We start from the raw sequence: 144179 nt of genomic DNA, 5'->3' as shown, positions 1-144179 counted from the left end.
CAAATGTCATATGTATGTTATTATTACCTTCTTATAACACAACCTTCATTCCAAACTTGATTCTCAAATTTTTGCTCAGAGCGTTCGCGCCACGTGGGGGCGCGTTCGCGCTGTATCGGCCCTTTGGCCTTTCGCGCGTTCGCGCCACTTGGCCGGCGCGTTAGCGCGTTGACCATTTTTCGGCTTGCCCATCCAACTTGTAACGTTCATATCTCCTTACTCCGATGTCCGATTGAGGAGCCGCTTGTTCCGTTGGAAACCGACTACCCGAACTTCACTTTAAACTTTTGTTTTACTTCAAAACTCTTAATATACTAGAATATATCATTTATTCCATTTAGACCAAAATTTTCGTACCGGACCTTGCCTACCTTTCTTTCAAAGCCTCAAGCTTAACCTCCTTAACCCTGGCGTAACTTTACTCTTCCTTTGGCCCATACTAAGCCGTCTACAATTTTGGTAACACGAATTTTTTTTTTTTTTTTTTTTCCGGGGTGTAACATTGGTGTTGAAAAAAAAAATCCGACCATAATTGGTTTGGTTTGGTTTTAACTAAAAAAAGTCAAACCGAACCAAACCAACCTGACATTACATGTATTCAATTTTTAAAACATTTTATACATAAAAATATTTATTTGTAATGTAATTTATAAATATTTCTTAAATTTTTTTCGTAGTTTTTTTTTTATCTATTATCATATTATTTAAGCTTGAACTTAGAATTTTGAACGTCAATATATAAGTTTTATATCCTATAAATGTTAGTAACTCAAATAAAGTTCAAACCAAAACAAACTCAACACTAATGCTAACAAAAGAAATTCAATTTACCTTTTAGGAATGACAATAATGTTAGATATCTATTCTTTAGTTTTGCATAATTGTTTTAGAGAGTGAAAATACATAACTTAAGTTTTTTTTCTTTGTCATATAATTAATACTTATTACCCGTACTTATTTTAGCATGACTTAATATTTTTAGACTATGGTCATTTTCTTTATGGCTTGTTAATTAGCAATATTTATTTTAACCGATTTTATTAGCTTTTGTTAAATATTTTAATACAATGCCATCACTCTTCTCACATTTTATGTTATTTTCTTAAGAAACACCTTAATTATATAGTTGTACCTTACTAGGACTAAAGAGATATTTGAAGTAAAAGTTATATGTTTTGTATCAAGACTATTCCGAAAAAAATCCGAAAAATCCGAGAAAACCAAATAACCCGAGAAAACTCGAGGTTGAAAAACCTGAATTTTATTGGTTTGGTTTGGTGTATAAATTTAAAAATCCGACGCAATTGATTTGGTCTGGTGTTTAAAAAATCCGAACCAATCCGGTCCATGTACACCCCTAGTAATAACCGTTAGCTTGAGAAATAATTTAAACAGGACATTTTCTTTCCCATTTGAAGTAAAGTGTATTGCTGGGTTAGGACCTATTGCTAATGATAGATTGCGAGGAAATGAGCCACCATAAAGTCCGCTTCCAAATCTAGATTCATCTTGTAATTTGACATATAGTTTGTTTGGTCAAATTTTTGCGAAGCTAAATCACTTGCTAACTTGTCAACAAAAAAAAAAAAAAAGTTATATGCCCAAAAAGTTTTCTGGCAAGACCAAATTCAAGTATCCATTATTATTATATACTGAAAACTTAAATTAAAGAACAAATGCAAGGTTTTTCAATACAAAGGCTGACCTTCTGAAAAGACGTAGAGTCTGTTTGGAAAGCCACCTGGTAATTGGAATTGGTGTAATTACAAGGGTAGTAATTACACAACCTAGTAATTATATAGTAATGTAATTATAATGATCTGTTTATTTGTCATCATGTAATTACAGTGTAATTACAAGCGTCTTATTTAGTTGCACGGGTGTAATTACACAGTTAGTTTAATTTAAAAATGAAATTTAATGTTTGAAAAATATGTGCCTTTATAAATGATATTAAATTAATTATTTTACAACACATTGTTTCTTGAAAATATATTAATTAATAATCATATATTTGTAACTAATATTGTAAAAAATAATAGATATATACATTAATAATATTTCAATTTTAATTAATTATAAAAATTAAAAGCAGACTTTTTTGTGAGAACATCATGGATTGGATGTTTGACAATATATTTCATAACATTATTCAAATATTTGACCAAAATAAATATATCAATTGTAAATGAAAAATAACAGCATGGAATGCTAAATGACAAGTCAATAATACTAACACAAATAAATTAAAATCGAAAATATAACTTAAATTCAAAATCCAAAAGAAAAAGTTTAACATAATACTCTTATGTCAAATTCCAACATAACATAAGTAAGTTTCAACGTAACTTAAGTAAATATAGTTCAAAAGAAAGGGACGATATAAGTCAATAACCTCATTCACAACGAAATTCTACTTTTAATAACTTTATTCATTATATGTCAAGTTTGTTAATGATTCATTTTTTCTAATATAAAAAGGTGTAATTTTAAAAATTAGAATAATAACACAGTTATGCTAAAAGAATAAAAAAAAATATGAGCAATTACATGGAACCACAAGAAGTAAAAGTTGGGAATGAGAAGAAAGGAAATGAAATATAAATAATATAAAAACTATTTTAAAAATAAAAAAAATTAAAAAGTGAAAATAAAAAAAAATTAAATAATAGAAAGAAAACCGAATAAAAGAAGAAAAGAAATTAAAATAAAACAACAAAAAAAACTAAAAAGGAATCTTGTATTTACAGAGTGTAATTACACTCAATTCTCAGCCCCCCTTGAGAATTGGAGAGTGTAATTACACCCCTTCAATTACGCTCAATTTTCACCTAATCAAGTAATTACTTGATCAAATAAATAGGTTAAATCGTAATTATATCCAATGACGCCCAATTCCAATTACACAGTGGCTTTCCAAACAGGTGTACCAAGCAAATCTTATTTCACTGTACGCCCAAAAAAAAAAAAAATTGCTTAGATGTCCCCGGGCAATAACTAGTCATTCTCTTTTTCACCTTAAAAACCACTCGTTTTCCCTGGGTATACATACGCTCGTTTGCTTATCTCCAAAGCTAACCGTTGTTCCTCTCAAGCAAAGGTGAGAAAGAGGCGGGCAAACAAATGGCTCCCAAGAACTTGACGTTCAAGGTTTGTTCTTTCAACGTTCAAGAACACAATGTTCTCTTCTTTTTTGAAAGTTAATGCTTGTTTTCAACATTCTGTAATATACTGACGGTTCCATTTGTTGAAAGATAATCCTGGGTTCGTCCTCCATGGCACGTCGAAAAATTCTAGTTGACATGGGTTATGAATTTACACTTATGGTACGTCCGATTTTCGTTTTAATGATTCTGTATTTTTTCTACTAGAACTCGCATTTTCTGGTCTGTTTTACCTGGTCTAAGTTTTTTTTTTTTTTTTTTTTTTTTTTTTTCTAGTTGATTTTGACTTAAAATCAAATTGTTTTGTGGAGTAGACTGCTGACATTGATGAAAAGAGCATTAGGAAGGATAATGCAGAGGAATTAGTGGTAGCTCTAGCTGAGGCAAAGGTATTCTACCTCTTTTCTACTCACTCCGTTCTATTTATGTAGCACCTTTCGGATTTCTACTAGTTTTTATTTGACCGTGATCTTTTTATTTATCTTTTAATATTTTCGGATTGATTTTCAACTCTTACATTTGAGTCTAGTACAGGAAACACGCTTGTTATCTACTGTCTTTTGCAATTTTCCTGAAGACATTTTTCATGTCTTCTCAGTTAATTTCACTAGGTAAGTTGGTAGAAGTTCACTAATGCCAAAACCAATATTTTAAAGAAAGATCTTTGTAGTGTATCTGGCAGGATATTGCTCTTTTAAGTAACACAAATCACCCTATAAGGCCAGGACTAATCCTAGTGCAGTTATGTGAGGAGTTCTATTGATAATTGTGTAGCATATGATATCAATAAGAAGGTCAAAATCCAAGATTCTTGTGGTTGGATGAGATTTATTATTTAGTGTTCCCTTGGCATCTTTTTTCGTCTCAGCTAATTTTCAATTGTTGCTCATCAGTGATTTGGATTATGAAACTGCCATATGATAATTAGGACTATCCATAAATGAGTAGTTCTATAGTTCGGCTTACTATAATCAACTCATTTGCTTTCCTTCCATTCCCATGACACTCTAGGGTGCCATATAAATTAAGACGGAGGGAGTAATATATAATACATTGATATCATGCATTCAATATATTTTCCAGTGTTGTAAGAGCAAATCTTATGTTAGCTTACTTGGTCTGTTCTTCTTAGGCAGATGCTATTATGTCAAGGCTCAAAACAACTGATCACTTGAAGGAAAATACACATCCCACTCTGTTAATTACTGCAGACACAGTATGTTTATTTCGCCAATCTCCATATTAGAATATTTCAAGTGCTATGGCTTTATTAAAGACATGTAGTTCAAATTATCTAGCACAACACTAAGTCATATTCAGAGTTATTTCCCTGATTGAATTGAGGACACATCAGAAAATCATTTTACGTTTTTCTTTTTAGTAATTGCAAATCAGTTGGAGGTATTGGCACATTTAGCAATAAATAAATAACAGCACTACACAATTTTAAGATTTTTCCACTTTTATCGATCAAAAAAGAAGTTTAACTAAGTAACTTTGTATAGGAGAAGTCTGAAAAAAGTGTTTAAATTAGCTTGATGTAAATTCTTTCGTTAGAAAAGCATTTTAAGCAATACATATATTGTAATGGCATTTTAGATTGACACCTATTGTGTCGTTAGCTCGTTTTCTAGTCTTTTGTTTTGCTCTCTAGATTCATTTGAAATTTGAGTCTCTAGGCTTGCTCTATGATTTGACAATCTTAATTAAATATCACTGTTAAATAGTGTATTGCAAAAACTAGAATGCTTGAGCCTTCTAATTATTTTTCTCTTGGATGAAGAATGGATCTTTTTGGCTATATCTTACCTACATCTATTGGTATCGAGGTGGCGGTATACCAAGGAATTATCAGAGAAAAGCCATCAAGTAAGGAAGAAGCGCGCCATTTCATCAAATGTATGTTTGTATTTGTGGTTGGCAGTTCCATCAAGCGTCTCAGCCAGGTTGTTCTTTTTCTCTACTAGCATTATTACTATTCTTGTTATTACGAATTTCAGGCTATTCTGGTGGTCAAGCCACGGTTGTGGGATCTGTTGTTGTGACCAACCTGACAAAGGGGATAAGAAAAGGAGCTTGGGAAAGGTCAGAGGTATATCTTTTTCTCCATGTGAAGTAATTGTTATGTTCTGGAGACTATTGAAGTGCATACATATACGCATTTATACAGTACCTTTGTGCTTAAGTTGATATGTTCCAATGGTTACGTAGGTTTAACTGAATCTGAGGCATAAGTGTGTGTGATGTGGGAGTGAGGAGTAAGATGAACGTGCCATTTTGAAGATATTTCAGAAATCTTATTATAGATATTTGAATAAATATGTCAATGCTTATCCAGCTGATGAATTTGAGTTTGTTGGATCCCCATCCTAATAAGTGATAACTAAAGTTTTTTCTAAAAATTAGAAGAACTGTTCACTAGAATATGCACCATGTGAAACATTAAATAAGAGATTTTACATTCTTCATCATACATATTCGATCAGCTAGAGAAGAAGGGTAATGTCGATAAACTCGACCACATCTAGGAAGATCTCAGTTGCCTGAATTTACCAAGTTTCCTTATGCCAAGATATTTAAACAACTATAGTTTCCAAGTGGAATCTTGAGGACCATTTACTTGCAGTTCCTAATTTTTGAATTGTGACAATATTCTTCCTTGAAATTCGCTGCTAGGTCTTTGAATGTTTGGGACCTTTAGAATACATGGATTATTGGCTCCTTTGCTATAATATTGGAGCCAGAAAATTTCCAGTAATTTCTGTGCGTATTATAGATTTATAGCCAGTTCAAATAGCATTTCCCAGCCGGCAACATTTTGTTGAATAGGAGCTCGTTCATCAATGTATAAGTGGAAAGAGCCCTAAATGTCACTTCTCTACCTAAACAGACAGGCACAAGCTGAATCAATATGGATTGAGACTATGAATAGATTGATTTCTATTTGACACCCTTGAGAATTTCCTAATTTGAGTATGAATGCATAATGAAGATTTATGATGATTTGTGCAAACCGTAGGTTAATCATAGAGTTTAAGACTCTTTAGAAACTGACACAAATGTCCTAATCTTCAAGAAAAATTGGATGAGAAAATGAGAATTTCCATCTTATGTGTAGAGTCTGAAGCCAGACAACTATGCTTAGGTTTTTCTGGATGCAAAAATGAAGCAAGCTGCTCTATGACCATGATTGATTGTCCAATCTTCTTTGATCACGTCCTACAAATTCTTTTTCACATAATTCTTCCTTTCTTAGGATTGACAGATGAAGCTACTGTATTTTGGTGGAATAAGAGCCAAGGAGCTGCTCTAAGAAGAGCAAGTGTCAGATATTCTTTTTAAAAATTTAAAGCATATTAACTGCCAAAAGCTTGAAAGATACTTGATGAGTTGATGGGCTGAATTAGACATCCATATTGTGCCAAGTCTTGCTCAATATTGTTAACTCTGGTCACAACAGCAAGGGAATCACTTCCCTACTGACATCTTTACAATCCAGGTCCCTAATAAGGAGAATACTTTTTGAAATTGCCTAGGTCTCTAGATTTCCATCTCCGCTAGACTTTGACATAGAGAACTGTTTCTGCTATGACCCCACCATCAGGATTTTTGAACCATCTTAATGTTATCAAGTATGATCAGTATGGCTGTTGTTACAGTTGTACTGCTCAACCTCTGTCAATCTGGGGGGTTGCAGAAATCCATTATTTCAGACTATGAAGGCAGGAAAGTGTGAACGCCGATGAAAACTGGTGTATTAAAGCTTTATGTGAAGGGGGAAAAGAGGGTGAATGTTGATGGAATCTGGTTTATTACAGCCCATCTATATTACTCTCTCCACCGATGAATCTGTTTGCCGAGACATCCTTTTACTGACCTGTCCAGTTTATGAGGATGCCAGGATGCTTCCTTTTTTTATTTGCTTATTGGAATACCAATACAATCGCGTCACAGCTCCCAGCTTATCAGTTAGCTAGTTTTATCTTCTACAAGCCCTCCTTTTGTTACTGTTATGAATTTTTTCTTTCTTGATTGTGTGATGCAAACCTTCTTGCTGACTTTTTTGGACATGATGTGATTCTTCAACATGGAGTATACTGTTCTGCTGCTTGCAGGTATATTTCCATGACATACCTGATGAGGTCATTGATAGCCTGGTAAATATTACAGTGTCCTTAAATAAGGGATGTTTTTTACCTGCAACATTAACTATTAGTGCAATTGTGTAGATTGAGGAGGGAATAATACTTAATGTTGCTGGTGGCTTAATGCTTGAACATCCACTGACGTTGCCCTTCGTTGACACTGTGGTTTGTCTCTCTCTCTCTCTCTCTCTCTGCAGCTTGGAACTGCTGATTGCTGATCTGTTTATACTGTCACTTCCCAATACTTTGCAGATTGGAACTGCTGACAGTGTCATGGGACTCCCTAGAAGTCTCACTGAAAAGCTTATTCAAGAAGCACTCTAGCTGTTGGAATTCCTCCACAAATGAACATCCTTGCGATCACCCCTACTAAAATTCACTCTTTGCACTTGATTACTCTCGCTAGATTTTTGAGTTTATAATGTTCTTTTTCTGAAGTGAAGATTTGAAACGTGCCGAGAGGAAATATTGGCTTCCATCCAGATACGAAAGTCATTTTTCTTTGCAAATATCATGATCCATAATCTATAGACTTAAAAAATGTCCTTACCCGTGCCCCATGTTTACACCAAGACAGTGAATGCAAAAAGCATATCTTGTATACATACATTTATCAGTTAATCATGGTTAAGTACTATGGACTCAAAACTTAATGTTTAACTGCTAAGGTAAAATTATTGGGTTTGATGCAAATACTATGCGCTGGTAATTATTTACCTTATATCACTTGCGTTAATGAATATATCAACATTGCAATAGTAATCTTTAATGCTAAAATATCACTAAATCATTGTCCTTATACCCTCTATTGCTAGTTACTACTTAGGCAAAAAATGTCACCTACTTTTATACTCATTCAACGTTGGAAAATGATTCAATAAGGTAAATATTTTTCATGAAAAACAATTTTATGAAAGATGCTTCTCTTTGCACCGGATGTACCTAGTGTTCGGTATTGCGGAAGTTTTCCCTGATGAAATTATTTTCAGAATTTGTTTATCTTGAGTTCCAAAGTATAATATCTCCAAGAAAAATATTCTCCATCAAAGTGGAACATGACTTGAGTCTTGATTCACTTAAAGGCGGAAGTTATTTTTCTTTTTAAGTATCGTAAGTCCTAACTTTTATCTCATAATCTTTCGATAAGAAAACCTTATTACCTTGTAACTTGTTCCAATCATTACTTAAATATTGTTGGAACCTTTACTACTCAAAGGCGCTACTTGCACAATTACTATATATCACTAAATTTTACAATTAACCAAACATATGGAAATAATCAAAAAATGCTTTCAGAAGGTAGGGTTGAATGGGGGATGATAGTTACGTTGGGGGATTGTGCATCGGATTGCAATCAAATAACTAATTTTTTCTTCTCCGCCTTGCTAACCCATATTATTTTCAATTTGTTTTAATGATAATGTACAATAGTTAGAGATAGGCAATACTAATTTAAATTTCACACCTAATCAATAAAGCAAACACCAGGCAAAATTTTCTTAATTTACGTCGACAATCTCTTCAGTATTTATATTCACAATTCTCCCAGAACATCCGCCATGAGCCAGAGGTGAAACTGAGATAGAAGACGAAAGAGGGAAACAAGAAAAACAGCACAAAAATTAAATATAGTAACAAAATACTTGGAGGCTTTTTGGTGATTCCTTTTTATTTTGGGAGAATGACGTATATATACATAAGAATAGGGTATATTTACGAAATATGACAATACTTTTCAGTTTACAAAACATAACGATAGATTTTTTACAAAGCATATACGGAAATTTTCGCTCAAAATTGTGTATGAAATCTGTATGAAATGTGTATATCTCGCTCAAGGCTTAAAAATTTCGCCTCAAAATTTTGTGTATGAAAACTGTATCAAATATGTATATCTTCTTCAAGGCTCAGAATTCTCACATTTTTCGCACAAATTTTCCTTGTTTTGCCGCTTCGCACCATTTGGAGAACTAGAGATTAATACATTTGTATAAAGTTCATAGGGCATCCCTTCGAAGAACACATATTTTGAAAAAAAATTCAAAAAAAAACACCAATCCCGCCATTACTTTTGATTTGGTTGATGATCTTTCATTATATAACAGAAACAGAGAACGGAAAAACAATAAGGGAACACCAATTTGTGGAGTTTGGGAGGAAATATAGAATAGGGAGAAGGGAAAGGGAAAGGATACAAACTTGAGCATACAATATAGATCATACAACTTTAAGGGAAAAAAGGGTGGGGCGGATCTCGCTCAGATAAGATTTGAATAAAAAAGGGGGAGGGGGCACTTTTAATTTTTTCAGATCTGGTATGTTTTGTAATTAAATTGTTATGTTTTGTAAATAAGGAAAAGTATTCATATGTTTTGTAATATGTAGTCTTAAATAGTATTATTAGGTCATTTTCCCTTTTATTTTTCTTCGTTTTTTTCTCTCGAAGAACTAAGTGGGCTTTTGGAAAAACACAAATGTGAAAAAACGGATTGTCCTTTATTTGTGTGTGGTTTTTTAATTTTTGACTTTTGATTTGGTCTTTAATCTTTCATTATATAAGGCAAAATTTTGTAAATTTGTTTAAAAAGGGAAGGGAAGGAAAGAATTTGCATGGATAGAATTTGCAAAACTTATAAAACGCCCGGAGAAGGGGAAGGGAAAGAAAGGGTCCGAGTTTCGTAGGAAATATAGAACAGGGAGAAGGGTAAAATTAAAAAAGGGAAGGAGGGGCAAAAATTAAAGACATACTCCCGGTATAAGGGCAATCTGCAGAGAATAGGTCTTTAATTTTTGCCCCTCATATGGTGATTTTTTAATTTTTTCCGGTATGTTTTGTAATTAAATTGTTATGTTTGTAAATAACCAATTTGAGGGAAAAGACCATATGTTTTGTAGTATTATCTCTTTCAAGTAGCAAAAATTAGCGGATTTTCCCTTTTAATTTTCTTCGTTCTTTCATTTCAAAAATTGCGTGGATTTCCTTCATAAGTGGTCTTTAATTTTGTGTGTGGTCTCATGGTCTTTAATTTTTTTGCGCGGGATTGCCCTTTATATGAACTAGACTTTAATTTTTGACCGTCAAATCGATGGTCTTTAATCTTTGCTCCTACTTCTCATTTAATGAAAATTGTGGGCCAAATTACTCTTATTCGCTGGTCTATGAAACCAGAGATTCAGATTCGAACCCCAACAGAGGCAAAAAAAAAAAAATGACAAGGTAAGATTTCATAGCAAACCATGCCAATTCAGGCAAAAGTTATACCTTAAGGCATAGTTTTTATGTAGTTCCTTCTCCGGCATAGTTTTGTAGTATAATTTAATTTCTACAAAAGTATGGCGGATAAGACATAGTTTCTATGTAGGATAAGACATAGTTTCTATGTAACTACATATAAACTATGTCTTGTGGCATAGTTCTGTATGATAATTTAATTTCTACAAAACTATGCCGGACAGGGGATACTTTATATAAAAATTGTCTAACTTTTGCTCAAATAGATATAATTGGCTATGAAATCTTGTCTTGCAAATTTTTATTTTATACTTTGTTGAGATTTGAATCTAAAATCTCAGGATATTTTTGACCACTTAAAGTGGCGAAGGACGAAAATTACAGACTAGCTATTTAAGGAGCAAAAATTAAAAACCACCCCAAAAATAGGGACAGTCTTGCGAATTGCCCCTTCATTTTTTTGCGCGGATTGCCCTTCTTTTGGGGTGGTCTTTAATTTTTGCCCCTCAAATCGGTGGTCTTTCATTTCAAAAAACTGCGTGGATTTCCCTTCATATGGACTGGTCTTTAATTTTGTCCCTCAGTTCGATGGTCTTTAATTTCAAAAAATTGCGCGGATTGCCCTTTATATGAACTAGACTTTAATTTTTGACCGTCAAATCGATGGTCTTTAATCTTTGCTCCTACTTCTCATTTAATGAAAATTGTGGGCCAAATTACTCTTATTAAAAGCCCCGGTCTATGAATTTTTCCTAAGACATAGTTTAGTTATGCCTTATGTAGAGGCAAAAAAAAATAAAAAAATGGCAAGGTAAGATTTTTCGTTAAAAGAGACTTTGCCTTATAAGCAAAGTTTAAGTTATGCCTTAAGGAATAGTTTACTATGTAGTTCCTTCTCAGCATAGTTTTGTAGTAACTAAAATTTAATTTCTACAAAAGTAAAAAAAATATATATATATATATATAGGATAAGACATAGTTTCTATGTAGCTACAAAATTTAAATCCTTTGCCTTTGTGGCAAACTTTTAGTTACTTAAGGAAAATTTAATTTCTACATACTTTTTTAGTTATGTTTTATATAAAAATTGTCTAACTATTTCAAATAGATATAATTGGTTAAAAGTCTTGTCTTGAAAAGTTAAAAAAAATAAAATATACTCTGTTGAGATTTGAATCCAAAATCACGGAGGGTAGGATTTTATTTTTTTAAACATTAAAAGTCGAAGGAGGAAAATTAAAGCTTTTTATATTTTTTTAAATTTTTTAAAAACCACCCCAAAAATAGGGACAGTCTTGCGAATTGCCCCTAGTAGCAGTAACAGGCCCAATTGTTCTTGTAAAATAGTATAGGCCCAAATATTTCTCATTTCTGTGTTCGCGTGCACGACAGTCATCGGAACGCTCCACTCACTGGTGGAACTGCAGATCTCCGGTGGACTTTAGGTGAGCAAGCGTGGTATGATATTGCCCTCATTCCTTGTACTTGCTCCTTTTACCCATCTCAAGGAATTGCTCCTTAGTCTCCTTTCGTAATAGAGATATACAAGTATATGTTTTTTTTTTTTTTTTTTTTTTGGAAATGGTCCTTCTACTTTTTATTTGATAAAAATAATTTATGTTTCTTTTATTATTTAAAGCAGATTTTCTGAATATTGTCATGCGTGTGTGTTGTTCGATGAAATTCCTCTGTGGATGTATTTAATGTGATGTTTTTGAAATGAGAGTTTCATTTTCTCAATGAAAAACCATTGCTCGCTAGGCTACTTTTCTAGTTTTGTGGCTGGATATTATTTGTTCTTGAAATGTTCCTTCGTTTTGCAGTCTTCTGTTGACAGTTACTAGCTGTGTTGGTGAGTGTTAATTGTTACTCTGTAGAGCATTCTCTGGAGATTGTCATGCCTTGGAGTTGCTTGACGAAATTACTTAATGTATTTATTTGAATGTTATGCTTCTGAAATGAGAGTATGTTATAATACCTAAGTCGTCGTATAGATGGATAGAGTTTTTGGCTACAAATATCCTTCAACTATACCCTGAACCTAAGTTACATCCTTCTATTATTATAGTGAACAAAAAACATCCCTTAGCTATCCAAAATATTAGCAATTTTAATCCAACTGTTAAGAATAGTTAAAATAGACTATCGATCCAAATGAGGATCACAGTTAGAAGGCTAGATATCCACAATAATAAGGTTTGTCCTTGGCCATCATTTTGCACAAGTTCTCAACTGTTTATTAGGAACACAGTACTACATGATCTACTGCTAGTACTAAACCACACAAAGAGGGGATTGGGATAAATGAGGGCTCTGAACTTTTAAAGAGAGAAATGCAGGAAATCGTTGAAGCTGTTACTGGGTTGGGGAATTCTTGAAAGGCAGTCGAAAAAACCTACAAGAGTATCTGAGCCTAAACAAGGTAAAACAGAGGAAAGTGACAATACATCTATATAATCCTTCTCATGTGTGCTACCTCCTTTTGCTTCTTCCTCTTTCTTATTCTTTGTTTGTGTTTCTCTCTCTCACCATCCCCTTACTTTTCTGCTCAAACCCACAATAGCCCTGACAAGAGCTCACCCACTTCTATATAATCCTTGCACGCACCAAATATTAAGATTCTCTGACTTCTGAAATTTGGTTGCATTGTATTGTTATGTGCAGCAAGAAGTAATCGCGAGTCACAATGATTCATATTTTTCAGAAAATTTTCTTGGTTTAATAACCTTTTGTTCTGTCATAATAAAGTGTTAATATCTTCGAGGTTTGTTTCTCTTTTTGACATTCACGAGTGCTACAGGTGCAGAAATAGGCTAAATTTTTATCTGTTTCACAATTATCTTCTTCTGCATCCTTTCCCTTTTTGCAGCCCAGCCTATAGTAGCATGAACTCTAAAAATCTCTTCCAACCACTAAGAATCGTAAAAAAAAAAAAAAGCAAGCACAAAATGAATCATAGTGAAATCTGGGGAAGTAATAATCAAGCGTGTTTGGCCATGGTTTTGATCAGTTGGAACAGATGGTTTGTCCCAAAAGCTTTGGGCTTGATCTTGTTGAAAGAAACGAGAGATTCAGTTTGAGGAGTTCTGGTGTCAACTGTTAGGCTTTTAATAATTTTTAACGGTTGGATGAAAGTTGCTAGTTGTTGGATAGTTTAGGGATGTTTTTTGTTCACTGTGATAGTATAAGGATGTACCTTAGGTTTAGGTTGTAGTTGAGGGATGCTTTTTGCCAAAAACGCTAGTTGATAAGTCCTTGCTCGACTCATTAGCAAGTTAGCTGAACTCTTACTGCACCTGGGGGCGTGGTGAATGTTATTTCTTCTGAGTTAACAAGTTTGCAAAACCCAAAATACATATCGGGAATCTGCTTAATCTGTAATACTTGAAGCTCACCATGCCATGTCCTCATCGAATAGCCTATTTCAATCCATGCTTTTGCATCTTGAGAAGGTTTAGGAATGGTTGTTGTTGCTCATAATTCGAGTTTTTAATTGGTTGTATATCTATTCGTTGAGTTAATTTTCAGAAAAATATCTGTATCGGAAGAAACCCCTGCTTGTTCCCTCCACCCTCACTTTCCAAAGAAAATTAATCCCCTTTCTTTTGACCAAATAGGAAAGTCACTTTGGCTGTCTTCCCTTCCTTGAGCAGTTTTCATTTGTGTATGCTGTGACTATTCACATTTTCAGTCACAAAGTGGCATAGCATTTCCTACACAAACAGTCATAGTTGTTTTGACCGAGTATTAGTCGCAAACAATTAAGTTAGATGCCTAAATCACAGATTAATACTTGGCATGCTTGCCTCCCATAGTGGAAAATAATTTTCCAGTTGTATCTTGGTTTTTTTCTTGTTTGGTCGGTTCCTGTTGTATTATTGTCTAGGTCTTTTTCTTGTTTGGCCTACTGATGTAGCTTTTTTCATGTCATCTCCTGTTTCAGCTGATTGATTAAAGTCGTCCAATGGAAGCTAAATTCTTCCGCTTTCTCAAGATTGTTGGAGTCGGTTTCAAGGCTAGGGCAGAATCTGAAGGTCGTCTCTTGTACCTTAAGCTGGGTTACAGCCATGAGGTTGAACTGACCGTGCCCCCTGCAGTTCGTGTCTTCTGTTTCAAACCCAATGTAGTTTGCTGCACTGGGATTGACAAGTATAGGGTACATCAGTTTGCTGCTTCTGTAAGGAGCTGTAAGCCTCCTGAAGTTTACAAAGGCAAAGGTATTATGTACATTGACGAAGTAATAAAAAAGAAGCAGGGAAAGAAGTCAAAATGAGAACCTTTATTCATGGTTCTTTGTTGGGCTTGGGCTTTGTTCTCTTTATGATGCTAGACAATTTCTCTTTTAAGCATCCTTCCTATTGTAATTTTTTCTCTAACTCCGAGTCCTTTAAAAGATAGAATGGTTGAAGGTCTTCTACTGTAGTCACAGAAGTTGCTAAACATCTCAATGACTTTCTGTATCAGCGTTTTCATCCTTTCAAATGCTATAGATAAGTGAATGACGGTGTTGATGAAATATAGGTGTTTGATTAAATGCCCTATGCAAAGAATTGCTTTCTTAGGACTTTAGTGTATGATCTTAGGTTGCCTGAATACTTCTCAATTGTGAAAGTTCTAGACTATTTTGATTGATATCTTGTAGGACAACTGTCAGATTAAAATGTGTATTTGTGCTTGATTACATCCATGTTGAATTGCAGGCTGTTGTTCTTCCACAATTTTATTAAATGCTCTAAATGCAAAGCATCTGTTTTCATTGGTGTTAATTATCCTAGGTTGTCTGAGTAGTTCTCAAATGCGAAGTTGCCATTCTGATTGATTTTTATCGGACTTTTATAGTCTAAAATGCATGTGCACTGTTGACAATGTTTGGTGACATTACTTACTAAGAAATGCGAATAAGCAGCCACCAGACCAGACCGTCAACATGCCTGCTTAGGCTAGGCAGTTTGGTCATTTCATGTGCTGCCTTTGATCTCTTTGACTGGTTTATATATGAATTTGCTTAATTGGGCCCTACCTCAATTTCCACGCTACACGCTGTAATTGCAAGCTTTTACAACTATCACTTTTTGACAATGTGGGCTGAATTTTCTATCTTACACTTTCATTTGCAGCTTCTTTAAATGATGTCGAACACTCGTCTCTCTCTTTGCATTGCATAACTTATATCCAGCTTTGTGGTATTTCTTATTGAGTACTTCTTCAGAATCATACTATTATAAACAGTTAACATTTCACAAAGTTTAGAGAAAAGTTGAATCAGCTATTGCATCCAAAATTTTGAGCAATGTATTGAAAATAATTGTAAATACTAAAGCTAATAAAAATACATCACTAAATTTTATATTGTACAAGTTTATATTGCTTTTTATCTTTAAGGAGAAATTTATTCAATTTAAATTTATGATTATGAAAACTGTATTACACTATAATTTTAACAAAATGTATCGTAGAAGGAGATCTAAATTTATACTAATGAAAAAGTTATAAATTAAGAGCAAAGATGTTTTCATTTTGAAAGTACAAATTTAAGAATATCTTAAAACAGCATTCTTTTGGAGTTGGGCCGTGCTGTTGCACGGCATCTTCTTACTAGTATATGTATAAATATAAATGAAGTATGTACTGCTTTCTTTATCCTCTCCCTACTGCCTATAAACTTATCATCTTTGATTTTGAAGTTATCATTAACAGTAGGTTGATTTCATCTGGCTTATATATACTGCAATGTCATGTTTATTTTTAAATAACCTATTAGAGCTTTTACGACATTATTTGTGTTAAATTTCATCCAAGTTTTCATAAAGTAATAATTTTGTTGATGCGGTTAGAAACTCTCGGCATACAAAGTGATATACGGAAGTATAAAGCAAGTGATGTGAGGAAGTATAAACTCTCTCCAAGTTATGTACCTTTCAGTCGTGCATTGTGAATACAAGTATGTTGAAGCTACATATGATGTCTCTCTATCGGGAAGAGAGTGTTGGCTGGAGCCAACACCCTACTAACAATTTCAATAACAAGAATCTTTTTGTTAAAAGCAAAGACATGTTTGTTTACAAGGTTTATCTTAAAATACATCTACAAGAAAGAGATGACTTCTATTTGGACTCCATTGGTGGCAACTTGTAACGACACATAGGACAACTTGGGTTTTTTAGAAGCCAAGTCCCAATGCAGTCAAAATGGAAACTGTGGCTGCAAGGCATGCTGTATGCTTCTGAACCAGGTAAGTACCTCTCCATGCATATCGAACACACGTCTGTTGATTCGTTTTCCGGAAGATGTACTCCCTGTAAGAATTGCATCATTCTTACTGCAGGCAGTGACCTAAATTCCTTCCTGGCTTGCTCAACTAAAGACTGTAGTAGTTCCCTTTCATAATTTTCATCATAATACATGCTCCAATAAGCTGTCCCCTTCACAATTTCTACTATGTAAGCTTGTAGCCACTGAAATTCTTCATTCAACGATGATGATCCGTGTCCCAATCCTTTGATTTGGTCATAAACTATTCCCCAAAGTAGTTGTGCACGATTTTCATTCTGTTCTGCAACAATTCTCGCTTTGGTAAGTTCAAATTCTTGAGGAGATACGGAGACTTGCTTATCAAATATCAGTCTCACATAAACTGTATCGTCATCTTGGAGAGGAGGTGTAACGTTCTGCACCGTCCGAGCAAACTCCAAGATGCGTTCGATCAGATCATCTTTGTTCTCCAAAATTTTCTCAGTATGATCCCACTTAACACTTTCTAATGGATAAGGAAAATCAGTTGCAGAAAGCACTCTGTCAACAATATCGCATGATAATGACTTGTACTTATCAGCCCACCTAGTACCAAAGTTGTAGTCTTCGATAATGTTCTCACCAGAAGTATAAGAGTGCCTGACAAGTAGATTAATCTCCAAGTTAAAATTGTTACCTGAGATGGTTGGACTAGGAGGACTTCTTTTAGGATAAAGTTGGGGTTTAACATGAATTTCACTGGCAGCGAATGGCTCCATTTGATGAAACTAATCAAAGCTAAATTGTTGGTTCTGAATATTCAGTTTTGCCACTGGACTAGTATATACAGTATAGAGAAAAAAGACTTCCTTTCTACAGGGTTGATTTTCAGTTTTTGTGTAGGATTAGGACTTGGCTCGTTTCCTTTTCCTTTTTCTTTTCGGATTCATTACCAAAATACTTGCGAACTAAGCTTCCTAATACAGTAATATTACTTACCGCGCGTCCATGTGCTATAATAAAGCTTAAATGGACAGAGTTGATATACACTTTATATTTTGGCAGGTTCCATTTATTTACTTAAAAGTCAAACCCCATTTCAACGGTAGTAATTTTACTATCACGGTAATATTTCTTGGTAATTAGATTAAGCAAAAAAAAATCATCCTGAGTTATATAAAATTGAACTAGCTAAGTGATAACTAATAACTCGTTGATTGACTCCAACGCCTACATTTAATCACAAGTCTAAATCCAATTGGTACTCGGGATCTTGGTCATCAGTTGATTGGCTACATGTACGTTCACCTTGTTGATGGGGGTACGTTCCCTACCATGTAATCCCCTCCCCCATTTTCCTTTCCCTTACCCCTATGTAATAAAAAATATATATAAAAAATAAAAATTGGTACTCCTATTTTTAATTGGTTTAAGTTATATATTCTATTATATATAAGTGGCTAAGAGGGACCAACACCGCAATACCTACTTGTACCCAAAGCTTTACAAATAGACACGTAATACTTTTAACCAAAGCTTTTACAAATTGTACACTTAATGATTGCTTGCTTAATATTTATTCCCTTCTCATATATAAGACGTATGTACACTTTATTCTCCGACATATTTATTTCCTCCGTGCACTTTTATGTTCACTTTTGACTTTTCACGTTCTTGTTGAATATTTACATATATAGACGTAGTCAATTTTAATATTTATTTGTCATCCGTGCACTTTTAATATTTACTTTTCACGTTCTTTAAGAATTAATAAATAAATCCCCTTTATAGACGTATGTATACACGTACGCACTTCAATTTTAATTCTCCGACACATATTTATTTCCTCCGTGCATTTTTACTTGTTCACTTTTGACTTTTCACGTTCTTGTTGAATATTTATTCCCTTTCTCACTTCAATTTTAATTTTCCGACACATTTATATGCACTTTTACTTGTTCACGACTTTTCAGTTATTCCTTTACATGTATCCTACACATTTTAATTTATTTTTCTCCGTGCACTTTTACTTGCTCACTTTTGACTTTTCACGTTCTTTAAGAATTAATAAATCCCACATGGACATATGTCATAGTACTGAATATTTATTCTCTTCTCATGTATACACGTATGCACTTCAATTTTAATTCTCAAACATATATTTATTTTCCGTGCACTTTTTTACTTGTTCACTTTTGACTTTTTATGTCTCCAACACATATTTATATTTACATATGTCAATGCTCTTAATATTTATTCCCTTCTCATGTATAGACGGGTACACTTCAATTTTAATTTTCCGACACATTTATTTCCTCCATGCACTTTTACTTGTTCACTTTTGACTTTTCACGTTCTTGCTAAATATTTATTCCTTTCTCATGTATAGACGTATGCAGTTCAATTTTAATTCTCCTACACAAATTTATTTTCTCCGTGCACTTTTCCTTGCTCACTTTTGACTTTTCACGTTCTTTAAGAATTAATAAATCCCACGTGAACATATGTCATAGTACTAAATATTTATTCTCTTCTCATGTATACACGTATGCACTCCAATTTTAATTTTTCAGCATATATTTATTTCCTCCGTGCACTTTTACTTGTCTCATGTATACACGTATGCACTTCAATTTTAATTCTCCAACACATATTTATTTCCTCCGTGCACTTTTACTTGTTCACTTTTGACTGTTCACGTTCTTGCTGAATAGTTATTCTCTTTTCATGTATACATGTATGCACTTCAATTTTAGTTCTTCGACATATATTTATTTCCTCCGTGCACTTTTACTTATTCACTTTTGACTTTTCATGTTCTTTAAGATTAATAAATAAAGTACTCCCTTCGTCCCATATTACTTGGCCACATTACTTGACTTTTCACATTCTTTAAAAATTAATAAATGAAGTACTCCCTTCATCTCATATTACTTAGCCACATTACTATACTTGACTTTTCACGTTCTTTAAGAATTAATAAATGAAGTACTCCCTTCATCCCACATTACTTGATTGTACACTTTAACCAATTACTTTTTTATCCCACGTGGACATATGTCATAATAGTGAATATTTATTCTCTTCTAATGTATACACGTATGCACTTCAATTTTAATTCTCTGACACATTTATTTCCTCCGTGCACTTTTACTTGTTCTCTTTTGACTTTTCCCACATTCTTTAAGAATTAATAAATGAAGTACTCCCTCCGTCCCATATTACTTGGCCACATTACTAAAAATTTCTAATATATATAAGTGTCCAAGAGGGGGGAACACAGCATCAACAAATAAGAGGAAAAGAAAAAAAATATGGAGACTCACTATGGAAAATCGCAGTATCTTTTGCAAAATATACAAACCATAATGACTAACTAAATTGAGTAACCAAATTAATCATGTTAGGCCCGTGCATTGCACAGGCATAGTTTGTATATACATATATACACACCGCAAAACATATGTTAAATAGTTAATACTGCTTATTATAAAATTTTATCTGAAATTTAATTACTTTGTAAATATTATAATCGTAACATTTTTTTGTGGTATCAATACATAAAACTTAATCTCTTTTTAGTGTGCGCAAAGTTCAATTTTCTTCTTTATCCGTTTGTTTCTTTTTCAGTTGGTTGCTCTCTTGGGAGAAGAAAAACAGAGGCATGGCAGAACTCCAGAAGAAAAGGAAACATGGAAGATTAATCAATGCAAAGAGTAACGAAGAGCTAATACAAATTGTATGGTAATTCCATAGAGAAGTATGGGTATTTGATTTTACCGTAGTGTATGATCTTAGGCTATGTGTTGCTCGGACTCTTAAAAATGTGGATGGATGCGTGTCGAATCCTCAAAAAGTAATACATTCTTTGAAGAATCTGACACGGGTACGACCACATTTTTGAAGATCTATCTTAGGGGTTTTAGACTATTCTGATTGATCTCTTGTAGGACAATTAATAGTAGATTGAAATGTGTATCTGTGCTCGGTTACATCTATGTTTGATTGCAGGCAGTTCTTCCACACTTTTATCAAATGCTCTAAATGCAAAGTATTTGTCTCATTGGTTTTAATTATCTTAGGTTGTCTGAGTAGGCAGTTTTCAAATGCAAATTTGCAATTCTGATTGATTTTTGTCTACTTGTATAGTCTAAAATGCATGTCTACTTTTGATTATGTTTGGTGACATATACAAAGGAAGACTTGAAGTGAAGTATGTTTCATCTTCTTTATTATGTCTTCGATCTCCCTTCTGCCTATGAACTTATGGTCATCTTTGATTCTGCAATATATTGTCATGGACAATAGGTTGAATTCATCTACTTTATACACTGCGATACCATGTTTGTATTTGAAAACTCATTAGAGCTTTTACGACATGATTTTTTTATGTTAAATTTCATCCAAGTTTTCATGAAGTAATGGATTAATGATTTTATTAAGGGAAAATACATAAACACCCCCCAACGTATAGTCGGATTAATTATGACGCACCCAACCTTTGCGGGCGATCTATTACCCCCTGGCCTTATTTTTTCAGTATTTTTGTGGCCTTTTAGGCTGACGTGGCATCAAAAAATTTTAATGCCCAGTTGCATAGTGGAGAGTGTTGCACACTCTCCGCCACATCTGCGCCACGTCAGTGCCACATCACTGCCACATTGGTGCTACTTTTCCTTTCTTTTTTTCATTTGATTTTTCGTTTATTAATTATATTTACACTAATTAGCCTCTAATTAACCATTAAATCCTCCATTAATTTTATCTTCTTCATCACTAAACCCTTCTTCTTCTTCATTTCAAGAAATCAATCAACTCATATTCTTCCTCCATTGACACACACATATTCAACCCATTTTCTTCCTCCATTAACACACACACACATTCAACCCATTTTCTTCCTCCATCAACACACACACATTCAATTTCTTTCATCAATCATAAATATTTTTTCAAGAAATTAACCAACCAATTTTCTTCCTCCATTAACACACACACATTCAACTCATTTTCTTCCTCCATTAATGCACACAGATTCAACCCATTTTCTTCTTCTATTAACACACACACATTCAACCCATTTTCTTCCTCCATTAACACACATATTCAATTTAATCATCAATAATAAAGAGCTTATTTTCAAGAAACATTCAACCCATTTTCTTCCTCCATTAACACACACATTCAATTTCATCATAAACCCCTTCTTTTTCTTCTTCATCATTTCAGCCGCTCTCTCTCCCCCCCCCCCCCCCCACACACACACACAAAAAAAAAAAAAATTTGAGATTGCATGGATATAGCAAAGAAACAAAACCAAATACTCAAAGTTAATTGTCTTCTCTTGATCAACAAGAATCCCAACACACACACACACAAGACCTACAACACCAACAAACATAAATCCTAGTTTCTTCCCAATTTGCCTTCTTTTTCTATTTCCCATGAGATTTATCGTGCTTTTTATCGTTGTTTTTATTGTGGTTAGAATGTTTACTCTCCAAGGTTGTCGTTTTCGGAGCAAAATGCACAGATTTTGGAGGTGGTGGTGGATGGCGGTGGTGCTGACGTGGCGATGGTGATAATGTGGTGATAAAGGACTCACATTTAGCATTTGGGTTGGTATCCAACTAAGCTAAATCTTCTCCAAAATCAATAAAGATGGAAGCTTTAACAATTGGGCATAAAGAATTAGGGTTTGAAAAATTGCAATCAGTAGCTTTAACAATTAAAATGTGGAAGAAAGGGAGGGTGGGGGTGGGTGAGAGGATAAAATATAAATAAATTTTTAAAAACTAATTTTTATTAAAATATAAAAACTATTTTTACTGCTTTCACTCGCTATTTTTAAATTATAATTTTTTTGGTGCCACGTCAGCCTAAAAGGCCACAAAAATACTGAAAAAATAAGGCCAGGGGTAATAGGTTGCCCGTAAAGGTTGGGTGCGTCATAATTAATCCGAGTATACGTTGGGGTGGGGGGAGGGGGGTTATTTATGTATTTTCCCATTTTATTAATGTACCTGGAATACAAATTAAAGTGGAATATTAAAGTATAAAGCAAATGACGTGCGAGAGTCCCTACTAAATCTCTCCAAGTTATGTATCTTTAATTTAATTTCAATCATGCATTCTGAATACAAGTGTTTTGAAGCTAAATATGAAGTTTCTCTATAGAAAAAAGAAAGAAGTGTTGTCGGGTGCCAGGCCCCCTATTAACAACTCTAGTAGCTAATTAACCTTTCTATAAAAAGCAAAAGATACATTTTTCACAAGAGAGACAGAACTACTATTTCAACTCCATTCAGGGGGCGGAGCTTCAGTGAAATTTACGATTTCTGCTTAACCCAATAGGTTTGGCCCAAACTCTATATGTATAGTTAGAAAAATCTAGTAAGCTGTCTTTTTTAGAATGCAGAAACTCACAAACTTTAATTTTCTAGCTCCGCCTCTAACTCTATTGGTGGCAACTTGTAACGACACATAGGACAACTTGGATCTTTAAGCAGCCAAGTCTCAATGCAGTCAAAATGGAAAGTGTGGCTGCAAGGCATGCTGTATGCTTCTGAATCAGGTAAATACTTCTCCATGCATATGGAACATGTGTCTGCAGTCAGTTCATCATCATCGCTTGGCAGATTTACTTTCTGTAAGCATTGAACTCTTGATCTTACTTCTGGCAATAACCTAAATGCCTCCCTAGCTTCCTCAATAAGAGTTTGCATTAATTCCCTTTCGTCATTCTCATCAAAACAGTTGATCCCCTGAGATGTGCCGCTCACAGTATCTTGTATGCAACATTCTATCCACTTTAAGCATTCGTACAAAGATGACTCCCTTCCCGATCGCGTGATCTTGTCATACATTTCTCTCCGAATTAATTCCTCACAATATTCTCTCCATACGGCAAGAATTCTTGCTTTCGTAAGTTCAAATTCTTGAGGAGTTACGGACACTTGCTTAACCAATACCAGGCTCACATAAACTTCATCCAAATATTCTACTGGAGAACCTGTAACAATATTCTGATGAACAAACTCCAAGATTTGTTCGATTAAATCATCCTTGTTCTCCAAAATTTTCTCAGTAGGATCCCACTTAATCCTTTCTAATGGATAAGGAAAATCAGTTTCCAAAAGCGTTTGGTCAATTTCATCGCATGATAATGACTTGCACTTACAAGAAAACGTATTATCACAAATTAACTCGTCCGCAGTGCTCTCACCACAACTGTAAGTATGCTTGACAATTACATTAATCTCCAAGTTAAAATCGTTGCCTGCAATGGCTGCACCAGGACAACCTCCTAAACCATTATCATCAAATACAGGAAACACACAAATTTCACAGGTAGCGGATGGCTCCATTTGATGAAATTAACTAATCAAATTTTTAATATAGTTTATGAAAAGTTAAGAGTTTCACCATTCGTGCAGCTTGGACTTGAATTTATAGAGACAAAGGTTAGGTTTGATTCTTAGTTTTTGTGTTGGATTAGGATTTCTTGTGTTTTATATGCATAGTGTCATCAAGCAATCACGTTATTTCTTTTTCCTTTTCGATTTCGGTTTCCCATTTCCTAATTGCTTGAGAACTAAACTTCAAATATGGTAGATAATTAATTACCACGAGTTTACGGGTTTGCAAGTTGCAATATATTTTAATTGGATCGGGCCTTAAAATAAGGTGCTTAAATGAGCTTCATATTAAAAGTTGATCCAACTCTTATATTTTGGCGGGTTGCATTTTTTATTTAAACCAATTAAATTAAATGAATCCTCGTATATTTGTTGTTATGATATTTTAGGGTAATGGATAGAGTGGTTCAGGACATTATAAACCCCTTGGGAGACAAGCACACAACTGATGAAGGACAAATATATTTTCCTAATACCCTCTTGCACGTATAACCAAATTCTTTGGTTTACGGGTTGAATAGAGAAAAGCACATTAAGCGTCGGCGGGCTTAGTTAAGAGAGAGAAGTACAGAACATTCAATTATTGCTTTATTTTGATTTTAGTCATTGTATTATTTGAGTGGGCACTTTTAACCTTCAATTTAAACTAAGTGTGCCATTTTCGTCCAAACACAAGTAAAACCTAACTTATTATATTTGCCTAAATAATTTCCTAAAGAAAACAAGAAAAGCAAGGCTTAGGCCCCTTTTCCCCCTATAATACCCTTCCTAATAACGAACTGAGTCTTTTACTTGTGAAAAATGGCATATTAACCCTTAATTAGATAGATTCATCTAAGATAATCTTACGTTTTTTTTCCAGCAAAACTTGGATTTTTGACCCCTATGGTGTCCGGACTAGCAGTTGCAGTGCTCAATTTTATCAAATTGGTGTATTCAAATTAAACCCTGATACGTCAATTTTTTTTCCCTATTTGTACTTCCAATGTTGGAACTTAAACTTATAAAATATAAAATAAAATCACATGACTTGGAAAAAACGTTAATTTTTTCTTCTCTTTTTGATGATGTCCAATCGAAATAGCCTGACTTCCTTCTCAAGCTATGTATTCTTTGGCCATCTTTTCTTGTTAAACAAGTCGATTTTCGCATCCTATATTTGATAAACTTATAAATATAAGTCATTAACGAGCAAATTTCACCAGTAACCATTATTTGTTACGTTTTTTTTTTCTAATTCTATAGTTCTTCTGTACGTGTTACTTCTGTAACGCTAGCTAGCTAGTTTTCTTTTTCGTTTTTTAATTAGATAATTATTCGTTATTGACATACTGAAATCGAAGCAATGGAAGTAGAAAAAGGCCTAAAAGAATCTGCTGCTGCTGCAAATCCATCTGTAACTTCTTGTGGATGGCCCAAATGGAAGAAGTCGAAGGATGGTAGCTTTCTAAGCAATTTGAAGGAGCAATTTCACGATTTTGTGAATACCCCTGTGGCTGATCACAAGCTTTGTTTCAAAAATACTATTGACGAGGTATATGCATCCCATATCTTGGCTTAATTAATTTTATATATGTCAATGATTGAATATTATAGTGAGAATTAATAGCTTTACTGATGCAAATTTTAATACTAGCATATATATACACTTTGTTTTCTACTCCATAGTTTTTTATTGCAATTTTATGACTCTATTGTTATTTATTGATTTGTAAAATTTTTATTTAAATTTCTCCAAATTTCTTAAGCTGATTTTTTTTTTTTTTTGAATAGCCTAAAGTTATGTATACAAGTAGCTTCTATACATGAGATTTTAGTTTTAAAACACCTTGGTAAAAACTTTTCTGGTTGTCTACACACGCATCAACTTACCATGGTTAAGTATTTAATGAGGTGAAATTGATTATACAGTTAGGTGAACGAAGTCTATGTACAAGAACATGTCATGAACTCAGTGATTAATTTAGTGTAGACGCATGGTGCGATCCTCTTGAAAATAGTTAGAAGATTTAAATCTTAAATTCGAGGCTTATAACTCTTCTAGTACTCCCTCCTGTTCAAATAAATGTCTATTTAGCTTTTTTGTTTTAGTTCAATAAGTGTCCACTTATTAAATAAAAAATGAATTAACTGTTATAAATATTATTATAATATTGTGATGTCTATCTTTAGGAGAAATTTTAGGGTTTGCTAGGGTTTGTGACTTTGGCACCAAGTCAATTCTCTCCTATAAATAGAGAGGTTCTCTTCATTGTATTTGATCCCTCATAAGAGAAATAAAGAATTCCTCTCTTCTCTCTTCTTCTACAAATATTCTTGTTCTTTGCTTTATTATTTTATAACACGTTATCAGCACGAGTCTCTAATATTTTCATTGAAGTGTAGTTCCGCATCAGTACTACCTTCCCAGGAAATTTAAGAGAAATTTAGTGAAATGAAATTGATGCTATATTTGTCACTTAAGTGAGATATGTTGTGTTAACACATTACTCATGGGAGGAGAACGTATAGTTCCCAAAGTGTATGGTTTGAAGTCCGTTTGCACTTCATGAGGTATGTATCCTTAATAAATCATATTGTACAAAGGTTTGGTATTCCTTTCTAGCATATCGTTTCCTTTCTAAGTTAACAAAGTAATATGATTCCATTATTGGTTGAAACTAAGCAAAGGATATGAGAATTCTAAAGTTTTGCACTTTCAGATATTTTCAACACTAATTATTAGTTGAATTGATCAAATAAAAATCTGTAGTGATAAATCATAATGAATTGTTGTTGGTATTGCTTTTATATTGGATGTCTTTATCTTCCGCTACTAATGATATACACTTAGTTCGGTTTATTGTATTTGAGGGAACCTAATTGGTTCCGAATTATTTATGCTTCAAATTTGTTCCCGAAGAACAATATTGAGAGATTATGATATTAATTAATATCCCTTAATAGCTAAGAATGAGAGTTTGTAAAAATAAAAAATAAAAATATGGTCACCAGAAGTGATAATATTCTCGATGCCCTTGTTGTGGCTAAATTCATTTATGCCTATAACCACCTGAAGTGATAATATTTTTATAGGCTTGTTGTGATTACAACTGAAGATATGTTAGAGAAATTTTTTCTACATTATATATATGCGTGCCCCAATTTGCTCCTGAAGTAGCAACATCATATAAAACAAAAAAGGGCTATAAGTTGTTATAATTTGATGTCGTTACGACACGTTCAAATAATTATGTTGCATTCCTGAAGAATGAGAGCTTTCGAAAAATATCCGCGAAGTATTTAATTTGATTGCTTCGTATATAGCTTAATAATGATTACCTTCTCTTTCATGCAATAAATGAATGTCTTGATATTGTATTTGATATCATTCTTAGTTACCGTCTATCAATATACAGAATAATCCTATGACAATTTTATAAATGTCTTATATTTGAACTGTAGTAGAGTTCATAAGAAATTGGCAACCACCAGAAGTGGTTATATATTTCACAATTTTATAAATGTCTTATTCGTATGTGAGATATGCTTTATGTGATGCTCATTATTTTCTCACGTTCAAATAAGGATGAAAATTTTACGATTAATATATTATTGTACTTGTAACCGGATGACTTCTTTAAAATATTTTACCTGATGACTTTTATCAATCATAGATAAATCAGAAACTAGACATAGTTACTTGGCTAGTATGTTATTTACTTGTCATGTTCTTTTAATACTTTGCTCTCTGTCCAATATTCCAAGCATGCCAACTAGTTTTTGTGTGTTATAAGGTTTGATTATTTGCCAATTCTCTTTATGTATGGCTGGTTACTAAACTTATGTGTGTGCTATAAAGTTTTTGCAACTTATTGATAGATAACTGATCAATCGATATTGCTATATTTATATTATGGGATTATCATCAATTAATAAAGTGTATATAGATCACTGTGTTGAAACTATGTCAGTCTTGTTTCTTTATGCTATTATCCTAATATTTTCTAACTTGAATATTTTTTTGGTAGCTCTTCATTGTTTAAATTTATCAAAGTTTCAATTTAAGCTATTTGAAATTTATGTATAAAGCTCATCTAAATGACCTGCATTTCATTCTCCGAAGTGATTGAAGAAATATCACAAAGACGCCTCCCGAAGAGGTAAAATAACAAAGGATATAAATGTTATTTTGTTGTCATTGTACATTCGTCGTACGTCAAATCAACTTGACATTTTTATTATGTATCATTCTAAGGCAAAAGGATACAAATTTTGTAGAATATTTTCTACTATAACCACATTAAGATATAAGTTTACTTACTCATTTTCCAAAAGGAAATAACAATTCGTACAAAAACTTTCTTGAAGAACGAAATAACTGTGTGGTTGTCGCTTTGATATAAAATATTCGGATGTTAGTGGATATTCTCCCCGAAGGAGATATTTACCATAGAAGTTGATGATGGAAATACCAAAGATTGTATAACTTAATGTTTACTTTTTGTCATTTATGAATTTAAGAATGTCTTTATAATATTCATTTGGTCGCAATATTTTTTGTCATGACACCAAAGAACGTCAAGGTAATATTTGATAGTACTAAATCAATTAAGGGCTCCAAGAGCAAACTATTTATCTAGAAGATCATGGCACAAGGTACCGTCCAAACAATGTGTGATTATGGAGAATAAATTAAAGGCTCCCAAGAGCTTACATACTATTATGGCATTCCTTCTAGATTATAATATATGAAGTTGTTATGATCGAAACACAAGTTGTAGTAAACCCGAAGTTTACTGAAGTAAATAGCTATCATAGTGAAGCTATAAATGATGGGAGGATTAAATATCTTCTAAATCATAGTGGGCATGAAATATCTATGTGAAAGGTTACATGCCTTATTCTCCAAAGTGTACCACGATATAAGCATGATGAAATCACATGTTACGGAACTTAAGTTTATCGATGCGAAAAAGTATTCATGTCATAGTAAATCGAAGTTTACTAAAACAAATAGCACATGGCATGGTAAACCCGAAGTTTACTAGTATAGATAATTTTATCGGCTTGGCATGAGCAATTTGGCCACCCAATTCAAATATGATGTGCAGTTGAATATTCGACATATATCAAGAACCGGAAGATTCTTCAAGAATTTATTTTTGTTTCTTGTTCTCATGATAAGTGGATTATACTCGGCTAATGTTGGGATTGAATTTTCCAAATTCTCGAAAATATAGAAAAGGTGAATATGGGCCCGTTTTCGTTATGTGATGTCTTAAATAGATGCATCCATATCTACATTACGTGCGTTTATTGTCAACTTGCAGTTTGACATATGCATAGTTACTTGCTCAAAAATGATTGAGTTGAGAGCGTAATTTTATTATGTAATCAAGATAATTCATCTTGTGAATGCTAGTTTATATCCAAGTTGGTTTGGCATTGAATGCCTCCGATAAAAGCTAAACCATTGCTTATGAGAACAATGCTTCATGTGCTAAATTATGATAAATTTTCCCCTCACAATTGGTTTGGTTAGGAACCCGATATTTCCATCTAATGCTTTTTTATATGTGGTATACGATTAATTAATCTACCATGATGCATAAAGATGGATCCCCCCTAAAGAAAAATGGGGTGTATGTTAGTTTTTCTAACATAAGGGGGAGAGAATAAGCAACTACTCGAGGAATATGTGATAAATTATATATCATTAGTATGATCCTCATTCAAAAGATAATTCTACTCAAATGCTAGAAGCATTTGCCGACCCAAAATTAATTTCTAAAGCCGCAAAATGCTCCTATTAAATTCATGTCCCCGAAGGACGAGTCTATAGCATTGTGGTAGACTAATCTGCCCAAACGCAATAATCATGGAAAAGAAAGAGGAGCAAATGATCAATGATCATTATAAGGAGGCAATGTGCTCTTGAAGAGCCTACGACATAACACTTCATGAAACCTCATGAGAGGTTTAGGTACCTAAAAATAATGAAAGTGATGAGATCTCAATAAGTTATGTCACATTGCGAACCGATACAAATGATATATCGTCGATGATATCTTTGGTACAATATAGCGCAATATTGTAAAAGATTGTGAGGATCTAAATTCTACGTCTATTAAAGCATGCTAACGCAAATTATTATCAAGTGAAATGACGCATCTTGGTAAGCGTAAAGGTTATTGGACTCGTTATCCGATTTTTGACACCGTAAGATGTCACATATTTAAATAAATAGATGTTGCCTATATGAATTACTTGACAAAATTATATGAAAATTCCTGAAGAATTTCAAATGCCTGAAGCATATACATGTTGTAGAAATTTGTTCATAATTCTTATATGAATTAAGCAAGGTGAACGCGATTTTATCACCTTAATGAATATTTTTCGACTAAGGTCACAAATGACACTATTTATCCTTACGTCTTTGTGAAAATCAAAATCATTATATTGTTGGTGCAAGTTGATTACTTGAATATTATTGAAACTCTTGAAGAGTTCTCAAAAGAGTATATTATTTGTTAAAAGAAGTTGAAATGAGAAACTTGGTGTAATTCTTTGGTCCGAAGTGCCATATCTTTATGCAATTGATGCATTTATATATTTTGCTACGACTATAAGGGATTATAGTCATATGATGTTGGTCTACATGACAATCAAATCATATAAAGATAGCATCTATTTATAAAGCAAGTCAGGAATACACTTGCAGTGATTTCAATAATATCATATACCAATGCAACTCTATCCAAAGACTGAAGACGAGCAGCATACATAGCCCAACTAAAGAGAGGATTCATAAAAGCACAAGTCATGCTTCATCAAAGTTGTTCTTCACACACGAGCTCCGGAAGAATGGTGATATCAACGTGCAAGAGATTTGTTCGAGCGTTAATATGACCGATTTATTCATTAAGTCTATACCAACCGCAACCAAGTCTATAGCAATGCGTTAACTCTCAAGTGAAGATGTGAAGATTCAAGTTTTTGATTGAAGTTCTCATCGGGGAGTTAATACGCGTTGTACTCTTTTTCCCTTTCAAGGTTTTTGTCCCACCGGGTTTTTCCTTGTAAGGTTTTTAATGAACAACCAAATAGCGTATTATTAGAAATATGTATTCTTTTTTCCTTCACTAGAATTTTTCCCACTGGTTTTTTCTAAAGAAGGTTTTAATGAGGGCATATTATCTATCGAAATAGACATCATGGGGAGTGTTATAAATATTATTATAATATTGTGATGTCTATCTTTAGGAGAAATTTTAGGGTTTGCTAGGGTTTGTGACTTTCCATTCTCTCTCCTATAAATAGAGAGGTTCTCTTCATTGTATTTGATCCCTCATAAGAGAAATAAAGAATTCCTCTCTTCTCTCTTCTTCTACAAATATTCTTGTTCTTTGCTTTATTATTTTATAACATTAACTTTGTTTTTTCACATTTGTCTTTATTAAGTGTTAGTGACCAGATCCCAATACCTATTAAATTAAGAATAATTTAATCAAAATATCTATTTTTCTTTTTCTCTAGGAGTAAATATAAATATATTTTTAAAGGTTGTGCTAAAAGGCTACGTGAATACTTATTTTGAACCGAAGGGAGTAACTAGTATTGGTTTCGAATCTTTTTTTTTTTTTTTTCTGGAAAAGGGCAAAAATATATTGGAACAGATGGTTGAAATAGAAGTTGTTTGTTTGAAATTGTTGTTGCTTTGAAACAGATGGTTGAAATAGAAGTTGTTTGTTTGAAATTGTTGTTGCTTTGAAACAGATGGTTGATAATTTTCGAAGGGAAGTTAATGGGCTTAAAGGTGGGGAAGATTCTGCGACCGTCCAATCGCTGCCAGCAGAGGAGAAACAGTAAAGCTTGGGACATGGGACATGCAACTTTTAATCAGTTCTATTAGCATTCCAGTTCTCAGTTACTTGAAAAGTTTGCAAGTTTTATTTGTCAATTTAGAATTATATTTAGGAAGATAGTTTTGAAGTTGCTTGCCCGTGATTTACACCAAATTAATAAACATTACATGTATTTGCACATTGACTTTTATCGTTTTATTATGATTAACTATTACATATTTTCATCTCATTTTATCACGTAACCACGGTAAATTGATAATATAATTTAGCATAGATATTGAGTGCAATAAAATATTTCCCATCTGTCATTTGTGTCCTTAAAAACAAAATCATGCTTAGGTAGTAAACGAGGGAGGGGAATACCATATTCATGATTTTAATTAACGACATAATTCATTGGACAACATTGGGGTTGGTACCACAATATTATATTCCCTCATGGCACGCTACCATATTGGATAGACATAGTCGTCTTTGAACTGAACATTGAACTCTCAATTGTGAAGCTTAATTATATACGGTTTTATCAAGCTTCCATAATCTTTATGAATGTATGTAATGTTACCATATTGTAACGTTGCATGTATTGTATTTGAAACATTATAAATTATAAACATTGTAGGTCCTATATAATAGAGGAGTAAATAACAACTTAAATTATCAAACAATTGTAGATTATCTATCCTACGATTTACTTTTCGATGTTCTAGAGTCTAGATAGAGACCATCGAAATCGGTAACACTAGTTTGATTAGTCTACATGCTTCAGTTTAGGAAATTTAGAAGATCCACTTTAATATTTTTTGAAAATGTACTAATTTAACTTTTATAACATATTTAACTCAGCAAACTTCAATAGGTTGGCGAGTGATGTATTCAAATAAAACGTGGAAATGAATTAGCCAAATGATTTTTATCCAAAAAGGGGAAAACTTGGCTGTGCGGCTAAGCTGATTAACCTGGAGGATTTGTCAAACACAGAAGGAGCAACCAAAAAAAGAACTAATATTTCATTACGCAAAATAATTTCTCAATAATTCGACTTCGTAAATAGAAACAAACAAACAAAAAAGTAATTATGAGTTGAGTCAGTAAACTTATTCACCACTACTCCAGTCTCCACTCGTTAGTAGTTACTATTACATCTTTAATTAAGTAAACTATATTTTTTTTCCATCACGAGTACTCAAGGAAATAGAACTGGTTAAGACTTAAAACCACATGCCTAATTAAGAGTCTAAATTTTAATCTCAATTCTCAAGTCTAAACCCCAACTTTTTGTACTCCTATTAGTAATGGATTTAAAATATGTGTATATAGACAGAGACAAACAGTGACAAAATATTTTCATTACCACGCCATTGTATGAGGTTAATTACAGCATTTATCAAAAATTAACTAGTACTAATATTTATCATAAAAAATTATCTCTAATTCATAAATGACTCAGCTGCGTAAATACTTTTTCATATTTCTTAATATGAAAGTTGGCTTTCCCTGTCTTTGGTGCTCTTTTTCCCCCTCTTATGGGATGAATATGATTGTCTACTCTTAATGGAGTAAAAGTTTTCTATTCGAACCTCAATGAAAAAACTTTACAGCGCGAATTCAAATTATTATAACTTTAATACAAGTATGGGAGGAGAAACAAATAAAAAATAAAGGTTGATTCCCTCTTGGAAACAGCGAAAAAAACGTAACAAGAAGACAAAGGAGGGAAATGGCGAAACGAGCCTTCTCCCAGCTCCAATAAAGCATCAGCGATGAAGCTCAAAATAGATTCCCTACTGCCTGTTCAAACAGATTTCTCTCCTGAAAATAAGAGATTAGGTAAAAAAATGTGGAGACAATTTCGAAAATTTAGTAGCAGCAGCAGCAGGTCTACTAAATGGGATGCTTTGATAATCGGGGGTGGACACAACGGCCTTACAGCAGCCGCATATCTGGCTCGTTCCGGTCTCTCCGTTGCAGTTCTCGAGAGGCGCCACATCATAGGCGGTGCTGCTGTTACTGAAGAAATCATTCCTGGTTTCAAGTTTTCTCGTTGCAGTTACCTACAAAGCCTCCTTAGACCCTGCGTTATTAAGTAAGTCACACCTAATTCTTACAATCATTTACTATAATTTAGTTAATGGTTAAACCACACACCTCAACTATCAGTCAGTTGTTCTCGATATCACCATCTATGTATTAATACACACTTGCACTAGCAATTTTTCAAGAGTTTCAACTATCAGTTATTCCTTTTTCCTACCTGAAATATGCACGCCTCAACTATCAGTTGTTGGTTTAGGGTAGGAAAAGGGAACAACTGATAGTTGAGATGCATTACATAGATGATGATAGTTCATGTGGGAAAAGAGAACAACTCTAGTTGGGGTGTGAAATTCGTGAAAAGAAGATAGTTCAGGTGTGTTTTGACCATTATTACTTTATAATTTGGTAGTCTTGATTTTTTTTTTTTCCACTTTATAATTTGTTAGTCTTGGTTTTTTCCCCCAATTATTGGGAATGTTTTATGATTAATAGAGAATTGGAGCTGAAGAGACATGGATTGAAGCTACTGAAGAGGAGTCCTTCATCATTCACGCCTTGTCGTGACGGACGCTATCTTCTGCTTGGTCCTGACAAGGAGCTCAACTATTCTCAGATTTCAAAGTTTTCTAAATCGGATGCTGATGCTTATTCAAGGTTAAGTATTTCTTTTACTTCAATTAAGGCGGTTACTTCAACTTCAATGATAACTTCTGGAAACTTTGTTTGCTGCAATTAACAGGAAAAAGAAAAAAGAAAAAAAGACAAAGAGGAGCTAGTGTCTTTTAAGAGTTAGCTTGTTAAATAACCATGAGCAATTCATTCAGTTGAAAAAGCATTTAATTTTATTAAGGCGATTTAAATGCAACGCTGCTAGTGTTAACTAGACTATAAGATGGAGGAGATAGATAGACGTACGACCAATTATGATATATACATCATTGAGAATACTTTGTTGAAGCTCGGATTATGACTGTGATTGGTAAATGGATATGGGGGGTAGCTTGCGTCCAAATCATTGGAATTAGGTTCACCGTTCTTTTATAATGAAGTTTAATGTGTCCGTAGTTTTTCACACTTTCACCCCTAAAGATATCCCTGCCAACAAGGGATAGCAAGATTGACCTGCTCAAGAAGGAAAACACAAGGGTGCTTCCCATGATAACTTAAAGGGCAGAAAAAATTAGTTCCTTGACGAAATTTCCAGGCATGGGACTAGATGATAATTTAGGAATTTGACGATTGAGCTCGCTTAGCTCCCTAAAGTCTGTACGAGAATTCATATATTAGTTCTTCCTGCTCATTATTTTATCTATTATTATCATATTCTAAATTTTGAGTTACCAAGTGTCACCTAATTATAGGTACGAGAGTCAACTAGACAAGTTCTGCGACTTTATGGACCCACTTCTGGATTCGTCTACACCAGAAACTCTACAAGGTTCTTCACATCTCAATACTCGTATGAAGCACAAATTGCAAAATTCAGCCTTTTGGGCTAATTGTCTACGCCGAGCACTCCACTTGGGACAAAAGGACATAGTGTAAGATGTTCTAGATGGTCCTGGTTGCATAATTTCGCCAAACTTATGTCATCAGTTGGACAATCTAGGACAACATCTAGTTCAAAATAGTAATATTCCATCTTTGTTTACTTGTTTCCGCTGAACTTTTCAGGGATTTGATGGACCTTTTACTCGCCCCAGCTTCGAAGGTTTTGAATAACTGGTTTGAGGTTGTTACATTTGTTTATTTCTTACTATTAATTTTCTTTTACTTGCTCTATCAGCCTGATTAAAATAATTCTGTTCGATATGTAAAGTTGTCTAAAGGTGCAAGATTGTGATCCAATCAATGCATTCTATCATTAATTTCATCGAGTATTCTTTTGTCCTTAGATACTGTTGGAAACCTAAAATGAGTGAGTTCTAGTAAGCTTCTATATTTTGAAGGCTAGTCATCATTGTAGTATAGTATTTTTCTCTTCGTTTCTATCTTTCCTGATTTTTAATTTCAATTGTTTCCTTTATCAGTTTGGCTTTTGTTTTGCCACAACTTGTCTTACACTTGACCAGAAGTAGCTCCATCTGTCCTTAATGGGGTGGAAGAGGATATTTTGTTATTTGGTCTTCTTTACCACCTATATTCAATTATTCTTTGCTCAGTCGATTATAAATGTCTTCTTCAATCAGGTGAAATATGTTGTGGGGGGCTGGGGAGGAGGAGCATGAATGGTATGTCTCATAAAAATTCAAAATAAATTCTCCAAATTTGACATAAACAAAATCTTTGAAATGAAGAGTTTCAATGGACAGAAATCACTTTCTTCTGGTGTATGTAGTAATTAATCTTGTTGATATACTGGAAGCTGCTGCTACATGCTTTCATGCTGTCTAATTCTTGTAATGAAATGTGCTCTTCTAAAGAGTGAGCAATTTGTTACATTCCTCAATATACATTTCGAAGAATTCTCTCACAACTTAGTCGTCTTCCCTTCTGGTGTCACTAGCTTACTAATTCTGTGTGTTTGACTGAAATATCACAGACTGATGTTCTGAAAGCAACTCTTGCAACTGATGCAGTGATAGGGACCACGGTAAGCTTTTCTCGTGTGTGTTGTTCTTAGAATGTGTCGAATGATGCATGGAGGAGCAGTCAATTGTTGTGTACATCATTTGCATCTATGAAGAGTTATAATGTATATCTAGGATCCACCAATATGATTGGGCATTGTTGAAAAGTAAAAATTTAGCTATTCTGCATTACCATCTACTTAGTGACAACAATTGGATGTATTAAGTGAAAGATGTGCTCAGTTATGGGATTATGTAAAGTCACGTCTTTGCAGCAAATATTGACGTTTCACATGGCCCATGATTTAGAAATTTCTTTTCTGTTATATTCATGTATCCACCATATCTTTGACTGCGGTTTTTCCATCTGCATGAAGTAGCAGGCTTGAGTACCTCTTGGACCAGTCTGAATTTTTTACTGAGAACATGTAGGATTAAGATTCTTTTGAGTCTCTAGTCAGGCAGGAAAGAACATAGATTTCTTTAATCTTCGTCGGGTTTGTCGTTCTTCACATTCTCATCAATTTGGTGTATCCTTGTTGTGTTATGGCCAAATGCCGAGTCCATGAAATTCTGATTAATATTATTTATCAGTTCAGTCTGCTTCATGCTTACTCCTCTCTTCCTCTTTTTCTTGTTTATCTGTTAACTAATTTCTAAATTCATAGGCAAGTGTTCATACACCTGGAAGTGGATATGTATTGCTACATCACGTGATGGGGGAATCTGATGGCGATCGTGGTATTTGGTCGTACGTATACTAGATAGATGCAGGATTAGCGATCTGCAAATTTTTAAATACTTCTGCGTTTTTGTAAAATCATTTGTTTCATTTATCTGAAGGATTCTGCTTCTGGGTAGTTGCTTTAAATGTTCCAATTATTTAATGAAATACATATCGAATTAACAAAGAGTTCTATTTCTTTTTCTTCTTGGAAAAAGGGCTCTCTTCTTTGTTTTCAATCTATTTAATGTAAGACCCTTTACTACTGTCAACCTATCAAAAACAAAAAGAAATCCTTTACTAACTTCCATACTTTTCAGTGTTCCGCTTTAGCCTACTAGCAAATGATTGCATCTAATGAATTTAGCTGCTTATTGTAGCTTAAGCAAAAGCAGCAAACTTTTTCCTTTATGCAATGCCCATTTACTGCACTGTGCTGGTATCCCTCGTATCCATCTTCCTTAATCCCCAAGACGAAGGCTTTATGTGAGCTAACGCTCCATACGTTTTGACTGTTTAGAGAGATGGACATGTTTGCTTCTTCCTTCAAAAGCTATATTAACTTACACACTCAAAATATTTTAGGTGATGTTGTCTTTGTTTCAAATCCAAGATTGCCTTTTTAAAAAAAACAAAAAAATAACCATGGTGTCCGGGCCAGCTTGCGTGCATCTCCACTAATTCCACGGGAAACCTGCCACCTCCCACCAGCAATAGGTGTCAGGTTACTCTGTCCACCAAGGTTAGAACATATGGGAAGAATCACCTAGTGTTTTTTCTCTGGGAATTGAACCTGAGACCTTGGTCTTTGAACCCACTTCATTGACCACTAGGCCACACCCTTGGGCGTTTTTAAATAAACTAGGTGCTTTATCATGTTATCCTCTCTTAGTGAGTATATAAATGCTTGACAGCTGTTTTTACATATAGGTATGTTGAAGGGGGAATGGGCTGTGTGTCATCGGCTATAGCTGCTGCGGCAAAGGAGGCTGGTGCAACCATATTGACAGATGCCGAAGTATGCTTATGCCCCGTTATGCGTCCACTGCTTCTCCACTGTAAAGAGAATGAGTGTTTCCACTCAGAGTTATTTCCTTTTGAGTATCTACCATACATCTAGGGCTTTAGATATATCTTTCTAAGGCTCTTTTTTTTTTTTTTTTTTTTCCAGTGCTGTGACTTTGATTCATCTTTAAATGGGTGCATCCATACCAGTAAACTTTTGTCTATCAACTCTTTACTTTACTGTTAGTTCTGTTCATAATTCTTCGGATTTTAAAAGTCACTTTCTCCTAAATTTTAATTTCTATCCTCTAAATAGGCTTAGAAAGTTTTAATCGATGCTTATCTATTAACTATTTGACAATAGTAGTCTTGATTATTTATCTTGAATATTTGAGATAATATGTAACTAGATCACATGTGTCTAGATTTAATGAACTTGAATGAGGTACATATTATAGAATAATCTATAAGATATCTTAGGGAGTTCTGTTTATAGTTGTCAAATACTTAATCTATTAGCATAGAGAATGATTACCTACCATATTTTACGTAGCCCAAGACTCAGCACGACTCATAATTATTAATTAATCAAGCTTGTAATTTTCTTTTATTTTTTACCAATTTTAAAACAATATAATCTCTTTCCTTGATTGTGTTTGAAGTTGTTTCTTTTGAAGATAAAGTTTCTTTTGTCAATGCAGGTCTCGAAATTGACGATTGACAACACGGGCAGAGCATATGGGGTTAGTTTCACTAAGTTGTCTTTCCAATAGTTTACCTTTTTTCTAGGTCAAAGTTGATCTTGATATTGCAAATTGGATTGAATTTTTTAGGTGTTGCTAGCTGATGGAACCCTATTGCATTCTTCTGTTGTTTTATCGAATGCAACACCATTCAAAACTTTCATGGTAAAATTTTGCTCCTCTTCTTTTATTTGAACAAATTTAGGCTAACAGTGGCATATTATCAGAGAAAAGGAATGCTATTTAACAGTGTCCTCTTATTATGCTTCTCCCACAACTCAGGATCTTGTGCCAGATGATGTGCTTCCTCATGATTTTCATAATGCTATCAAGTGCTCTGATTATCGCTCTGTAAGTTTGCATATAAAGTATTATTATTCATTGATTATTCTAAGATTCAGTGGTTATGTTCTGATTCATCCTATGCCAGTTATCTTGTTAAATTCCCTTACTTATCAAACAAATCTTGTAACTGTTTCGGAAATTAACCTGTGGTTTCCTATATTTTGTAAACTACATGGACCAGTCTTAACTGTTCTTTTTAGTAGTTAGTCCTACTACAGCAATTCAGCATTTTGTACTGGCACATCTTAAACTTTCAGCTTTGGCCTGCACTATAAAGGGGACGGCGCCATAGCTTTCAGTCTTACTTTTATGATATCGAGGGACCAACTAAGACTTTGCATTTATTTTTAGGCCATAACAGGAATATATGACCTTTCCAGTTGGATATGACCTTAAGCGAAGCATTCTTAGAGAGATGCCTGATGGTCATGTACGTGTTGTAGAAGTTCATAACTTAAAACTCAAATTCCTCTTAAGGTTCATGTCCAAGTCACTTTACTCCTGTTACAAAGAAATGGATCAATCGTGAAAGGCTTAGGTTGATTTCATTTGCAACATTCCTCTTGCTCTACAAATGTTTATGATTGATTAATGATTTAGGCCCAATACATTATGTGATGAATCTCATCTCCTGTTGTGGTCTTTATGTTGGATAGGTTTGGTTGTTAGTATTTGGTACCTGAAATTTTAGGGATCATTGACTTCTGGAACAGAATACTACTAAAAATCAAATTGGCCATCAACAGATTACCACAATTTTCGGTGCTGCAATTCAGGCTAACCATTTCATGTTTGGTTGTTAATCTTTTGTACCTGAAAGTTTAAGGGATCATTGTTTACTGAAACAGGCTACTACGAAGATCAATTTGGCCGTTGACAGATTGCCACAGTTCCAATGCTGCAATTTAGGTCATCCAGATGCTGGTCCACAGCATAGTGGTACCATTCACATAGGGGCAGAGAGGTATTCACTTAGAGCTATCCATTTCAGATTTAATTTTCTTTTGAACTGCATGAGTTGATTCATCTATGTAACCGAAGTAGCATAAACAAGGATATGAGTTAGTCCCCTATCCTTTCATAAACCCATGAACACAATGTATCTGAAAATATGTTTGGCATGACATGATAAGGATACACAAAGAATTCATTTATCCTATGTGGGTAGATCTTTTTGTCTTAAACACAAGTTGCGTACTGGTGAATAGGAAATGCCAGAATTGAGTGGAATGGATATAGAAGATTGATAAAGCCAACCCAAATAGTTTAGGATTAAGGCTTGATTGATTGATTGTGCATCTTGTTTAGCTCAAATCTATATAGTTAACTTGTATGACCCAACCAGCTCATGTGACAGTCTTATGATACAGAAGGGCTAAAGATACATTGTGCTCACCTTGGAAAAAATTGTTCTTGTTTCTCTGGTTTATTTTCATCATGGTATTAAATCATGCCGAAACGCCTTAGATAGCATGTTAAGAAAAGTTTGTTGGTGGGTGTTGGAGAAGAAAGAAATTCACATTTAAATATGTAAGTGACACAAAGGATATGTATGACGAAGCTATATAGTAGTAGGAGGTACAAAAAGGTTTCCCATAAGTGTTGGCCGACACTTAGAGATTGACATTGAGTCCCTACTTGCTTACCCTAGTTATGGATGAGCTAACTAAGACTAGGAACATCAGTTCAGTTGTTTAGTGTTGTTGTTTATTAGATGAGCAAAAGCTAAAAGCTTACTGCCATGTCCAATAGGGGAAAAATATCTTATCCCAATCAGATAAATCGACAACAGAGGGTTGCTCAAGTGGTAAGTACCCTCCACCTCCAACCATGAGGTTGTGGGTTCGAGTCGTCAAAGGAGCAACGTGGGGAGCTCCTAGGGAGGGTAAAAAAAAAATCGGTTAAATCTGATATTGTTGATCTTTGAGTTTTTAAACACATAACCAGAAGGTTCGCCCACAATCCGTCTTTCCGTCGCGGACATTGATCAGATTATTATAGATATCATCATTCTTGCCATTCCTGTATTTTATAAAATTGTTATTTCTATTGTGATTTTAATCCAAAGATAATTGTATAATTTTGGTGCTTTTAGTATGGAAGAGATGCACAGTGCTGCTCAGGATGCTGAAAATGGCTTACCATCTCGACGGCCCATAATTGAGATGACAATTCCTACTGTCTTTGACAAGACAATCTCTCCATCTGGTACTCAAGTTTGCTTCCTAATGTGTTTATGCAATTATCTGTTTGACAATAAACTGTTTTATGAATTTCTACGGTGGTATTAAGTTTTCATTAACAGTTTTTGTAAAGAAATGGATCATGGGCCTAACTCAACCCCAAAAGCTAGCTTATGAGGGGAGGATTGTCCAAGTCCATATAAAGAGACCACCCATCTCATTAACCACCGATGAGGGACTTTTTTCATTCTTCAACAGTTTTGAATTCTAAATTGTGGATATCAACATTTTAAAAAGCAAAGTTGAGACTGGTCTAGAAGTTATGCAAGCTCTTAACCCCTGAATGTTCCCGGGATGCTAAAGTCAAATAGGGTTAACTCCTCAATAGGTGGAGCATTTCCCCGAGCACGCTTTACACCTTGAGATATTTGTCCCCTGTGTACTTGCACACTATATGCTTTGTATTTTTTGCGCAATATGCACCTAGAACATTTTCTTTTAAATTCCTTGAAGTATTTGACTAAAACTTATGTTGGTTTTCTAAAATTAGTAATCGGATGACTTGGAATATGACATACATATATTATTAGTATATTTTTCCATTACAGTTATATTAACTCTTCTACATTCTTCACCTCTTGAATTTAATAAAATTCTTAACTATCTTCAATATATTTTTCATACTTAAACATATTTTAACTTTTATCTTTTAAAATATTGAACTCAAAAAGATGGTGGGGTTTGCAGCCTCACCATAGGTTCTTGTAATTCAGTTGCTATGTTTATATACTTTGCTTCTTTCCTATATTCTCAACAAGGTTTGTAGTAGGGTTTATTGCAATTTACCCTACTGGGTTTTACATTTGCAATGTACCTCCCTTTGTGGAAATAGCCTAAAGAATTTCCTTATGGTTTTAGAAACCCTTCAATTACCCTGTTGAATTAATAACAAGTTGATTTTCCTTTTCTTGTCCATTTTTTTCATTCGTCTGGAAGAGATCCAAGTATCAAAATTATTATTTGTGTCATCTCAGATTAATCCTATATAAGAACTCTAAAACCAATTCAGCATGAAACAAGTGAGATTAAGACAGAAATATTTATAAAGAATGTGGAGTTACAAAAAGAAATTTTAAAAACTTCTCTATGATGATGACTTTAGCTAAGTTGACAAAGATATAGTCTTATGTTTAGAACAACGGTAATTTGGACCAATGTGCACAAGCTTTTGCAGGGAAATGAGCTAACACGGTTTGATGGAGTAAAACTTTAGTATTATGATAGTCTCATTCAATAGAATAAGACAGGTCTCGTTTCTCTTATATCCTTGTGGTTTTTAATCAATACTGGAACTTACAGAAATTCATTCGTTGTTTTACCTAGGAAAGCATGTGATTGGTTTATTCATCCAGTACACACCTTATAAACCCTCTGATGGCAGCTGGGAGAATCCTGTGTATAGAGTTAAGTATCTCTGAAGAGTTACATTCTTTCACCCACTTTTTTCAAGTCATCTATTTCTTTTCCTTTTTCCTGGCGGAGTAGGAGTTCTCACATATAATGGTGAAACCATTCACAATTGTTCTCGAACTTCTGGATCCAACCTGATTGCATCTTTATGCATCACATTTCATGTTTGTGATTATAAAACTTTATTGCTGTAGGAATCATTCGCCCAGAGATGCTTTAGCATGATAGATGAATATGCTCCTGGATTCAGCTCATCAATTATTGGGTATGATATGTTGACTCCTCCAGACCTTGAAAGAGAAATTGGGTTGACAGGTGCGCCACTGCTATCCTCTTGATCAGTTGTACCTTTTTTACTCCTTCCTGAAGAAAGAACCACAGCTATATGTGATGTCCTTTATTAGTGGCTGTTTGATAAATATAAAGATAGACGTGTCAATGAAAGATGAAAGGCGATTTCAGTTCTTAGATTACTAAATATACGTTGTCTGAATCATATGCAAATTCAATTATCCTCGTGTCATAGCTTGGAAATTTGTTAGTTGTTCCAAATATGTTCGTTTAACTTGCTGATTGTACCATCGAGTATAACATTCTATGCTAAAAGTTGTAAGCTTGTCAAGATTGTACCATTTATTTTGTTGAGCACTAAAAATGCTCAGTTGGATAAATGAAACATTCTTAGCCATTCCAATCTAAAAGAATAAACTATTAGAAGTTTCTTATTAAGTGGCTAATTGTTGAGCGTTCTGAATATACAGCGATACGTGAAGTTCGAATGACCTAATATATGTATAACATTGTAATGGCACTTCATTGAGTAATTCTCCTTTCACATCAAAAGTGTTTAGTGTGTACTAATAATGAACTTCGGTGCTACAGAGCCTTAAATGGGTTTGGATGTGAGTCCAATCTGTTTACTGAATTACACTGCACACCTAGAATAGAAAATCTCCACGAATAAGTTGTCCTTAGGTTGCCACAATATTGGCGAACTTTTATTGAAGGGTTGCACAACTGTACTAAAGAGTATATCCACCACGTCGGGTTTCAACCATGTTCATAGCTTAATCTTCCTGTAAACTAACGTTTTGTGATCAACTTATCTGATGTGTTTCTTGTTGAAGCATCAGTGTTTCATCTGCTGTAGGTTATAAGTATCAGCATGCTACAAGATCTAGGAAGATAATATGAACCTGATGTTTGGTGTAACTGGGTAGTTTAAGAAATTTTTGTGGATTCATCATGAGAACGAATGACTATAGGCTGGAGCATGCTTATAGTCCCTGCAAACTGATACGGCAAATGCTGATGTGTTGTGTTGTATCTTGACAGGAGGCAATATATTCCATGGATCCATGGGATTAGATTCTTTGTTTCTAATGCGGCCAGTAAAAGGATGGTAATGGTTTTGAACAGCTTTTGACATTAGTACTTGAAGGACTCAAGTCAATAAAATGATGATTTTTGCTATTGTCTGAACATTGAAATGCAGGTCAAATTATCGGACTCCAGTTGAAGGGCTATACTTGTGTGGCAGCGGGGCACATCCCGGTGGTGGAGTAATGGGCGCCCCAGGACGAAATGCTGCGCACGTTGTCATTGAGGACTTCAAGAAATCATGAACCTACTCTCCGGCAAGAAGAACTTTTATGGAGCCAACTCTCAAGCTAAAAGTGAACTGTGTGGCAGTGTGGGCTTACGATTGTCCTTTAGATATTTGCTGATACCTTGATTGCTTCGAATTTCCTTGTGTTATGAACCAAATAGGAATTACAAATCGAGATGCTTTCAGTGTTTAACCATATTTGCTCAATATGTTCATGTTCTCACAAATAACCTTTGTTCTTTAAAGAGAGAAGATATCTTCCTGTTAGTTCATTCTCCGAGCTTATTTGCTTCCAACATATTTCATGGTGGGTAATTACTACACGAAGTCAAAGAAATAGTTTTGTTCACAGCAAGATCAGCAAATTATGGCGTGAAATTCACATTTCCTACAAGGGTTATCACTATCATTATTTTCTTTTGCTTTTGATTTAATTTCATCACTAAAATTATCCCTAGTTCAGGGGAAGGGCTATTTCCCTTCCTAGATCTCTTATCTATTAAGTTTAAATCAAAAGGTACAATTTTTCCCTTGTATAATCAGCATGCTGCTCCTCTTCCCTAGATCTTTCAACCTCGTCGTTCTATATCCTGAAATAAGTTTGATTGGCGCTCCCTCAAACTTTGCAAGCATTAGTTAATCTGGCTTTTTTAAATGAAGAACCCAATGGCACACGTTAGTTTTCTTGCCAATTTTTCATGAGACTAGTAATAATAATATCTAGTCTAAAAAACGTTAGTGTTTTAGCCAATAGAGGTTCACCTCGTTATATTGCAAATAATGTCTATTGCAAATTGAAGTCGGTTTGACGGATCACTAGTGTAAATCTCTTCGATTGAAGAATCTTCAGAATGAGTACCCCTCAATGTAAAGAATACTGTAAGCCGGGAAAAGGAAAATAGTTGAAGGGCACGACAAATGTTGAGAGCAATGGTGCACTTTCTGCGTCTTTCTTTGTTTTGAACAGAACTGGTTAAGACTTAAAACCACATGCTTAAGAGTCTAAATTTTAATCTCAATTCTCAAGTCTAAACCCAAACTTTTTTGAACTCCTATTATTAATGGATTTAAAATATGTGTATATAGACAGAGACAAACAGTGACAAAATATTTTCATTATCACGCCATTGTATGAGGTTAATTACAGCATTTATCAAAAATTAACTAGTACTAATATTTATCATAAAAAAAAAATTATCTCTAATTCATAAATGACTCAGCTGCGTAAATACTTTTTCATATTTCTTAATATGAAAGTTGGCTTTCCCTGTCTTTGGTGCTCTTTTTCCCCCTCTTATGCAATTATCTGTTTGACAATAAACTGTTTTATGAATTTCTACGGTGGTATTAAGTTTTCATTACAGTTTTTGTAAAAATGGATATGGGCCTCCATGAGGGGAGGATTGTCAATCATATAAAGGACCTCACCCATCTCATTAACCACCGAAGATGACTTTTTTCATTCTTCAACAGTTTTGAATTCTAAATTGTGGATATCAACATTTTAAAAAGCAAAGTTGAGACTGGTCTAGAAGTTATGCAAGCTCTTAACCCCTGAATGTTCCGGGATGCTAAAGTCAAATAGGGTTAACTCCTCAATAGGTGGAGCATTTCGAGCACGCTTTACACCTTGAGATATTTGTCCCCTGTGTACTTGCACACACTATATGCTTTGTATTTTTTGCGCAATATGCACCTAGAACATTTTCTTTTAAATTCCTTGAAGTATTTGACTAAAACTTATGTTGGTTTTCTAAAATTAGTAATCGGATGACTTGGAATATGACATACATATATTATTAGTATATTTTTCCATTACAGTTATATTAACTCTTCTACATTCTTGGAGAATCCTGTGTATAGAGTTAAGTATCTCTGAAGAGTTACATTCTTTCACCCACTTTTTTCAAGTCATCTATTTCTTTTCCTTTTTCCTGGCGGAGTAGGAGTTCTCACTTATAATTGTTCTCGAACTTCTGGATCCAACCCGATTGCATCTTTATGCATCACATTTCATGTTTGTGATTATAAAACTTTATTGCTGTAGGAATCATTCGCCCAGAGATGCTTTAGCATGATAGATGAATATGCTCCTGGATTCAGCTCATCAATTATTGGGTATGATATGTTGACTCCTCCAGACCTTGAAAGAGAAATTGTTGACAGGTGCGCCACTGCTATCCTCTTGATCAGTTGTACCTTTTTTACTCCTTCCTGAAGAAAGAACCACAGCTATATGTGATGTCCTTTATTAGTGGCTGTTTGATAAATATAAAGATAGACGTGTCAATGAAAGATGAAAGGCGATTTCAGTTCTTAGAGTACTAAATATACGTTGTCTGAATCATATGCAAATTCAATTTATCCTCGTGTCATAGCTTGGAAATTTGTTAGTTGTTCCAAATATGTTCGTTTAACTTGCTGATTGTACCATCGAGTATAACATTCTATGCTAAAAGTTGTAAGCTTGTCAAGATTGTACCATTTATTTTGTTGAGCACTAAAAATGCTCAGTTGGATAAATGAAACATTCTTAGCCATTCCAATCTAAAAGAATAGACTATTAGAAGTTTCTTATTAAGTGGCTAATTGTTGAGCATTCTGAATATTCAGCGATACGTGAAGTTCGAATGACCTAATATATGTATAACATTGTAATGGCACTTCATTGAGTAATTCTCCTTTCACATCAAAAGTGTTTAGTGTGTACTAATAATGAGTTTCGGTGCTACGGAGCCTTAAATGGGTTTGGATGTGAGTCCAATCTGTTTACTGAATTACACTGCACACCCAGAATAGAAAATCTCCACGAATAAGTTGTCCTTAGGTTGCCACAATATTGGCGAACTTTTATTGAAGGGTTGCACAACTGTACTAAAGAGTATGTCCACCACGTCGGGTTTCAACCATGTTCATAGCTTAATCTTCCTGTAAACTAACGTTTTGTGATCAACTTATCTGATGTGTTTCTTGTTGAAGCATCAGTGTTTCATCTGCTGTAGGTTATAAGTATCAGCATGCTACAAGATCTAGGAAGATAATATGAACCTGATGTTTGGTGTAACTGAGTAGTTTAAGAAATTTTGTGGATTCATCATGAGAACGAATGACTATAGGCTGGAGCATGCTTATAGTCCCTGCAAACTGATACGGCAAATGCTGATGTGTTGTGTTGTATCTTGACAGGAGGCAATATATTCCATGGATCCATGGGATTAGATTCTTTGTTTCTAATGCGGCCAGTAAAAGGATGGTAATGGTTTTGAACAGCTTTTGACATTAGTACTTGAAGGACTCAAGTCAATAAAATGATGATTTTTGCTATTGTCTGAACATTGAAATGCAGGTCAAATTATCGGACTCCAGTTGAAGGGCTATACTTGTGTGGCAGCGGGGCACATCCCGGTGGTGGAGTAATGGGCGCCCCAGGACGAAATGCTGCGCACGTTGTCATTGAGGACTTCAAGAAATCATGAACCTACTCTCCGGCAAGAAGAACTTTTATGGAGCCAACTCTCAAGCCAAAAGTGAACTGTGTGGCAGTGTGGGCATCCTATTGTCCTTCAGATATTTGCTGATACCTTGATTGCTTCGAATTTCCTTGTGTCATGAACCAAATAGGAATTACAAATCGAGATGCTTTCAGTGTTTAACCATATTTGCTCAATATGTTCATGTTCTCACAAATAACCTTTGTTCTTTAAAGAGAGAAGATATCTTCCTGTTAGTTCATTCTCCGAGCTTATTTGCTTCCAACATATTTCATGGTGGGTAATTACTACACGAAGTCAAAGAAATAGTTTTGTTCACAGCAAGATCAGCAAATTATGGCGTGAAATTCACATTTCCTACAAGGGTTATCACTATCATTATTTTCTTTGCTTTTGATTTAATTTCATCACTAAAATTATCCCTAGTTCGGGGGAAGGGCTATTTCCCTTCCTAGATCTCTTATCCATTAAGTTTAAATCAAAAGGTACAATTTTTCCCATGTATAATCAGCATGCTGCTCCTCTTCCCTAGATCTTTCAACTTCGTCCTTCTATATCCTGAAATAAGTTTGATCGGCCCTCCCTCAAACTTTGCAAGCATTAGTTAATCTGGCTTTTTTAAATGAAGAACCCAATGGCACACGTTAGTTTTCTTGCCAATTTTTCATGAGACTAGTAATAATGATATCTAGTCTAAAAAACGTTAAGTGTTTTAGCCAATAGAGGTTCACCTCGTTATATTGCAAATAATGTCTATTGCAAATTGAAGTCGGTTTGACGGATCACTAGTGTAAATCTCTTCGATTGAAGAATCTTCAGAATGAGTACCCCTCAATGTAAAGAAGAGTAAGCCGGGAAAAGGAAAATAGTTGAAGGGCACGACAAATGTTGAGAGCAATGGTGCACTTTCTGCGTCTTTCTTTGTTTTGAACAGCTTCATTTTTCGCACAAACATTAGTAACTTGGCAAATTAGCAATGAAGACCACGATTCAAATCCCAACATAAAAAAAAATGACATGATTTCTTCTCATCTAATAGCACGTACCAGGTGGATTAGTCAAGGCGTGCATAAACTAACCTAAACACCACCATTATATTATCCACAAGAAAAAAAGAAGGATAACACTGTAAACTTAAACCAATAGTCCTACTATTATAAGGTGTGCAAAAGCGTTCTTGAGAGCAGAAATAGCTATTCCCTTACTTCAGTAAAAGAATTGCTTACAATAGCTAATCAAGTTTCAACATACAAGGTAGGTATTGTATTAGAATATTGTACTTAAACTGAATTTCAGCTTGGCTTTTGCATGGTAGTTGTTTTAATACTCGGTATAACTAACAGCAAAGGACCCTATAAAGAAAATCCTATAACACAGATAAAGGTGTATCCAGCTATGACTACGAATTGAGAAGTCAGTTAACATGCCACAATGAAAAAGTATAAACGCCATATTCAACAGAGTGATATGCTTTACTTGAGCCAAGGCTCTATTGGAAACAACCTCTCTACCCTCACAAGGTAGGTAAGGTTTCTGTACACCCCACCCTCCCCAGACCCCACTTGTGTGATTACATGGGTATGTTGTTTTTGTTGTTGCTGCTGCCATATTCAACAGAGTTCATTTCCAACACAATCAGATTTGGTAATGTACAGAGCGAACTATGTGCTATCTAGCCCACCAAGATGGAATAGATTTGTTGATCAATGTGCTAGCACTTGTGGTTGACTCTAATCTGCAATTAAGTAGGAATTATTCTCTAAAACAACTTACATAAAGCTGGAATTGGAAAAAGAAATATATGACAATGCAAGTGCAGTGAAGTGATACACAGGTGTCTCATTCATGTGTGCTTGTGTGTCCACGACAGAGAGAGAGAGAGAGAAACAAACTTTGTAATCTCTTCAACTGCTCTCATAACTTCAACAGAATCTGTTTCTAGCACTTGACCGCCTAAAATTATTTCATCTAGAATGGTGTGCATCTGCAGAAGTCAATCCGTCCATTAGACACAAAATAGGCAGACTAATACTGACTCATACCCCCAAAAAGGCTAGAGAAATAGCACTTGAAATGTATTGCATAGGATGAAGCTTGCTGTTAAACTGTGAATGTGCACAAGCTTTTATTACTAGAGTCTAGAACTATTACGTATGTTAAAGAAGTGACCACATTTTAGTTATACGTTATAACAGTTAAAAGCCACAATGGTGCCCAATTTTGGGAAAAGTGGTGGTCTGGAAAACAGGAGTCCATCTAAACATCTCATGCATTGTAATGATCAGAGTTTGTTGTCAAGGGAGTATGAGAGTTTTGCAACTAATCGGAAAAGATAAAAAGGTTCTGAGACTTATTAATGATATTCCACCAATGCATTATAAAAAAGAGAGATATACTCCACCAATATATCCAAATTGGTTTTCTAGATACGAATATTTAAGTTTCAAAGATAAGTATATAAATACAATAAATAGGTTAGTGCAATACTTTACCTTGCTATAATTGAATACTACATCAAGCTCGCATACACTTCTGAAGCATTTGTCAAGTGTTTCCACAAAAACTGATATAAAGAGAACAACATCATCAACAAGAGCTCATATGAACAAACATTGAAGTAATGCCACTCAAATATCAGCAGCTACCACTAGACATGACACAAGGTTCTATGAACACATAAGTAGCATCTCACAAGTGGAGAAAACTATAGCGGAAGATGATCAAGAGGAAGCCATTCTGTTGACACTTCGCTACATGAAGACGGTAAATGATCATGGAGGAATACTGAGCAACATCTTTATAAAGAACAGATTATGACATGCAGGACATACATGGAGAGAATACACTTGTAACAATATATCATGTGGTGAAATCGTTCTTCCCTGAACTTATTTAAAAAGTAAACAGAAACTGTGAAGAAGCAATTATCCACTCATTTATGAATTAAGCCCATCCCAGAAAATCGAGATTCATTTGCTTTTGTCTCATGCAATGTCAACAAATTGTGCAATATCATTGCAAGTGTTAATAATAAGCAGACCACACCGAAACTGATGTCCAGAAGCTTGGTACTTTTTAAGTTTTAATATGAGTGAGTGTCCATTATCTTTCTCCCCATTGCTTGGAGACAATTATTTCTTCCAAGAACCAAAAAAAAAGCTCTATTGAACTATATTATTGCACATCCCTTATTTCGAGTTGTTGTCTTGGTTTTCCACCTTAAGTTCCATCCTTCTCTTCCTATTTCCAATCATTAAAAGTTGCCATACATAGAATTCTTGACAACATAGTTAGGGGGGGCTAACTTAAAAATGAACTCAAAACGTGTTTCCCCTGCAACTAAACAAGGTAAATAAAGGAAACAAATACCTTGTATTAGGTCGAGCATGGCCAACTCATTCTCAGAGTTATCAAATAGAAACACGAAATATAAGGTAGCATAGTGCTTATACACGAGCCTTGTATCCTGGAAAAGATATAACAACGGCTATTATAATAATTTGCTCTTTATACTTGCGAGTATAAAATGATATAATTTGTATATCACAAAAAAGGAGAGCGCAACAATTTAAAGCAGTCTAGCATTAAGTTGTTGCCTAAGTGATACTAGTATCGATGGAACTGCACTTGTCCTATTTTGGCCCATCATTTACCTAGGTTTAATCAATATTAATTATCTAAAATCCACTATTTCAGTTGGAAAGTAAGTTTTCTGCATGTATGTAACTTCCCACTTGATGGGAGAGGATAAATAACATAAAACTAATGAAAAATAAGTTTCCCTCTCCAAAAAGGCAAGGGTAGAGAAATGAAGTTTCTATAGTTTCATGTATCAAGTTTCTATAGTTTCATGTCTATCATTTCAAGAATTTACACAGCATCAAAGCATTCTATCTTAGATAACGTGTCATTATATGTATAGGGAAAATCCTTAAGAGCTAAGATGATAGAGTTATGTACTATTTTCTAATGGTAGATTGTGGAATATTTATAATCTATATACATAATTTCCTCACATAGCTAGCAAAGCCAGCACAAGCATTATATAGAGTTACAGAAGGATGCTTCCATAATCCACATAGTAAATGATGGAAGAATTACTAAGCAAAAAATTGCTGCCAGGACCGAAAGAATAAACAAGGAGACAATCAAGTAATTTACCGGGCCGAAAATTGAACCTAAGCTCCGAATAAAATTGCTGACATTGTCAGGCCTGTTGCTTAAGACTGAAAGATGAAATCCAAAAAGAAAGAAAGAAAGAAAAACTCATCCAACATCCAACAAAACGAAACCTCAGTTCAATCAAATTGGAGTTGATTTCCTCATATGGTCATTCAACTAATAGTCTCAGAAAGTCACTTTCTTTGTTGAAGGAAATTGAAATGAAAAAGAAAGGTAACCATTAGTTGAGTGACCATACGAGAACTCAACCCATCGAATTGTGTATTTACCTGCGTAGACATGGCGTATGAGCTCCTGTTGCTTCTCCACTGGCTAATTCCAACCCCAACAACAAAATTCAAAGTTTTTATTGAAATCAAACTCAGCAAAAATACTAATAAACAGGATTGAATCAAAGATAATTATGAGGGGCCAACCTGGAATTCGTAGAATTTGGAAAGACGAGGCTTGCCGAGGGTGTTAATAACCATTACCGCCTTTATCATTCTTTCTTCCTCTAAATCTCACAACAACAACTGTCAATGCTACTCTCTGTCTCTCTCTTTCTCGATCATTGATTGTAATTTGTAAAATATTATAAATTTGGTCCTTTATTATTCTTAAATTTTATTTTACTACTTGTAGTATCTAATTAAACACATTTCACCTTGAGTTGATAGAATTGTGTACATATTTTTCCTGAATAGTTGTAATGTAACTAAATATAAGAGTTTGAATCTATATATTATAGACGAATAGAGACGAGTATTTTATAGAGTTAATTCCTTGAATGGTCACCTTCTTTGTTTAAAATTTTAAATCAAATTTAAATACTTATTTTTATTTATTTTTAGGATAATAAAACTCACCTCGAATCTCTGAATTTTTTTTCACTAAAAAAAGTACCTAAACGTCTCGAAAGCTAGGAAATTTTCTATTCATTTTAGGCAAAATTTATTATTCAAAAATTTGTTTTAAAAAAAAAAATAATAATAGACATATTTAACTCATCAAGCTCTTTTAACTAAATTTATATTTTGTACTCAATCAAATATGACCCGTTTAAAAAGCGGCAAAAAATAATAAACTAGCACGTAATCTAAATGAATTTGAATTAAAAGATTTATTTTTAAATCTATAGATAAATTTAAAAATTAAAATATAAAAAGTTGAATTTGAGTTACTTTAGGGCTTGAGTTTTATATATAGGGCTAGATATTACTATTATATATAAGAGCAAATGTGAGGACTTTTGTAGTCCTCACAATAATTTCCCAAGTTTTTAAAAACTTTTAATTAATTTGTCCTAATTTTATTTATTTAATTTTTGTTTTGTTGTTTTAAAGTCTCTTTTTAAAAGCTATCGAACGCAGGACTTTTGTAGTCGCATAATTTTCAAATTTTTTTAAAACTTTTTAATTAATTACTTTTAGGTCTAATCTTATTTACTTAAATCGATTTTTTTTGTTTTTGTTTTTTAAAGTCTCTTTTTAGTATCGAACCTCTGTCGTTTTTCACGTACTTTGATTTTACGATTGGTGCTCGATATCGCTTTGAGCTCGATTAATCTAATAAAACATCGCGCTTTATTCGGGGGGGCGCTTTCCTCCAAAGATTTTATTCCATATCCGTATTGAACCACAATCACGATTAAAGAGGAGCTTGGCATGACGTGTTATTAAATTATGTTTTTGTCTTAAAAAAAATTAATTATGTATAGATTATTTATTTAAAACTAAATAACTAAATTAGGATACATAAGTTATAATGTAGTTTAAATTTGATTTGAATTAAATAATTTCATCAAAATGGAATTAAAATATTAAAGGAAAATAAAAATTTTGCTTTCATAAGCTTGTGGGACTACGATGGAGTATATGATTGTTTAAAAATTGTACTAATATAAAATTATATTTCTTTAGTTAAAATTACTTTTAGGGCTTGAGTTTTATATATAGGGCTAGATATTAATATAACAAGTTGAAATATCTATATCTTAACATGAAATAAATTAAGAATATATTATATCTCATATAAGACTTATAATTAAAAAAAATTAAAATAAAAAATAAGAATAATAATATAATATTTTAAAATAAATATTTCACTAATAAAAAAATTATACCTTTTGCATGAGAAATAAAAAGATCCCGATGGTGGTCTTTAATTTTTGTCCCTTAAATTGGTGGTTCTTATTTTTTGGCCACTGCCTTTGCAAATTCTGCCAAAAATTAAGGACCACCAATTTAAGGGATAAAAATTAAGGACCACCCCAGGGAAGGCCAATCCTGCAAATTGCCCACCCCTTAACGCAATAATAAAAGGGAATATTTGCACTGTATGGCCCATTTTGAGGGCACTTATAATCGAATGAATCTTTGCAAGCAAATCTAAAATGGGAATAAAATTTGAATATTTTCCATAGAATGGTCATTTGTGCAAATATTCCAATATAAGTCGCACAAATAGGCCAATTATCAAAGTAGTTGTGTCGGAAACCCAGTAGATTAAAAAAGGCCCATTATCTGTTTCTTCTTCTTCTTGTTGGGGGTTTAGCTGTTCCACTGCAGCAGTTCAGGGTTTTAGACCAAAAACCATTCCTTATAAGCTTTTATGCAGTGCCGGAAGTCTCAAAAGATAATCAAAGTAGCTTTTTTCTTCTGAGCTGGAAACTGCATAGCAATGGCGTTAAGTTACACGGACTCGATGAACTTGAAGGTTAGGGCATTGTTGAAGGAGGTCCAGCTCGAACACTCCCCTGAAATCACTGCAACCGTCGACAAGTTCGTCTCCGCCATCAAAGAATCAATTGATAAGATCCCTGAGGACCAGGTCAATACTCTTTCTAAAACCTTTATGATATATTGGAGAACCTAGTAATGCTTTAGTTAGTAGCGGAGCCAGTATTTTTACTAAGAATATGAAGAAATTAACACACAAAGAAGCAAAGAGAGTTCAACATCTATATATATATATATATATATATGAAATAATTTTAACCTTATATATACAGTTAACTTGCTATTGCGGCAGCGGGTCTATCTGAATTCTCTCCATATGACACACAAAACACAATATATATATATATATATATATATATATATATATATATATATATATATATATAGTTGAACAATTTAAAATTATGTACGCAGTGTCTCACTCACTGATGGTTGTTAAAAAAAACAAAAAAGTCACACACGGACACAAAAATAGTAGTTTCTTAATTGTGCTGAGTTACTAGTTGACTCCACTACTCCACTCTCCTCTTTTAATTAGTGAATCATTATTTGGCAGGTTACGGCTGACTTGGCTCCAGGGTTTGTTAGAGACATCAATGCTGATAAGGTGGAATTCACGTTTAAGAAGCCAAAATCTTTAGAAGTTTGTGGGAGTTATTCTATACAATGCGTTACCAAACACGATCTAAATGTGGATCTTTTTCTTCACTTGCCAAAGGTGTGCTGTCGATATTACGCTACTTGATGTGTATTCTATTATGTTGTAATTAATTTACTTTTCAGTTTGATGCTAAGTTCAAATGCTATACTTGATTATACGATAATGTAAGAAAAGGATAATTTCACATCGTTTGAAATGGTCTAAAAGTTTTAATTTTTAGCTCTTTCTTAGTCTATATAATGGTGCAGGATTTATAAGCTATGGAAATGTGAGAATGTTTAAATTGCGAAACAATCAAATCACTTGAAATCAGAAACTGCTCTACGTGGTCTGACTCCATTCAAAAGTTGGGTTGACAGCAATGCAGGGAACATGATGAATAAAGCAAGCTATCTGTTTTTCCATCTTCTCCTTATAGCTTCTTTTGTTACACAATATAGGCCTTCTAAATTCCAAACTATGAATGTGGAGAAATTGAAAGAAGTTTTACTTAATGAATCCTGGTCGAGGTCTTATGATACTGGAAAAAAAGTGGCCTGGGAAACACACATGGAATGATTGTTATATAGTTGTGATCAGTGGCGGAGCTAGGATTTTCACTAAGGGGGTTCAAAAATATAAAGGAGTAAACAAACGAAGAGGCCAAAGGGGTTCAATATCTACTATGTATACATAAAAAATAATTTTAACCTTGTATATACTGGGCAATTTTTGGCCGAAGGGGGTTTGGCTCCGCTCCTGGTTGTGATAGAATTATAAGTTTTTGTTCGTGGGATCTATCATAGGTGAAAGCTCATTCGTTGGGATGCTGAATGAATGGTGTGCAGATAGTACCTACTGCTTCATGTGCACATAATCAGAACCAAATTAATTTGCGCAAAATGATCATGCCGGTCTCATAGTGAATAACCACATTCATGATATGTTCCTCTTCTGACAATCATTAAAAAAAAAAAAATCCTGATCAAAAAATGATGTGTTCCTCTTCTTAGTTTCTTGTTGTGACATTTTTTTTTTCTTTTAATCTGTTCCTTCTGGCAGGAGTGCTTTTATGAAAAAGATTACCTAAATTATCGATACCATGCCAAAAGATTCCTTTATCTCTGCAAAATCAAGGAGCAGCTGACAAAATCTCCATTAATCAAAGCTGTGAGGTGGTCTAGTTTCCAAAATGAGGCTCGGAAACCTATATTACTTATCTATCCAGGTCTAGTCAGACTATCTGCCCTACGTTCTCTTGCTTCTTCGTGGGTAAAGTTATCTGGCGTCTACTGCAAGTTTCAGTTCATTTAACTGACTTGATGTTCTTTTGTTATTGAAGCTGTTAAGCTTATTGGAAATGCTGAATTTGTTGTGAGGATAGTTCCTACTGCAACATCTTTGTTCAGTGCAGCAAAACTTCGGCTGGAGCGAAACAATATCCATACTCTCAAACAAGGTTTATATATTTAGATATTTTGTCAAACTTCTATGTTCATATTGAGTTGCTTCTTAATAATGATTGCACTTATTTCCACATCTAGGAGATGCTTTACGAGCAACACCCAGGTACAATAATAGTATATTGGAGGACTTGTTTCTTGAGGATAATGCAGAATTTGTCAAAAAAACTTTCTCTGGATGGAAAGAATTGGGGGAAGCCTTGATACTGCTAAAAGTATGCCAATTTTGTTTTAAGGAATTAGTATAGTCCAATAGCTTGCTTTTCTTAGTCAGAATATTACATCAGGTCCATATCTGTAGGTGTGGGCTCGGCAAAGGAGTTCAATCTATGCCCATGATTGCTTGAATGGGTTTCTAATCTCTATAATATTGGCCTTCCTTGCAACAAAACCTGGTAGGCATCATATAACCAGTTCCATGAATACAATGCAGATATTTCGCATCACAGTGGACTTCATTGGTATGTATTTTGTCCTCTATCCTGGTTTTCTTGTACTACGATTACCTGCACAAGCAGAAGATAAAACATGTTCTAGATTGAGACATAGATATGTTAGACTTCTGTTGGAAAATGTAAGATATCACAGAGGATTAAGTATTTCTTAGTTGGTTGGAGTTGGTAGAAAAGAAAAAGTTGATCAAGTCAGCTTAACTTAAAGAAATTTATGAAATCCTTGAGTATGCTAAGAATTCCCTATTCGATCTCTCTTATTTGTTGCTGGCCGACCTCTCCTTAAGCATCCCTCCTTTTCTTCCTCTGGTTAATGGGGAAAACTTCATTGTGACCTTTGTATTTTGCATTGAACGAGATGAGAATAAAATTCCTAGCTGCAGTGTGTTAGTTCATCCTATGACTTTTGGGCATCAAACACTTGGGTTTTTGGGTGTGGGGTTGGTTCATAAGAAAAGTTATGTCGGGAGTTGCATGGATTGTGATACTGGATTAACAATCCCTGGATTTTGTACACTTGAGGATAGCCTATTTTCCCTTATTTATTTCTCGTGCACCCACGAGATTCCAATAGGTATAGAAGATCGGGTGTTGTTCGTAAAAAAAATATCTTTTTGTTTGGTCTTCTACTTTTTGCTATACTTCTTGTGCGCGGGTATCTTCTGCCCATTTGTTAAGAAAATCTTATTACTTGAAAAAAAGTGCATATGCTTTCTTTGACGAATGTTTGATTCATTACATACAAAATCGATTGTAACATCGGGATTAATAATCCCGTGTGCTTATATTCGGAAGCAAAAATTCACCCAAACGCCGGATAAAATAATCCTGAATTTGGCGGGGATTTTTTTTCTCTAATCCTGGCAACAAGCAACCCCTTAAGTCATGGTGATAAGCATGATTTGTTTAGCTAAACTAGGTACAACAACAACAAACCCAGTGAAATCCCACAAAGCGGGGTTTGGGTTTAGCTAAACCAGGTAACTTATTTAAAAGGCCCGCTTACTACGTTAGATGCTTAAATTATCTTTGATCCTTAGAATTTGTGGCAACCTGCATTTGACTTTTTCTTGAACGGGAAAAAAGGAGTTCTCCGTCGGATAACTCCTGCATTTGACTTGAAAACCAATTACCCAACAATTAATAGTCTCCCGAACAACCGCAACATACCCGGTAAAATCCCGCGTGTGGGGTCGGGGGAGGGTAAAGTGTGCGCCGGACACTTACCCTGTCTCGGAAGATAGGGAGGTTGTTTCGGAAGACCTTGGCTCGAGAAAACATAAGAAGAGGTCGGATAAGCACGAGCGGTTGACAAAATGAAAATGAAATGAAAATGACAAGTCATGATAGAAAGCGATGCGAGAAAAGGAAGCGATGGCTACCACGGATAAGTAAAATAATTGAAGTACGAGAAACGACACATAGTAGGAAGCATCAAATGACGATAGACTATATATCAAAGCTGCGACTACTGCGCGCCTGCCTGTCGAGTCATCAGCAACCTCTGTCTAAAGATCGTAATCCGTCGGGGCGGGCCATTGCGCCATGTCTGTCTAAGTACCTCTCTCTAATGTACTTCGGCCTACCTCTGCCTCTGCAGGAAACCGTATAGCTAACCTTTCACACCTCACCGCGGGGCATACTGTGTCTCTCACTCTCGCGTTCCCCGAACCATCTCGGTCTCGCTTCCGCGTCTTGTCCTCCCGGCGATGCCACTCCATGTCTCGGATATCTTCGTTCTAATCTATCTACAGTGTGCCCGCATCCCATGAAAATTCTCGATTCTTAACTTTCGTCTTTTGGACATGAGAGTTCTTGGCGCAAACACTGCTCGTACGACAAAGTCGGTCTCGGACCGCTTTGTAGAACACGCCTTTAAGTTTTGGTGGCATTAACGTCACCACGGCACTCTGAGCGAGCCTCCGTTTCATCCACCTGCGCTAATACGATGTGAGACATCACAGGTCAATATCCAATTTCCTTGTATAATAGACCACGAGATATTTGAAACTTCCTTTCTTTTTGACGGCACAGGTACCAGCGTCACTTCCACGCCCGGCCCTCGTTGGTCACGTCATTGAACTTACACTCCCGTGGCAATGCTGTCTTGGTCTACTCCTTGAACCCTTTAGACTCCAGAGTTTGTCTCCAAAGCTTAGCGTTCACTCCACTGCGTGTCTCGTCAATCAAGACTATATCATCCGCGAATAACATACGCCATGACACCTCACCTTGGATTTGCCGCGTCAAACAATCCATCACTAAGGCAAATAAAAATGGGCTAAGAGATGATCCTGGTGCAACCCATCTCCCTTTGGGAAGTGCTCAGGAGTCACCTCCTTTGTCCTTAATAGTCTCCCAAACATTTGTAAATAACCTTAGCATGAATATGAACTGAAGTTATGGGCTTAATGTACAAAGAGTTTCTCTAGAACTGATGACATTATTTAACATGTATATTTCCGAGCATTTGGTGCTGTGGTAATTTTGTTTTTCTCCATCTTTTATCTTTTCATTTATTGGAGTTAGCTAATCAAGGCAAGAGAAATATCTTAATTGGTGTGATCTTCATACTTATTTTTTATTTGATTGAGTTAGAGAACAACTTCAGTACTAATCATTTCTCTATGTTTGCAGCCACCTCTAAGACATGGGATAAAGGGCTTTTTATTCAGCCCCAGCATGAAAAAAATGCTTCAAACAAGGTTTATTACTTTGCTATGTTTGGTGATTACAAGTTATAGTTGTCAGCAAGTGTGCACGAGAATTTAAGAAGACATACTTACCAAAAAGAACGTGTGAAAGATTATAAAGATTTATCTCGGCAACGGAATTTTACCTTACCTTATCAAAAAATAAAGATATATATGATTCATGATTGACTTAATTTGGAAGAAGTTCCAAGGATTTAATTAAGAAGTAAAAATCCAAGACCTTTATGATAAAAAAGAAACTAACAATCAACAAGGAGTGAAAAAGTTATTAAATCACCTGGACAGAGAATGGAGCTTCACCTTTCCAAGCAATGTACATGGGAGAGTGTCAGACCTGTTGCCCACCTTACATTGCATTAGTTCGTGTACTTGTTTGGTTATTGTCTCAGCTAAATCAGTATATCTGTCTCTGGTTATTATGCTTACAGAATATTTTTTCTGGGCTGATTGTTACAGATCCCTTTTTTATTAGTCTAAATTGGTGACATGATCATAACAACAAAGGCTTTTAATTAGTTCATTCCTCCATTTCATGCATTTTAGGCGTCAACATCTAAAAGCCTTGTTACAAATGCCATTATTCGGTCTTTGAGAACTCGCAACTCACTACCTGATTGTAGTTGCTCCTCTTCATAAGATGCATGAGTTCCATTTTTTGTGAATTGCTTCAACTTCTTATTTTCTCTTTCTTGTCTCCAAGGTATTGTGACAAGTCTAATAATTTAAACTGCAGTTGTACCCATACTCATTGTAAGTTTGAAATTGCAGGATATGCAGTTGTTTCCTGTGGTCATTTGCAATTCATTTGAGGACTTCAATTTGGCATTCCGCCTGTCGCACAATGGTTTCCAAGAGGTGATTTATGAGAATTTTAAAGTGCACATTAAGCTGATTTAATCTAAATAATAAGAGCATAGTCATTTTGACCGTAATGATCTAATAGCTAATGAGAATGGAGAAATAATAACACTGCCCTTCCTCCATAGTTTGTTTCTCAGGTGCTCCAAAAAAGCAAGGAGAAAGGTTTTTATTTCAACTCTGATTCATGTTCCTCTAATACAATGTTTTGATTGCTTTTATAACTTACAGCTGCGTAAAGAGGCTGCTTTGGCAGTTAATTGCATCAATAAATGTGAAGATGGTGGTTTTGATGAGCTTTTTATCACAAAGATTGACTTTCCAGCTAGATATGACTACTGTGTGAGGTGCGTCAAGGATACTGTATTTGCTCTACTATTAGTGTCTTCGAAGTGAATTTCCTTTTGCTATTATCAGAGTTCTGAATTTGTGGTGGCAATTATGAATGATGCTATTTGGAGCTAGTCGTCCTATAAAATAATGAGTATGTTTAAATATCTATTGAAAGATCTGTAATACACTATGTTCCGCTGGACTTTGGAGCTTTTATAAGGGGGATGCAACAGAAGAGGCTTTGTTGGGGGAAACGCTAACAAGAATGGGTCATGTACTAATACTAAGTGATTATTCTAAGTTCTCGATGACAATTCATGGGAGTATAAATATCTTTTATTAGCCTTTTTTAATTTAGTTGTTCATTAGCAAGGTCACTCATATCGTGCTTTGATTCTCTAGGTTAAACTTGAGGGGAAACAGTGAAGTTTCAAGCTCAGGATTCTGCTTAGATGATGAATTTTGGAGATCTCAGGAGCAGAAGGTACTCTCCCTCATGGACCAAGGGTTTGGAGACAGATCTAACTCTGTTCGTGTTATTTGGAGAAACATTCCATCTGAATGCAACTTTGAAGAGGTATATATTATCGGTTGTTCTTCAACTAAGATATCATGGTGCATAACTGATCTTATTCTGGTAACAAACTATTCTAGGGACTGTCAGAGCTAGACAATGAGCCGTTGCTTATTGGGATTTCTGTCAACTCTGCAGAGGCAGCCTTTAAAATGACTGTCGTAGGTCCTAGCCCTGAGGAAAGAGATAAGGTACAAGTCTATCTTATTGATTATCCAGTTGGCTTTTATTCAGTCTGCTTTACTCAAGCATACTTCATTACATCCCACCAGGCTTTAGAATTTCGGAAGTTTTGGGGAGAAAAGGCGTCTCTTCGACAGTTTCGTGATAGTAGAATAGCTGAAGTTGCAGGTTTGGTCATAGATATACTTCTGTTTCTGCTACTGCCATACTGAGTGACTGTTGAAATTGATATATTTTTATTTCCATTCTGTATGGTCCTCAAATGCCAGTATGGGAACATGAGGAGTGGCAAAGGCATCTCATCATAAAAGATATTGCTGAGCATGTTTTGTCTAGGCATCTTTCCATACCCAAAGAAAAGATCATTCCTACTGTGGATCAACTTGATTTTTGTCTCCTCCACAGGGATGTAGGTATGGTCATAATTGCTGGTTACTTTTAAATGTTACCTTCTCAAAAAAAAAAAAATATTTGCTGGTTACTTTCAGCTTTATGCCTTCTCAAAGCTTGAAGAATGTACCTTGTGAATAATGAAGTTGATTTTCAGATCCTATATCATTCTCAAAAAGTTTGCTGGTGGCACTTGAAGAGCTGTCAAAGCGTTTGCTTCAGCTTAATGACATTCCACTAAAGGTGTCGACTGTGCAAGCTCTGGACTCAGGTTTCCTGTCTCTACTCAAAGAGTGCTGTTCATACATATATATTTGATGCTTCTATTCTGCAAATGTGGTTTGTGCTTACAATTAGTCACAGCTGCTAGGTTGACATCTGTCTTCCCGCCCATGCCTCATCCTCTGGCACACGAGAAGGGTGTTCAGATAAAACCAAGGAAACCTGTTTCAACCTGTATAAATCCAGTTGAAGTTATGATTCAGGCATGAAAAGCTATCCCTGTATGGTTTTTTTGTTGTATAATCTGCAGTGAATCCCAAGACTTCTTAATGATTCCCTTCCCTCTTCTTTTTTACTAGCTTGAAGGATCTGGAAATTGGCCAATGGACGAAATTGCAATAGAGAAGACAAAAACTGCGTTTCTTCTTAGAATTGCTGAGAGGTTAGTCTTTCTTGAGTTTATTTTTCAAGGAACAATATTTTTATGTAAGCCAACATTAACCTCATTTGAGTGCACCATTATGGCAGTCTGCAGAACAATTGGGGGATGGAGTTTACAGCTACAGAAGATGATGTAGATGTTCTAATGTCTGGCTATGCATTCCGCCTTAAAATTTCTCATGAAAGGGCTCTAGGTTTGGTGACTGGGCAAAGTAAGACAATTTGTACCTGTATTCTCTACTTCTTAGGGCTCGTTTGGTTAGAAAACAAGTTATCCCAGGATACCTAATCCTGGGATTAGTTATTCTGGGATTGTTATTCCACCCTCAATGTGGGATAAAAAAACACTATAATCCCACGATTAGTTATCCCGCGTTTTTGTTCCAACCAAACGTGGGATAAGGCGGCACTAAATTTTTATCCCAGGAAACGAGCCCTTAGTGTATATAGGAAATCTCCCTTTTCCTATGGAACTTACCTTATAAAAGAAAAGACACTTTGTGCCTGTAGTGACCTACTGTTCTTTCTGTAAGAACATATTTCTGTGTATTGATGAAGGATGTTTCTTTCTATAGGTAATAATAGTCGACAATGGAGCCTCTCTGCTGACAGAAAACTTCTTCTCCGACAGCAACATGCGAGCAAGATTAATGCTTTAAGGGGTCGTTATCCCATATATGGACCAATAGTTCGGTAAGAACCTGAGTTCATACTCCATGCCCTCTTTGATCCTCCTGATAGCTCATTTACCTCTTTGCTTTGCAGGCTAGCTAAAAGATGGGTCTCCGCACACTTATTTTCCACGGTGCTGACAGAGGAGGCAGTTGAACTGTTGGTTTCAAATCTTTTCTTGAGACCTTTGCCATTTGAACCTCCTTTCTCCCGAATAACAGGATTTTTGAGGTTTAATATTTGTCGCTCAGAATTCATTTTTACTCAATTATATTAGTACCATTTACTTTCTCTTTCCCTATGGAATCTGCAGTTATTCCATACTTCACTGCTTGCAGTTCTTCTCATTTGCTATCCCAAGTTTGTGAGAGAATACTTATCATATTATATATTGGTGAGTGTGGTGCATATTAAGATAAGTTGATATCTGCGGAAGCTACTTCTAACTGCTCATAAATAAAGGACTCTACAATATGAGAAGCTTCAAGGCACTTGTGCTGTCTGATGAAATTTTTAACTTTAACGCAGACCAAGAAAGAATTGTTGAAGGTGCAGATCAGTTTTGTTAAGATTGTCTACAGTTAACAGAATTAAAAAACCCCAAGATGATCTTGGGGCTTGACGCAAATTATAAAAAGCAAAGGACTCAACTTAAATAAGAAATTTTTTTGTACCTCTATATATTTAAGCAGCAGCGGATTCCTCAAAAGAATAGAAAAGACAGGGTGCAATTACAGTTTTCCTTGTAGATTGAACCATGTAGGCTAGAAGATCCACATAACACAAAAGTTACTGACATAACGGTAGTCACGTCAAAACATACTCTTGCGAGCAGTTAATTGGTAGTGTTTCTTGCAAACCAAGGTTTGAGCACTGGTAGTTGTGTTCTTTTTCCTTGCTTGTTTTTCCCCTTTTTAATACCTGTCCTTCTATGCTCGTTGTTGTTTTGAGGTAAGAAATAGACGAAATCTGAAGTGGTGCTTTTAGTTTCAAATTTAATTATAAACTTTGTAAGTTGGTCACTTTTTCTTATAATCTGTATCTTAAACAGGTTCTTACGATTATTGTCGGAATATGATTGGGCCTTTTCTCCCTTAATCGTTGATTTTGATGGCGACTTTTCAACTGAGGAGAAAAATAAAATTAATGTAAGTACCAAGTCAAATAATCAATCTTTGGAGGGCATTTTTGTTGGTAAAATTTTCCCATGCTTTTTTCTTGTTTTTCCATGTAATATTTTTATAATTCAGAATACTATTTTCAAATGAATTTTGACAGGAGAATTTCATGACAAGTCGAGAAGAGCATGAAAAGGACACACAGAATTTAAGTCCTGCAATGTTCTTAGCTACTAAATATGACATCGCATCTGAAGCATGGACAAGATCCTCACCAACTACAGCAGTAAGTGGTTCTCAATTATCAAGCACTTGTATTAAATCTTTGTCTGTATTTCATGGAATCTTGTTCACCGAAACAGAAACATGTGAAGAAGTATAATGTTTTGCATCCTAATACTTTATATATGTTCCGAAAGACCTGTTGATTAGATGTCAACTTAAGACAATTGATCCTAGAATGTATGACCAAGGTTTCAAATGTAGAAAAGTGGCCGCTGGAGAGGCTCATGGAAATTTTAATTTCTATTTGCAACCAATCTTTTGCTGCTCCCTTACTACCATATACATGCTCACGACAAAAGTAATTCTTAATACTCTATGCAAACCAAATTGTTTGTCGTAGCATCATTTTAGAGATAGGAGAATTATTTCATATGATTGTAACCATGATGTGTACTGTACTATATTTGGACCAGTGAGGTCAGAACTCTCAAACTGAACGTTATTGAATAGGAAGCTTATCAAACATATATATGACACAAAATTACACCAGATCTACGTTTCCACTTCTTGTGCAGCTTTTTCTCTTTTATACTCCTAGACTAGATAATGAAGCAGTAACTCTAGAAGTAACACGTTAAATATATATTGTAAACCTCATTGTCAAACCTTTCACCCAGGAGCTCAATATTGATCCTATTCCTCCTTATCTCCCTTGGTGGCTTGATCCCTATACCTTATGGTTGCAGGTGGAGGGTCCTTACCATTAGGTTATCCCTCACTCATCTTAAAATTTCAATTAAGTCAATCATGGATGTTTAGCTTGGGAAACAGGACTACTTTTTTAGTAATAAACAATTTTATGAACCAAAGTGAACTTTGAAGTACAGATCAAAAAAACTGTGAGTACTGGACAGACAGCCACAGCACTTCAGCACGCTACTTACCTACTTGCTACTCCCAGAGAAATATTGTTAACGTTATGGCTTGTGAGATATCACAAGATCAAGCAATCAAACAATAAAATCAAGCATTTAAGCCTTCTACGGAACTAAGACAACTCCTTTAATTTAACACAATCTGAGCATGTAGGTGTGGCAGCCTGACTAGTTTTAGGAAATAGTCATTCAGTGGTCTTGAGCACAGACTCCTCTCATGATCGTGGTGTGTGTGGATAAGTTTTCGTGATTGTTATTGCTTTTCCTCTGGCATTAATGTGGGTACTGTTGTGTACTAGGACCTAAGAAGACTGGTGGCTTATTCAACTAGCAGTGCAAATTTGTTGACCAAACTGATTTCGCAAGATGGATATGATTCTTATGGATGGAAAGTACGTAAAAACATCAACGGTTCCTGTGAATTGGTTTTGCTGTAATCTGTCATTCATAGTGCTGTTGACTTTTATCTTGCAGTGTCTTCTCCGCACGCCTCTGAGCAACTATGACGCTGTTGTTCTTCTCCACAGGGATAAATTGCCCTATCCCGAGCATCTTCTCTTCCCATCCGAACTTGAACAAGGTTCTTTTTCTCATCTTAGTTTGTGCTTGCATTTTTTTCCGCGTGACATCTACCTCTATTTCCTCACCCCTTTTCATCCATTAAGCATTGAAAACACCAGTACTAATTAGGGTCTGAAACACTTCCAATTTCTTCTAGAGCGGTGTGTGGTGCGTGGGCGTGCAACCAAGGTTTTCCATCCATTCTTTTCTCCTGGAGACTTCAAAGTGAACTCTGGGGAATTGAAAAATAAGCTGATGGTGAATTTTGATCCAGTAAGGTGCTTTATTTCTGAGATCGAGGCAAGTACTTACATTTGCTGACATTTTTCCACTGAGGTGCAAGTCAGTTATTGAATCCCTTGAACCCCCTGTTCCTGTGATGCTGATTTTCTTCTTTCTTCCTGCCCCCATCTGATGCAGAGAGGATTTCCCGATGAGGTCAAGGTGTGGTATGATGCTGTGGGTGGTGATGCTCTTGGTCTTACATTAGGAAAAGCAAGTTCAAAGGTATGCTTTCTAGTTGTACTGGAGTAACGATGCTGTTTGGATGTTTTATAACAAGATGGTACTTGTGGTCTGTTTTCCAGAAACGGAAGCATGATGACTCCACAGAGAGCAAGGATCTCCTGAGTACGCTAAAAACCATAGGCGAGGCTGGGAAAGGCCTTGTTAGAAGTATTCATGTTGTCAAGGCCCGAAAAACATAATACTTAAAATGTTCAAAAGAACGTTGCCAGTGTTGGTGTAACTCTATGTACACTATGCGTATTATTAAGGTTACTGTTGGCTGGCAGGGAGCTCTTCAAATTTTGCAGCACAACTTTTGTATATGTGTAGTTCTCCAGTCGAAGAGTCAGCCAATAGCCACCTGTATTTGTATTGAGAAATTCATTTTATTCTTTGAGAAAAAGAAGAGAGAAGAAAATAGAAAAATGTTAGAGCATGCATTATCATCTATTGTTTTCGCTATTATTTTTTTCATTTTTATTAAAATCATCTATGGGTTTACAGTGGGTGTGTTATTTTATTCTAACCAATTGAGCCCCGACCAATTGTTTAACGTTATGCACAATCCAGATTCATACATCACAAGAGGGAGATTGTAGTAGTGTATGTTGTGTCGAACTTATCTAAGTGGATTTTATAGTGATTTTGTACTTGAACAAGGATTTTTGAATTCGGGGAATATGGCAATTGTTTGAGGATTGGGAGTAGGTGAGTATTATCATACTTGAGTGATATAGATTTGTTAATTTTGGATTCATTTCCAGCACAATAATTTTCAGGGTTTCAAAGAAAAATTATTTTCCCATTTTCAAATGGAAATAAAACTTTACAAGTGATATTAGTTGGGGTTGGGATATCTAGACAAAAAAAAGAAAGAAGTAGTTTAGGTGCGGAGTAAATGTTAGATAAAACCGTTAACTTTAAGTAAATGCAGTTATCATACCAAAAACTGGAAAAATAAAAATAAAAAATCCTTTGGCTGCTGTTACCTCACATATAGAAAAACAGCTTGAAATCTTACCTAACGAAAAGAAAATATTTGTTAACAATTGCAAGAAATCAGTTATACTTCTAAAAAAATATAAATGATAATTTGACTAAATTATTCTTATTTATTTTTTGATGTCAATACATGGATGACTATATTTAGGCCCTATATTTACTCAAACTACTGAGCTAACAAGTAAAGGGCGCCTGAGTATAAAACTTTATATTTCCATGTCATTATTTGGTAATTTGGGTATGGAAATGGTAAAGTTAATGACAAAATCCAAAAAGAGCGGGACAAAAGCATAACTGTAACAAACCTTTGCTGTTGTAAGCGTCTGATCATTAGCATGCTAAGACGCATCATGTGGACAGTCGAATACAGAGGTTACTTTGACATGCTACACAAATCATCAATCATACGAGAAGAAAAATGGTGCACAGTGCCTATGATTCCTTCCAACTCCTCAATAATTGTCCATCCAAAATCGATGCTATCGAATCATACGGCTCAAATTTGCTCATCGCATGTTCCGATGGATCACTCCGTATCTACGGCCCAGAATCTTCCATTTCCGATCAATCTCCACCCTTAGGTCTTCAACAAGAACACTATGTGCTTGAAAGAACTGTGAATGGATTTTCAAGAAGACAAATGCTGGCCATGGAAGTTCTTGTTTCACGAGAACTTCTGTTTTCCCTTTCTGAGTCGATATATTTCCATCGGTTGCCCAATTTGGAGAGTTTGGCTGTGATTAATAAGGCTAAAGGTGCAAATGTATACTCATGGGATGATAAAAGAGGGTTTCTTTGCTTTGGCAGGCAAAAGAGAGTTTGTATTTTCAGACACGACGGTAATGACGACTTGAATTGCTGTTTAATTGCATTTTCTGTTGATTGAAATTTTACATTGTTGTCACGGCATTAATGCAGTTTCTGATTATTTTAGATGAGTGAATGTGGGTGAAATAAAGTACTTTTCCATTGGCTGAATCATTTTATGATGTTATGAACATAATTTAGAACTGTGTTTTCCCACTGTTAAGGTGATGGTTAAAATGTGTTAAAAGAATGATCCTGTTTCTGTTTTTGCCTCCGAGACATACCGAAATGTAGGTACCTTTTGCGCATCTTCCGAGGGACATTTTAGGAGTCTGAATTAGCTGTGTCCCTTGTCCTTGCTACTAAAGAAATATTGTCCTATTTTATTTGACAATATTTGAGTGGACGTAGATATATTAACATGATATATAAGTTAGAATAGTGAAAGTAAAAGAAAGTATTAAAATAATGGTTGAAAAGATAGTTTAAATATAGAAAACTTAAGATGATGCCGGAACTTTAAATAGTTTAATGATTTGAATTTCCGGAAGTTGTACAAAAATGGAGTGGTTCAAACATTATGTAACATCCGAAAATAGCAGGAGTGTTACATAAATTGGGATGGGGGAGTATAGCTTTCTGTTCACTACTTTTTTTTTTTTTTTTTTTTTTTTTTCTGTTCACTACTTGTAGTTTAACAAAAGTATCATAAATGCGTGTAATTTCTTTTTCCTTGCACTTGGTGACTTGACTTTCAGGTTTCTTGCTCAAAGCAGTTTGGATCTTGATGATAGTATTTTTCTCATGCTATAAGAGTTCTGTTATTGTAATCTGATTCTTATTTGAAACTTCTATAGGGGGAAGGGGATTTGTGGAGGTGAAAGAATTTGGAGTCCCTGACACAGTCAAGTCGATGTCATGGTGTGGTGAGAATATTTGCCTGGGGATTAGAAGAGAGTACATGATATTGAATACCACCAATGGTGTATTGTCTGAGGTGTTTCCTTCAGGAAGGACTGCCGCACCTCTTGTGGTGTCTCTTCCCTCGGGAGAACTTCTCTTGGGCAAGGTAATGTTTGTTCCTTTTTTAGAGAGGTAATAATATTATATATCATCAGCATAAAGGTTGTGCAGAAATCATATTTACATTTCAAAAGAAGCAAAGATATCTTCTTGCTCTTCTTACAGGGATTCTATCATCTATCAAAGATTCAACACCATCTAGGAATTTTTCCTTACACCAAAAGTGATATAAGAGCAGCAGTTCATCTTGCCAAAGCTGGTCAACTCCAATCCTTCCGACACAAAACGCATTTTGAACACAACTTCAACCCCCCGTTTCATCAAGTGTTCTTGAGTCAAGTGTGATTCCTTTACAATTAGCCAAGAAAAATGCCACCTTATAAGGTATCTTCACTTTCCAAATATGCTTCCAAGGCCATTTGAGTCCCAGCTGGCCCCTATGTATGAGTACTGTATAGGCCGATTTTACTGTACGTCTGCCAGATTAATCTGTCTTAAGTTGCTCTATTACCTGGAAATGTTCCAAATTTCTGAGGAAGTCAGCTATTTTATTCACTTCCTAGTCATTCAACAGTCTTTTAAAACTTATCATTGTCATTATTACAATGAGTTGATTGGTCTTACAGTTCTTTTCCACACTCATGCACACAACACTATGGCCTGATGGAGTGAGGTGGGCCATCTTCCCATAGTGTTGTTACTTCTCAAATTCCACATACCAGAGCTTCAATGTATCCATAGAGCAGGGGAAACATACTTTTACTTCAGAATTTAATTCATATGTATGATTCATCTTCTGTCCTCATTCCCTGGATGATATTTGATTCCATAGAATCTATAGTCTTCTCTCTGTGACTTAGTTGATAAAGCCCTTATGGATCATCTCTCACTTCTCTTGAGTAAAGTCCTAATCTTTGGAAACTATCTGTCCAGCTCTTTTTGGGTACTGAACCAGTACCAGTTGGTTCTGGGTTCTCACAAAAATTACCTTTAATTATCAAAAAAAACAAAGAGATCTTTGAAAACGATCTGTGTGCTTAATTGTTGTTAACTGTTGTTGTTTCAGGATAACATTGGTGTCTTAGTTGACCAAAAGGGAAAGTTGATCCAAGAAGGGAGGGTTTGTTGGTCTGAAGCTCCTGCAGTTGTTATTATTCAGAAGCCGTATGCAATGGGTCTCTTACCACGACATGTTGAGGTAGCTTGAGTGTCTAGTTTGCTAATCCATACTTTTTGTTCACTTAAGCGTGTCTCCTTCGAAATCTGGGATGATAATGCAGTTTGATATTTTGGAAAATTGCAGATACGTTCTCTTCGTGTTCCTTATCCTTTAATTCAAACAGTTGTCCTTAGGAATGTTCGTCGTCTTGTTCGAAGCAACAATGTTGTGATTGTAGCTCTTGATAATTCTGTTTTTGGATTTTTTCCTGTTCCTCTTGGTGCACAGGTAATTGTCACTCTCGAAGGTTTACTTTAATATTATGTTGAACTATACTGCTTATGCTTCTAATCCAGTGTTGGAACTGTACCACATTTATGTCTCTGTGAACAACTCATTTTGGGGGGACTGAGGTTTGTCATGAAACTAATCTTAGACACTCAAAGGGATAGTCTAAGTCTTGCAAGTTGTAACAATCATGATTAGTTTTGTTTATGAGACCTGTGTGAGCCTTAATAATATTTTTACTTACTTTACTTATCAAAAAAAAAAAAAAAAAAAAAAAAAGATTAGTTTAGTTGAGAGTTTTATGGAAAAAAAAAATCATGAAAATAAATATTGCACTGGAGAATATTCTTCATTATATAAAAAAGATCAACTTGTGGCACATTTTCCGGATACTTATGCTCCCCCATCCCTTTGCATGTTATGTAGTTTGACTGTGAGTGGAAACTAAGAAGTTTGTTTGACTTGTATATCAAATTCATGTGGTGGAAGAAAGACAAATTAAATGTTGGAATTCATGTGCATGGCTGGTTTGATTGGAAAAACATCAGACTGATTTAATTTAGACCCAAATGTTTAATTTGGAAGTCCTGCAAAGTGAAAAGTGTGTAATATACCTTCAAGATGGGGTTGTATTTATTACCAGTGTATTTTATCTTTATGATTTACCGTCACTGAAGTGCCCTAAGTCAATTACTATTAGTCTTTTGCTGAAGTGATGGAGATTGGAGGATGTTAGTGCTAAAAACAGTATGGATGTTGAACCTTGTACATCAAGGCTTGAAATTGGAGTCTCGGAATATTATTCTGGCGCCAAGGCTTGTCTGTTGTTGAACCTCAACACTAATTAAGCCTTCAACTTGCAAAACTCACCAGGATCCTAGGTGGCCCCAAAGAGGTGAGTTCTGATGCCTTCAAATTAAGCCTTCAACTTGTAAAGCTACTCTTGTGCTAGGAGTGCACCTCTGGCTAGTTAATCAAGATATGAAGGCAATTATCCCACGCTTAGCTTGTTGATCAAGATTTATAGCAGTGAAACCTGGGTTCAGGCTCATACCATGGTTCTTGGACTTGGTCTACCAATTGGCCAAAAGAACTTTAGGTCTGAATTATTGAGCTTGGATCAGTGGGCGTGGAACCTGTTAGGCGATGCACCTTGAACCTGTTACTAACAGGGATTAATAAAGGATCCCTAAATTCATCAGCAAGGTAAAAGTAAAAGAAATTCCTTGTATATTCCGCAGGAATTTATTGATCTCTATGCATAGGCTTGGAGAATGTGTATATATCGTTGTGGTTTCCTCTTTCACCAACTTCTTGAGCTACTGCTGGAAAAATAAATTAGTGCATATCAAAGACTAAAAGTTAAAAGTACTTCCTTTAAAATGTATTGGCTCCAGGGCTTTGATCTAGCTGTAAGAGCGCAACAGGTGATGTGAGGGTTAGACGCACATCTCAGGTACATAAGTCGGGGTTTTAAGTGGAGAAAGTTATAGTGGCAGACGCGTTATTCAGCGAGTTTATTGTGAGTGTGATTCCAACTTTTCTTTATGATGCAGATTGTACAACTAACAGCATCTGGAAACTTTGCGGAGGCCTTGGCTTTGTGCAAATTGCTACCACCAGAAGATTCAAGTCTTAGATCTGCAAAGGAGCAATCAATTCATATAAGGTGATACACCCCTCTTCCTCCCCCCGAAAAAAAAAGAAAAGAAAAACAGCCTTCCTTCTGCGTTTAATCAAATTTTGTGCTAGATTATAAGTCAATGGTGATATATCTCATTTAGATCATTTTCAGCACCTTCTTGTTTTTTATTAATGAAAGTTTACTTTTTACTGAACCAAATAAAAATGTATCTCATTTAGTGTCGACTTAACCTACTCCCGGACATTTAACTAATTTCTATGTTAACAACATAGTTCAATGGCAATAGTATCTCGTTTAAGTCAAAGTTATTGCATATTTTCTTATATGATGTTATGGTGTAAACATGTTTATATTTAGCACAAGTTACAAATAGATGTGTGTCCATGTCGAGGCAGATATCAAAGTATGCTGTGAAGTCTTAATTTTAAAGCTTCTAAATCAGAACATTTGAAGAAAGTTTTATGAGAATCACTGAGGCCAAAATTTTGTGGAAACATCTGTAGATATACTTTTTAACTAGGGTTTGTTCTTTGTTATAGAGAGCTTTTGAAATCCTCCATCAGAAAGTCTTGGCTTCTTAATGGATTGATAATGTGGGATCTAACAAAATATGTCGCTGTTCTTGATAAAGATTAGACTATAGTAGAGGCTATATTAGAAATTAATTCTTATTGAAAGCTTGGACTTTTGTTATACTCACAGAAAAGACTCAATAAAAATGTAAACATCTTTTGATAAATGTAGGCTTCAAGCCAAATGTGAAATTATTGATAACGATGTACATTTTTCATTTGGACAGGAATAATGGATAGGATATTATTACCATAAACTTATGTGAGGTGATATGTTTGCTAGAAAGTTTTACTTCATCTAGTGTAGTACGCATGAGTAGGAAGACTGACAGCATACTGGCTTGACCAGGAAACTATCTCGTGTTGATTTTCTAGTCAGTTCTCCTTTTTCCCGGGAAAGTTGAAATATAAACAGCACCAAAGGGTACGGCCTAGTGATCAATGATATGAAAAAAGCCCTGGGAGACCAGGGTTCAAATTCCAGCAAAGGCGGGAAAAAAAATACTAGGTGATTACTTCTCATCTTGCTGGACCTTGGTGGGCAGAGTTAGCCAATACTTTTGCTGGGTAACATGGATAAGTCAAGGTGTGCACAACCTGGCATTGACACCACCATTATGAGAAAAAAAAAAAAAAAATTGAACTATGAACATGGATTGGCAAAAAAGTTACTAATTACAGCTTGCTTCTAATGTCATTTATTGTTCTTTTCATTTGTTGTAGCTTTAGCTCATTAGTCATTTTCTTTGAAAAGAAGGAAAGAAAAGGAGGAAGTGTTAAAACTAATATACATGAAGATTGATAACAAGTCTCTGATACAGATACGCGCACTTTCTGTTTGAAAATGGGAGCTATGAAGAAGCAATGGAACATTTTCTGGCATCTCAAGTTGAAATCACTTATGTGCTCGCCTTATATCCATCCATTATTGTTTCAAAATCATCTTTCATACCTGAAGAACAGAAATTTGCGGATGATGCAGATGCACCATATCTCTCCCGAGGTTCCTCTGGTCTGTCTGATGATCTGGATTCTATGCCTTCAAGTGTCTTAGAATCTGATGAAATGGATACAGAATCCAAGAAAAAGAGCCACAACACTTTGATGGCTCTGATCGTATATTTGCAGAAGAAGAGATACAGTGTCATTGACAAAGCCACAGCCGAGGGAACTGAAGAGGTGGTTTCAGATGCTGTAGGAAATAATTTCATTTCTTATGGAACTGGCCGGTCCAAAAAACCAACCAAGGTTACTTTTCAATGTTTGTCTTATGCTTTCCATCGGCAGCGTTTTCGGGGAACTTTTTGTTTGAATAAGTTCCCAATTTATGCCGGATCTCTTCAACTGTGTGACTAGGTACAACAACAACAACATTGTTTCACAAAATGTTGGGGAGGGTAGATGTTACCCCTACCATGAAGGTGGAGAGGTTGTTTCCTATAGACCCTCGGCTCAAGGAAAAACTAACTGTGACTAGCAGTGTATTTCAGTATTTATAAGCAAAGCTTTCTTGAAACTCCAAAGACTCCACTAAGGGAAATTGTATCCAGTTAGTTATCTTGTTTAACAAGCACTCAAATTATATTGAGCTGTTTGACATCGACCTTTCTTTGCATCCAAGTGTATACCTTTCTGTCTGGCTGTGTTTGATGTATTTAATTAGCAAAAACCTTATCAGAAAGAAGAAGTTCAGTTAGTGCAAAATATTCTGATTGATTATTCAAGTTATAGATCATTTATAGCCTTCCGGAAAATACTGTTTCATTTGTATCAAAGTCTAAATGTCAGGGAGGTAAGTTCTGATTCTGCTATATGCAAAAGTAATGGCTTATTTTAGTGGATCTACTGAAGGGAGAAACCACTTAAAAGGGAAAAATAACTAATGTGCCTCAAAGAGCTGTTATTACTGTGGTGATTCTACCTTGCTGTATTACTTGCCTAATTTACATCTAAAATGTTGCTTCTTTGATTCATTTAGGGCAGAATTCATGCTCCAATCACTTCCATTGCTAGGGATATGGCTGCAATACTGGACACTGCACTTCTTCAAGCTCTGCTTTTAACTGGACAGTCTTCTACTGCTACAGATTTTCTGAAAGCCCTCAACTACTGTGATGTGAAAATATGTGAGGAGTTCCTGCAAAAAAGAAGCCAGTATGCTTGTCTGCTAGAGCTTTATAGGAGCAATACAATGCATCGTGAAGCACTGAAACTTCTCCATCAACTGGTGGAAGAGTCCAAGTCAGAGCAAACTCCTGTAGAGCTCTCAACGAAGTTCAAGCCTGATATGATCATTGAATATCTTAAAGTATGCTTCTTTATCTACTTTTTCTTTATTACTTGAGAGATGTGGAAGCTCTTAAAGTTTTTGGATCAGCTATGTTGAAAATTGGAGACCAATATGAGTTATGGGTCCATGTCGGGGCAGATATCAGGCATAACCATGAACTGCCAACTTGACTTTTGTGGAAGATTTTGGACTGTGATATGTCTAGGAGTCCATTTAATCCTTTTAATATTTGATACATCTACGTTTGTGGAAATTCTTGGGGTTATTTCCTATCATACGCTTCATTTGTGCTCACTGCTCAGCACAAGGTTAAGCGAAGCTCTCTTTAAGGAACTTTATGGAACAAAACTTCACCAATGCAGTTATTATATCATTTCATAAATATACACCTGATTGTTTCCTTTTTTTTTTTTTTTTTTCACAGCCCCTTTGTGCAACTGACCCCATGCTTGTCCTGGAGTTCTCATTGCCTGTTCTTGAGAGCTGTCCTATGCAAACCATTGAGCTATTCTTGTCTGGTAACATTCCAGCGGACCTGGTGAATTCTTACTTAAAACAGCATGCTCCAGACATGCAGGCAAAATATCTGGAAGTCATGCTTGCCATGAATGAAAATAGCATCTCTGAGAATCTGAAGAATGAAATGGTAGAGGCACTTGTTCATCTGTCTGGTTTTTCTGTAGCTTCTCTTTTTCTTTCCCCTATGTTCCTTCTACTGCATAAAAGCGACAAAAGCAAATTGAGTGAATCGAGAAAATTGGAAACAACTATCTAGCTCCAATACTGTTTATCAGGGGATAAATTTTTGTGCTTCAATTCCATGCTTCTGTGGCTATGATAAATGCGCTTAGTAACTTGTGGCAGGTGCAAATTTATCTCTCAGAAGTGCTTGATTTGTATGCTGAACTTAATTCCCAGCAGAAGTGGGATGAGAAAACATGTTCTCCGACTAGGAAAAAGCTATTGTCTTCTTTGGAGAGTATCTCTGGATATAATCCAGAGGTGTTGCTGAAGAAACTTCCACCAGATGCTTTGTATGAAGAACGTGCAATTCTGTTGGGGAAAATGAATCAACATGAACTTGCGCTGTCTATTTATGTGCACAAGGTATTTCTCCCGCCTAAACTGCACATGAAATTTTTTAAGATAGTCTTTTATCTAATGTATTGGTGCTTTTGAGGGGACTTAAGGTATGCCAAAAATCCAAACTGTGCAAGTTCTTCAGCATAAGCATTATTACAGACTTGTATTGCGAACTTGGCATTTGTTGTTAGATCTGTTGACTAATGTAGCAGCCAATCTCAGTAGTGCGATCATTTCACTCTTCTTTTAGTTAGTGTACCTGTTGGTCAGACGTTAACCTTCTCATAGTTATCTGGATAAATAATTGTTAACTTTCTCATAGTTCTATTATATAATTGGATTTTGCTTTCACCCTTTCTTTTTCTATATGTTGTTGGGCTAGTATGCAATGTTAAGTAGAGGCATGGGATATGACCTCTTTTTTGTCATTAATACATGTCTAATTTTTTGAATTTGATGGCAGGCATTGAAGTCTTTTCAGTTGTCTCTTTATTTGCATTTTACCAGCTTGAATGCATTTTACTGAAGTGAATTGCTCTCTTTGATTTATAGCTTCACGTTCCTGAACTTGCACTGTCCTACTGTGATCGAGTGTACGATTCAGGACTTCAACAACATTCAGCAAAATCTTATGGAAACATTTACCTGACTCTACTGCAAATCTATCTAAATCCCACGAAGACAACAAAAAATTTTGAGAAGAAAATTACTAATCTGGTATCATCTCAGAGCCCTGGGATTCCGAAAGTTGGTTCAGGAACTACAGCAAAGGTAAAAGGAGGCCGCTTCAAGAAAATTGCTGAAATTGAGGGTGCTGAGGACATTCGATTCAGTCCAAGTGGCACTGACAGTGGTAGGAGTGATGGAGATACAGAAGATGCTGCCGAGGAAGGAGGTTCTACTATTATGATAGATCAGGTGCTGGATCTTTTGAGCAGAAGGTGGGATCGGATTCATGGGGCCCAAGCGCTGAAACTATTGCCAAGGGACACTAAGCTACAGGTAAATGAACCATCAAAATGTGATGGTATACATGAGCTAGATGAGGAAGGTGGTCAATATTTAACCAAAACGGGCTGAAGTAAACAATCATTCCTTGCGTGCAGAAGTGATTCTCTCAGAAAAGAAACCAGAGATAGGCTTTGCTATACCATCATGCCACAACCCCCACCCCTCCGGCTAAAAGCTATAAAAAGAAAAAACTCACTAAAACACTAGCTAAGTATGTTACTCGGACTCTTCACTTTCGGTGCCGCACCCGTGTCGACATGACATGGGTGTGGGTGTGGGATCCGTACCCGATCTGGTCAACCGATTTTGGATACTTTGACCAAAATCGACGTAGAAATTCTGGACAGATTCAATGATTTCTTTAATCAAAACTACAGCTAAGGTGAAATTTAAGAAAATGGAATACCTTGTATATAAAAAATTTCTATGTCACTCTGTTTCCTTTTATCTCCTTTGGGGATTCTCCTCTTGATCAATATTTTTTTTCTCAAGTTTTCCACATAATATTCCTTAATTTAGGTTTTATAACTCTATTTTTAGATATTTGAATTTTTTAAGCCGAATCCCCGCACCCGTATCCATAACTAGATCCGTATCCCCGAATCTTAAAATTTAGATCATGAAGGATCCGACATCTAGATCCGCACCCGTATCGGACACCCGCACCCGAGTCCGAGTAACTTAAGCTAAGATATCTAGTCAAGAGTGATGGTACTTTCTGCATCTGAGCACTAATCATATTAACAACAGCATGAACATACCCAGTATATTCCCACGAGGGGGGTCTGGGAGCACTGACCGTGTTAATATGTCCTAAATTCCTAATGTGTGGTTTATAGATTAGTCACGTTCCTTAAACTGCATATGAGATGTTTCCAGCTATATTATTTTTAAATATTGACTTTGGGATAATACACGTTAAGGAAGGTGCAAGGTGAAGTTTGATCAATCTGTCTTTCAAATGGTCAAGTATACCGAATTATCTGTTTGAAACAACTACGCCAAGTAAAATACTGTATAATGTTACTCCTGATATGCTGGTAGATATCATGTCAGCATCTTCTTGGTTCTCTTTGGACAAAGGATTGTTTTAGTTTTTCTTTATGTTCTCCCAGCATCAAGTTATGAGAAGATAAGGTAGTAGAGCCTTTAGGGTTTTCTGAAAATACACATACACTACTGTGGGATAATTCATGCCTTGACATGCTAAAATTGCAACTGCAGAGTCATTATCTCTAGCTTTTCCCTGTGCATGGATGCATGCATGAGCGAGAATGTTTCACATCTTCCTGTTATAGTAATGTATTGATTCATTTTGGCATCATGCAGAACTTGCTTCCATTTCTTGCTCCTCTTCTGAGGAAATCCAGTGAAGCGTATCGGAACTTTTCAGTGATAAAAAGTTTGAGAGAAAGTGAAAACCTACAGGTAAGTCTTACTGTGGTCAGACCAATACACACAGAGTACATTGATTTTCTTTACCGGCATGTGAATCATTTTTTTTATCTGTTCTGTGGCAACTGCCAATTATCATCTTTGCAATTCAATTGTTTTAGAGTTTATGTTAGAGAACGTGTGGAAATTTGAAAATTAATCCTGGAGTATTTAATTTGTACGATTAGATTGTTTACTAAAGATGTGGTTTAGTATTTGTCCTCTCTCATTGTAAAACTATGTATGAAACAGGTTAAAGATGAACTGTATAGCCAAAGGAAAGCAGTCTTGAAGATCACAAGTGATAGCATGTGCTCTCTTTGCAACAAGAAGATTGGCACCAGTGTCTTTGCAGTCTATCCTAATGGTAAGACAATTGTGCACTTTGTTTGCTTTAGAGATTCACAGAATATGAAGGCAGTTGGAAGAGGTTCTCAGTTGAGGAAAAGATGATAACGAGAAATTGGATTTCGTTGAACTGCATTTTTTGGGTTGCTGTATATGGCATTGATCCGTTTTCTTCATGTTATGACCGTTTAACATGTTCTGCGGCTTTAAGTTTCAAGTCGCCATTTATTCCTGAAAGTAGGACACTTCTGCTCTCAGTGTTTCTGGAAGTGTTCTGGTGTGTTTGCATGATTAATGCCAAGAGATATGAAACGTGCTGGTGGTACTGGTGTGCAAGCAAAGAATGACAGTGCTTCTCACAAAGGAATGTGTAATACTCACTTTGTTGTATATTATGTCAAATATGGAAGTGAATGTGACGGATTTGAGGTTGTGTGATGTCAGCTTGTATTCGAGGTTTGTTTGTGACTTAATTGTTAAGTGTGTCTTTGTATGCATTGTTTGTTGCAACTCTGGCTGTGAATGTTCAATTATTATGCAATAATTCACAATTTTCGGCGTTGTTTGTAAAAGCAACAAACCCCATTGCTAAACATGACAATTAAGATTCACACTGACATCCCACCAACAACAAACCTTGGTTGACGATAGTGGCTCTCATAAAAAGGTACACAACCACCCAAATCGTAGAGGCTTTGTATGCATTTATGATTTGGATATCAAAAAGTTTCTTACATCTTCTCAAATAGAGGCATCACAATAGCTTTCTTTCCACCCCTTACCAGAACACAGAGGATCATAGAGGTGATCATGGTACACATAAGATACCCAAAGAATTTGCAGCACAGGAGGGAAGTCACAGAATCTTGTCCCACGGAATTCTCTTAGGACTCTTTTTAACTAAAGAATTAATTAACTCAATTTTTTGAAGAAGAATAAATGAGGCTATATAAAAAGGATGCTATAGATATTCTGAAATAAGCTATACTAACGGAAAGAATTGCATCCTTTAAAAATTCATTCAAATCTAATTATTTGACTTTTGATGCAAAAGATTTATAGATGAAGTTTAACCATTTTGATAATATATCCTAATTCACTCCCTCTTAGTTCAAAGGAAATCCTATAGATCCAACAAAGTAAAGAGTCCTAATACGGTATTGAGCCGGAAGAACACGTTCTTCCTGAATATCCCGTACTTGAGAAATGCTTATTTTGACAAGATTGTATGTCTTTTTTCTTTTTCTTTTTTTGTCTAATTTGTGAAAAGAAAATATGGGGGTTGTTCATTATCTTTCTTATTAGTTGATACCTAGTTGATACCTCAAGGAAACTTTAAGAACCAAAATAAAATCATGAAGTTTTAATTACTAAATCGCTGCACACTGCTAGTTTTCGGCTATGAGATATCCATGAGTCCATCCTAGTCAATACGGATGTATTTTCCAAGTGACACATCTAAAGGATAATCACAGTAACCTTAGCACCAAGAATTGCAGAAGCAGCTGTTCCAACAACACCAGTTCAAGAATACCAAAGGTAAGCGGTGTTGATACGCAAGGGTATTTGTCAGGAAAGACATTGAAATGGGAGTTGAGCTGATTACTCTGTCGGAGTTGATAGGAATAAACACTTGTTGTTGCTGCTGCTTAGTTGCATGGTTCGTGTCTTTGTCTTGGCCATCATCATAGTAAACTGATTGAGGTTGTCTGTGTCAATGTCTCCCTCGTTTTCCATGCCAATTCTTGCCCTATGAATCAAGCATTTTTCAATACAATATTGTCTCTGAGGTACCCAAAAAAGAAAGGGTAATCCCACATTTTTTTATTTTTTTAAGTAGGGAACGGTTGTCAATGGTTTTCAAAAAACCGACTTAACTGACCAAACCGCACCGTGCCGAATCGATTTGTAGGTTTATTTTAATAAAACCGACGGTTTTTATATAAATTTATAGCTGTACCGAATAATTAGATTGGTTTATAATTTTATAAAAAAAAACCGAATAAATACCGAACCGTACAAAATAAGTTTATATGTGTAAAATATATTCTATATATTAAATTTAAATATATAATTTCGCCTTAGGTTCAGGATGATGAAAATGACCACAAGGCGGCAACATAATTAACACCTAAAGTTCTAACTCTGAAATTTATTATACTTCTCCTACTGAAATTAAATTAGTTCTACCATCTCGAATAGTAACTAGCTTGTAAACACAAGGTATTTCAATGATCTTGGATAGAAAGTTACAAAGTATTAGATATCTTTCCTCTCGTAAGATTTTATATTTCTCTTATTTTGGACACTTAATCTTAGTAGACTCAGTTCTCGAGTCCCATCTTGATTGATTTTGCCCCCTCGTGCGATCTAAATTATACTTTTTGTCTTTGCTTAACATTGTTTTACACTACCATAAAATAGTGGAATTAATCTTTATTCTTTTCGTCTTTCATATTTTTTTTTATTCATCATCTTTTAAACAAGAAAATGTTTCGGGAGTTTTTGCCAAAGTCCTATAGAAGTATGCATGATATCGTGTCTATAACTTTTACTAGTTAATATAACATGATGTTCTTTTAAAAAAAAATACTGAAAATTAACCGAACATACCGATACCGAAGAGAAACCGAGATGATGAGACGGTTTCGAAAAGTTTAATTTTGGTTCTACAAAATGAAATAACCGAAAAATTGATATGGTATAAATTTTATAAAATAACCGCCCGAACCGTACCATTGACACCCCTAGTAGCTATCCTTTCGGGTGCCACTACTGAAAAATCACTATTTTCCCACTGATTTCCTCCTGAAAAATTTCCAGTGGCTATTTTCCACTGAATGTCGGTGGAAAAAACATAAATAGTAAAATTTTCACATGGAAAAATTATGAAGTTTCCCAGCGTTTCAATGAGAACCTGTTTTCCACCATGCATTTTCCCAGTGATATTGTTCGGAGGGAATGAGGTGGGAAAATCATGTTTTGTAGCACAAATTTTCCATTGAATGTCGGTGGGGAAAACCTCTTTTTCTAGTAGTGTGCGCTCTGGGTAAACTCTGCTCCTAATGCAATGGCCCGCAATCACACAGGAGATGTAAACCGCACTAGGCAAACCCCGTGCGACGAATTCGGACTGAGAAAGTTGTTGACGAGGAAAATCGATCTCAGGTCTCTCACGTGGAAAACTGCTAGCTGAACCAACTCAGCCACTCTTACGGGTGATAATTGCACTTTTAATCCATTAGTCTCAGTAAATTTTGATTTTGGGTCGTCTGATATATGATGAAACATATTTAATTTTCAATGTATCAATTATGCACTTTTATATTACAGTGGTAAGTCTCCAGCACTTTAAGGGGTCTTTGTTGGCCAGAAAGTGAATTATTCATGTATTAAATCAGTATAACCAGTGCTCTGTATCATGTTTAGTAGCATTTTAGTTGCTATGTATAACGTTCAGCACACCAAGTATAGTATTTGATTATCAGTCTACAATCTCACATAACTAAAGCATGTATAAGTTATGAGAATTTAATTATTATTTATTGAGGATAGAAGATGAAATAACTAAATACATTGGGCTCGTATGATATGCGGGATGAAATAGACAAGGATATTCAATGGGATTACTATCCCACCCTTTATATAGGATAACTAATCCCACCATTTAGTACCTTCTAAGAAATTGTTATCCCTTATTCCACCAATCAAACGCAGGATAAAATAATCTACATTTTGTCCCATGTGATTGTTATCCCATCCCGCATACCAAATGAGTCTTTAAATACTAACTCATATATAAATAATTGAAGAATGTATAACTAAATCTTGCATGTAACTCTAACCAAACGACCCCTAATAGCTCTGCCCTTCGTATCATTCGGAGTTAACAGTAATTTATAGATGATTTGGTCCCTCCCTGGCTCTATATTTAAGGTGCTGGCCTTGTTACTCTGAAATCCTGTTTCTGTTGCATCATATATAGCTGAGCAAAAGCGTGTAACCAATTATTGTATGTCTGTCTTGTTAAGTTGAGAGGTAGAAGTACCACAGCCACAAAAATAAGTACACTATTCGTACATAAAACTTTTTTTCTTTATTTCACGTCATACTAAAAATCCGGAGTACAGAGTGCGGTCCATGCCTGGTCATACCCATATCCTTTGCAGTTACCAATAGAAGCCAGAAAACACTGATGCATTTTTTTTTTTTTTTTTTTTGTAGCTCTTGTTCTATGGCACATTCTTCTGCGTAAAACGCACAATTGATAAAACGAGGTGATATTAATTACTACTACTAGACTTTTCAAATCCAACTTGTCAATACACAACTGTTCGTTTACATAAACTATGTGCTCTCCATCTTCTATACCAGTTGCTGCTCGCTAGTTGCAAGCATCTCGTATACACCACCTATAAAATGTGGGGTCAATTTGGTTGCTAGTTAGGAAGGAAATTATTCCTGTGTTAAAATTAGCATAATTAATATCATATTTGGTAGTTTTTTAGTTACTTTGTATAAAATTCAGCTCACCAAATATGGTGTTTGGTTATCATTTTACAACCTCACATAACTAAAATATGTATAAGTTATGAGTCAATTTATGCATTATTTCATGCAGGATAGAAGATAGAATAACAAATACTACATGTATAACTAAACCTTATGTAACTAATTTACGTATTATTAATACATGCATAACTCTAACGAGCAACCAAACGACATTGCATTACTCTAACAAACAACCAAACGACACCTCAATGTAATAGTATTGTCATGTCATATTATATTGACGGTATATATAAATTAAACTCAATATTAAATACCATTCACATTCACATTCACATTATAGCTCTGGTGGAGTCGTAATTATAGACAGGGGAGATGCTTCTCAAGCAGTAGTAGCAGAAGCAGTGCTAGTTTTATGTGCAAAAAGTTTTTCACTAATGTATCAAATACCATGGGTACTTTATATTAGTTTAGTACTATATATTTATATTACTATTATATATAAGAGGGAATGTGAGGACTTTTGTAGTCCTCACAATAATTTCCCAAATTTTTAAAAACTTTTTCATTAAGTACTTTTATGTCCTAATTTTATTTATTTAAGTCAATTTTTTTGTTTTTTGTTTTTAAAGTCTACTTTTCAAAAGCTATTGAGCCTGGGGATTTTTGTAGTCCTTACAATAATTTTAAAACTTTTTAATTAATTACTTTTAGGTCCTAATCTTATTTATTTATGTCAATTTTTTTGTTTTTGTTTTTAAAGTCTACTTTTCAAAAGCTATCAAACCTCCTACCTCATTTTTCACGTTCTTTGATTTTCGATTGGTGCTCGATATCCGCATTTGAGCCCAATTAATCCGTATAATTCGCATCGCATCGCGCCTATTCGGGGGAGCGCTTCCTCCAAAGATTTTTTTTCCATATCCATGTTCGAACCCCTAATCCCTAATTAAGAGAGGAGCTCCATCCGTCGCACAAGTTAAATTATGTATTTGTCTTAAAAGTTCATTAACTATGTATAGATTATTTATTTAGAACTAAATAACTTTTAAAATTAGGATACATAAGTTATAATTTCATCAAAATGGAAGTTAAAATATTAAAGGAGTGGAATGAAAATTTTGCTTTTATATAACTACCCACTCTGTGTGACTATGGGTATATTATTGTTGTTGTTGTTGTTGTTGTACACTCGTACTAACACAAATTATATTTCTTTAGTTAAAATATCCGCTTTTATATTCAGTTTGGGCAAGACGGCCTCACATAGTATTACTATTATATATAGAGGAATGTGAGGACTTTTGTAGTCCTCACATTAATTTCCCAAATTTTTAAAAACTTTTTCATTAATTACTTTTATGTCCTAATTTTATTTATTTAAGTCAATTTTTTTGTTTTTTGTTTTTAAAGTCTACTTTTCAAAAGCCTATCGAAATTTCGGGGACTTTTGTAGTCCTTACAATAATTTTCAAATTTTTTTAAAACTTTTTAATTAATTACTTTTAGGTCCTAATCTTATTTATTTATGTCAATTTTTTTGTTTTTGTTTTGTTTTTAAAGTCTACTTTTTAAAAGCCTATCGAACCTCCTACCTCATTTTTCACGTTCTTTGATTTTTCGATTGGTGCTCGATATCCGCATTTGAGCCCAATTAATCCAGGATAATTCGCACCGCATCGCGCCTATTCGGGGGAGCGCTTCCTCCAAAGATTTTTTTCCATATCCATGTTCGAACCCCTAATCCCTAATTAAGAGAGGAGTAGCTCCATCTGCTGTACAAGTTAAATTATGTATTTGTCTTAAAAGTTCATTAACTATATATAGATTATTTATTTAGAACTAAATAACTTCGAAAATTAGGATACATAAGTTATAATGTCAAATTCTCGGTTCCAAATTTGATTTGAATTAAATAATTTCATCAAAATGGAAGTTAAAATATTAAAGGAGTGGAATGAAAATTTTGCTTTTTATATAACTACCCACTGTGGACTACAATGGGTATATGGTTGTTGTTGTTGTTGTTGTTGTTGTACACTTGTACTAACACAAATTATATTTTTAGCTTAAAATATCTCGCTTTTATATCTTGAGTTTGGTAGGCCAAGACGGCCTCACATAACTAGTATATATATAAATGAGAATCTCCAATTTTGTCGTCCTCACAATGCCAATACAATCCACCAAGCTTCTACACGTGGCTGCTTTCTTTTTCATTTTTGCACTCATAATTTTTTTCCTCATGTTTATCCCTACGTGGGCTTAGTGTTTGCCTATTTGGTGTATACCCCATTGATATTTTAGTAACTTCCCGTGAATCTTTATGGCTCCTTTCTCCTTCCTGTACATATTTTGTGGTTATTTTAAGTTTTTATATTTATTTTAAAATAAATAATATTTTATGTCCTTTGTCCCAATTTAAGTATCTTAGTTTAACTAAGTATAGAGTTTAAGAAATAAAAAGAGATTTTTCAATATCGTGGTCCTACATTAAAGATGTGTATAATGTACTTAAATGTTCTTTGAATTTCCGGTTATAAACTTGCAATGCAGGATGTTTATAATGTTAACTTACTAAATATAAAAAGAGACACTTTTTTTGAATAGATAAAAAAGGAAAGTAAGACACTTAAATTGTGGGGGGGGGGGGTTGTATATAAATTAGTATTCTCTCCCTCCCAATTTATGTGGCACCTTTCAGGTTTCGAAATGCAAACAAGTCTTTCTTTGACCGTAATACTTTAAATCTCTTTTAAATATTCTTAATTATCACTTATTGTGATTTATAGTACTTTTTATATAGTTTTTAAATTTGTAAATTTTATTTCAAAAAACTAAAAGATTTCATGGCCAATTCACAGTAAAAAATAAATTGTTTGACTCTTGAAATTAATCTAAATTGTGCAACATAAATTGGGACAAAAGAAGTAGTTTTTTTCTTATTCAAATTTACCCTTGTTTATATGTGTGAATTTTTACATAACCAAAAAATCATATTAAATTAATACTATTTAATTAAGGGCAATTTAATGAAAATAATTCTTACTTTCAAGGAGTAAATGATTTCTTAAGGAGTGTGACCAAGCTAAAAACTCTATATAATATGGACCTAGGGGTATATTAGATTACCCTTTACATTTTTGATAAAATTTAGGCAACTTTGGAGCCACATTTTTGTTTCCAACTGGAGCATTTATTAGTTTTTACTAATTACTCTGTTCTGTTTTAATTTATGTGGTACTTTTCATTTCGCGAGAGTCAATTTAACTAAAACTCAAAGCTAAATTAAATTAGACCAATTTCATATTTTATATAAAATTTAAATATTATAAAACTATGCAAAAAGTACTATATATTGCAATGAGAATTAACATTTTAAGCATAATAGAGAATTACATTAACTCTTGAGATTCATTTAATGAATTTGGTTTTCTCCCATAATTTCATCTAAAACTAAGCTTAAATTACCACATTTAACTAGAATAATCTCTTGCCACATGAAATATCATGAGTGAAATTAAAACTTAATAAATACCAAAAGAAATAATTATTTATATCCATAAATAGAGAAATTAAATGCTCACAAATTTATAAAAATATCAATATTTTTAATTTAGATTTCACCGAGTGGTAATTATTTTATATAATTTAAGTGTTACTTACAAAATGCCAATTCATTTTTGTCCCTTTGGTATTTGCTAATTTTCCTGCCAAACTTCCTTCTTCATTCATATATTTTTTTTTAAGATTATCTAGTTAGGTGTCTAAGAAACTTTAATGCTCCCTTCTTTTTAATCTGTTTGTCAGATTTAAACTTGACACGAAGTTTAAGAAAGAAAAAAAACTTTTGAATCTTATAATCTTAAATTAAAGATATTTAAAATGTATCAAAATGTCCTTTAATCTTGTAGTGTTACAAATGCAATGTGAAAAATTGTAATTAAAGAATTGCCAAAAAAAAAAGGCATCTTTTTTTACACAGAGTAAAGTACAAACAAATTGAAACATATGGACTAATTATGAAAACTTACCAAGGGTACTAAATTATACTAATTATGTAGTGAAAAAATATAATAATGTATACCATACACTTCATTGGTTAAACCTAGGGGTGTTCACGGTTTGGTTAAAAACTAATCCAAATCGAAAATTAAAACCAAACCGACTAAATAAACCGATATTTACTTGGGTTAGGTTTGGTATGGTTTTGAATTTTTAAAAACCGATAATATTTGGTTTGGTTTTGGTTTTACTAAAAGCAAACCGAAGAAAATATCGAACCGAACCGACAAATTTTATACATAATTATATATATACAATATATTATTTTAAAAAATAATTTTAATAATTTATATACTTTTTAAGCAAAATTTTATTTATCTCTAATAGGCTAATGAACTTTATACCTTTAGTCGATTTAGAAAAAGAAATCCATGAATTCAAACTCATGTATTCAAAGAAACAACTATATGAGATTTACCTAAATTATTTTTTGCATTTCTTATAAACTTTATTCACTTAATTAAAATCATAAATCCTTGACATTTTCTCCATAATGCAAGAAACTATAGCTACCACAATAAAAGGGTAATAACGGATTCTAAGTTGGAAAAGGATATAAAATTCTCTCCTAATTGTAGGAAAAAGAGAAATACCCTTAATTTTATTAAAAACCGAAAATCCGACTCAAACCGAACGAAACCGATGGATATGTATTATATTTGGTTTGGTTTGATTTTAATAATTTTAAAAACCGACTAGATTGGTTTGATTTTGATTTTAACCCAAAACCGACTCATGAACACCCCTACTTAAACTATTACTACTTTTATATCTTGAGCCCGGGCCTCATAAAACTAGTACGTGGTATATATAGTTGGAAGTAGAAAAGCAGTTGGCAAGCCTACTTGTTCTGAGGAAATACAGCGACTAAAATGTCACGGTGTCACAATTTTGAGTTACCTCATCTTTTTCCAACAGTATATACACTATATATACAGTTGGAATTAGTGCATTATAAAAAAAAAATTCACTGTATATTGAAGCCAAGCGTCGCACTTCCATGCCTGGCAAAAAGGCAAAGGGGTTCAATTGAACCTTTTTCATTGAAAATTTCCACTTACTATGTAAATAGGATAAAAATTGGTTTTTTTTTTTTTTGTTTTTTTTTTTTTTTTTTTTGTGTATATATATATACACACATAAGTTGTTGAATCCCTTTAGCTTTTTTTATTATTTTCTTGGAATTCCTTTCCGCCACTGCTGAGTGCTGACTGAGGATGTATATTTGAGCTGTCCTACAAATAATTGGTAGGTTGATCAGTACATGGATTTGAAAACTATGGACTACTTAATTGTATCATTAACAAGACCGGTAGTTACAAAACAGTACGAGAAAGACAAAAAAGAAAATACAAAGTTTGCTATATATAGGAATCCAATCAACTATCCTTTAAGCCCACAATGAGCATCTTGACAACCCATAATTCCTAACATGGTGGGACTTATATTAGTCACTTAGATAAGAAAAAGAATTAATATTATTATGAGGCTGCTATTTTCTCAAAAAGGATCAGCCTATTATCAGCCAGTCTAGTTTTATAAGCTGAATTTTTGTACTCAAACCATGTAAATTCTTTGTACAAGCTGCTATCTTCTCCTTCCATTAGTGATGGCAAAGGTGCTATCTTTTCACTCAATGGTGGTCCTCCAAAATATATCATTGATAGTCTTGATTTCACACTGTTGGTCAATACCCTATGCTTCACACTCTTAAACCTCCCGTTAGTCATAACCTGAAATCAATATTAAACCGAACAATTTAATCTTAGCAGTTAAAAATTAAACTGAGAATTAATGTCACTCATGATTAAGTTATAAATTAAAGTGAGAATAAATATCACTCATGATTTAAGTTATAGTATATACAAATAGTTCCAAAATCTTTTTTACTATTAGTGTATTTTGATATTTTATGGAAGATTGCTTTCCATTTGTCTAAGGTTACAAATTGATATGTTTGCATAGGAATTTACCAGTAATTGATTTTTAATTGACTTGATTGTATAAATCGTTTTTTACATTATTAGTACATTGAACCTATGCGTCACGGGTTCAAGTCGTGAAATCAGTTATTGATACTTGCATCAAGATAGGAGGTTACATTACACCCCTTAGGGTACGGCAGGCCGCGTGTGAACGCATAAGGATTCGTGCACCTGATTACCCCTTTTTGGTACATTGAACTTGTACTATAGCACTCAATTATATTTATGCGATAAATGTATATATGAAGCACTTTATCTTACATATATTAGTTTGATGAAAGTACCGGATGAAACCAACTTGCTCAAACTCCTATTACTTGAGACAACATTCTGACTAAAAACTTCCATGCACTTCATGTTCACATCACATCTAATTAATACATGAAACATGTTTGCACAAAAGCTTTTCTTGTCAAGGTTTTGACCTTAATTTTGTTAGGCAGTGCTAGAAAGTGTAATACTTGAGAAAGAAAGTTCCTCCCGATAACACTATAAAGTGCAAATAAACAAACGTTTAAATTTTGTTTAAAGTGAAAAAACATGGAGAGATGTCCTGTACCTGCAATGAGTCACCAACGTTGACGAAGAAAGAATGTTCATCAGGTGGGACAGATATCCAATGGCCATCTTTTAGTAATATTTGGAGCCCCGAAGTGTTGTTGGATCTTAATACTGATATGATTTGTGGGTCTGTATGCTCTCCAAATCCAATTAAATTATTAGTATTATTATCACTAAATTCTTCAATTTCTCGACATGGTGGATAGTGATTGAGCCTGAATACAGAGTCGCTTTTTTCATCCATTAAAAGCTTACTGAAAACATTCTTAGGATGAATCTTTAATCCGTCTGCCAACATTTCAAGAATCTCACACGACATTTTCTTCACCGCTGACACATAATCATTTACTGCAGCCCTGCAATAACAATAACAATAACAAAATCAAGAAATGATAAATAAAAAATCAAGATTTTAAAACATTACTCTGTTTTCCTCAGTTTTACTCTGTTCTACTCTGTTTTCCTCTGTTTTAGTATCTTACCGAATGTTTTCTGGATTTACACCTAATATAGATGCAAATTTGTGGTAATTGAATTCAGAGTTTGTTGATACGAGAATGTGTTCAACCCAACCGAAATCGCCATTTTGTCCAATCTGTTTATTGCCATAGCCAAAAGGGTCAGCAGGACCTGCTTTTAGTTTCTCAGAGAGGGGAGATGAGAAGAATTTAATGGCTTCTGATTCAAGTTTACTTATGAATTCCATAGGGACATCATGGTTTATGACCTTGAAGAAACCGAATTCTTCGCAAGCCTTAACAATGAGGTTCTTGGAGTCGGGTTTAGAGAGGTCTATCAATGGAACACCATTGAAGAATGAGGTTGGTTGGGACATATGGTTTGCTTGGTGATAAGTGTTGACCAGTATTTTTTGTGTTTAGAAATGTATGAGCTTTTGTGTAGTTGTGAACACTTGGATGCTTTGCTATTTATAGGGAACTCTTGTGTCAAATACGCGGCGTGCACTCTATTGAGTTAGCGTACGCAGAATTTTACATAAGCGTTGTCAGCCTAGTTAGAGAATTCGGCTTATGCACGTGTTTGAGTCTCGAGCTTCGGGATTTAAAAACTTCTGCTTACTTTTCAAAATTGACGTTTACAAGTAGTAACTTTCAAATGGTTAATGGGTATTACTATCTCATGCTTCATTTGCTTTATATCTTGCTATTTTGATGCCATATTTTTCTTGCAATTCTAATTCGTAAATTTTTCTTTTGAGCCGAGAGTATATCGGAAACAGCCTCTCTATCCCACAAAGGTGGGGTAAAGTCTGCGTATATCCTATCTTCCCCTGATCCCATTTATGAAATTACATTGAGTATGTCGTTGTTGTTATTGTTGTATATAAAGAGTTAAATATGTGAGTGGAGTGCTTTCGGATGACATCGCTCTTGCACACCATATTTTTGGAGAAACTTAATTCTCATTCATGTATCTGAAAATTTTATCACTTGCTTATAATTAATTAATATGTATTCTTTTTATTTTATGACTTTCAGTGTTACATTAATTGGTTTGAGACAAATACATGCAGGATACAAGTTTTTGTCATCCACAAATCACTATGTCCTCGAAAGATAAAAGCCAAACCCATCGATAGGCACCTGTAGTCGTCCATTTCTTTCACTTAAGCACCTAAAGTGTCCCTTGTTCCATTTAGACACTTCAGGTAAGGTTCGACTGTGTCACTTAGACACTTTTTGCTGATCTGGCAACTTGGGTGAATTGCACACCAAACAGGCGCGTGAAGAGCCCCAAAAAGCATATTTTTTTTTCTTTTTGTTTCTTCTTCTTCTTCTTCTCTACCATCACCAAGCTTACTCCTTTAATGGAGGTTGGATTTTCCGACTCAAATTTGTTACGATCGCTATTGCTGCCATTTCCACCACCACAACTGCTACACCTAATAATCAATCTTCCAAATTTCCATTTCAACATTTGCTTCATTTGGATTCTTAAAAAAAACCAAATGGATAATTGATTTTGTTCTTAATATTCACCAAAATAGGATAAAACTCTTCTAATTTTAGCAACTTTTGGAAAACGTATCAATGGAAAACACAATATCAGATAATAATTCCCAAAAAAAAAGGGTCAGATTCAATTTAAATGATATTGTTCACCACCTCAGAATGCAATGCAGTTGTCTAATAACTTTGGAAAATGAAGAAATGGGTGCAGTGGTAGTTTTACGCATACAGTTAACATTTGCTTCATTTGGATTCTTAAAAAAACCAAATGGATAACTGATTTTGTTCTTAACATTCTCAGATTGATTAATTCAATGTTGTCAATTCATTTCTCATTTAGAGTACATGCTCTGTATGAAAATATTCGTACGGAGAAAAAGATGGGTCATTAGAGCAACGAAAAAATGATGTTTGTGGTTGGGAGGGGAATGGGTGCGGCGAGGAAGAGATCGGATCTTTGGGGGTGGGGGGGTGGGGGGGAGGAGGGAGGAGAATAGGGTATTTTTCGCCTTTTTTGAAATATTATTTTTTTTCTCAAAATTTATTTTAATATTATTATTTGATCAAATGCCACATGTCCTAACTTAATTTGTCATTTTGCCACGTCATCGGCTAGTGTGTTACACACATTTCACATATTTGGCTGATTGTGTAAAAAGTGTCTAAATGACACAGTCAAACCTTACCTAAAGTGTCTAAATGGAACAAGAGTTACTTTAGGTGTTCAGGTGAAAGAAGTGGACGACCATAAATGTCTGTCGATGGATTTGCCAAAGATAAATTAGACTAAAGCAATGAACTTCCTATCCAAGTTGATGATAATAATACCACCAAGCAGTGTGCCTTCAAGTTTATTTTATTAAAATAATTTTAAAAAAAAATCAATCAGGAAAGTACAAGTATGGGGACCAATTCATATTCTCTCTTTTTTTTTTTTTTTTTTTCACAATGAATGAATAAAGGTCTCACTCAGTAGCCTATTGGTGGTAGGCACAGTGAATGCACTTGGTCAAATCAACTGTAACAAATAACTAGTCATTGTGCTGGTTCACATCTATCAATAGATTGTGATGTTTTATAAACTAAATCAACGTAATGCATGAAAATCAATTATAAATTCGAGTACTACGGAGTACTAACTGATATTGATAATGTCAGCTCAAAATTAAATAGTGTATGGATAAGGCATAACTATAGTACTAGTAAATTGTTTTTGCACCATAATGGTCTCAAGTACTATGGTAACACCAATATAGGACAAAGGCGGATATAAAAGATTTATATAATTGATTCTAATTTGTTTGAAATTACAGTATTATTGAATCGTGATTGTACTCACTGTTCACGAATGAATCATATGTATATACTTAAATATTTATCATTCGGACTTACTAATATAAAATTCTAGCGAGTGCAAAATACTTTATTACTACCAATTAAACTTTTGAATCGTTTTTATTGCTGTATGAAAGTGATATTCTGTTGAAGGTTTGAGGCTAAACCTGTTAACCGGTTTGAACCGGACAGGACCGGTAACCGGTTAACAAATCGGCCGGTTTCCGGTTAAAAAACTGGAACCGGCCACCGGTTTCCGGTTAAAAAACTGGAACCGGCCACCGGTTCCGGTTTACCGGTTAAAAACTCGAAACCGGAACCGGTCCGGTTCAAACACGTCCAAAACCTCTTTTTTTTTGTTTTTTGTATAGTATATATATATTAGTATATTGTAGGTATATTTACATATGTTATATAAGTTTATAAGTAAAGTTTATATATTCTCGACTAACAAAGCACAATGACAGATCAATTAATATATAGATATACGTATATATATATATATATTAAGTTATATGCTTAAGTTATACTACATATACTTAAAATATAGTAAGAATATACTTATATATATCAATATACTTAGGTTATATAACATATATATATATATATATATATATATATATATATATATATATATATATATATATATATATATATATATATATTATATATATATATATATGTTATGTATATATATATATATATATTTATAACTAAGTTTATAAATTCGTATATATATATATATATATATATTAAGTTATATGCTTAAGTTATACTACATATACCTAAAATATAGTAAGAATATACTTATATATATCAATATATTTAGGTTATATAACTTACATATATATATATATATATATATATATATATATATGTTTAAGTTATATATAACTTATTTATTACTACTATATATAAATGCTGATATTGGGTTTTTAGTCGTCCTCACAGGGGTGGGATTGTAATTTTGGTTTATTCTTTAATGCAATCAAGTGGCTACACATGGCTGTAAGTGGGTCCCAATACCCAATTTGTGTTTGTCCTCTTTCTTCGTTCACGGTGAATCTTCAGTAACCATACCACAATGTGGAACCTGTATGGCCCACAATGGACACTTGTCACGCAGAGGACCCTCACACAACTAAGTCTCTTTGTTAAGACCACTTCCATTTGAACCTTTTTTTATTAGTATACTGTAACTTTTTGTAGATCCGTCCCTTATTTTTTATATCTCCATTTCAAATTATTTGTCATGATTATCAAAAATAATTGTTTTAAATTATTTGTTGTTTTAGAAATTCAAGGCAAAATTAATTATTTTTTCCCATTTCACCCTTAGTAGAATTTTGTCATTAATAAAGATGACACATAATAGAATAAACATTTTACTTTGTTTGTCCTTTTACATTATAGTAAATTTAGGCAATGTTACCAGTCTTTTTTTCTAACTGAACCTTTATCACATCTCATTATAGGTTAAATATATCTCACGTCATCCATACATGTTTTTTCAGGCTTTTTTTTTTTTTTTTCAGTCCATACATGTGCTTGTGGAGATCTCCCTTGAATCATTTTCTAGCATAATTTCAAAAAGAAAATTATTTTATAAGTTTCTTGAATTATTATTATTATTATACTTATAAAATTATTAGATTTATTTGGAAACATACATTTTGAAATTTTTTTTATTACGTGTAATTGTTACTTGTTATTTCACTCATTTCTTTTCAAATACCTAATGATGTATAATAAATAATGAATTCTATTAAATCATTTCAGCAATTCCTTATAGAATTGAAAATTTTATAAGTCAACAATTAAATTATCTTAAAAACCTCTAATTTGATTAACCGATCAAGTAATCTTTTTAATTATAAAATATATTGGAAGAACTAAATTATTTCTTGAGGTTCATTTTAATGATTAGTGAATTTATTTATTTTTTAAAATTTCGTCTAAATTTAAGGTTAGATCATCATATTTAACTAGCATAAACTCTTGCCACATGAAATTTTGCCCCACCTCCCCCCTCGGTCCCCGTTGCGTATTATTTGATTTTTTTTAGTTATTTGCACACATATTAAGAAAGTTATTTGGAATATTAGTTAAGAATGTTATGACTATATTAACCTTTATCTCTTTTCAAATTTACTCATAGAAAGAAGCAAAGACTTTTTAGAAAGTTCGTTTAAATCATCTATTAAAAAGGGTAAATTTAGAAAGAAAATATTAACACCTTTTAAAAAAAATTAATTATTTTGGAATAAATAAAAACTCCTTAAAATGAAATAAAAAGGAATAGAGGAAGTTATAAATATCAAAAGAGTTTATTTCTATGTACAACGAAAGAATTATATGCTCATAAAATCATAAAATGCCAACATATTTTTAAATTTATGAGCTTCGCCAAGTTAACTTTGTTTTTCTACAAAATAATGTTGATTTATTAGATATCGAATCACTTGTGTCTTTAATTTGGTGTTTGCTACTTCCATCATATTCCCAAAAAAAAAAAAAAATCTTTAAATTATTTTTTTAATTTCTCATCCGGTGTTAATGCTTTGGGGAAACACTTTTATATATGTTCGCGTCGGAAGGTCTTTACTTTGTGGGTAAAACACTATATATACGTCTCTATAACTTATATATATATATTGTTAAGAATAAGTACTTACTATATATACTTCACAACTTTAAAGATAAAAATTATGTAACTAAGAAATTTTAATAATTGTGAATATATATATATATATATAAATTAACATGTCACTACATTAAATTAATTATAACAGAAAAATATACTAAAAAATTACACTTCAATTAATTAAAGTTAATACTTATATATATATATATGTTTGGGTTATAGGGCCTTCTATATATATATATATATATATATATGTTTAACTTATAAATATATATAGTATACATATAAATTATATGTTATATGTATACTATATATTATAAGTATATTCTTAGTATATTTTAGTTATTTTTCAAGTATATAACTTTCTAGTTTTTAATTTAAGTAGATGTATATTATAAGTATATTCTTAGTATATTTTAGGTATATTCCTAACTTAATATAAGTAAAAATATGAACACAAGTAAATAGAAGAAAGCTCAATGAGCCATATATTTTATTCATTCTTGGATAACATTTATTTGCAAGTTGTAGTTTTTTTTAACTTGCAAATAATACATGAGTTGCAAAGAAATAGTAGAATAATAAAATCACTAATTCTCAATCATTTGGTTAATTTCCCCCATATCATATTCGGCCATGGAGATATCTTCAACGTCTTCCATTTGGTCTAGTCCACTTACTATCAAATCTTCAATCTCTTCCTCTTCGCCTTCCTCCGCTTCTAAGTTTTGGTTGCGTCGCTCCGATCTAATCCAATCGCGAATGCACACTAGTACTTGCAAGCTAAAGCCGGATAATGAGTGTCTATGGTCTCCAATTTGTTGTCTTCTTTGGCTAAATGCACTCTCCGAAGCCACGGTTGATACTTGAACCGTAAGGATATCTCGAGCCATTCTTGAGACTATCGGATGACTTGCCTTGTATTTCTTCCACCATGCTAAGACGTCCAACTCATCTAGTTCCTTGATATCCACATTTGGCTGCATCAAATAAAAGTTATATTCATCAAAGATTGCACTACAAGAAGGAGTTGGCTGTGAATGTAAAACTTTTAAATGCGACAAACCCGACAAGCCCTTTTTGCTACTTTGAGAAGTAGTAGGGCGTGGAGCAACGGGTGTAGCATGCTCTTCCAAATTAGAATAATGAGTAAAAACTTTTCTAAACTCGTCATCAATAGCGAGTTTGGCTTCAACTAAAGATGGTTGAACTCCCTCTTCAATCTCTAAAAATGTATAAATTTGACCAACCAATGCTCTAGTATAAGACAATTTTAAACAAGGATTTAAAAGAGAACCCAATATAAATAAAGTTGGGATGAAAAAAAATACTTCTTAAATTTTGTTGTCATATCAAAAATAGCCGCTTGATAACCGGGTTTATATTTATACTCTTGTAAAACTCTAGCTATTTCCGCTAAGTAGGCTAAAATTCCGGTTACCGTGGGATAGAATTGTTTAGAAAAAGCAAGAGCTGCATTATAAAATTTTTGTAAGAGTTCAACACATTCCTTAACATCTTCCCAATGCGTAAAATTTAACCAATCATCATTATTAATATTATATTTGTTGTGAACTTGTTGTATGGGAATCCTATACTCATATGCTTGTTGTAGCATAATGTAAGTGTAGTTCCACCTAATCTCAATTTCTACTTGAATTTTTCTAGGTCTAAGGTTATTTTTCACACAACAATTCTTAAAATCTCTAAGTCTTCCCCTATTAGCATTACAAAAAAGAAACGCAACCGCATCTCTAACTTTTTGAATAGAATCGTCAAAACACACAAGACCATCTTTAACAATTAAGTTTAAAATGTGACAACTACATCTCACATGAAAAATATTTTTTAGCGAAGGGTTTAATTCTCTTTTTAAAAGACCAATCGCCTTTGTATTATTAGAAGCATTATCTAAAGCAATACAAAGTGTTTTTCTATAAATGTTAACAAATCTCATAATAGTAGACATTGAATCAGCTAAAAAATTTTCATCGTGACGACCTTTTCCTTCATCATATAAAAAAGATATAATTCTTTTTTGCATAACCCAATTGTCATCAATCCAATGACATGTAATAGCAAAAAAATCTAACTTGTTAAGACTAAGACTCAAATCGGCAGTAAGAGAAACATTACAATTTAAAGAATTAAATATATGGCGCAAATAAAATCTATATTTTTTATACAAATCTATAACATTCGCTCTACAAGTACTTCTAGGAATACCCTCAAATAACGGATTATAACAACGTTGAATGTAAGTAACAAACCCCAAACCTGAAGGAAAGGAAAATGGTAAACAATCATAAGCTACCATGTTAGCTATTTCTACACGCTTTTTTTTCTTGTCATACTTAAAAATTTTACCGATTCGTGGGTCTATCGTCATTTGAATACCCCCACATTTGAACCCGTTTGCTCTCCCAAACATCCATATGTTTCTTTCTCATATGACCATTTAGTGTAGTGTGCGTTCCACCCATCCTTACCAGTTCATTTACCTAAAAGCAAATACTTGTCCACATAGGGTACATTTAGCTGTTTGGCTTTCCTTATCCTTAGTCATAAATTTTTAAATTTTAGCGGTTGGCTTACGAATTCTAGGCGATTTGTCTTGTGTATGTGATTGTGCAGGACATGTATCTCCTATGGGATTTTCCGGGGGCTTGTGTTTCATCATCATCAATTTCATTAAAAGTGTGGGTATAATGTTGTTGCATTGCCCTCATAACCTAAAAGTGGATTATTTCCACCAACATCAATACCTAAATTAGGTGTTTCTTCCACAAATGTTTCCTCATTAAGCCCACCCCCAACAATACCACTACTACTGGCACCGCGTCTAAATCTCTTCGCCATTATTAAATAGAATTAAGTTAAATCACACTCAAATAAATCACAAGAAAATAAATTGCAACAAATTAAATTGCGTAAATTAAATTGCGAAAAATAAAGATAGAGTTGGAACGAAGGTACCAATTCACGGACTAATTTCGAACAAAGTGAAGGCGGCTAGAATTGCAAATCCAGCGAAAACTACTTCTGATTGTTGCAAAATCACCAACTCCACCAACAATATTATAATTGCAAAATTAATAATTGAAACTATAATAAGACTTTTATAATATTTATTTGAGAGAAATTTAAAGTGGCTAATTTTGTAAGTAACTATAATTGAGAGATTGAGATTTGAGAGAAAGAGAAGAGTGAATTGGTGTGGATTAAAATGGAAATGGAAAGGGGTTTATATAGGGGTGGGGGATGGGTTAAAGTGTTAAAAAAAAGTTTAGGGTGTTGGGGGGGGGGGGGGGGGTTTGGGGGGTTTGGACATATTTTGCAATGGGCCGTTGCCCAATCTGGCCGTCAAATTAGCAGCCCAACGCTACAATTAATTTTTTTTTTTAATTCGACCGGTTTATCGAGTTAGGTCTTCCAAAAAAAAAATAAACAGGAAGCGGATTAGCTTTTTTATCATCCGTCAAGTTACCGGTTTGAACTGGTTGACGGGTTTATTTGAGGCCCACAACAACTTTTTCATGTCACTTTTCTAGTTGAATGAATACCATTGAATTTAATAGTTCCCCGGATGAAAAAAATACTAGCAATCACGAATTAGGTAAAACTAAGCATATATAAAATTCATTACTACCTCCGTCCTAATAAATGTGAATTTCGACATGTAAATTTTTTAAGGTTCGTACTTGGTATAAATCATAATCCTTTATAATATGTTTGCTTCCCAAGAAAAAGATATTATTGTCTTCTTTTTAGGATGTAAAGAATGTATTTTAAAACAAGTTTACTTATTATGTAATTTGTCTATTAAGTATTCCCAGATTAGATTTAAGCAAATTAATTAATTAATTCAGCCTTCGTTATCGTGCTCATCGTTTTCTAAACAGCTTTTATGTTTGCAATATCAAGAGACCTCGTTGAAAAGAAAGGATATTGACAACACAATCAGAGAAAATCAGGTTATGAAATGACTATTCTAATGAACATGTACAAGATTGATCCACTGATTATGACTTTTAAGTTAGGCTTGACTTTCAATTGTTATTTTCTTTTCGGCATTGGTAGGGCATTTGGAAAGACACCTAGTAAAATGGTACATATATCAATGCATCAGTATTACTAGTGTTCATCAACTTCGAAGAAATATCTTGCTACAAGTACACATTCAAAATAAATACCTCTATAGGTGTGTTTGGTACGAGAAAAAAAAAAAATCCATCCATACCAAACACACCCTAAGTGTTCCCTTTTTATGATCCACATTCAAGTTCTAAACTCGATTTCAGTTATATTTCAGAACTCTTTAATTTTAAATTTCTTCTTATTATTAATGAGATACTCTCACGGCCGGAGAATGTCATGGCATATTAAAATTATAAAGTTTAAAAATATTTTTGGTATGTAGTAAAAGTCCATAAGATATACATCCACTATTGTAGCAAAAGTATGCAGAAAATCGTGGCTAAAATTTTTAACCGGGACTCGTAGTTTGTAATCAATCAAATACCGTTAGATGTAATGAGATCTAAAAAATATTTTGTAAAACTCGATTTGAGGAAGGAAAAACAACATCGAAGCTAACTTTTCAACCCTTTCATACTTGTTATAAACCGTATTAATTGTCATTATTTTTAAACGATTTTCTCCTAGCTACATGGGAATAGAAATATGGAATAACATCTTTTTTCTTATTTCAAAAAGAGGAAGGGTGATGTAAAAAATTGTTTGCAACCACCAAACGACGTGGTGTAGCGGATAAGGCTGCTCTTTTCTTAACCAGATGTCTTGGATTCGAATTCTGAGTATAGAAAAATTCGAAAAGCGTTCACCCAATGGGCGCTAGCAGTGCAAATCTGTATTAGCCTGGCTCTAATGCGAGTCCCGGATAACGAATTGAAAACAACAAAAAAAAAAAATTACTTGCTTGATTTGTATAATGAATGCAAAAAATTTATCTTTCATAAGTGATGCGTTTCCACTTTAATTTTTAATTATTAAAATCATATAACTTGCAACAACAACAATAACAACATATCCAATGAAATCACAGTAGGATCGGGAGGGTAGAGTGTCTGTGACTACGCCTGCGGCGAGAAGAGAGAGGTTGTTTCCGGTAGACTTAGGCTAAATTATAGAACTTAATTTAATATAAATATTACTAAGTGTGATTGAATTTTTATTATTAATTGGTAAAAAAAAAATGGTGTTATGTGGTGGGGTGGGGGTGTGGTGCCCGGTCGGCGGGGGGGGGGGGTTAGAGAGGGGAGCCATGCTGAGGAGGAGTCAACTTCAGCTGCACTTCCTACCCCATCTTTTCTTTTCTTTTCGTTTCTCTTCTCGGGTAATCTTTTTCCCATATTCTCATGTTTTCCAATCCTTTTCAATTCTCTATGAAAAAATTAATGCTGTGTCACCATCAGCAGCAGCAATATTTTTCAGTCTAATTATATATTGTCTTTTCATTTTCAAAATATAAATGGTCCTATTAAATGTCACCTTTTTGTTTTTAATTTGAATCTTTTTCATATTTAAAATAATTTAATCTTTTTTATTCTATTCTTGATGTGTGTTTGTACATACAAAAACTCAATGATACGCTCGCTATCCGGTATACTATGTAATAAGAACGTGTCACTGAGACTTAAAGTTAAGTTTTATAGAGTGATTGTTAGACCAACTATATTGTACTGAATGCAGTGTTGGTCAGTCAAAAACTCACACGTTCAGAAGATGAAGGTAGCAGAAATGAGGATGCTTAAATGAATGTGCGGGCATACTAGAAGAGACAAGATTTGGAACGAATATATACCGGGCAAGGGCAGTAGCTAGCCGCCGTGGTAGATAATATGCGGGACACGAGATTGAGATGGTTCGGGACATGTGAAGAGGAGGAGCATAGATGTCGATAAAGTGGTGTGAAAGGTTTTCGGTGATCGATTTGAGGAGAGGTCTAGGTAGATCACGGAAGAATTGTGTAGAGGTGATTAAACATAACATAACACATCTTCAGTTCACCGAGGACATGACCTTAGATAGGAGAGCATGGAGGTCGAGAATTAGGGTAGGTGGTTAGTAGGTAGTGTAACGTTTTCTCTTGTCATAGTGATACAGCAGGGTTCTAGTTTGGAGCATTTATATGTTCCCTTACCAGTATTATTACTATTATGCTAGCATTATATTATGTTCTATTATATTACTTTTGTTGTTTCTTTTACTTGGTTATCGAAAATAGTTCTATTTTCGGTCTTTTTTCTTTCTTTAAATTCTTTTAAAAAATTTATCATAACTTTTACTCTTGCATTTCTTTCAATCATTTTCTGAAACACAATTTACTTGAGCCGGGGTATATTAAAAATAATTTGTCTACCCACAAAGGTAGGGGTATGTTCTACGTCCACCACCCTGTTCAGACTACACTTGCGAGAATATAGTGGGTATGTTTTTTCTTTTTTTTAATTACATAGGAGGTAGGGGAAAGAAAAATGAGAGAGGAGATTCAACGTAAGTGATTCAAACCTCACTAGGTGAAAGTTCGGGTAATCATGAATCAATCAATCGGCCTATTAGATCCCTACATATAGTGGGTATGTTGTTATTGTTGTTATAGTGAAAATCACACGTGGTGAAAGCACACCCTACCACAAAATAGTGCCACGTCGACGGTTGTAGATATTGTCGGGGACAGTTGAATCCCGAATATCGTGGCCCTTTATTATTCGTAGAACCTTTTTCTCCTAGTCGGTTACATTCATAGTATATTATGATTCACATTTTGACACATCGCAATTGTCACCAGTGAAATATAAAAGACATGGTGGGTCCTGCTAGCTGACGTGGAACATCGTTACTCTCAAATCCAACATTAGCTTCCACTTGTCTAAATCCATCCCTCCATTTTCCATTTTTCTGTAAGAAAAGAAGAATAAAGAGGAGGATATTATTATTATGTTGAATTGGAGATTTTCTCTTTTGATGAGAGTTAAGTGGACCCCATGGAAATGAAATTACAACTTTTCAATCTGATAGCACTGAAATTGGTCACATTTGGGACATTTTTGGGCCTTTGATAATTCATTTCGTTTAGGTGCATTTCATTGTTCCCGTATTTCAGGGGAAGTTGCTCCATTTTTAGGTCTTCCAGTGTTTTTTTTTTTTGTAATTTCTCATCCGATGTCCAATATTCGTTTTGGGGATTCGATGCTAATTTGAATTTGCGCCGTGTTAGGATCATTCAAGGAGAAAGCGCTCCCTATTATAATTTTTTTCATTTTTAGGCTTTGAACGCAAAGTTTTTGATTATGAGTGGAAAAATTATTTACATCTCATCAGAATCTTTGATGGTAAGTCTTTTAGATCCATTGTCTGCATCAAGAAGCACACACTTTTTGCTCTCTCAAACCTAATAAAATAGACACATTTAATTTAGTGAAGTTCAAGAATAAAAACCCAAATTTTTGGTTTTCCCTTTTAAATTTGACACTAATTTGATGTAAGTCTGAACCGTGATATATAATAGTCTATATAAAATTTTATGGTTTAAAGCAGGAAAAATTGTTACTTAAAAATAATGGGTATGATTAAGAATTGGCAAAAAAAAAAAGGGATATATAATTTAAAAAGAAAAAGGGTAGTCTATTTAATTTATGGCATTTGCATTGCAACCTAATGTGACGTACAACAAATTATTTTTCCTGATACTTATAATCATTTCCGGCAAAGGTACATCATTAAATGAAAATCAAGTTCTTTCGTACAACATTATTGATGATGTAATTGGTCCTCAGCATGGAAATAATGTGCTTTCTAAATCCTAACTAAGGAGTATTCGTTCAAAGAATTAGTTGCAATTATTGTTTTAGAAGAAGGAAGCGTGAGCCTTATAGACTGTGGTGGGACATTTTACCTGGTGTGGGACAAGACTTAAGCTTTGAGATATGTTGTGAAATCCCATAAGTAATTTATAACCTTTACTATTTTATATAAATAATTAAAATAGCAGAATAACACAAATTAAAATATGTGAAACAAACTATTAGTCTTAGAAAATATAAAAAAGTATTTATTGGAATTTTACCTAAATTATTGCGAATTAATTTTAATATAAACAATACAATGAAATAAAAATTATCATTAAATATATATGAATCAACTACTTTGTCCTAAACAATACGAAAAATAAAAAGCAAAAACATCAAAATCTATTTTAAAGTATTATCAAGTTACATATTGCGCACACACAACACACGCATATTATATTATATAATCCCCTTATTTTATTTTATGTGATTCTATTTAATCGGCGTGAAATTTGACTATCTATATTTAGAAGAAAGGTTCTAATTAAGAGAAGCTATGTTCACATGATATTAGGGCTAATCTTCTCAAACTTCATATTTGAGACAGGTGAAGAGGAATTTTGAGTTCTCTAGAGTAGCTAGTAAAAGTCTTTTTTTTTTTTTTTGAAGATTAATAATTCTACTAAAAATATCTGCGCATGATTTTATTAGAAATTAGCTGGACGATTTTCGAGGGATCGGGCTCCTTTCCATTTCCACTCTCTCCATTTTTCCCAAGTTCTTATTTGGATGAAAGACAGATGTCATAATTAATAATTAATGGTTGAGATTTAATTGCCCAAATCAAGGTCTTAACCATAATTAGAATAACAAATATTTTGTTTATTTACTCTAAAAAGATTTGACAATCCCAAAATTCTAGCTAAAACATTATCTCGTCTATAAATTAATACTAAAATTTTCTTTCTTTCCTATTTATTACGTGTCATATAAATGACTTATAAATTTTCTTTTCTTGAATTAAAATTAAAGCATGAAGTATAAAAAAATAAAAAAATATGGGAACATATCCAAATGGACGTAGGGGGGAAAATTAAGAAGAACTGTACAAAAAAAAAATTGTTCAAAAGAAGCAAAAAAAAAAAAAAAAAGGCAGAGCACGTAATAAATAGGAAAAGAAATTTTTTTTAGGATTAATTTATAAGTGAGATAATGTTTTAGTTAGAATTTTGGAATTTTCAATTTCTTTTAGAGTAAATAAAGAAAAATTGTTATTCTAACTATGGTTAGGACCTTGATTTGGGCAATTAGATCTCAACCATTAATTATTAACTATGACATGTGTCTTTCATCCAAGTAGGAACTTGGGGAAAATGGAGAGAGTGGAAATGGAGAGGAGCTCCATCCATCTTCGTGACGAATGCATCCTACACGTGCCATAAGTTATTTTCCAACCGCTTCGCTCGGTTGGACTAAACCATTTAAATATACACTCAACATGATGTTATATTGTCCGTTATGGGTCAAGTGCGCATGGTGCACAAATTTTCTCAACATGTCTCACTTTATTTAGAGTACCAATCCACTTTATATTATATAGTATGTAATTACTTACTCGCTATCAATGATTCAATATAGGGCACACCCAACAATGCCTCGCATCGAGTCCAAGGCAAGTTTTAAGAATTAATGCCGTCTAAACCTCTGGTTACAGGTCGAAATCAAGATCAATGTGAAATCATTGACCATTGCTGTCCATGAATTCTTAGTTAGTTAAGAGTGCTGTTTTGTTTAGTTCAGAGTCTTGTTATAGATGTTGATTACATAGAATGAAGAAAAAGACGTGTAACTTACAAGTGTTGTACATTGAATTCGGAGCGATTGTTACCACAGCACTAATTACAAACATTAGGAAAACTTACTTAAATAAGTGAGGCTGATCTGGCGCATTTTCTTTATGAAGGGAAGCGATGTGACAATTATTTAAAAGACTAAAAAATAATTTCCAGAAATTGTTCAAAATAAATACAAAAAGATGCATAAGTGACGTTGCATTAAAATGGAGTTGATATATATGTATATATATGTGACCCCCGCTGTCCCTTTCATGATCTTCATAGTTTGGTCAAACAGGAAAATTCCACCTACCCCACCACCTTGAACTGTCACATTTGTTACTGACTACTCTCAATTTTTTTTATGTATTTTCCATGTTTTGTGTAGAGAAAATACGACGATGTTTCTGTTGGGTTTAGCGATTAAAGATATTAGCGTGATGTGATATTATTGACTTTAAATTTTAGCTTAGCGATTTTTCTCAAAAAGCTCTCGATTAAAGTATCCAACTTCTTATAAGTTCTTACTTTTTCTTTAATTTCTGATGTAGTCTTTGTTATATGTGGCGATAATCTACCGCCGAACTAAGTTATATGACTCGTCTAAACTTTGGTCGGGCGATTCAACGTAATACGTGTGTCCCACATCGTCAAAGTATTCTGATCCAGAAGCCTAAAAAAGGCGTATGTCGTCTTCAAATGGGTAAATAATAGTAAAACATTAGACCCTGGCAAACAAAACACTAAGCGAGCCCCATGCCACCTCCGCCATCTTCATATTAGTCCGCCAAACCATTGGCTTTGATACCATTTGTTGGGGCCCAACGGTCCAAAGATACTTTCTTAACGTGATGCGATATTGTGGTTTTGGTAGGACGGCCTTACGCGGTTTTCCTCAAAGACCTCACATCATTAAGAGATTATTATTTCCTTATAAGTAGGCTCCTTTTTCTTTCCATCTATTGCGTGAAGATGCTTTGTTGCACACACCGACAATTTCATTCTTCAACTAACTATTCCCAAAAAAATGATAAAGAGTGATTTTGGGTTCACCACATATTTAAATCCATGACTAAATTCAAAACAAAAAGAAATTAAGAAAATGGATGCAAGAATACTTAGATGCAGAGAAAAAGGAAAAGCTGTCGTAAGAGTTGTTGTGGTTCTCCCATGTGTATTTAAGATTGTATGACGACAAGTACCAGAAATGAATTTTGTGAGTCGAAATAAATTTATTCCATTTGAATCAAATTATGTATGGATACTTGAATATCAAAATGGGGAGTTGTTGGGTCCACAAATAGGGGGTATTAAGGGCCGACTCTAGGATAATAGTTGATATATAGTTCATTGTCTATAAGACATTTGTACACTACTTCTGATTTCTGACATGGCCATACAGTCTACGTACACCTTTTCTTTACATGCACAACACTGTAATGTATACACCAGCATAGTTAAACACGCTGTTACGTTGGGATAAAGTTTGGTCAGTTCTTATCCGGTTATCATATCATTCAGCATTCAGCAAATTCAGTCAGTATAGTACTCCGTACCGTAATAAATGTTACGCTAATTAAAAGCGGAAAAGAGTAGAAATTATCTTGAACTTTGAAAAATAGTTAATTAAATACCTTAGTTATCTTTAGACCCAATTATCCCTTACGGTTATACTATGGGATCAATTATACCCTTTTGTGTAACTATTGCCACGTGGCATCATCTACCCTTCAAATTATTTTACCCTCAAATAATTTTTTTACCCACTAAAATAACTCAATCCGACCCAAATTTTTTTTTTGCAAAAATAATATGGATAATTTTCCAACAAAAAAAAAAATAATAATTTCGTATTAGTTTGAAATTTGAAAAAAATAATAATTTCGTATTAGTGGGTAAAAAATTATTTGAGGGTAAAATAATTTTGAAGGGCTAGGATGATGCCACGTGGCAATAGTTACACGAGAAGGGTATAATTGACCCCATAATATATAGCATGTAAGATAATTAGCCTAAAATATAACGAGGGTATGGATAACATTTTTCAAAGTTGAGTAATTTTGGCCCTTTTCCGTAATTAAAAACACACATATTAAAAAATCATAATGTAATGTGAAGTTTACGAAATTACTCCTATATAATAAAAATAAATTATTTTTACCTTTTGATTAGTACATGCACAAGAAGTAAATTTTTTGACATTGAGAATTCAACAATACCAAGTTACTACGTGATTTTTTCAATCATCATTTAGATGTTACTTTATTGTCTAAGGGTAGAATTGAAAAAAAACTATCAATTTATGTCTTAGTTTCCTAAGATGACACTTATTATGAGAATTTTTTTTTGTTAAGATGACACTTATTATGGGACGAAGAAAGTACTATATAGTTAGTAGTTTTATTATTCAGTTATACGAAATACAACAAGAGTATGGTTCCGTGCTTGCATGTGCAACAGCAGGTGTTTTAGACAAAATTGGTAACCATTGTGGTGACATTAATTTGGTAAAGAAATAGCTCACCACGCCCCACTCCGCCCCCAACTACCTTGTCCGCGGATTTAGAGCACAACTTACGGGTTTGCAAAATTCACTAGCTTTTATCCAAATGTCATTAAAAAATACTTCTACACTAGATATCTATGAACACATAACCATAAATCCGATTATTATTGACTGACTTAATTTACACAAAAGTCCCCTTTTGAGGTCACCAATAATTAGATTTAGGGAAAAGGGTCAAAAATACCCCTCTACTTTGAAAAAAGAGCTAAAGATATTCTCCGAACTTATTTTGGGTCAAACATACCCCTTCCGTCCTTAAAGTTTTCAAATATACCCCTGCCTTGACGGAAATTATCCACCAAATTAACCCGAAATCATTTTTTAAACCCGCTCCATCATTTAAACCCGACCCAACTAAATAATAACCCATAAGATCCCCTTATTGCCTCAAACTCCATAAGATCCCCTTATTGCCTCAAACTTCATACCTACGTATTGGGGGAATAAGGGGATCTTATGGGTTATTATTTAGTTGAGTTGGGTTTAAATGATGCAGAGGGTTTAAAAAATGATTTCGGGTTATTTTGGTGGATAATTTCCATCAAGACAAGGGTATATTTGAAAACTTTAAGGACGGGAGGGGTATTTTTGACCCAAAATAAGTTCGGAGGATATTTTTAGCTCTTTTTCCAAAGTAGAGGGGTATTTTTGACCCTTTTCCCTTAGATTCAGTCCCCATTTTAAAAAGTTATGCAAAGATAACCTTTGAAAAATTATCCTTCCGGATAATATTAGATTCGGATTTATTTTTGCTCATATGTTTCTCAATCTTACAGAAAAAATACTATTAATTTGTTGTCTAACTTTAGAAACTACAAAATTTTAGGTCATGGTATGACGTTTTCTCATACAATTTTTAGTTTGTTCGAAAAGTTAAAAATAGGGTCATTTGTTAAATAGATGTGTCCAAAAGTATATATTAACTTGTGGTTATTGTAGAATCCATAGACTTTAGATCCTAAATCTGCCCCTATCAATCACTCATGCACAAAACCACTCTCCTTTTTGGTAAAAATTTATCCGCTCCAGTGTTTATAGTAAATCAATAGATATATAACACAAAGAGTCCTATCGCTAAATAGTTGACAAATAAATGGATCTTGAACTTAATTAATTCAACCACAAAAGCTAGCTAGCTTATTAGGCGAGGATTGCTCAAAGCATGTAAAGAAATCATTCATCCCTAAAGAGCCGACATCATGATAACGAAATAGACTTTTGGCCTAATTCAACAACATAAGCTTGTTCATGAAGTGAGGATTGCCCAAAACCATATAAAAAGACCATCGATCTCACCTCTAAAGAATCGATGTGGGAACTCAACAATCATGATTAATTGATTTATATTCTAACCTCACTAAATCACCTAACCCCACTAATTGTAAATACCAAGTATAGATAAATGTTTACCACGTTCTTTTCTTTGGGCACTAAAGTGTTTTTAGAAGAGGATAAGAAGAGAGTCCAATCTGAAATCCTAGCAAGTTGCACGGAGATTGCTAGCTAGGTTTCTTCCCTAGAGTCAAAAAGAGAGCTCTCAATTGTTACCCAAAAATAGGAAGAAATTAAAGACAACTTCTGCGAAACGTCGTGATCCAGTTGGTGAAGTGCTCTAGAGGGTGTTTGAATTGACTTATTTTAAGTGTTTTTTTGGCTTTTAAACTCTTTTTAATTTATTGTGGTATTTGAGAATAATAAAAAATGTTTTTGAGCACTTACATTTAGGTTAAAAAGGGGCAAGAATAAGTCAAAATCCCAAAGTTGGATATTCCCAACTTATGACTTTTAGCTTATAAGTCATTTTTAAAAAAGCCAATCCAAATACCCTCCTAATCCAATCTATATCCACACTATGACAAGAGAGATCAAAGATTATACTTTGATCAAATAATTTGCACCAAAAATTAGTGTTTGGATAAGAGGGAATCACATGTTTGATACGATGTGCCTTTCAAAATCTAGTGGCGTCTAATACGCATCCCAGGTTAATGGTTATCCTCAAATCCCTTGCCACTTTTACGATTGATTTAATTCTTTTACACTGATAGTGTAAAGAAATTGTCATTTAAAATTCTCTATAGAAAATGTGATTAATTAAAGAAAATGGAAAATAAAGTTGAATACCTTCTAAAAAAAGTTAGAATAAATTAATAGCATAAAACTTCTTTACATTATTATATATACAAGATAAATCTACAAAATAGCTTACTTTTTTCTTAAAGAAACTCTGGCAATAGTACTGTTTCTCACATTTCTCAACTTGTTGAAAATTCTGTTCCACTGGGAATATAGAATGGAGAAAAGAATAATGGTCTTATCCAAAACACAGAATGAAATATTTTTAAAATCCTAGGACCCTAAACATTTTCATGCTGGCAATTCGAAAAAAAGAAGAGAAACTATAATTGTAGAAATATAAGGTGCAGAGATGCTCTAATCACCGATCCAGCACTTACTAATATTACTAATATACTACTATTATATAAAGTTGTATTTAAAACAGTTACTAATTCTGCATTTGATCACCTATCTTTCATGATAAATTAGCTAAATAACTCATAAAAATGAGAAAATAAAAATAAACATCCAAATCGAATTTTATTGATCAATTAATCAGCTGAATTGTCTTCCCACAAGTGTCTCAAAATGTCCAATGTTCCAGTGGTCCTAAAAAATCTCTTTCTGATTATGTATACAGGAAAAAAGTGCGGTACAAAATATATAGTTTATGGGGACGATATGCAACAAGTATTAGAGCTCGATTAAAAGAAATGCAGTGGCATATTTCTAATTTTAGTAGCCGTGGCATTATGGGCATGGACCTTTTTGATGTGATGCTACCCTTCTGACTGGTGACGTGCATGCACCCTTTTAGTAGTAGTGTTACAATTGAAGAGCCCCTTCTCTAATAAAAGGTTTGCAAGTTTCAAACAACTTGGTCAAACTAAAAAGTTCACAACTTGGTTGGCGTTGAAAATCGTCTTTAGCTGAGCATGATGTTCTTGTGACATAATGCAATATGGAACAATGACGGATCTAGAATTTACACGGTGTAAATTCTAAGTTGAAATAGTAATGTATGAAAAGTATATTTATTTCTATTTACACAGAATACATAGTTTACCCCTTGACCTTGAGATCAAATCTCTGTGGCGCTCTCTCCAACTACGAGTAACCCGCACTCAATCTTTTAAAATGTGCCTAATGTAACACGTGTAGTGGTCTGACTGGGTTTGGCGCGTATGTATCGGTAGGGGAGGGGGATTCTCCTATTGTTTTTTTTAAAATGTTAATTATTGAGATATAAATTCCGTATTTTCTTTTTTCTCGAGTTATGACATCTGTAACAATGATTGGTGAGCGTGATACAATCTCCAAGAAGAAGTGGTTAAGCACAAAAGTGGTATATCTTATAGCCTGTTTGACCAAGTTTTTGGGTGTGTTTATTTTTCTTAAAAAGTGGTTATTTAAAGAAAAAACAGACACATTTTGAAAATGTTGAATGTGTAAAGGCTTACCCGTGTTAAAGAGGTTTGCCACATTAATTTAACGTCAAAGACAGAGTTAACTAACTATATATTCTGCCTTCTGCTATACTAAACTTTTTGCACATCTATATGGTTCAAATCCTAATGCTGGTTCTATCGAACACTACACGAGAACCCATGATTGAATTTACTACTAGCATAAAATTGAACTTCAGCAATAATATTCGTACATATACAATTTAACGTGAATTTTCAAGAAGCTATGTAGCTAACATCTCCAAGCCAATAACATACTCTGCTTTTTTTCATTCTCAAAAACAGAACCAGAGAACATGTTGCATGTGTTGATAAATAGTACGAATGGGTCGCACCTACCTTTTTACGTGTACCTGTAAAATGTTCTGAGACTTCCCTTTTCCAGAGAAGTAATTGTACAAGTAAAAAGGTTTCGGTTTTCTGTTCTTTCAATTTGATATGAGAAAAGTAGGAATCCACCTTATTTAACTTTGCAAGAAATAAGATGATTTTCTAGCAACAAGCTGTGTTAATAGTCTATTTGGCCAAATTTTTGGAAAATAGTTTACCTTTTTTGTGCCAAACTTCTAGGAAAAACAATTGTTTTTAATTAGTAGAAGAAGTTGTTTTTTCAAAGATGAAAAAAGTATAATTTTTTTCGGAGAACACTTTTGAAACCTGGCCAAAAACAAACTCCTGCTCTAGTTAAAAGTACCTTTCAAATTAATTAGCTAAAAATAATTTTCAGAATAAATAGATTATGAAAGTTTTGGTCAAGTAAAGCTAGAGTTGTAATTTTAAAAGAGAGGACATGTTCATGATGTAGATATCCGATTTGTCTTCCACTAATGCCCGAAGAAATAATAGTACTGATTTGACTTTATGGCAAATTCCTGTGACACACCTATTGGATCAGTCCTTATAATACAACTCTGAGACAATTGTGTCCTATTATTCCGAAGAGATGAACTGAAATTATAATTGGAAGTCTGTACTAATTCATTCTGTTGTGTAGTGTTGCTCTATTGCGATTAGAGAAAGATTTACAATTATATCCCATATAAGATTTACAATTATATCCCATATAAGGTTATCTTTTCGAAAAAATCTTTTAGTGATATAAAAGTCGCTCTACATTTCAAGATTAATTTTTATTTATAAAAGAGGCCTTCTCACAATGATCCATGCGATGACATGTAATATAATGTCTTGACCCGCTCATTTGCCATCCCTATGGCTTGTGCCTAGACTTTTGATGCCATTTTCGCGATGGCCAAGCGATGCGAGACCCTCAGATCCAGCAACTTAATTCTTCCGCGATGTCTAGCGTGCCAGAGCGGCGGGTCTGTAGGCCCAATTCCATTTTCCAGATTTTGCCTACTTCACTTTTAAACCTCAAAACTCAATAGCTTTATAACGATTCATTTTTCTTATAGTATGTAATATAATATTTTACATATTGATATATCGTTTTCGAGCAATGTACGCGGTACACCCCAAAAAAAAAATATATGTGTTGGCTAGGTAAGCGTCCGTAATAAGCGGAGTAGTTTTGAACCCTATTCACCATTCTCATGTCCGTAATAAGCGGAGTAGTTTTGAACCCTATTCACCATTCTCATGGGGTAGTGAAGTTAGAACCCTGATTGGTAGGGGGAAAAAACCAGGGTCCGGAACAAAAATGATGCAAAATTTTTTTTTTTTAACCAAAATACCCCAACAAAAAAAAATGTTACCAATATACCTTTAGCGCTGTATTTTACTGCGCTAAATCACTTAACCGTAACGGTGCCGTTAAGTAATTTAGCGCAGTAAAATACTGCGCTAAAGGACTTTTCCTTGTTTTCCTATAGCGCAGTATTTTACTGCGTTATATAATAACGCACTAAAATACTGTGTTATAGTCCTCAACATAAACCGATCGGGTTCCACCACTGGTCCCCTCCAGTCGGTTGAAAAAAAAAAGAGGAAACGGCCATTGACGAGAAAAAAGAGGTGGTCCCACTTTCAAAAACGTCACTTTCTATTAAATTTCGTCAGGAAAGTTTAGATTCTCAAGTATATTCAAGTCGAGGAGCAAGATTCTAAGTTCAAATTTTGGGGAAAAGCGGCGTAGAACTCGATTAAATAAATCTTCGATTAAGGTTTTTTACTATGAACTTTTGTTATTATTTTGTTATATACATTATATTCTAAGCATGCTTAACATTTAATCCTTGCTATGTTTCAAAAAAAAAAAAAAACAATTTTTTTTTGTTCTTTTTCGGACTGGGCAGTGGCTTTTGCCACTGTTCCGATTTTTTTTTTTTTTGGTTTAATTCAATATTTGTTAAATGTTTATGAATTGTTAATTTATTAAATGTTTATGAATTGTTAATTTGTTATATGTTTATGAGTTGATAATTTGTTAATTATTTATGAATTGTTAATGAATTATTATTTTGTTAAATATTAATTATGAATTTATTAGTTGTTAAATATTGTTTATGAATTGAAAGAAATTGATTGGTAATGAATTATTATGTTGTTAACACTTTGATTGGATGATTGTTATGTATTATTTTGACATTTTTCGTATTTTGTCATATTGTATAGGACCAAATCAATGATTACATAAAATAGGACCTTTCGTCGTTACATAAAAATTATCTAAAAAGTAACAATCAAAACAAACATTGTATTTAAATTAACAACATAATATAATACAATAGGTAACAACCATCCGGATAAGTTGTAAATGATTATGAATTGTTATCTATATAATTTTAAAAGCGTGAATATATATATGTTAAATAAAAAAAGATTATCTAAAAAGAATAGTTAAAGTTCTTCTTTTCATAAATACATAAGTTAACGATAAAAATGTAAAGATTATCTAAAAACGTAACAATCAAAACAAACATTGTATTTAAATTAACAACATAATATAATACAATAGGTAACAACCATCCAGATAAGTTGTAAATGATTATAAATTGTTATCTATATAATTTTAAAAGCGTGAATATATATATGTTAAATAAAAAAAGATTATCTTAAAAAGAATAGTTAAAGTTCTTCTTTTCATAAATACATAAGCTTAAAAAAAAAAAAATGTAAACTTTTCGCATATCCATATTAATTATTCACAAGATATAATACTACATAATTCACATATTCCTACAAATTATTAATTAGTTAATATAATTTATCTTTCATTTCAAGAATAATGACTAATTTAGTTTTGTACGACCTGGGACTCTTTCATGGATCCAAATGTTCCCCCTGGGCCCGATGTTCCCCCGGGGCCCGATGCTCACGCGGGGCCCCCTCTCGTTCACCCGGACCCTCTCGATAGATCGAGATTGTCTTTACAAGACAATCATAGATCAGACTTATTATGGGTCGGTCTTATAGTGATATCTACTAGGCTCCGCCCCGTAGGCTACGAGAGCTTGGGCTCTTTTACGCGAGCACCCCCCACACTCTCGCGTCTTGGAGATATTGTTTCGGGCGGCATCTACCGTTGCGTGTCCGTTGGTCGAGTACGGCATGATTGGGCGCTCATCACGGCCCATGGTTGAGCGGTGGAGGCCGAGACACATACCTTCCATCTTCGCACCGGCGAGGCCACGATTACACTTCGTGATGTGGAGGTCCTATTTGGACCGTGCGGGTAGATGGAGAGCCATTATACACTCGGTACGAGCCTCCCCCGGTCGACGTGGGCAACAGAGTTGACTAGGCTCACCCACTTCGTGCACGTTGCCCGGGCCGATGTCGGCAGTCGGGTTCGGATTAGTGCACTCGCACTTTTTTGGAGGGTCTTGATCGGTTGATGACGGCACCCGCGCGGACGCCGTTGATCGTCATGCCCGTTTGTATCGCTATTAGGATTCGGCGCCGGCGGGGTCCACCGAGCCACCCACTCGTGCGTTTTCTCATGGGTCCGTCGAGCCGGCGGTGTCTTCCCATATGACCACCGAGCCACAGGTAAGCTTTTTATTACAATTTCTTTTATTCAACATAAGGTCAATATTTAATATATATATATATATATATTTTATTATTTAAAGTACTTATTTTAAATATGTATGTTACTTATTATTTCGTTATTTTGATATTTTAGGATTCGACGCCACGGGTCCGCGAGCGACCCACTCGGGCATTTCGTGCGACTGCCCGAGCCGAGCAGGTGTCTTCTCGAGACTACCGAGGCGCGTGTAAGTTTTTTACTTAAAACTAATTTTATTCAATATAAGGTAAATATTTATTTAATTTTTATAACCTTTACTTGGACTTCGAACAGCATCTCGTCCAGGAGACTACCTCATATTCACCACCACACCCATCTCAGGAGCCTACTCAGGCGCCCGTTGACACACAGGTTTGATTAAATAAATAACGTTAATGTATTCAATATAAATAAGAAATGGTACTAATTATTATATACTTTTTAGGTTCATCCTTCGGCGCCTGAGGTAGCGACTCCCGGACGAGGAAGTGGTTGAGTCTCGCACCTAGCTCGGCTCGAGGTTCGAGCGTGCCGGCGGAACGAGATCCCCGAAGAAGCACGTTCTAGTCAGAGGGCGCACGGCTGGGGGAAGAGGAGATGATCATGACTTGGAGCGTCGGTTATTAAGAGGAAGAAGGACAATGGAGACGATGGCGAGGGCGGTGGGGATGGCATGAGCCTTAGGCCTAGGGATAGTCTCGGCATACTACATGTGGGACCCATCCTCGATAGTGTATATACATTAGTGTTGTACAATTTATCGTAAATATAATATATTTTTTGCATATTTATACATATTATCTTAGTTTTTATTATTATTTATAGTTTCACACCCTAAATTGATAAAAAAAAAAAAAACTGACACGTTCGAAATAAAGTTAAGCATTAATTTAAAAATAAGACGAAACCCTAAAAGATAAATAACGTAAAGCTAATGACTACAAGTCTTCAAACAAAAAAGGACTTCGAAGACTTTTCAACCACTAAAACGACAATCCAAAGTATTGCGTATTCTTTATGTATTGAGCCTATCTTATTAATTGTACAAATATAAGTAGGGTTCTATATAAAATATTGAAGTTCCGGAGTCTCAAAGCATGATTAATATACGGCTAAACTACGTAAAAAGGAGTGAAAATAGGCTGGTTTTGGAAAATGGCGGACCGCTATAGCGCAGTATTTTACTGCGCTATAGGCACACGACAAAAGTCCATTTAGCGCAGTATTTTACTGCGCTAAAGCACTTAACGGTACCGTTACAGTTAAGTGATTTAGCGCAGTAAAATACTGCGCTAAAGGTATATTGGTAACATTTTTTTTTGTTGGGTATTTTGGTTAAAAAAATAATTTTTTAAGCCATTTTTGTTCCGGACCCAAAAAACCACAACCACTTGGGGTTAATATAAGTAGTAACAGATAATAATGACTTTGAACTACTCGTACTATTATTAGCAAGAGATGTGTCTTGTAACATTATTCTAAGTTCTAACATCTTGACAACAGATCCTTCCAAAAGAGTTGGATGCATGCACTAAAACAAGAAAAATAATTACGAGGTTACTATTTTCTCAAGAGTTCAAACTATATACATCATCATTGACATCATCATTGTAATCCTCATTGTAAGTTTTTCTCAAATAGGACCAACCTATTATCAGCCAGCCTGCTCTTGTACGCAGATTTTTTGTACTCAAACCACGTAAACTCTTTGTACAAACTGTCTTTTCCTTCTATTAGTGATGGCAAAGGTGCTATCTTTTCAGTCAAGGGTGGTCCTCCAAAATATATCATTGATAGTCTTGATTTCACACTGTTTGCCAATACCCTATGCTTCACACTCTTAAACCTTCCATTAGTCATCACCTGCAGGCAAATTAAGAAGTTTTGGTTTATCAATTCATTTTGCTTACTGAATTCTGAATAGGTTATTTATGCATATTAAACGAAACTTTCAATATAAATAGTAGTACAAGGTTTGAGTCGGAACTACTAAGTTCTACCGAGCCCGTAACTATAAAGCTTCCACTGTTCCATAAGACAAGTAGAAAAATGATGAGTGTTGTTGTGTACCTGCAATGAGTCACCAACATTGAAGAAAAAAGAACTCTGATCAGGTGGGACAGAAATCCAGTGGCCATTTTTTAGTAAAATTTGAAGGCCGGAAGTGTTGTTGGATCTTAATACAGATATGATTTGTGGGTCAGTATGCTCTCCAAATCCAATCATATTTTTTCCATTGAATTCTTCAATCTCAGGACATGGTGGATAGTGATTGAGCCTGAAAACAGAGTCACTTTTTTCGTCCATTAATAGCTTACTGAAAACATTCTTAGGATGAATCTTTAATCCCTCTGTCAGCATTTCAAGAATCTCGCACGACATTTTCTTCACCGCTGACACATAATCATTTACTGCAGCCCTGCAATAAAAATGACAAAATCAATAAAAGATAAATAAGAATCAAGATATTAAGACATTAGTTTGTTTTAATATCTTACCGAATGTTTTCTGGATTTACACCTAATATAGATGCGAATTTGAGGTAATTGAATTCAGAGTTTGTTGAAAGGAGAATGTATTCGACCCAACCAATATCGCCATTCCGTCCAATCTTTTTGTTGCCATAGCCAAAAGGGTCAGCAGGACCTGTTTTTAGTTTTTCAGAGAGGGGAGATGAGAAGAATTTGATGGCTTCAGATTCAAGTTTACTTATGAATTCAATAGGGACATCATGATTTATCACTTTGAAGAATCCAAATTCTTCACAGGCCTTAACAATGAGGTTTTTTGAGTCGGGTTTAGAGAGGTCTATCACTGGAATATCATTGAAGAATGAAGGGGCTTTGCAGTTGATTATGGGAAAGTGCTCAATGGTAGGTTTTGTTAAGACCACCATTGTTGTTTGGTGAAATTACAGTGGTGCAAGAATAACTATATGTTGAAAATGGAATGACAAGATCAAAACTTGGGGTGTTATTACCAAGGACAAGTATTTGCTAGTATTTCTTGTTTCTAATTACAAAAAAATTGTTAGAGCTTAGCTGTGTTATCTGTGGCAGTGAACACTTGTAAGCAACCCCCGCTTCGCAATTTATAGGGAAATCCGAGGAACTTCCCCACCCCACCCCCGGCCCCTCAACCCTATAGCCCAAAATTTATTAGCAGCAGGATTGGCCTAATAATCGTAGTCTCTTTAATTAATATGACTTGGTGGCCAAGTATATCACTGTATTAATTAATTTTAGTTATTTCTGTTAAGGAAAATTAAAAGTTCATTAATATTCCCTAGACTTGCATTATAGACTACAGAGTCAATGCATCGAATTCTCACTTACAGTTTTTTTTTTTTCAATATCATCGTTGGCATTATTAGAGTAAGCATGTATTGCGGACATGAGCGGCTTTTGAGTGAAGCCTCGATTTTAGGCCCCTCATTTATGGGGGGCTCATTTTTTATCAATATATGTTTTTTTTTGGAAATTTATAAATATTTTGAGTACTTTTTGTCATTAAAAGGAAATAGTTAATTAATTGATAGAAATGCCTCTAAATCAGTAAGTAACCAATAGTATACAAAATGCTAGATCAATATTTAGTATATTGACGAAAAAGATGGCCCTTGATTGACATGGTTTCTCTACAATACTCAATCTACTTTGACCTTTCTCTAAACTTTAGTATGCTTCAACGCTTTTATATTCTTCTTTGTTTCATCAAGAGAGTCTTTGATTATATTTCTATAAAGACAAGAGCCACGGCATATGAATAGCAATTTGCTATTTTTATCTTTTCTCGGGCACCAACTATTACAAGAGGTTTATTGAAGCACCAAATAAGTATCCTCAAATCAGGTTATCAACCTCTTGAATCAGGTTATATTATTTCAATTTTCTTAGTATTGTTTTCATCTAAAATTTGCTTGTTTTTGATATTTTACTACGTAATATATATTGTCTCTTTAACTATTTATTAGAATATAAAATATGTCAACTAGAAAATATGAATCCGATTTTCAAAGCTCAAAAAAAGAAGAATTGAATCTTTGATACAATCTCAAAAAGAAGCTCTTAAGGAAGTTAGTTAGACATCTGATATAAATCCTCAAAAAGTAGACTTCAAATGAAAAAATAAATATGATTTTTTTTGGTATTCTCATTTTTGTGATTAAAAAAATTAAGACTCCTCATTGAAGTTTGACTTTAGGCCTCCAACATTATTGAGCCACCCCTGATTGCAGAGGGATTAGTGCAGTGAAAGATCAAAGGATAAATAAAAATAAAGCGGTCAAATAACTCTGATGGTTAATGAAAAAAAGGGCTTGTAAAAGCATGATATGACAAGTTAATATGACCAGAGTTTATATAAGCTACATAAAAACACCTCTAACACAAAGTTGTAGTAATACTTAAAAAGGAATTTAAAATCTCTAATAAGTCACAAGTACAGAAAATATTTAAACTCTTATGAAAATTTTTTTTTGTTACAACACCCTTCTGTCCATAGCATATGGTGTTTTTACTTTTACATTTAGTTCAAAATAAATGAGTTTTTACATAATTAAAAAGATATTTTTTTTTTCAAATTTACCCTTGCTTAGAAAATGGAATTTATGTTGGTGGTTATGCTCTAGGCCATTGTATGAACCTTATTTGTTAGTTATGTCTTTGATTAATAAAAGAAATTTTATTTATATTTCTTATTATTAAATTGTTTTCATGTTACATATAATAATATATATCCCTAGTTAATCATTTATAATTTGATTATAAGGGTAAAAGACTAGTATGAGCTTAATAATTATGTGTACGGTACAAATTAAACTCGTAGGTATTTGTTAGAGAACAACATACTGGATAGACCCGTTATGGGATTAATGCATGAATCAGTGTCGTAAGTGATTCTCATAATAGTTATGTCAATTAATCCTCATACCTGAGATTATCACAGTATCCTACATAAGGAACATTTTGTTTTGACATTCACAAACGTTATCTTTAACTGGATAATCATAAAGTGTATGATTGAACATAATGTGAACTATGTGGAGGATAGTGATTATTCAAGATGGAGTTTGTCCCACTCTTTAAGAGACATATCTCTCGGGCCCCTCGATTAGTAAGACTGAGAAATGCATGGCCGTGCTCAAATGAACTGAAAGAGTTATCAGTATTATTTGACATATATATCAGTTTACTAAGGGATCGAGAAATTATATTTGAACAATATAAGGATGACACTATACATGCCTTGTGTTCGAATTAGATATCGTGTGACAAAAGGACTGTGACATATGTTATTTAATTAGGTTATTACAAACTTTAAATTATTATTACTTGGGTTAGTAATAATGTCTTGCTAGAGACCAATTATGATTTGAGAAATTAATATAGTATTAATTGTACTGCCAACGTAATATAAATCTATTGGGTCGCACATCAAGAATGTGATGAACGGATTGGAGTTATTTTAGTAAATTTGTATTTATATATTATGAATATATAAAATCGTATTTCTGTTATTGCATTATTTAGATAATGTAATTTATTTTATGGTTAAAATATAATTCATATTTATATTTATGTTATTGGATAACTATAAATATAAATAACAGTTATCTAAAGACTGAAATATTTAATACTCCTAATTACTTAGGATCTTAATTAATTAGATATCCTAATCAGCTAGGACTCTACATGAGCTAGGGCTTGTATTATTAGGATGAATGTATCACTATTAATAGTGAGAGACATCAATATTTCAGACTACAGAAAAAAAACTTTTACATAGTTATTTTCGAAATAACTATGACCTAAATTCTGATAGCCGACTTAAACTCTGCAACCCGAAATTATACCCCAAAACTCGAACTTCGTGTTAGTTTGTGATCTTTCGTGTGTTGATACTGGTAGGGGGTAGTTGTTCGTTTTCGTTAAAGACTTACGCTCGTTTTTGCGTAAAGTATATTGAGGAATCACGCATCAAAAGGTAAGTTATCTGATCCTTTTGTCGAATTGATTGAAACACATGAATCTTGTATAGGGATTAAGCAATAAATTTTATACATGCTGCTAGTCTGTACTTAAGATTGCACGAATTCCCTTCAATTTATATGTATAACTAAAAAGGCAAGAAATCATATTAAATAGATACTATTTAATTTGGGGTAATTAATTTAGTGAAAACACCTCTTATTTTCTAGGAGTGCTTGAAATTTTTAAAGGGTATACCCAAACTAAAAACACGATATAATATGGACCAGAGGGAGTAACAATTTTTCTTAGATTTACATAGTGCTTGTATACTTTTTTAGAAAAACATAAGTACCCCTGAACTTAGACCAGCTATCCAGTAACACACCTTATTTTTGCAGCGGACCTTTTCTCTATTATTCTTTTCAATTAAGAGATTACTAATCAAATTATGTTGTTTTATTCTTCAAAAAAGTTTTCTCGTGATCATCATTTTTCTAGATAGCCTTGTGTTTGTACATGGACCGATCGAGCTAGTGTTTCACGCACGGGTTTGAACGAAATAATTGTAATAATTTATGTCTAAATTTTGTATTTGCTTAAGAAATTGATTTAATATACACTACAAGTTATTAATTTAGAATTCAATAATTTAAAAGAACTAAAATCTTGAATGCATGAACTTCAAATACTCTACATCTATTTGTACTACTAGAATATCAAATCTTTTGTTATCAAGATTACAAGACCTCTCATAGACATGAACAATCAAGATTCAAGGGTATGGAATGACTATTCAAATGAACTCAGCTTCAGAATAATCGTTATTTTGATTTAGAAATTGCTCTCAATATTTTTTTCCGACATTGAATAGGGAAACAAACATTGATAAGGATTCTCCTCTTTCAAGGAACACATAGTTCTAAGGCAATTTTCACTACATGCGGCTATTGCCTATTGGTGTTTTGTTTACCATAACTACTCCTTCCTTTCCTTTTTAAATTTGTAAGTTTAGCTCTTTTCATACTCATTAAAAAAAAAAAAAAAAAAATATAAAATTTAATAAATTACTTCTATTTATGAGTAGATATTTTTTGAAAATTAAGTAGTAACATAAAAAGTTTAATGTTGAGAGTAGAATTAGAAATAATTGACAATTTTAATTTTGAAATAATTTTTTAAAGTAAGGATTTTACTTTTTAAAACTTGAACATTTGTAAAGTTAGGGCATAGGCAGCATTTTTGGCCAAAACAGGATGTAATATACGTATTTGTTCTTTTGGTTTCCCACCCGGTGTCTGCTACATGCATTGTAGCCCGACTCACTATAACAAAATATGCTTTTAGCGGCAATTAATTTGCGGCAATAACTTAATTGCCTCTAATTATATTCTAGAATCAATTATAACCAGCAATACTAAACTTTAGCCCTAACAATAAATGCCGCTAAAGGCTTTAGAACTCTGTGGATCTAATGGCATTAACCTTCTTCCGATAATGTTTTTCCAGCAATAATTAATCCGCTTAAAAGGAAAATATATCAAAAAAATTCTTTTTCAGATACATATATTCTATTTAATATAGAACCCATTTCCGGAAAAAGTGCCAAAAATTTATATTTTTCCACAATATACGTATTTGTTGATCATGAAGAGAACACCATTCTTTGTTGTAGGTGAACTTTAGCCAGAGTGACGTGGCTCCTTATTATTCGTTGGCCAGATTCATAGTATTCTTATCGGACATACCCAACTTGGAACATCGTTATTCTCGAATGAACGGAGTCTTCAAGTAACTTCCACTTTTGCTAAATCCACCTCTTTAATCTTCCAGCCGAGGGTTAATGCTATAAATCTATATATAATATAAAGCTAGGCATAGACAATCCTATGTGGCATCTCTCTTAAGTTAGGATTTGTATTTATCTTTTTTCTCAATTTTTTGACCATTTTCTCTTATATTTTCTTTAAAATATTTTCTGAAAATTCCATCTCCATATATAACTTACACCTCTTTAATTTCAAAACATATATATATATTTAATAATCTCAATAACTCCCGTGGCTTTCATTTTCATAACCTCCAAAATTAAACATCATAAATTTTGTTATCAACTAGAAAGCCAAAAGTCTCCATCCAAAAAACAAGGGAGACGAGAAGATGTTGTCAATTCATTATACTACTCAGCTAAAGAGAGTAAATATTCAGGAAAATAAATAATGAATGATCCAATTTCAGTTTCTAAAATTTCTGATTTTCAATAAATTCTCATTTTCTGGTACTAAATGAGAGCAATTGATGGTGATCTTACAAACTATATTATGACACTGGTGAAGATATCTTTTTTCCCTCTCATCGGTTTCTCCTTAGCATACTTTTTTCTCTTATGCACGTTTTGCTCGACTTTAGCTACTTTGCCATCTCCTTATCAGAGAGAGAAGAAGCTAGCCTGGTGAGTCTAAAGCTGGAGCTTCTAATTGAATTCAACACATTTGATAATTTCTCTTTTTTCGATTTTAGTCTTTGGTCATTCACGTATCTATCATCTATGGACTAATTTCTAATTTCTTCTATAAATTTGTTTCTCTATTTTGGTCGATGAGTATTCTATATATGTTTGTTATAATTTGTTTGACAAATTTCATTTGGAATGAGTCAATTAGTTAATTATTCAAAGAAGATATATTAAGATAATCCATTAATCTTATAAACTTAAAATCTTAGAAGTATATATTAGAAAAAATTGTAAGATGAGTCAAGTATGTATATAAATATGATATTTTCGAATGTAGAAATTCAATTGGTTTAATTCCGAAATTTTGTAAATATTTTATTCATAATTTTGTGTTCATCATCACACGTTACTCAATCTCTTTCTGTTTAAATAGGAAGTAGTATAATTTGCTTTTTCTTTTATACCATAACGGTTTGTCAAACGAATAGTGACAAACATTAATCGTGACCTCCAATTTTTCTCGCTTATCTCCAACTCCATAGCAAAATTACTTGGGAAAAATATCTCAATAGAAAAAAAATACTAAGGTATTGTTTTGCCATAAATTCTTTTATGAGAATATATATTCCAAAAAATATATATGTTAGGACATAAAATAAGAGACTGGCTAGAGAAGTTATACTTCTGTCCCAAAGTAAAATTGTTTCTTGAAGGAAGAAGATTAATTTCACTAACTGAGAATTTTTCATCTCAAAGATCAATTACTAAGGAAGCCTAAAAGACTCAATTATTACCGGACTTCCTCGTTTTTTATTAGTAATATTAAAGTTGAAAACGAATTCTGTAAAGTCTAGCAAACAGATTATAAATGTATCTTTGATGTCGATTGATTGATAAACAAGTTATGCCCGAATTATATAGATAGTGTCTAAAACTTCTCCAAATGCACATGAATCGATGTTATTTAATTTATATATGTTGTGTTTTCAATTTTTTCAAGTTTCTATATAATTTATTAATTTTTTATTTTTAGAATTTGAATATTAGGACAATATATTTTGTAAGTTTAATACGATTTAAATAGATCATATACTAGTAATTGTGTCATTATCAATTTGGATTCAATAATTATGATTCAACTTTATATTCTCTCCGTTTCATTTTACTTAGCCCTTATACGAAAAATAGATTTTTCTTTTTATTTGTCCATTTTAACAAATCAAGAGAGTTTTATGACCTTTTCCCGTACTACCCTTAGTATTAAATAACAACATAAAATGCAATAGTTAAATTTAGAGTTCCAAAACATCATTAATAAGGTTAGTTTAGTAAAATATATCCCTAATAAAGCTTTCTCAAGGAATGTGCCGAGTCAACATGGGCCAAGTAAAATTAAACGGAGGGAGTATGTGATAAGAATCTCATTAATTAAATAAGAGAATAGATTTTGTATTTGAACTTATAAAATTCAAATTGTATTGGATCTCTGGAGAGCAATAGCCTATTTGGCCAAGCTTATTTTCCCCCAAAAAATACTTATTTTTTTAAGGTCAAAGTCATAGATGGACCCCTGAACTTGTCCTGATTTTTCATCTAGACCCCCCAACTGAAACGTTGACCATCTGAACCCCCGAACATAAGATAAACTGTGCCATTTGAACCCCCTCGTGCCAGCTGGCACACGCGTGAAGCTCACTGCTTTAAACAGAGCGTGAGAGACCAATTTTTTTTTTTTTTTTTGAATTTTTAATCATTAAAAATTAATTTTAACAAAAACTCTATTTTAAAATCTATTTAAATAATTAAAACAAATTGAAAAACCCAACCCATCCTCTCCGATAGCCCACTTCACCGCCGCCATTGCCGCGCCTCCTGCGCGCCGCTCCTCCGCCGCCGTCGCTCGCTTTCTTTTTTTTTAAATTTTTAATCATTAAAAATTAATTTTAACAAAAATGCTATTTAAATAGATTTTGATGGCGGCGGTCTTGCGTGGGTAGGTGGGCTATCAGAGAGGATGGGTTGAGTTTTTCAATTTTTTAAAATTATTTAAATAGATTTTAAAATAGAGTTTTTGTTAAAATTAATTTTTAATGATTAAAAATTTAAAAACGACGACGCGCGGAGGAGGCAGCAGCGGCGGCGGGTGGGCTATCGGAGAGGATGGGTTGGGTTTTTCAATTTTTTTTAATTATTTAAATAGATTTTAAAATAGAGTTTTTGTTAAAATTAATTTTTAATGATTAAAAATTTAAAAAAAAAGTGGCGCGGATGAGCGAAGGAGAAAAGTGGCGGTAGAGGCGGAGGAGGAAGCGCTGGCGGTGGCGGTGTAGGTGGGCTATCTGGAGAGGATGGGTTGGGTTTTCAATTTTTTTTAATTATTTAAATAGATTTTAAAATAAAGTTTTTGTTAAAATTAATTGTTTTTGTTGACATACGTATTTTTTAAAAAAAAAAAAAAACAGTAACATGACATGGCTCCATGTCATCGGTCTATTTTTCCATGTCACAGCAAGTGAAGTTTTCACGCGTGTGCCAGCACGATGGTTCAAATGACACATTTTATCTTATGTTTGGGGGTTCAAATGGTCAACATTTCGGTTGGGTCTAGATGGAAAATCGTGATAAGTTGAAAAAATTCATTATTTAATTTCGCCTTTTTTTTAATAAGTGCTTATTTGAAAAAAGTGAGGTGTTTGATCAAGCTTTTGGGAGAAAATAAATACTACGGAAAATGTAGCGCTTTTCGAAGCTAAAAAAAGTTGATTTTGTCCAAAAGCACTTTTTTGAAAAGTACTTTTGAGAAAAAATTCAAATAGAAGAACTTTTTAAAAGTTTGGTCAAACATTAATCGCTGCTCAAAAGTACTTTTTTTAATTAATTGGCCAAACACAAACTGCTTTTAGCCAAATGTGCTTTTTTGAAAAGTACTTTTGTAAAAAATATTTTTTAAAATAAACTGATTTTAAAAGCTTGGTCAAACAGGCTACAAATTATGTTGAGGTGGAGTTAGCCTCTGTCAACGAGAGTTAAGTGGACCACTTCGAGATGAAAATTAATTCTGAAAATGATACGAGTAGAACATAAAAACTGGTCCTCTTAGATCATAATTGGGTTGGTGACTTGGTGTAGGTGCATTTCATTGTTCCCATAATTTAGGGGAGGTTTGCTCCATTATTTGCTCTGTTACTCTAGGTGTACCTATACTCGTCCTAGTGTCCTTGTTTGCTCCATTATTTGCTCTGTTATTCTAGGTGTACCTATACTCGTTCTAGTGTCCTTTTTCTAGCAGCATCCTCCACCTCAAGGAGCAGTTACTCATATTTTTCACACTCTGCAACCTAAATAGATGGACACAATTCTTTTCTTATCGGAATTAAGACTGAAATCTTGAATAAATAAATTCGAACGTTCGACAAAAGAACGTTCTATCATGTTTGAAACAATATAATTTAGCACTAGTAGTTTAAAATTAGTTTGAAATGTTTAAGATGTTTAATGGTGCGAAACTGTTGCGAAATACACTACTAAAAGAGAGGCAAAATATTGACGGCCAAAACCGACGGACGGTTTTTCAGTGAAAACCGACGTCGGTTTACGTTACGTCCCTTTTTGAAACCGGCGGACTGCGTCGGTTAAAACCGACGGAAAATCGACTGACTCCGTCTTTTTTTTTTTTAAAATAAAATAATTAAATGTAGCAACTTGGAATCGAATCCGGGTATGTTCCTTGGCATTAAAGAGCTCTACCACTAGACCACTCATATTCTTTGTTCAAATACTTACATTGATTTAATTTATATTGTTTTTTCGCTTTTTCGGATTTTAAAAATAAAAAATAATTATAATCGGACGATTTTTTATTAAAATTAAAAAAAATAAAAAAACCGTTGGACGGATTTTAGAAAATAATATAAAAAATAATTATAATAACCGACGCAGTCCGTCGATTTTCTTTAAAAAAAAAAGAATTAAAAAAATTATTAAAAAATTTGTCGGTTTTTCCGTTGGTGTTTTTCCGTCGGTTTTTGCCAGTTTTTTAGTAGTGATATTAGTGTCCTAGTACATAATCACACACAAAGCAAATTAAAAAAAAGAATAAAACATAGTAAGAAGTTAACGAGGTTTGGCCAAGCGTTACAATTGGATTTTTTCCTGTATTAGATTTCGGTGTGTGACCAGAAGCAAGCAGAGATAGTTTCTACTTTCTACAATGAATGAGAAGAAACAATACATTAGTTTCCAGAATTTTTAAATTCAACGTGATTGCAATAGAGTCATTATAAATAATTTCAGCTATTTATGTATCCTCACGGGCCAGTAAAAGGGATAAAGACCAAAATCATACATCTTACGACAATATTATTGAATGGACTAGAGTTTTTATTTAAATCTTCAGAATGTGCAATGTGCTCTCTACCTTACAATTATAATATGAACTGTTAGTTACCATTGTCGAAATCAACGTCAACGACAGGTGCCAATGAATTTTCAGTTAGTTGAGAGTCCTGTTAGAAGTGTTTCGTTATTTTAAACTAAGGAAAAACTATTTGCAACTTATGTATGCATAGAGAAGAATGAAGAAATAGATGTCTAACGGACAGTTAATTTTAGGAGTCACAGCAATGATAACTGTAAAAATTTGGAAACCTTACTTAATGTAGCGATTAAAATGAAGCATTTATAGTGTAGTAAAAGGCGTATATAATAAATTCAGTCCGGTAGGTTCTCCCACTTGTACCCGAAATTCATTTTTTTTTTCATTCGGTGTACGGCATATGTTTAGCGAGATTACTCCAAATTTGTGTCACGTAATTAAAAGGATTGAAGAATCGCTCATAACAAAAAAAAGAAAATCATTCACAGAGTTGAATCCCATATCTCCTATTAATGACATAACTTTTTTATTCATTTCACCACAATCTTTTAGTGTCGTACTCTCGATAATCTACTTTAGTCTAACATGACAATTCACAATCACCCACCCCACGCCCACAGCCCATACAAACACTTTCTCAATCTTTATCTGTTCCTACATCAACTACCTAGACTAATTATATTTGAATTTAAGAACACGCAACAATAACAAACTCATATTTTACTAATAACATGGGTCGGTAATATTATGATTGAAGAAACTCTTGAGCAGGGGCGATTTTATGTAATAATTTCGGGTCACGTGAACACATGATTTCTCCATAAAATTAGGTATTTTATGTATATATTTTTTAAAATTGGTATAATATTAACTACTGCAACATATTCTACAAAAAGGCTAAATGGTACACTTGATTGAAGGTTGAATTATTTATCTAGAGGTCGAGGGATCAATTCCCACTTAATACATTTTTTTCTTCATTTTTTCAATAGTAAACCTATGCTCTAGAAATCCTAGAAAAAGTTTTTCTAAAAATACGTTGAGAAATTAATTTAAGCAAAGAAAAACGTGTTTGGATAACTCTAGATATTTATGAGTGGAAGAAGATTTTTAAATGAGAAACTTCCACATTCTGGTTCTTCTTTGGAATAAAGCTTTTGAAATTTTGTTAAAAGGAGCAATCGAAGGAACTTAGAGGACCCGTTTGGCCATGAGAATTATTCAGTTTTTTCCGGATTTTTTTTTACTTTTTTATTTTATGGTGTTTGGTCATAAAAATTCCAAACACAACTTGGAAAACTAAAAAAATCTTGTTTTTCACTTTTTTCATTTTTTTCATTTTCTGTTTTGGACCTTTACTTTTATTTTTCTGTTGTCAATTTTTACTCCAAAAGTTTTTATGTTGCTCAATTTTTACCCTAAAAATTCATACAACTTTTTTCACTGGTCAAAGGCAACTTATGTTGCTCAGTTACTCTCTACTCCAACAAACATTGAACAGCATGTGCCAAAAAGCCTTTTAAAGAAAAGAAGTAGTTGGGAATTTTGCAATAAAGCCATATTTAGAGATGATATATTTTCTGTGTACACCAGTAAGTTTCCCAGTTACATCATTTGCAGCCTTTTGATGGAAAGAAACCATCAGTCTTGAACACTCCATAAGCTGATCTCGAGTATAGTTGCTATATTCCACGCACTAATTATGTTTATTAATTGTTTTGGATGATTTTGCTAGGTTTTAGAAATTCGGTAGTACAAATCATATTTCATATATTTTTTTTTAAAAGCACATTTCAATAACCAAATATTATTTGCAAAAACTATTGGCAAACACAATTCCAACTCCAATTTCAAAATTCCAAAAAAGGTGATTTTTTTTTATTTTTTATTTCTATGGCCAAGCGCCTACTTATAAAACAAGTGGCGTATTTGATTTCTATGTTAAAAAAAATCTTTGTACAAACATATGCCTCCCAAAAGGTCTATCACATGCAGATAACAAAGTAAATCTTCCGTAGGATTTTTCTTTTTGTGATTCCCGTACAAGAAAAAGAGAGGTGAGTTGAGATTGAAGAAGCAGAGCAACGTTGAAAAAAAAAAAATTAAAGAGGGTGATCAGATCTAATTCAGATCTTGAAGTTTATAAATTTCGTCTGAGTTTTCATGAACCCACACCTTAAGGGCTAAACTGCCTATGGTGAATTGGTGATGTTGGTCCCAAAAGATAAAAGAGCTATTCTTTCTGTCTCATTTTATGTGTAATTAATATAAAACTAGAAATATAAAAAAGACTTTGCATATTGCATTTTTAAATTATATATTTGTATATGTCTATATTTTCCTGGAAATCTTGTTATTATAAACATGAATGAGAATGTACAAATTAAAAACTTGTACAAGGAATAGGAAGGCGATTTTTTTTAGACAAACTAAAAGAAATGTAAGACACAAAAATAGAGGCGGTAACTTTTATATATTAAGGGGTCCTTTAATTTGGTTCATGGGATAAGATGAGACATTTCGGGATTAAGTTTGAAACTAAATTTATATTTTATTTGGTTGAAGGAATAAATATATACTAGAATAAATTTATACCTTTTAATCAAGCAAAACATAAATTTATTTCCAAATTTAATCCTGGCCGGATATCTCACTTTATCCCTTCAAATTTTGTATTATTTTATTCCACCTCTAAAGAAAAAATTCATCCAAAAATTATAATTCAAGGATTATATTATTCCGAGATAACTTGATCCGCGAACCTAACTACCCTACAATATAAAAGTATCTTTTATAATAACTTAAACTCACTCGTTTTAAGAGTCGAAATTCTTGCGATTGCTCCTTTTGGGATAATTATTAATTAATAAATGATCCTCGTTTTATTTTGTCCGCAACTTATACACAGTTTGGACTACTATTCTAAAGATTCCTCTCAAGCAAGTTGAAAATCATAGTAATGTTTTGTTGGTCTGAATGCACATTTGTATAACTTTTAAGAATAAGATAAAATTTAAATAAGGATCCAATATTTTTCCTTTTTCACCACTTTCGGGGTGGTAGCTTGCAATTATTGAAAGTTGGATGTCAATTATTTTCACATTTTCATGAGTTTATAAACATTATACTAATATATAAGGGAGAATATGCAAGTTTTGTAGTCCTCACATTTTTTTTATTGAGCATTCATGTTGCATCAAATGTGTTCCAATTGTTGCATTTTGGTTGGTTATTTTCAATTCTTAACACCAATTATTTTTCTTAAGCTCATTCCCTCTTTAATTTGTATATTGATATTGTAATAATTTTTTGGGTTTTTTTTGTTTCTCTTTACTCCCTCAGTTTATATTATAGTGCAATATTTTTAACTTTTATATTTAGTTCCAAATAAATATTACTATTATATATAAGAGACAACTAGGAGGCTTTTGTAGTCCTCACAAAAGCTTTCAATAAAATGTTAAAATTTTTCAATTAATTATTTCTAGGTCCTAGTCTTATTTTTTAAAATTAAATTTACTTTTTATTCTTAAGGTCTACTTTTCAAAAACTGTCGAACCTTCTATCTCATTTTTCCTTTTTTTTTTTTTTTTTTTTTGTTTTATATGTGGTGCCCGGTATCCGCATTTGAGCCTAATTAATTCAGATAATTCTCATTGTGTAGTGCCTATTCGGGGAAAGCGCTCTCTCCAAAGATTTTTTCATACCCAAGTTTGAACCTATGACCCCTAATTAAGGGATAAACAGCCCCATCCGCTGCACAAATTTTGTATTTGTCTTAAAAGTTCATTAACTACTTATAGATTATTAATGAACAAAATAACTTTAAAAAAATTAGTATCCAGAACTCATGTCCGTTAATTTCTAACTCCACATTTGATTTGAAGTAAATAATTTCATCAAAATGAAAGTTAAAATATTAAAGGAATGAAATAAAAGTTTTGCTTTTATATATTGAAAATATACTTATATGAGATTTAAATATTACTAATATGAATTATTTTTCAGAATTAAAATATCTACTTTTAAATATATTGAATTTGGGTTCACAGAACTAGATCTATCATGAACTAGTTAGACTATAAACATTAGACTATATATATATATATATATATATAAACATAGACTTGAAAACTAGCAGACTAATCCGACAACACACTATTGCAAGTCAAAAACATTTGCAGACAACTACTGCCTCGCCCACTTAGCCGCCACCTATCATAGCTACACACTACTAAGTAAAGTGTATTAATTTATCAAGTTACTGTTCGGTTAGTCAGTTCTTATCCGATCAACAGATTCAGTCAAACACGTTCAAATATGCATATGCTTTCTACAACAGTTTGACGACTCCACCAATTAAACATTTCATGTTCAAATATACCTATATCAGGTGATCACGCTTACGCATACAAGAGTTGTATGCTTGCATGTGCAAGAGCACATATTTAATTTGGCTGAAACCATGCGGATTTCTTATCTTTGACCATGCGATATAAAATCGTGATTTCATATTTTTGTTTCAAATAAGTGTTTGTTTATTTCATTACTTCATTCTTTTCATATATTTCTCATTTGTTCTCAATTACTTATCAAATGACTCTCAGTTCATATCTTTAAATTCCATTATTGATAAGGTTCAAAGAAAGGATGGATCATTGATAAAGAATCGATGAAAAATCACAATGATAGTATATGGCGGGCCTCCGCTTTTCTTTTCATTAATGAAATCTGCCAGTCATTCTTATTATGAACTCAAATAAACAGACAAACAATTTGAATTTTGAAGGCTTGTTCAAAAGAAAAAAAGACCTGGTTGGCATTATGACTGGGGTAATTTACACAAAATTTTAACTTCAACTTCATAACATGATTTTAAATTCCAAATTCTCCAAAAAAGTGGTATTTGGGAATTCCAAATGATGATTTCAATTTTTTTTAAATGTAAACTTGACCCCTGAGTTTATAATCTGTAAAAAAAGATGCATAAGTTTGTAGATATATTTACCAACCATATTTACCAATTTATATTAAATATTAAAAGATTTGCAAGTTGATAATATATTAATAGATTGTCCATACCATGTGGGAGGGTATTAAAAGATAGTTACACCACAACTCATATTCATTTTTCCTTTTTATTTATTGAATTAAAGTTCGATCAATTGATGTTATGGTTTTTAGAAAGGCCTTCTAGTAGCGTACGTGTATTAATTTTGTTATAAATTATGATTTGCTCATATGGTAAGATTGTATAATAATTTCGAAAGTTTTGATGGTTTTCACAACTTGTGGGTTTTTATGTTTATGAAAAACATAGAACTTAAGAAATTCAAATAAATTTCAACTTCAAATTATTATGATCTCAAATCATTTCCAAACGGCTCCTTAGTAGGCTTTCGGTCATAGCTTCCAAATATTCCATTTTATTTTGCATGTATGAAGTCGATCGGAGTTGAAGATAGAGTTTGTGTTTTGGTTACATGTATTTTTTGCAAAGAAGAGAATAGAACACTTTATTTAAAATTTATGAAGATGAAGTTGAAAAACATATTTAGAGCACTTTTCAAAATTAGAAGTCGAACTCCAAGTTGAATTTAAAATTTTATAACCAAACGCTGATTTTGAAATAAAGTAAAAATTATTCCGAAAACAAAGGGAATAATTCTCATGGCGAAAGGAATCCTTAAATTGACACATTTTATTCCATGAATATTTAAATTTTTGTTTAACTTTAATTATTCTTTGTATTTGACATTTTTATAGCCTCGATCCCTTAACTTATCTCAGCTGAGAGGGTGAGACGCACTGCCATGTGGTATTTTTTGAAAACAAAATAATATTATTACTTCCTCTATTTAAATTAATGTGATCTGATTTAGATTATGAGGGTCAACTAATTCATTTTTTATGTGATTTCGAACATAGGATCTTCAGTTTTTTAAAATAACATTTACGTATTTAGAAGTTATATAAAAACTACTACAAGTCACAATAACAAAGCGTAAAACATATTTGAAAAGAATTATTGTCAAAAAGAAGCATTCTTTGAAACTCGAAATAGTAACCATGATCATCTTGTTTAGGCCAATTATGTAAAAGCATGGAAGACACTCGAGAGTCCATTATTTAGGCTGAATTTTTTTAATTTAGCTAAACATAATGGAGTCTCAGGCAGTCTCTGCCAACTTCGACCTCTATTATTGGAGCTCTCCAAGACCAATACATTTTGATGTAATTGGCCGGTTTAGCACATGTGAGGATATTTTGTATGTAATGTCGAAGTGACCGTCCAGTGAATCAGAGGAAAAAGGTAAAATCTTAATTGGAGTATCGAATCCATTAGCAATAATATTGGATATATCCACCTTTTCGTGCAAAAATGATTCTGCTTTCACGTTTTTCTTTGGGCACAAATGGATTTTTATAAAGAGGATAAGATCCCTATAACAAGTGCAGAGACTGTAGTACTTGTTCATAATAATTTTGACGAACTTGGTGTTTTAGATAAGTCCGTATTACAATTGACACGTTTGGCAATTAAGGCCTCTCAAATTCTAGTGGTGTGTATGCATCTTACTACTTTTTTTTTTTGCTGTGGTTAATAATTATCCTCTTAAAATAGATTTTGTTTTAATATATGGTGTAAAAAATGTATTTAATTTATATACATAACTGATACACCATTCTTGTTTCAAGAAACTAAACGGTACTACTCCGCGCACAAGAAGGTACGTTACTTTTCTCCTCAAGAAAACGTTAATTCAAACTAATTTTCAGAAAAAAAAAATAAATAGAAAGAAATTAGTTGGGTAGAAAAATAGTACAAGTGTGTAATATTATAATAAAATCCACATTAAATTTAATCAACCTCAAAAATTAAGATATATTATGAGGTGAAGAATGCCAAACATTGATGTAATTAATACCTTCCATTCGCGAAGTTTGAACTCTAGAGCATGGACAATATTTTATGGAATTCAATATTGAGCATACAAAATAGGGTTGTATTTGATACTCTATGTTAAGAAATGAAATACCACCTTATCTAAGATCAATTTCAAAAATTAATTCCCAATACGAGAATGGCTTAAAATCATATAAAGAGTCCATGAAGATGCCACAAACATTCTAACACGCTTAGATTTTTTATGTACATAAACTGTTAACAAGGTTTTGCTTTTTCAGAGACAGTGAACTGTTCAAGTTCTAAGATTATAGTATACCTCGCTATTATTTGAGGTGCCAAATCAACTAGTAATTTTCTGCTCTGTAAGCAGTTCTACGATACTGAACCCCATATATAATTTTTGTTTCTGATATTAAACTGTCTTCAATAGTCTTAATTTTACGCTTTTGTCGGAACACACCTGCTCTGGTTCACATGCAAGCACGCAGCTCTATGTATATTCCTTGATATACGTAAATGATGGGAAAAAAAGCAGACACTGTATGTGTATAATTGGTGAAATGTAGAAGATACTGTATATGTGGTATCATCAGATTGGTCACTATTATTGTCTGTTGAACATGAAATGTTTGGTGGAATCAAGTCAATTTTTCCTGAAAGAATTTTCTTAACATATTCCAGTGTCCTCATCAGATGAAAATGGGATAAAGTTTATCCCAACAGCAACTTGATAAATCATGTAGGTGTTCGCTCAGGTTGGAACAGTGTGTGTATTTTAAATGAAAAGGTGGCGAGATTGCGGGGCATGACAGAAGTTGTCTCCAAATGTTTTATACATTTTACTATTTCCTTCGTTTCGATTTTTTATTTTTTATTTTGGTGTGCTTTCTACACGGTATTTATGTTGAAGTCCCCGCTAATTTGAATAAGCATCATATGAGATCCTGGTAAAGAAAAGTTCTCCTTCGCAAGATTTATTTCACCTATATAATTAAAGTGGAGAATTATATCCGTCCCATATCAATCCTTGTTGGTCTTCAAATTGATTGCCGGCGCTAGATTGAATGAGCATTTTTCTGTTTTTTTTTTAATAAATTTATACACTTCAAATATATTTTTATGGTTATAACTTATATTTTTTCAATTTTTTTTTATAGAATTAAACTTGATATTAAATTTGTTTGGTTATAAAAAATTGACACTAAATATAAAATGAGAGATTTAAGTTCAACAATTCTGAACTAAAAGACGTATGGTTCTTCTTAAAAGGACTAATATATAAAGGGTTAATTTCATTAAAAAAATCACTTTGCTAGTCAATTTTTATTTATATATATATCGTACTCCTAGTTATTAAATTATCTTTCTAATATACCAATCACTTAAATTTACTTAAATAAAAGTCACTAAGTTATTTTTGATAACAAGGACACTTTGACCGACTAAAATACAATGGTTCCCACCGGAAGGGGGACAGGAAACAACCATCTCATGTTAATGTTGTGAATCGATGAAGATTTGGGCAAAATTAAACTAGGGTTCATGTGAAATACGAGAGAGAGGAGAGAGAGTTTTCAGGAGCTCTTGTTTCTATTTTCATTCTTTCAAAAAACTGATCTGTACAAAGTTAATGGGCCCGAGTTATATGTGTACTGGGCCAAAATAAAAGATACAAGGAAAATAAAGATACCAAGGAAATCTGTACACTACAAATGGGCCTAACTAATAAATATAACTTGGCAGCCCAAATGTCCACACTATGTAATTCCAACATTCCCTCTCAAGTTGGAGGGACGAACCACTCCCAACTTGCCAAGTAAGAACCGATGCTGCCCACCTATCAAACACTTAGTGAACATGTCAGCCAACTGAGAAGAAGTAGGAACATGATGTAGGGATATAAGGTCATCAGCCAACTTTGTACGAATGAAGTGGCTGTCCACTTCGATGTGTTTGGTCCTTTCATGAAATACCGGGTTTTTAGCAATGTGAAGGGCAGCAGAATTGTCACAAAAAAACAAGTACAGGTGCTGAAAGAGTGAGGCCAAGATCATCTAACAACCGAACCAGCTAGACAAGTTCAGCAACGACTTTACTCATAGCCCGATATTCAGCCTCAGCAGATGAGAGGGAAACAACAGCCTGTTTTTTCGACTTCCAGCTAATAAAGCTACCTCCCAAAGAGACACAAAAACCAGAAACAGATCGACGCGACTCGGGGCAAGAAGCCCAGTCACTGTCACAGTAAGCTTGCAAGGAAAAATCAGGGGAATTGGTCAAAAACACCTCCATGTCGTGGGTGCCCTTCAAATACCGCAAAACATGTAGAGCAGCAGACATGTGAGGGACACGAGGAGTCTTCAAAAATTGACTCAAATGTTGTACCGCAAAGCAGAGATCAGGTCGTGTATGAGTGAGAAAATTGAGCTTGCCAATCAAACTCCTATAGGACTCGGGTGTAGGCAATATATCCCCACTATCAGACTGTAGCTTAACACATAGTTCAAGAGGAGAGACAACACTAGAGACATCAGTGCAACCAAATTCAGTAATAAGATCATAAACAAATTTCTTTTGATGGAGCAGAACTCCTGAAGAGTGATAGAGGATTTCAATGCCCAAAAAATAGTTGAGAAGCCCCAGATCTTTTATTCGGAATTGAGCATCCAAAAATTGCTTAAGTGCTGAAATCTCACTAGAATCATTACCAGTCAAAATTATGTCATCCACATACACCGCAAGAAAAACAGTAGTAGAATCTGTGTGCTTGATGAACAGTGAATAGTCATTGAGGGAATGAGAATATCCCCTTGAATAAAGGGCTTGAGACAACTTGGCATACCACTGTCTTGAGGCCTGTCTCAGCCCATACAAGGACTTTTGAAGTTTGCAAACTAAAAGTGGTGCATCGATCAGACATAGGATAATCAACAGAAAGACCAGGGAGAAGCTTCATATATACCTCTTCATCCAAGTCACCATGGAGAAAAGCATTATTGACATCCAATTGGAATAGAGACCAGCCCTTTTTAACAGCAAATGCAACTAAACACCTAACAGTGCACATTTTGACAACGGGGGAAAAAGTTTCATTAAAATCAACACCCTCAAACTGAGTATCACCTCTCACCCCTAGCTTAGCTTAATACCTCTCCACAGAACCATCAGCCTTATATTTGATCTTATACACCCATTTACACCCAATAGGTTTCTTCCCCTTAGGCAGCTGAACAAGTGACCAGGTCTTATTGTTTTCTAGAGCCTCAAATTCCTTTCTCATAGCTTTCTGCCAAGCGGGGCTGGCAGCGGCCTGAGTATAAGAGCGAGGCTCAACATCAAGTAAATGAGCAGCAGAAAGGGACGTAGAACTAGAGCCACTGAGGGAAGGTGGAAGTTGAACTACAAAATCTGAGAGATGAGAAGGTAAAGCATGAGATCTAGCACTCTTTCGAACATCAGGAAGTCAGGAACTGAAACAGTAGGGGAAGCAGGAGCTGAAACAGTAGGAACTGCAGGTGAAATATTGGAAGGAGTAGCTAAAACAAGTGAAGCAGGAGCTGCAGATGGAATATGGGCAGGAGTTGGTGGTGAAACAGGAATTGGATCATCAGCAAAAGGAAAGGGTTGATGAGAAGTGGAAGAGAAAGCAGGAAGTATGTAAGGGAAAACAGACTCATAGAAAACTACATCCCTAGACACCAAGAAAGACTTAGTAGACAAGTTGTACAATTTGAAACCTTTCTTACCAAAGGGATAACCAATGAACACACAAAGGCAAGCTTTTGGATCAAATTTGACCCTATTACCGCAAGGACGATGAGTGTGACGAGGCGACCAAAGGTTTCAGATGTAAATAAGAGGGCAAAGTGCCATAAAGTTGTTCGAAAGGGGTTTTATGATTAAAAACAGTGGAGGGAAATCTATTTTTATGGTAAGTTCTTTGTGAGGATGCAATCACCCCAAAATTTTATGGGTAGTTTGGATTGAAATAACAATGCTCTGGCTGTCTCAAGTGTTACGCCCTATTTTGAACGGATCCAAGATAGTTTGCAACTTCTCGGTTCTTCTAACTGGTTTTAAAAGGGTTAGAATAGTCACCTTATTTTTTAGGAAAAATCAGGAAACCTATATATATTTGTGTGTCTGCTCCATTTTAGTCCACGAAACTTATGAGATTCTAGATAAGGGTTTTTTATTTGAGGGGGAAGGTATTAAGCATCCTCGAGGCACATCAGAAGATCCTTAAACTTAGTTTAAGCGAGAACGCTAGGGGATTATCTATCATTTTTATCATTATTATTTTGTTTTCAAAATATTGTGACCTCATGAAAAGCTACACTAGGTGATGATATACTAAGTATATACAGTGTCTAAAAATATATTTATATCAAGTATCAAGTATTCATAAAGAATGTATAGTAAAAAAGAATATATAAAAGAGTATAAAGAGAGCGTACCTCGTAAGTGTAAAAGTATAACTGCCAGTACAAAGAATGTATATCCGTTAGTATAAAGAATGTATACAACTATATAAAGAATGTATAAAAGATATAAGAGTATGTAAAATAGGTATATCAAATATAATAAAGACTGTGTGTCTATGTATGAAAAATGTATGTAAATTAAACATATAGAAAATGTATTTCAATTATAAAGGTGTATATCAAACATAAAATATATGAAGAATTGTATAACTAGGTATATCGGTGAATAAAGGATGTAAAAGGAATCCCCGAGTATTCATTGGTGTAAAAGGCTTATATAATAAAGGAATTCGAAAAAAGTGAAGTCGATTTGACTTATTTCTACCGTTTCATAAAGAGTGTTTGTTTAATGAATATCCCACTAAAAGAATAGGGAACAAACGAATTGTAAAAAAAAGTATTGGTAAAAAATAAATAGAAGAAATTATGTATAAAAATGAGTGAAAAGATATAATGTCTTTAAAGAATAAAAGATTGTAAATGGATAGCCTAATAAGTACCTAGCATCAATAATGTGGATTTAACTTGAATAAAAGGTATATTAATGCGTACGAAAGAATGTAAAATGTATGTTGTAAAAAATGTGTATTAAAAGTGTATGGAAAATGTGTATTAAAATTGTATAAAAAATAAACGATGAACTATTATCTTTGCTTAAACGCCAAAAGTGTGAATTAATTAACAAAGTATTTATACCAAGTCAATTTAATCTATTTATGAAAGTATTGACGGCCTAATTCTTGCCTAAAGCGAACGACAAGCTTTAAATTAAGCATGCAAGATGACAAGTAAATAAATATCTCCACCGGACATTCAAAATAATATTTCCACTATAGTACGAGTTTAAAGAACGCGGAAAGTAAATACAAACAGTGATTCGGTTGCCTTCCGAGTATCATCTTTGAGATGTATTTCCCCATACCTGTATAAGCACTTGGTAAAAATGTTAGTAAGAGATTAAATAACTATCAAATGAATTAAAGAAATAATAAATAAACTTAACATAAAAAACCCGTCTTTTGTACATGGGAGGCCTTGGAAATCGACGGAAATTTCTTCATCGGCCAAAAGTGTAGTATTTGTAATAAATTGCAAGATGAAAGAAAAAGTATTAGTTAAAATAATTTGAAAAAGTCAAAAAGTAAGGTATGTGACATAAAGTCTTTAAAAAGTGATTTGGTAAAGATTCTTTGAAAAAGTAATGTGGCCAAAGTCCTTGAAAAAGTAGTTTGACAAAAAGTTATTAAAAAAATGATTTGACATAAAGTTTTTGAAAATATGATTTGACAAAAGAATGATGAAACTTGATTTGACCCAAAGATTAGTATAGTGTATGTAATGTAACAAATGTATAGGTGGATGATGTATGTAAAAAGAACATAAGAATAAAAAAGAAAATATATGTAAATATAAATATGATGAATAGCCAATGTAGAGTAAATGTAAATAGCAAAATATATAGAAAAAAAAAATAGGCATGTAGTGTGATGGTATTGACAAAAGTGTAAAGAAAATACTTGACAATATATACATGTATTGAAAATAAATAAAGTTATAGAGACAATATAACAAAATATAAAGCTAATGCATAAAAAATGTAGAGACAATAAGTGCATTCCTTTTAATGAAAAGTTTCTCCCTTCTTTTCTTAGTGGTTAAGTAATGTAAATATGTGCATGTATATGTATATAACGTATGTGTATAAAAATATATAAAAGAATAGATAGACGTAAGATAATATAAAGGAAAAGTGTGGAGAGTGTAAGGAAAATGTATGTAAAATGTAAAGAGAAAAGCATTATAGGGAATACAAAAATATAGAAACAATATATGAAGAAATTTAAAGACACAATGTATATAAATAAATGTAAAAATAATATACATAAAAAAATATAAAGACAATGCAAGTAAATAAATGTAAAGACAATATATATGAATAAGTAAAGAAGCAATGTATGAATAAAATATAAAGACAACTAAAAAGAAATATAGAAAAGAGGAAGAAAGTCTTACTTTCTTGTCTTACATAGAAAGAAAATACGAGAGTGTAGAGACAAGAAAAATATATGTGAGGTTGTGTGCAAGTGATGAGAAAAATGAGAGGGGAAGTCCTCCTTTATATAGGCAAAGGTAAATCACTTTTTAGCCAAACTCATGTGCCAAAACCATGGGCTTCACAAGACTTTGGGCTTCATAAAACCATGTGCTAAATTTTATCTGTGTTTAAAATTAGTTCCTCCGACTTCCATGTAATTATAGACTGTAACTAAAATAATAAAGTATAAAAATATATTTAAGGTAATTTCGTGAATAAAGTAAAAAATGTGATTTTGAATTAAGGAGACCTGCTAATTAATTGAAGTAAAACTGTTAGCATGTTGTTTATATACAAACGACTGTAACAAAATAATTATTTAAATTAAAATAAATTGATAAAAATTCCTATTATTTAAAAATAAGGACAATCATCAATAAATTATATTAAAGTTAAAAATGTATAAAAACAGTATTTTGTGCTATTTAATGACTAGGAAGTCTAAAGAAGTTAGTTTCTAAATACAGAGGGCCAAAATTGGGTGTCAACATGTGATTTGAATTAAGGATACCTGCTAATTAATTGAAGTAAAACGGTATTAGCATGTTATTTATATACAAACGATTGTAACAAAATAATTATTTAAAATGAAAATAAATTGATAAAAATTCCTATTATTTAAAAATAAGGACAATCATCAATAAATTATATTAAAGTTAAAAATGTATAAAAACAGTATTTTGTGCTATTTAATGACTAGGAAGTTTAAAGAAGTTAGTTTTTAAATACAGAGGGCCAAAATTGGGTGTCAACATCAAGTAAATTCCTATGTTTTCTTTCCACTGCACCATTTTGTTGAGGTGTATGAGAGCAACTAGTTTGATGGATAATGCCATGATCTGAAAAATATTGTATGGCAGTGTCACGACCCAACCGGAGGGCCGCGACGGGCGCCCGGTGTTAACCCACCCGGGCACCTCTTATCATACTTTCACATTTACATCTAGGTGAGCCACATAGCTAAATCATACTTTCCATTCATTATTCATACTAATTCCATTGGCAACAATACGTATATATATCATCGATAACAATGCCCGTATA

At 33.7% G+C, this 144179-nt stretch overlaps 9 protein-coding genes and 2 long non-coding RNA genes across 32 annotated transcripts; 6 read left to right on the top strand and 5 right to left on the bottom strand.

Moving 5' to 3' along the window:
* Positions 1 to 2991: 2991 nt before the first annotated feature.
* Positions 2992 to 7818, top strand: LOC132046561 (uncharacterized). Of its 17 annotated transcripts, none has more exons than XM_059437223.1 (9): positions 2992 to 3150; positions 3255 to 3326; positions 3479 to 3553; positions 4297 to 4380; positions 4948 to 5033; positions 5165 to 5249; positions 7280 to 7321; positions 7394 to 7471; positions 7562 to 7818. In XM_059437223.1, the coding sequence occupies exons 1-9, from the start codon at positions 3124 to 3126 to the stop codon at positions 7631 to 7633; spliced, it is 621 nt and encodes a 206-aa protein (XP_059293206.1). In that variant the 5' UTR covers positions 2992 to 3123; the 3' UTR covers positions 7634 to 7818. The 17 variants fall into 17 exon arrangements, 14 of the variants coding, with proteins under 14 accessions (XP_059293206.1, XP_059293211.1, XP_059293216.1 ...); XR_009412737.1 differs by having other exon boundaries at positions 2993 to 3150; positions 4994 to 5063; positions 7562 to 7622; XR_009412738.1 differs by having other exon boundaries at positions 2993 to 3150; positions 4994 to 5033; positions 7394 to 7474; positions 7562 to 7619.
* Positions 7819 to 11832: 4014 nt separating this feature from the next.
* Positions 11833 to 15057, top strand: LOC132046559 (large ribosomal subunit protein uL6m-like). 3 transcript variants are annotated; one of them, XM_059437219.1, is made up of 2 exons: positions 11833 to 11986; positions 14485 to 15057. In XM_059437219.1, the coding sequence occupies exon 2, from the start codon at positions 14506 to 14508 to the stop codon at positions 14812 to 14814; it is 309 nt and encodes a 102-aa protein (XP_059293202.1). In that variant the 5' UTR covers positions 11833 to 11986; positions 14485 to 14505; the 3' UTR covers positions 14815 to 15057. The 3 variants fall into 3 exon arrangements, with proteins under 3 accessions (XP_059293202.1, XP_059293201.1, XP_059293203.1); XM_059437218.1 differs by having other exon boundaries at positions 11848 to 11999; XM_059437220.1 differs by lacking the exon at positions 11833 to 11986 and adding an exon at positions 12370 to 12393.
* Positions 15058 to 33651: 18594 nt separating this feature from the next.
* LOC132046558 (uncharacterized) lies at positions 33652 to 44998 on the top strand. The gene is made up of 16 exons (XM_059437217.1): positions 33652 to 34126; positions 34570 to 34731; positions 35439 to 35618; positions 35752 to 35809; positions 36620 to 36670; positions 37316 to 37398; positions 38302 to 38389; positions 39078 to 39119; positions 39210 to 39284; positions 39402 to 39470; positions 40313 to 40428; positions 41560 to 41672; positions 43031 to 43110; positions 43312 to 43432; positions 44453 to 44519; positions 44613 to 44998. Exons 1-16 carry the CDS (start codon positions 33804 to 33806, stop codon positions 44740 to 44742), a joined length of 1758 nt encoding a protein of 585 aa, XP_059293200.1. The 5' UTR covers positions 33652 to 33803; the 3' UTR covers positions 44743 to 44998.
* Positions 44999 to 46567: 1569 nt separating this feature from the next.
* LOC132048281 (uncharacterized) lies at positions 46568 to 48453 on the top strand. Its single transcript, XR_009412938.1, has 3 exons — positions 46568 to 46590; positions 46774 to 47979; positions 48073 to 48453. It is a non-coding gene; the product is annotated as an uncharacterized LOC132048281 (long non-coding RNA).
* Positions 48454 to 49457: 1004 nt separating this feature from the next.
* On the bottom strand, positions 49458 to 52940 carry LOC132046557 (AP-3 complex subunit sigma-like). Its single transcript, XM_059437216.1, has 7 exons — positions 52816 to 52940; positions 52669 to 52711; positions 52379 to 52443; positions 51587 to 51683; positions 50710 to 50780; positions 50110 to 50201; positions 49458 to 49952 (listed from the first exon to the last, which is right to left on the bottom strand). The coding sequence occupies exons 1-7, from the start codon at positions 52882 to 52884 to the stop codon at positions 49886 to 49888; spliced, it is 504 nt and encodes a 167-aa protein (XP_059293199.1). The 5' UTR covers positions 52885 to 52940; the 3' UTR covers positions 49458 to 49885.
* A 2033-nt stretch (positions 52941 to 54973) lies between these two features.
* Positions 54974 to 67817, top strand: LOC132046556 (uncharacterized). 2 transcript variants are annotated; one of them, XM_059437214.1, is made up of 26 exons: positions 54974 to 55210; positions 55676 to 55837; positions 56822 to 56987; positions 57102 to 57218; positions 57304 to 57437; positions 57524 to 57683; positions 60312 to 60379; positions 61157 to 61243; positions 61478 to 61593; positions 61982 to 62156; positions 62234 to 62344; positions 62426 to 62504; positions 62606 to 62749; positions 62884 to 62997; positions 63090 to 63211; positions 63308 to 63390; positions 63477 to 63601; positions 63965 to 64082; positions 64155 to 64292; positions 65113 to 65209; positions 65340 to 65465; positions 66639 to 66731; positions 66814 to 66919; positions 67058 to 67200; positions 67321 to 67407; positions 67488 to 67817. In XM_059437214.1, the coding sequence occupies exons 1-26, from the start codon at positions 55061 to 55063 to the stop codon at positions 67605 to 67607; spliced, it is 3141 nt and encodes a 1046-aa protein (XP_059293197.1). In that variant the 5' UTR covers positions 54974 to 55060; the 3' UTR covers positions 67608 to 67817. The 2 variants fall into 2 exon arrangements, with proteins under 2 accessions (XP_059293197.1, XP_059293198.1); XM_059437215.1 differs by having other exon boundaries at positions 67058 to 67204; positions 67325 to 67407.
* Positions 67818 to 68740: 923 nt separating this feature from the next.
* LOC132046553 (vacuolar sorting protein 39) lies at positions 68741 to 80649 on the top strand. Of its 2 annotated transcripts, XM_059437212.1 has the most exons (12): positions 68741 to 69248; positions 70074 to 70285; positions 71306 to 71437; positions 71543 to 71686; positions 73243 to 73355; positions 74725 to 75151; positions 75882 to 76211; positions 76618 to 76839; positions 77058 to 77300; positions 77829 to 78278; positions 79617 to 79715; positions 79974 to 80649. In XM_059437212.1, the coding sequence occupies exons 1-12, from the start codon at positions 68828 to 68830 to the stop codon at positions 80172 to 80174; spliced, it is 2994 nt and encodes a 997-aa protein (XP_059293195.1). In that variant the 5' UTR covers positions 68741 to 68827; the 3' UTR covers positions 80175 to 80649. The 2 variants fall into 2 exon arrangements, with proteins under 2 accessions (XP_059293195.1, XP_059293196.1); XM_059437213.1 differs by lacking the exons at positions 68741 to 69248; positions 70074 to 70285 and adding an exon at positions 70594 to 70623.
* On the bottom strand, positions 78305 to 79083 carry LOC132046555 (uncharacterized). Its single transcript, XR_009412734.1, has 2 exons — positions 78969 to 79083; positions 78305 to 78490 (listed from the first exon to the last, which is right to left on the bottom strand). It is a non-coding gene; the product is annotated as an uncharacterized LOC132046555 (long non-coding RNA).
* Positions 80650 to 89798: 9149 nt separating the features above from the next.
* On the bottom strand, positions 89799 to 92100 carry LOC132046552 (gibberellin 2-beta-dioxygenase 1-like). Of its 2 annotated transcripts, none has more exons than XM_059437211.1 (3): positions 91672 to 92100; positions 91188 to 91545; positions 89799 to 89873 (listed from the first exon to the last, which is right to left on the bottom strand). In XM_059437211.1, the coding sequence occupies exons 1-3, from the start codon at positions 92022 to 92024 to the stop codon at positions 89814 to 89816; spliced, it is 771 nt and encodes a 256-aa protein (XP_059293194.1). In that variant the 5' UTR covers positions 92025 to 92100; the 3' UTR covers positions 89799 to 89813. The 2 variants fall into 2 exon arrangements, with proteins under 2 accessions (XP_059293194.1, XP_059293193.1); XM_059437210.1 differs by lacking the exon at positions 89799 to 89873 and adding an exon at positions 89909 to 90376 and having other exon boundaries at positions 91672 to 92099.
* A 26170-nt stretch (positions 92101 to 118270) lies between these two features.
* On the bottom strand, positions 118271 to 119929 carry LOC132046551 (gibberellin 2-beta-dioxygenase 1-like). The gene is made up of 3 exons (XM_059437209.1): positions 119346 to 119929; positions 118918 to 119266; positions 118271 to 118710 (listed from the first exon to the last, which is right to left on the bottom strand). The coding sequence occupies exons 1-3, from the start codon at positions 119741 to 119743 to the stop codon at positions 118465 to 118467; spliced, it is 993 nt and encodes a 330-aa protein (XP_059293192.1). The 5' UTR covers positions 119744 to 119929; the 3' UTR covers positions 118271 to 118464.
* Positions 119930 to 138626: 18697 nt separating this feature from the next.
* On the bottom strand, positions 138627 to 139836 carry LOC132047834 (uncharacterized mitochondrial protein AtMg00810-like). Its single transcript, XM_059438814.1, has 3 exons — positions 139706 to 139836; positions 139399 to 139609; positions 138627 to 139322 (listed from the first exon to the last, which is right to left on the bottom strand). Exons 1-3 carry the CDS (start codon positions 139834 to 139836, stop codon positions 138627 to 138629), a joined length of 1038 nt encoding a protein of 345 aa, XP_059294797.1.
* Between the last annotated feature and the right edge of the window lie 4343 nt (positions 139837 to 144179).

This window comes from Lycium ferocissimum, chromosome 2, assembly GCF_029784015.1.
Source record: "Lycium ferocissimum isolate CSIRO_LF1 chromosome 2, AGI_CSIRO_Lferr_CH_V1, whole genome shotgun sequence".
NCBI classification, from domain to species: Eukaryota; Viridiplantae; Streptophyta; class Magnoliopsida; order Solanales; family Solanaceae; genus Lycium; species Lycium ferocissimum.
Note: the sequence above shows the minus strand (reverse complement) of the source record. Positions and strands in the feature narration are given on the sequence as shown.

Bases quoted from the DNA above. Each gene is read 5' to 3' on its own strand.
- LOC132046558 (XM_059437217.1), top strand. From the start codon at position 33,804: ATGAAGCTCAAAATAGATTCCCTACTGCCTGTTCAAACAGATTTCTCT. The intron at 34,127-34,569 runs GTAAGTCACACC...TATGATTAATAG, and splicing joins CTTAGACCCTGCGTTATTAA to AGAATTGGAGCTGAAGAGAC. The intron at 34,732-35,438 runs GTTAAGTATTTC...ACCTAATTATAG, and splicing joins GATGCTGATGCTTATTCAAG to GTACGAGAGTCAACTAGACA.
- LOC132046556 (XM_059437214.1), top strand. From the start codon at position 55,061: ATGGCGTTAAGTTACACGGACTCGATGAACTTGAAGGTTAGGGCATTG. The intron at 64,083-64,154 runs GTAAGAACCTGA...TTTGCTTTGCAG, and splicing joins ATATATGGACCAATAGTTCG to GCTAGCTAAAAGATGGGTCT. The intron at 64,293-65,112 runs GTTTAATATTTG...TATCTTAAACAG, and splicing joins CGAATAACAGGATTTTTGAG to GTTCTTACGATTATTGTCGG.
- LOC132046559 (XM_059437219.1), top strand. From the start codon at position 14,506: ATGGAAGCTAAATTCTTCCGCTTTCTCAAGATTGTTGGAGTCGGTTTC.
- LOC132046557 (XM_059437216.1), bottom strand. From the start codon at position 52,884: ATGATAAAGGCGGTAATGGTTATTAACACCCTCGGCAAGCCTCGTCTT. The intron at 52,712-52,815 runs GTTGGCCCCTCA...GGTTGGAATTAG, and splicing joins CCAAATTCTACGAATTCCAG to CCAGTGGAGAAGCAACAGGA. The intron at 49,953-50,109 runs GTTTGTTTCTCT...ACTTAATTGCAG, and splicing joins GCAGTTGAAGAGATTACAAA to ATTAGAGTCAACCACAAGTG.
- LOC132046552 (XM_059437210.1), bottom strand. From the start codon at position 92,024: ATGTCCCAACCAACCTCATTCTTCAATGGTGTTCCATTGATAGACCTC. The intron at 91,546-91,671 runs GTAAGATACTAA...TTGTTATTGCAG, and splicing joins GTAAATCCAGAAAACATTCG to GGCTGCAGTAAATGATTATG. The intron at 90,377-91,187 runs GTACAGGACATC...TATTGATTTCAG, and splicing joins ACGTTGGTGACTCATTGCAG to GTTATGACTAACGGGAGGTT.
- LOC132046561 (XM_059437221.1), top strand. From the start codon at position 3,124: ATGGCTCCCAAGAACTTGACGTTCAAG. The intron at 3,151-3,254 runs GTTTGTTCTTTC...ATTTGTTGAAAG, and splicing joins CCAAGAACTTGACGTTCAAG to ATAATCCTGGGTTCGTCCTC. The intron at 4,381-4,993 runs GTATGTTTATTT...ATTGGTATCGAG, and splicing joins TGTTAATTACTGCAGACACA to GTGGCGGTATACCAAGGAAT.
- LOC132046553 (XM_059437212.1), top strand. From the start codon at position 68,828: ATGGTGCACAGTGCCTATGATTCCTTCCAACTCCTCAATAATTGTCCA. The intron at 69,249-70,073 runs GTAATGACGACT...AAACTTCTATAG, and splicing joins TTGTATTTTCAGACACGACG to GGGGAAGGGGATTTGTGGAG. The intron at 76,840-77,057 runs GTAGAGGCACTT...AACTTGTGGCAG, and splicing joins AGAATCTGAAGAATGAAATG to GTGCAAATTTATCTCTCAGA.
- LOC132046551 (XM_059437209.1), bottom strand. From the start codon at position 119,743: ATGGTGGTCTTAACAAAACCTACCATTGAGCACTTTCCCATAATCAAC. The intron at 119,267-119,345 runs GTAAGATATTAA...TTTTTATTGCAG, and splicing joins GTAAATCCAGAAAACATTCG to GGCTGCAGTAAATGATTATG. The intron at 118,711-118,917 runs GTACACAACAAC...ATTTGCCTGCAG, and splicing joins ATGTTGGTGACTCATTGCAG to GTGATGACTAATGGAAGGTT.
- LOC132047834 (XM_059438814.1), bottom strand. From the start codon at position 139,836: ATGAGAAAGGAATTTGAGGCTCTAGAAAACAATAAGACCTGGTCACTT. The intron at 139,610-139,705 runs GTATTAAGCTAA...GTGCACTGTTAG, and splicing joins GCTGATGGTTCTGTGGAGAG to GTGTTTAGTTGCATTTGCTG. The intron at 139,323-139,398 runs GTATGCCAAGTT...CTGTTCATCAAG, and splicing joins AGACAGGCCTCAAGACAGTG to CACACAGATTCTACTACTGT.